General features: G+C 43.1%; 3 protein-coding genes across 6 annotated transcripts; 2 read left to right on the top strand and 1 right to left on the bottom strand.

Annotated features, from left to right (window-relative positions):
* The first annotated feature begins 35,231 nt into the window (after window positions 1-35,231).
* On the top strand, window positions 35,232-40,853 carry LOC118396543 (interleukin-1 receptor-associated kinase 4-like). Its single transcript, XM_035790802.2, has 12 exons — window positions 35,232-35,394; window positions 35,493-35,654; window positions 35,802-35,947; window positions 36,093-36,278; window positions 36,624-36,784; window positions 36,916-36,980; window positions 37,327-37,441; window positions 37,574-37,683; window positions 37,819-38,005; window positions 39,819-39,881; window positions 40,232-40,390; window positions 40,579-40,853. The coding sequence occupies exons 2-12, from the start codon at window positions 35,494-35,496 to the stop codon at window positions 40,648-40,650; spliced, it is 1,425 nt and encodes a 474-aa protein (XP_035646695.1). The 5' UTR covers window positions 35,232-35,394; window position 35,493; the 3' UTR covers window positions 40,651-40,853.
* A 2-nt stretch (window positions 40,854-40,855) lies between these two features.
* Window positions 40,856-51,328, bottom strand: LOC118396544 (twinfilin-1-like). The gene is made up of 9 exons (XM_035790803.2): window positions 51,189-51,328; window positions 49,721-49,801; window positions 49,333-49,511; window positions 46,002-46,097; window positions 45,580-45,684; window positions 43,181-43,306; window positions 42,623-42,773; window positions 42,293-42,414; window positions 40,856-41,984 (listed from the first exon to the last, which is right to left on the bottom strand). Exons 1-9 carry the CDS (start codon window positions 51,211-51,213, stop codon window positions 41,820-41,822), a joined length of 1,050 nt encoding a protein of 349 aa, XP_035646696.1. The 5' UTR covers window positions 51,214-51,328; the 3' UTR covers window positions 40,856-41,819.
* A 717-nt stretch (window positions 51,329-52,045) lies between these two features.
* Window positions 52,046-125,543, top strand: LOC118396541 (transmembrane protein 117-like). Of its 4 annotated transcripts, XM_035790799.2 has the most exons (8): window positions 52,046-52,470; window positions 53,895-54,201; window positions 78,164-78,296; window positions 97,433-97,532; window positions 98,685-98,782; window positions 103,454-103,613; window positions 114,132-114,261; window positions 122,001-125,543. In XM_035790799.2, exons 2-8 carry the CDS (start codon window positions 53,922-53,924, stop codon window positions 122,675-122,677), a joined length of 1,578 nt encoding a protein of 525 aa, XP_035646692.1. In that variant the 5' UTR covers window positions 52,046-52,470; window positions 53,895-53,921; the 3' UTR covers window positions 122,678-125,543. The 4 variants fall into 4 exon arrangements, with proteins under 4 accessions (XP_035646692.1, XP_052321596.1, XP_035646693.1 ...); XM_052465636.1 differs by lacking the exons at window positions 114,132-114,261; window positions 122,001-125,543 and adding an exon at window positions 105,293-105,731; XM_035790800.2 differs by lacking the exon at window positions 114,132-114,261 and having other exon boundaries at window positions 52,047-52,470; window positions 122,001-122,188.
* Window positions 125,544-127,359: the final 1,816 nt, after the last annotated feature.

Raw genomic sequence — 127,359 nt, 5'->3', positions numbered from 1 at the left:
TAGATCAAACAAACATAGAGAGAGACTCTCTAGCAAAACGCTTCTGCTCGGAGTGAGAGAAAGAGGGGTGGCTTTACAAATCAGACTACAAAGAGCGAAGGCAAAGTGAAAGTGTTTTCAGGAAGTCTAGAACTAAGAAATTTCTACGGATTATTGTCTTGGGTGACATTGCTTGAGAAAGAGAGAGTTCATTTGGCTGTGCTACTGCCATACAACAGTCCATTCCTGACATCCAGAGACCACCCATTAGTCCTTTCTGACTAGATGCCTATTCAGGCTTCACGCCTATTCACAGACCTGTCTGTCTGTCTCTCTGCTCTGCTCTGGTCGGTAGGGCGGAGGGCTTTGTGTTGTGCTGTGCTGTGGGGGTCTGGGCTGGGGATTGAGGAAAGCTGGGCTGGCTGTCCGCTGCGGGCTGCCTGTTCTCAGGCCAGAGCAGGCTGGAGTCAGGGGGGGACTCCTGCAGAGCGAGAGTAGGCCTTTGGTTCACCACTCCACTCCACGGCCGTGTAACAGAACAATCACTGGAGGAACGGGAGACAGCCTCAGTGAGAAGAGAGGAGAGGAGGAGAGGAGGGCCTGAGGTGGGCTTGGCCTGGATGGGAACACGCATGAAGGTGATGGTGACATTAACATTGATGTGGGGACAATGTGTCAGGGGCTGCAGTATCGATGTAGGATGGTAATTTGAGTCAGTTTGCTACAGCAGGTAAGTAATCCTGTAGCAACAAGAAATGTGAATTATTATGTGTTTTATAATTAAGGGACATTTTTAAAGTGATACATTTTTTTGTTAGGGAAAATCAAGTCTGACATTTCAAAGTGGAAATGACCAACTTTAGAAGTCTTTTAAAACCTTGAATACACTACAAGTTTGCATTTCCTGCTGTGCAGGAACATCCTCAGCATAAAACGTGACACAATTAAGATCCTACATCTGTATGTGGGGTTGTGAGGTGACAGAGGGGTATGTCGGGGAGACGACACTCATGAGGTTCTCTGGTTCTCTGTGGGGCAAGGCCAAGGGTGACTTGAATCAGGAGGACAAGCCTAATTTGTGTGGTTGAATAATTATTTGTGGGAGGTGGTTGGGGAGACTGGGCTACATTTGTGAGGAGGTGGCAGCAAGTTTGAGTGCAGGGTGAGCATATGAGGATTGCGTGTGACAATGAGTGCCTACGTGTATATTACTGACAATGGGACAAACGCATCTCTCAAAGTGTTTATTTTGAGTGTGGGTGAATACTTGATAGGGCTGAGATAGTTTGTTCTCAACGACAGATGTTGTGTATTCAGATTTGCGACATGAGTGCATTGTATGATTGACCGTTATGTGTGGGAGTGGGGAGCCCAGTCTGGGCCCTCGTGGCCCTTCCAGATGGGAGCAGGGCCCACCTGAGAGGAGCTTCACGTGTCTGCTTCAAATCACTGCTCAAAATGGCTGCCAATGTGGCTCGCATTACATGAAACGTGCTGCAGCTAGATTGGACATTGATTCAGATAGTGTGCATTGAGGAGGATGACCTAATTACATGGACATCCGCCTGTGACAGCACCCTCCACCACCACCCTAACCCCCCGATCTAAGAAGTACTTGCAAATAGACCCTTAATTATTTCATTACATTTTATGGGGCGATCCCTCAAAACAAATTCATTTCCTCCCTCGGATTAAAGGCCTTTGTGATGTTTCCTGCAATACCTGACATCACGCCAGGGAGTTACAGAGAGTCCTGTATGACGGGTCATGTTTCAGTGCAACTTCAACTCAAGGTGAACCAGACGAAGCAGAACAGACCATCAAATCAGTCAGTCATAGAAGCTAACTCTAATGTCTAATGCTCCTCCAGAAACAGCCCTTCAGTTACTATAGTTACTGTAGAAGTAGTCTTCAGTTTAAGATGACATTAGTTAGAGTCCAGATGCAACAATGACAATCATGTTCAGGAAGGAAGGGTAAACTTGAAAACGGTCAGCATGTATTGCTTGGAACCATTTCAACATCCTGTAACTGAGTCTTGCAGGAAGATTTTGCTGGCCGTTCTTCCTCGCTCTCCATTCCATTGCATGCATCCATACTGGAAAGACAGTGATGCGTCTTGTTGTGAACGACCTGTATGGACTGTCTGTAGAAGGCAATAAACAGGTTCATGTTCACTCAGTAGTCATTGTTTCTGTAGTTTATGTTGATCCTTTTCATGTAACACTTTGAATCACAACAGTGATGGATATTTGGTGTGTCATTGTGCCGTGAGAAAGACTGAATGAAGAAGAGGCTGTCCTTTCATTCTGTGGACAGACCAAGGGTAAGAAGAGTGACCCAGATCTTATCTGGAATAACCGGAAGGCGGAACGAACAAAGCATTGCCTACAGTAATAACATTTACTATTGGCCCCGAATACACAGACACAAACCTAGACACACAGGAAGGAAGGGAGAATGCATTCATGCAATCTCACACACACACATACAGTGCATTCAGAAAGTATTCAGACCCCTTGACTTTTTCCACATTTTGTTACGTTACAGCCTTACTCTAAAATGGATTAAATTGTTTGCCCCTCATCAATCTACACACAATACCCCAATCATGAAAGTAAAAACAAGATTTTAGACATTTTAGCAAATGTATTAAAAATACAAAACTTAAATATCATATTTACATAAGTATTCAGACCCTTTACTCAGTACTTTGTTGAAGCACCTTTGGTAGCGATTACAGCCTTGTGTTCTTGGGTATGACGTTACAAGCTTGGCACATCTGTATTTGGGGAGTTTCTCCTATTCTTCTCTGCAGATCCTCTAAAGCTCTGTTAGGTTGGAAGGGAGTGTCACTGCACAGCTATTTTCATGTCTCGCCTGAGATGTTCGATCGGGTTCAAGTCCGGGCTCTGGCTGGGCCACTCAAGGACATTCAGAGACTTATCCCGAAGCCACTCATGCATTGTCTTGGCTGTGTGCTTAGCGTTGTTGTCCTGTTTAAAGGTGAACCTTCACCCCAGTCTGAGGTCTTGAGCATTCTGGAGCTGGTTTTCATTAAGTATCTCTCTGTACTTTGTTCTGGTCATCTTTCTCATCTCATTTTGGCCCGGCGGCCAGCTCTAGAAAGAGTCTTGGTGTTTCCAAACTTCATCCATTTAAGAGTGATGGAGGCCACTGCGTTCTTGGGGACCTTCAATGCTACAGAAATTCACTGTCAACTGTGGGACCTTATAAAGACAGGTGTGTGCCTTTCCAAATCATGTCCAATCAATTGAATTTACCACAGGTGGACTCCAATCAAGTTGTAGAAGCATCTCAAGGATGATCAATGGAAACAGGATGCACCTGATCACACTGACTGGACCAGGCAAGTAAGTGATTCCTTCCAAGGTGTACCACAGAGCAAAGACATGCTAAGTCAGTGGAGGAGGAGAGAGAGTGTCTGCTGGTTATGGGCAGGAAACGTTTATGTAGTTAGCTTTAGCTTGATAGGTTCCCTATCAAGCTGGATAGGATCTTCCAACCTCATATAACCAAGCCATTTGAGGATGTCAATCAAGTTAGAGTATCTTGTCTAACTGTCTTAGCTGGCACGCCTCTTGGCAAAAGTGCAATACTTTTCTAAATACTAAAATGCTTTCATTCTTAGGTTATAATATATCAGTGTGGCAGTCATACTAAACTCCTATGGCATAAAAGTCTTTAAAGAATCAATGTGCTTCATTAATTAAAGAGGTATGCTTAGACAACCTATGCATAGACATAGAATTAGGAATAATGACTATGGCTCCAGATTCAGGGGTTTGAAAAATGGTCACACAAAAATGCAAGCCCCCCTGCAGACCACCCTCCATCCTCACGTCCTTTGTGCCCCCTCTAAAATAATGGGTGCATGATGCCCCTGAAGGAGTGCATGTGAATTTTGTCCAGTGTGGCGTGTCTAAGCCATACTTAAGCAGGGACACTATACACATTTGCACCAGAAATACAATCTTTAAAAAAGCCAGTCCCACCCCAGGAGAGAGAGACCCCCCAAAACAGCTAGCTACCCTCTCTCTCCCTGAGCCTCTTTTAATGGGCCTGGCTCAGTCCGGGAGAAACTACCCGCAGAATGCTGATAAGTCCACCATTCAACCCGGTTGGTTCATATTTATGTGGAGGGTCCATTGACTTTCTCCTAGTCAGGTTCACTTTAATCCGTGTGTCTGTGTCCGCAGTGGCTCTCCACAGAAGACCTATTATTCAGGGACTTATTACTGCGCCCCTCGCGGCTTATCTCCTTCCTGGTGACAGTCTTTTCAAGCCCTTTTCCTAATGACCTGGGGAAGTTCACATGCTCAACTTCCCAGGGCTGCGGGGCCCTGGTGATGTCAGAGGGGGCGGCCCCTGCGCCGGGGCTCCTGGGGTAAGAAAGGAAAGAGGCACGGAGGGGTCCCGCAGCGTCACACGTTCACACATTCCACCCTTCTCTCTCTCTCTCTCTCTCTCTCTCTCTCTCTCTCTCTCTCTCTCTCTCTCTCTCTCTCTCTCTCTCTCTCCCTCTCCCTCTCCCTCTCCCTCTCCCTCTCCCTCTCCCTCTCCCTTGCTCTCCATAAAGGCAAGGACCGGGAATGGTGCTGCCGAGTCGACCAAGGCTCAGGGGAACAGGTCACATTATGATTCAAATGAGCCCAGAGATTCAACTCCTCCAAGGTGGCTGGGTTGTCACGTGACGTGGGTAAATGTATTTCACTCATGGAATGGAAAGGAGTCCAGTGTGTTAGTTACCACTATAATATTTGAACTGTTATTCAACATTGCTCATACTGTCCTCGTTTAACTCCCTGATAAATTACACAAGGTAATTCCTTAAAGGTTACAGGCACTGCTTTACATTGAAATTCTGGAGCTTTCCGTGATGCACGTAGTATCTTTATGTCTCGATCAAGTCTCTCAGCAATCCATCTATCTTAGTTTGTATGAGTGAACGCTTTTCATTCTAATTACATGGAATTCTGTGTTCCAGTAAATGAAAAGAACAGTAGATTACTCCCTTGAACAACTCAGTACACTACACTCCATTACTAATAGCCTCTACTTCAAATGCTTTGACGTTACCAGTGAATAACTGGCAACTGTCTTTACCCATTTGATATTATTGGTTGTATATTCAATTACATGATCAAAGATGAATCAGTGAACGGGAACAAAAGGTGATTCAATGTTGACTGTGAGTTTTTAACACGAGCTCCAACGGGTGCTTGTTGTGCTCTTACTTATTATCATCACAATCTCCCAGTCAGCTACCTCGCTGCCAGGGGCCATACAGGGTTTGGGTTGAGCAGAGCTCCTCTATTATCCACTCACTCTGGGCTGGGCCCCTGGAGAACATACTTACAGACTTGTGTTCAGACCTGTGTTTAGGACATACTGACAGACCTGTGTTTAGACAATCATGGCCTGGGCAAGCCACCGCTAGCAGCTTCTCCACAGGAACCTAATGTGGTGCAGGTGTCTGTCTCTCTCTCTCTCTCTCTCTCTCTCTCTCTCTCTCTCTCTCTCTCTCTCTCTCTCTCTCTCTCTCTCGCTCTCTCTCTCTTTCTCTCCTCTCTTCTACACTCTTAGAAAAAAAGGAACTATGTAGAACTTAAAAGGGTTCTTCGGCTGTCGTTTGAAGAACCCTTTTGGTTCCAGGTAGAACCCTTTTGGGTTCCATGTAGAACCCATTCCACAGAGGGAACTACCAGGAACCAAAAAGGGTTCTCCTATGGGAACAGCCAAAGAACCCTTTGGAACCCTTTTATCTAAGAGTGTATCTCTCTCTCTCTCTCTCTCTCTCTCTCTCTCTCTCTCTCTCTCTCTCTCTCAGATGGCACACAGACCCAGTACCTCCCTAATGGTGACTAAAACACACTGTACCGTAGTGCTACTCTACTGTACTGTAAAAACATACAGGGGGAGAATACAGGACGATAGCAAATATGAATTTTTCACTCTTAGCTGACAAAAGCCAAGGTTATTTGATTTTGTTACGTTTGGAAGGTTGCTAGGGAGCTTTTCTATAGCTAGGGGAAAGCAAGTAATATATGTTGCTGGAGAATACTGAGACATGAGCCTGTAAGTAAGTACATTATATATACAAAAGTTAGTGGATTTGGCTATTTCAGCCACACCTGTTGCTGACAGGTGTATAAAATGACATTCTTAGACCATTCTGTGTTTCTACCTTTGTGGCAGCAGTTTGGGGAAGGCCCTTTACTGTTTCAGCATGACAATGCCCCCGTGCATAAAGCGAGTCCATACAGAAATGGTTTGTCGAGATTGGTGTGGAAGAACTTGACTGGTTTGCACAGATGAATGGGATGAATTGGAACATCGACTGGGAGCCCGGCCTAATCCCCCAACATCAGTGCCTGACCCCACTAATGCTCGTGTCTGAATGGAAGCAAGTCCCCACAGCAATGTTTCAACATCTAGTGGAAAGCCTTCCCAGGAGAGTGGAGGCTGTTATAGCAGCAAAGGGGGACCAACTCCATATTAATGCCCATGATTTTGGAAGGAGATATTCGACGAGCAGGTGTTCCACTCTTAATTACCCCCAAACGCTGACCTCTCCATCAGCAAGGCTGCCGAGGGGACAAAAGAATGCTCCGCTACGAAATGGTAATGTCCACACCAGATCTGAGTGTGACTAGAACTAACCCATCGTTTGAACCCCAATCAATGGTGGCTGAAACCAAGACCTCAAGAAAACACCTTGACATTAGCGAAAAGAGAAGGATTATGCTTAAAAAGTACTAATAGGCTATTTGAATTTGGTGACAGTCCATTACTGGTGGGAATCATTGGGGCCTTGTACAAACAAGTAACTTCTCTTAGAATTGGTAAGTGCCACATTTACTATTAGTTCAGCCATGTGCATCACTGGCTGTACTTAAAAGAGGCACAAGACAGTTAAAGACTTAAATGTTGAATTAGCTCTCTAAAGCCTGAGGGGATTTCCCACCACTTAGAATGACAGTTACAAAAATAAACACTAAACATTGCTTCGCATGTATTACAAAAACAAGGTTCTCATCACAAAAATGCAACATAACTCCTCATAAGTTATAGCATGGGCTTAGGTTCGTTTACTTATGTTTGTTTCTTTCACAGTCACTGCGTTGCATATTTTCATGCTCCTTACAGAGTGCAATCACTCTACATATCACTCAGTAATTCACAACGGATTTCTTGGCACGTTTAACCAACGTGGCCATTAATCAGCCTCTAGAAAAACACTTGATTATGCATGAATTAAACATACATACGGTACACAGTTACAGAAATATGACCAAGTAAGCAATCTATCCAGAGACATTTTGTTCTATCCCTTGGGTTGGATTTAACGGCTATGGTTATGAATCAAGTGAGTTTAGCTAACAGAGGCCTCGGGAGTGTGTTCCTGCACTGAGTAATCAAACAAAAGGGGGTGAGAAGAATGGAAACTGTTTCCACATCCAGGTTGTAATTATTGTATTTAGATAAGAGGGGAATTCCATCCGGTGTGGGCTAAAACAAACAAAACAGGGGATTGCATTTTATTCCACAGGCAGAAGTCCCCCCCCCACCCTCTAGCCTCGAGCCAGGGATGTTACATGTTAAGATTACATCATGTACCAACGTGGTCTCAAGGAAATTCATATAATTCTCTACGTAAATCTGTGACTCTCCATTTAGTGTGATATATTACGTTATGTTAGGTTACATTATGAAAGGAAGAGTGGTCGTGCAATGTCATACAAATTATAGGACGTATAATTATAGTATCATACGTCGTACTCCAGTCGTACAATATCCCATCACACTAAAAAACTATGGAAACTTGCATGTACATCCTTGTAGCAATAGAAGACGAGATAAGCTCTCAGATATGTCCTACACGAGTGAAATACATCTCTAATATGCAAGAGTAACTTTTACAACAGTAGGTCTAGTTTGGACCAGCACCTCTGAGATGTTTGTGAGTGAACAAGACGCTGTACTTTTTTTTTTTAGCCTGTCTGGCTGTGCCCTTCCCTTCCCTGCAGTACTGTCTTTTTGATACCCAACCAACTCTGACTCATCTTATTCCATATCCTCCACCCATTATGTGTTCTCTAATTAAGAATCTTAGATCGAAATTATTAAACAGCAACGTATCATTATCGACCTGTGAGCCATTTGTCTATTTTCACATAACTTTCAGAGGTGGAGACAAACGTGCCCGCCCCCCGCAGAGAAATAACTACAGAGCTGTGTTTAGTATTGACAGAAACCTAATCTAAATCAGAGCCATGCATTTATCTACAGTTGAAGTCGGAAGTTTACATACACTTAGGTTGGAGTCATTAAAACTCGTTTTTCAACCACTCCACAAATTTCTTGTTAACAAACTATGGTTTTGGCAATTCGGTTAGGACATCTACTTTGTGCATGACACAAGTAATTTTTCTAACAATTGTTTACAGACAGATTATTTCACTTATAATTCACTGTATCACAATTCCAGGGGATCAGAAGTTTACATACAATAAGTTGACTGTGCCTTTAAACAACTTGGAAAATTCCAGAAAATGAGTCAATTGGAGGTGTACCTGTGGATGTATTTCAAGGCCTACCTTCAAACTCAGTGCCTCTTTGTTTGACATCATGGAAAATCAAAAGAAATCAACCAATTCCTTAGAAAAAATTCAATTCTGGTTCATCCTCGGGAGCCATTTCCAAACGAAGGTTTATAAACACCATGGGACCACGCAGCCGTCATATCGCTCAGGAAGGAGACGCGTTCTGTCTCCTAGAGATGAACGTACTTTGATGCGAAATTGGCAAATCAATCCCAGAACAACAGTAAAGGACATTGTGAAGATGCAGGAGGAAACAGGTACAAAAGTATCTATATACACAGTAAAACTAGTCCTATATCAACATAACCTGAAAGGCCACTCAGCAAGGAAGAAGCCACTGCTCCAAAACCGCCATAAAAAAAGCCAGACTATGGATTGCAACTGCACATGGGGACAAATATCGTACTTTTTGGAGAAATGTCCTCTGGTCTGATGAAACAAACATAGAACTGTTTGGCCATAATGACCATTGTTATGTTTGGAGGAAAAAGGGGCTTGCAAGCCAAAGAACACCATCCCAACCGTGAAGCACGGGGGTGGCAGCATCATGTTGTGGGGGTGCTTTGCTGCAGGGGGACTGGTGCACTTCACAAAATAGATGGCTTCATCAGGAAGGAAAATCATGTGGATATATTGAAGCAACATCTCAAGAAATCAGTCAGGACGTTAAAGCTTGGTCGTAAACGGGACTTCCAAATGGACCCTGGGGCGGCAGGGTAGCCTAGTGGTTAGAGCGTTGGACTAGTAACCGGAAGGTTGCAAGTTCAAGTCCCCGAGCTGACAAGGTACAAATCTGTCTTTCTGCCCCTGAACAGGCAGTTAACCCACTGTTCCTAGGCTGTCATTGAAAATAAGAATTTGTTCTTAACTGACTTGCCTAGTTAAATAAAGGTAAAAAAAAAAAAAATGACCCCAAGCATACTTCCAAAGTTGTGGCAAAATGGCTTAAGGACAGCAAAGTCAAGGTATTGGAGTGGCCATCACAAAACCCTGACCTCAATCCTATAAAATACTTGTGGGCAGAACTTAAAAAGTGTCTGCGAGTAAGGAGGCCTACAAACCTGACTCGGTTACACCAGCTCTGTCAGGAGGAATGGGCCAAATTTCACCCAACTTATTGTGGGAAGCTTGTGGAAGGCTACCCGAAACATTTGACCCAAGTTAAACAGTTTAAAGGCAATGCTACCAAATACTAATTGAGTGTACGTAAACTTCTGACTCACTTGGAATGTGATGAAAGAAATTAAAGCTGAAATAAATAATTCTCTCTACTATTATTATGACATTTCACATACTTAAAATAAAGTGTTGATCCTAACTGACCTAAGACAGGGAATGTTTACTCGGATTAAATGTCAGGAATTGTGAAAAACTGAGTTTAAATGTATTTGGTTAAGGTGTATGTAAACTTACGGCTTCAGCTGTATATGGATCTGATCTATTATGTATAAAGAATAAACAACATCATGATAGTCACAATTAATCACGTGCAATCTTGACACCAGACATGAGATATTGCTCGATTTGCTTCTCCTCAGAGTTCACTGAGGTCTAAATGAGGTCAATAACGTTATAAAGAACAAACAATGTGAAACAATGAGAATAACCAAAGTGGCAAGAAACTTGATAGTCATATTATAGTCATAATCAATCATGTAAAGGACTTTGATGTCTCTGTAGGATATCTAGACTGGCCCATTTGTTTTGCACTCAGAGTTCACTGAGGTCTGCATTGCATTACGATTCAGCTCCAGTGCTGGAATGCTCCCTCAAACAAACAGACAGACAGACAGACAGACAGACAGACAGACAGACAGACAGACAGACAGACAGACAGACAGACAGACAAGGCATATGTGACCCAAACAAAGATCTGAGTCACTTAGTAAACAAACACATGCAGGAAGCAGTCTGCAACAGTTTGTTGCTCGAACGCAACAATCCTTAAAGTCTCTGGTCTGTAAATTTAGTTCAAATGTCTTGAACAAATGACTGCTTTTCCTCAATAATAAGTGGACAACCATCACTGAGAGGTCTGTGTTTGATGCTCTCTCTGCTCTCTCTCACTGAAACTGGGTGCTGTCGTTCTCTGTCTGTACTGTCAGGACTGCCTTGTTCTGGCCTGCTATACCTGCTCTCTGCTCTGCTGCTCGGCTGTCTGGGAGCAAATCTGTCCAACTCCAGCCTGTCTAGCAGAGAGAGACAGCACAAAGTGTATACTATATGCCCTCTGACTGACCTCATTGCCCAGCCTGGTCTTATAGACTAGATGTAACATAGTAAATGTAAATCTGGGACACTCAAATTAGTATGACATGTTACATTTGATATAACCTTAACCCTTTTAGCTAACCTGTCCCCTAACACTAATCTTAACCCTTTAACCTTACTCCTAAACTTAACCTTAACCTTAACCCTTAGCCTAGCTAACGTTAGCCACCTAGCTAGAATTCATAATATATCATATGTTTTGCTAATTTGTAACATGTTGTACATTAGCACCAAATTCGTAACGTATTGTACGTTTTGCAAATTCGTAACATGAAATAAGAACAAGTTACGAACATACTGTTTGTAACATCATACGAAATGAGTAATGTACATCCACAAATTAATACATACCATACGAAACGTAACATATCATACTAAATGGAGTGTCTCAGATTTACATACAGAATAATAGGAAATGCTCTGAGACCAGGTTGCATTGCCAACTGAGAGGACATCAGAGGTAATGGGTTAATGACATATTCCCAGCAGACATCAAGAGAGATCGCTTTGTTACCTGCAGACGTTACCCTTCACATACTGAATTACTTTACAGACTTAAGTCTCCTCGCTCCAACCCACCTTCAGCAACACACATTTGATCAAACACACTGACCCACTCCATCCCTACACCGTGAGGAAGGCACGCAGCATCATCAAAGACCCCACACACCCCAGGCACCAGCTGTTTTTATTTTATTTTTATTTTTATTTCACCTTTATTTAACCAGGTAGGCTAGTTGAGAACAAGTTCTCATTTGCAACTGCGACCTGGCCAAGATAAAGCATAGCAGTGTGAACAGACAACACAGAGTTACACATGGAGTAAACAATTAACAAGTCAATAACACAGTAGAAAAAAAGGTGAGTCTATATACAATGTGTGCAAAAGGCATGAGGAGGTAGGCGAATAATTACAATTTTGCAGATTAACACTGGAGTGATAAATGATCAGATGGTCATGTACAGGTAGAGATATTGGTGTGCAAAAGAGCAGAAAAGTAAATAAATAAAAACAGTGTGGGGATGAGGTAGGTGAAAATGGGTGGGCTATTTACCAATAGACTATGTACAGCTGCAGCGATCGGTTAGCTGCTCAGATAGCTGATGTTTGAAGTTGGTGAGGGAGATGAAAGTCTCCAACTTCAGCGATTTTTGCAATTCGTTCCAGTCACAGGCAGCAGAGTACTGGAACGAAAGGCGGCCAAATGAGGTGTTGGCTTTAGGGATGATCAGTGAGATACACCTGCTGGAGCGGGTGCTACGGATGGGTGTTGCCATCGTGACCAGTGAACTGAGATAAGGCAGAGCTTTACCTAGCATGGACTTGTAGATGACCTGGAGCCAGTGGGTCTGGCGACGAATATGTTGCGAGGGCCAGCCGACTAGAGCATACAAGTCGCAGTGGTGGGTGGTATAAGGTGCTTTAGTGACAAAACGGATGGCACTGTGATAAACTGCATCCAGTTTGCTGAGTAGAGTGTTGGAAGCAATTTTGTAGATGACATCGCCGAAGTCGAGGATCGGTAGGATAGTCAGTTTTACTAGGGTAAGCTTGGCGGCGTGAGTAAAGGAGGCTTTGTTGCGGAATAGAAAGCCGACTCTTGATTAGATTTTCGATTGGAGATGTTTGATATGAGTCTGGAAGGAGAGTTTGCAGTCGAGCCAGACACCTAGGTACTTATAGATGTCCACATATTCAAGGTCGGAACCATCCAGGGTGGTGATGCTAGTCGGGCATGCGGGTGCAGGCAGCGATCGGTTGAAAAGCATGCATTTGGTTTTACTAGCGTTTAAGAGCAGTTGGAGGCCACGGAAGGAGTGTTGTATGGCATTGAAGCTCGTTTGGAGGTTAGATAGCACAGTGTCCAATGACGGGCCGAAAGTATATAGAATGGTGTCGTCTGCGTAGAGGTGGATCAGGGAATCGCTCGCAGCAAGAACAACATCATTGATATATACAGAGAAAAGAGTCGGCCCGAGAATTGAACCCTGTGGCACCCCCATAGAGACTGCCAGAGGACCGGACAGCATGCCCTCCGATTTGACACACTGAACTCCTCTGTCTGCAAAGTAATTGGTGAACCAGGCAAGGCAGTCATCCGAAAAACCGAGGCTACTGTGTCTGCCGATAAGAATATGGTGATTGACAGAGTCGAAAGCCTTGGCAAGGTCGATGAAGACGGCTGCACAGTACTGTCTTTTATCGATGGTGGTTATGATATCATTTAGTACCTTGAGTGTGGCTGAGGTGCACCCGTGACCGGTTCGGAAACCAGATTGCACAGCGGAGAAGGTACGGTGGGATTCGAGATGGTCAGTGACCTGTTTGTTGACTTGGCTTTTGAAGACCTTAGATGGGCAGGGCAGGATGGATATAGGTCTGTAACAGTTTGGGTCCAGGGTGTCTCCCCCTTTGAAGAGGGGGATGACTGCGGCAGCTTTCCAATCCTTGGGGATCTCAGACGATATGAAAGAGAGGTTGAACAGGCTGGTAATAGGGGTTGCGACAATGGCGGCGGATAGTTTCAGAAATAGAGGGTCCAGATTGTCAAGCCCAGCTGATTTATACAGGTCCAGGTTTTGCAGCTCTTTCAGAACATCTGCTATCTGGATTTGGGTAAAGGAGAACCTGGAGAGGCTTGGGCGAGGATCTGCGGGTGGGGGGGCGGAGCTGTTGGCCGAGGTTGGAGTAGCCAGGCGGAAGGCATGGCCAGCCGTTGAGAAATGCTTGTTGAAGTTTTCGATAATCATGGATTTATCGGTGGTGACCGTGTTACCTAGCCTCAGTGCAGTGGGCAGCTGGGAGGAGGTGCTCTTGTTCTCCATGGACTTCACAGTGTCCCAGAACTTTTTGGAGTTGGAGCTACAGGATGCAAACTTCTGCCTGAAGAAGCTGGCTTTAGCTTTCCTGACTGACTGCGTGTATTGGTTCCTGACTTCCCTGAACAGTTGCATATCGCGGGGACTATTCGATGCTATTGCAGTCCGCCACAGGATGTTTTTGTGCTGATCGAGGGCAGTCAGGTCTGGAGTGAACCAAGGGCTGTATCTGTTCTTAGTTCTGCATTTTTTGAACAGAGCATGCTTATCTAAAATGGTGAGGAAGTTACTTTTAAAGAATAACCAGGCATCCTCAACTGACGGGATGAGGTCAATGTCCTTCCAGGATACCCGGGCCAGGTCGATTAGAAAGGCCTGCTCACAGAAGTGTTTTAGGGAGCGTTTGACAGTGATGAGGGGTGGTCGTTTGACTGCGGCTCTGTAGCAGATACAGGCAATGAGGCAGTGATCGCTGAGATCCTGGTTGAAGACAGCGGAGGTGTATTTGGAGGGCCAGTTGGTCAAGATGACGTCTATGAGGGTGCTCTTGCTTACAGAGTTGGGGTTGTACCTGGTGGGTTCCTTGATGATTTGTGTGAGATTGAGGGCATCTAGCTTAGATTGTAGGACTGCCGGGGTGTTAAGCATATCCCAGTTTAGGTCACCTAACAGAACAAACTCTGAAGCTAGATGGGGGGCGATCAATTCACAAATGGTGTCCAGGGCACAGCTGGGAGCTGAGGGGGGTCAGTAGCAGGCAACAACAGTGAGAGACTTATTTCTGGAGAGAGTGATTTTCAAAATTAGTAGTTCGAACTGTTTGGGTATGGACCTGGAAAGTATGACATTACTTTGCAGGCTATCTCTGCAGTAGACTGCAACTCCTCCCCCTTCAGCAGTTCTATCTTGACGGAAGATGTTATAGTTGGGTATGGAAATCTCTGAATTTTTGGTGGCCTTCCTGAGCCAGGATTCAGACACGGCAAGGACATCAGGGTTAGCAGAGTGTGCTTAAAGCAGTGAGTAAAACAAACTTAGGGAGGAGGCTTCTGATGTTGACATGCATGAAACCAAGGCTTTTTCGATCACAGAAGTCAACAAATGAGGGTGCCTGGGGACATGCAGGGCCTGGGTTTACCTCCACATCACCCGCGGAACAGAGAAGGAGTAGTATGAGGGTGCGGCTAAAGGCTATCAACTGGTCGCCTAGAGCGTTGGGGACAGAGAATAAGAGGAGCAGGTTTCTGGGCATGCTAGAATATATTCAGGGCATAATGCGCAGACAGTGGTATGGTGGGGTGCGGGTACAGCGGAGGTAAGCCCATGCACTGGGTGATGATGAGAGAGGTTGTATCTCTGGACATGCTGGTTGTAATGGGTGAGGTCACCGCATCTGTGGGAGGTGGGACAAAGGAGGTATCAGGGGTATAAAGAGTGGAACTAAGGGCTCCATTGTGAACTAAAACAATGATAACTAACCTGAGCAACAGTATACAAGGCATATTGACATTTGAGAGAGACATACAGCGAGGCATACAGTAATCACAGGTGTTGAATTGGGAAAGCTAGCTAAAACAGTAGGTGAGACAACAGCAGCTAATCAGCTAGCACAACAACAGCAGGTAAAATGGCGTTGACGAGGCAACGGAGCCGACAGATAAAACAAACAAGCAGAATGGAGTACCGTGATTAATGGACAGTCCAGCGTGCATCAGCTATGTAGCCAAGTGATCAGTGTCCAGGGGGCAGCGGTGGATGGGGCAGGGAAGCTGGACTGGCGAGTGTTATCCGGGTAAAAAAACTAACAATGACTAAATAGCTTGTAGCTAGTTAGCTGGTTAGCTTCTGGAGGTTCTTGAATGTGTTCTAAAAATGAAAAATAATAGCGATTCCGTATCACATTGGGTGAGGCAGGTTTCCGGAAGGTATACACAAATAAAAAATCGGAAAGAGATAGAAAGTACATATGGGTCCAGTGAGTGTTTGGGACGCGGCGATGCAGACGGTTAGCAGGCCTGTGCTAACAAGCTAACAGTTAGCAGGCCGGGGTAAACAAGGTAGCAGTTAGCGGACCAGGGCTAACAAGCTAGCAGTTAGCTGGCCGAATTAGCAAGCAAGGAGATAGCAAGGGCTAGAGAGTTAGCCTTTGGGGGACGTCGCGATGGGGTGAGTCTGTTTATTCCTCTTCATGCGGTGACATCGATAGACCGGTCGTGGGCCCGGGTATTGTAGCCCAGGAGTATGCTACGGTGGTAAGCACAGGTGCTCTGGCCGGGCTAGCTTCAGGCTAAGTGGGTGGAAACGCTAGCCAGGAGTAATCATCCGGGGTTGCGGTTTAGCTAGATAGCTAGTTGTGAAGATCCAGCTGTTCTGTCCCTTACCATCAGGCAGACGGTATCGGAGCATGAGGTCTGATACCAACAGACTCAGAGATAGTTTCTATCTACAGTCCATCAGACTGCTGAACACTTGAACTGGACTGACCACCTATTTATTCTCTGCACCTTAGCACACATGCACTCACTCATGCACACGCACACACGCACACACGCACACACGCACACACACACACACACACACACACACACACACACACACACACACACACACACACACACACACACACACACACACACACACACACACACACACACACACACACACACACACACACACACCTCACAACTGCTGCTACCAGACTCTTATTATACTGCTCAGCACTGCCCCTCCTCTCCAATACACGTGTAAATATTGGACTATAGATGGTGCATTCCTGTATTATACTTATGCAACAAAATAATATATATTCTTAAGCCATTTACTTTATGTCGGTATTCTTATCTTTTCTTATTTCTTATCGTTGTTACGTTGTAGAGAAGGGACCTGCAAGTAAGCATTTCATTGGACAATGTATACCATGCGGTATTCCGTACGTACGACTAATACAACTTTAGACTAGATATGCAGTATGACCCTGTGATGCCCTAGTAAGTATCCATGTTAGTTAAAGCACAACTGATACATTACTTCTCTCCAGTCCACAGCACCTCAATTTGTCTTCCTGATCCCTGAGGACAAGTGTAAACCATGTCTCTATAGAGGGGATATGATGTGTTTACAACAGAGAATTATCTGCTTTGCTAGGACTTTAGGGGTGGCAGGTAGCCTAGTGGTTAGAGCGTTGGGCCCGTAACCAAAAGGTTGCTGGATTGAATCCCTGAGCTGACAATGTAAACAGGCTGTAAACCCACTGTTCCCCGGTAGGCTGTCATTGTAAATAAGAATTTGTTCTTAACTGACTTGCCTAGTTAAATAAAGTTTTAAAAATATATATTTTTTAATTAAATAAATATGTATTTGTCCCTCACCTCTTCTCTGATTGAGGAAGAACAAAGTTTAGGCTGCAGTTGTGAGAGATATTGTCTGAGGATGAGGAATACACCTGTACCACCATATGGAATCTTGGTATGTATCAGATGTTTCCTATGACTTCTGCTGATGGTCCAGAGGCCTGGTTGTAAATGTTTAGTTTTAGTTTAGTTTAGTTTAGTTTATTTTTACAGGGACAGTGCACATTAATCAACGTTTCAGTAAAAGTGCCGGTTTTAGCCAGCCGGCTAATTTTAAACCGCAGTCCCTGGGCAGGTTATTAAAAACAATTACAATATAGACAATAGCACCATAGACACAGCAACATAGCAACATAGGACAAGCAAGACATAGCATACAGACAGAGCAACATAGAACAAAAAGCAGCAAGACAAAATTCATAAAAGCAACAAAGTGTTTCCATACCTCACAAGCTACAGACAACATGGAAAGCGGCAACACACAGCTAGGGACCATGTTCACAAATCTGATTGACCTTTAGCCATGTCTTCAAGCATTTTGTGAAAGTGTGATATGTGGTGCAGTTATGTGTGTCTGATGGCAGTGTATTCCAGACATGGGAAGCTCTCACAGAGAATGCAGATTTACTAAAGGTGCTTTTCCTTAGGGGAACTATACAGTCACCTCTCATGGCAGACCTTGTGGATCTGCTGCCATATGTCTGGGTTTTCTGTTTAACAAAAATATTGAGTGGAGGGGGAGCCAGGCCATTAAGGATCTTGAATACAAGACATGCGTCGGTGTATTGCACAAGATTTTCCCAACTCAAGAGCTCATGTTTTCTAAGGATGTGACAATGATGATGGCTATTGGGCTTCCTATCAAGCACTTTGAGAGCCTGTTTGTAGACAGACTGAATAGGTTTTAATGTTGTACAGCAAGCTTGGGCCCAACTAGTCAAGCAGTATGTTAAGTGGGGGAGTATCATAGATTTGAAGTACAGTTTTGCTACCTCTGTAGTCAAACAATTTCGTAAATTAACTAGATTGAATTTAGTTATTTGAATTATTATTTGAATTATTATTTTTCACATGCTTTTTAAAAGAGAGGTTGGAATCAAGTATGATGCCAAGGTACTTAAAATCGGATACCACCTGGAGCTTCTCCCCTGACACATAGACATCTGGCTCAGTAGCATCTGTTGCCCTCTTTGTGAAGAACATGCAAACAGTTTTTTTCATATTGAGATGCATACACGAGTCACTGAGCCACTTTGTAACCTGGACCATTACAGTAGTGAGTTCTTGTGCAGCTTGTTGTTTGCTCTTTGCATGCACATATATCACTGTATCATCTGCATACATTTGAACTTCAGACCCAGTACAGACAGAAGGCAGATCATTAATGTACAGGCTGAACAGCAGGGGCCCCAGTATTGACCCTTGGGGCAGGCCCACATCATAGCTACGAGTGGGCGACAGCTCATTGCTCACTCTGACACACTGAGTTCTGCCTTCAAGGTATGATTTCATCCATCTCAAGGCATCAGGGGAAAAGTTGAACTTGGACAATTTTGTGATGAGAATCTCATGGTTAACAGTATCAAAAGCCTTCCTTAGGTCCAGAAACACAGCCCCAACAGCACCCCCTTTGTCCATCTTGGACTTCACATTTTCCAGAAGAAAGCAGTTGGCCGTTTCTGTGGAGTGTTTCGCTCTGAAGCCAAACTGCATGGAGTGTAATGTGAAAGGGCTGTTGTTGAGGTGGGCAATCAGTTGTTCTGCTACACACTTTTCAACAACCTTTGACACCACAGGTAGTATACTAATGGGCCTGTAGTTACTCACGTCAGCAGGGTCGCCTGATTTAAAGATGGCCGTTATTATGGCCGACTTCCATACCCTTGAAACACACCGAGACCAATAGATGTGTTGGTGACCTTAGTAATGGGGCCAATGAGTGACTCTTTGTAGTTTTTAAGAAAGGTGGAGTCCATCCCAAACACATCTTTGGCTTTAGAGTTCTTTAGTGAGCTAATCACCTTGTTCACCTTTGACTCAGAAACCTCCCTTATGATGAAGACAGGTTGAGTGTCATTCACTAGCACTGAGCCCAAGAAATCAGTGGAGGGGTTCTGTGTCAGTAACCTGACAGAGTCAATAAAGTAGGAATTGAAGGCTGTTGCTATTTCAACTGCATCCTGTGTTAGATTGTTATTCACCATGATTTCTAGTCTTTTTGCAGTGTTACTATGGTCTTTCCCTGTTAACTTTTTTAGATTATCCCATATCAATTTAGAATTTCCCTTTGCTTCACCAATTATGTTAATAAAAAAGTTTGCCTTGGCCTGTCTGATTTCTTTTATCACCTTATTTCTCAACATGGTAAACCTACGTCTGTCATGCTCTAAATGAGATTTTAGGGCTGTTTTTAGAGCATAATCTCGTTCTTTCATCAATTTCCAGATTTCTCCATTTAGCCAAGGAAGAGTGCTCTTTTGGCCAGGTTTGGATTTGATTTTCTTTAGGAAGCCATTTATTGTAGTCTGAATTGTGGATAGAAAAACCTGACTATCAGCTTCCACGTCTGTATAGGACAAGAGATCATTCCAGTTTATTCTCTTAATTGCTTTTTCAAAATAGTTTAATTCACTCTTAGGTATTCTGAGTTGATCCGGCTTTCTAACAGTAGAGAGGTTAAACCTGCTCTTAGACAGCTTTCTGGCTATAAGTGTCAGATTATGATCAGACAGCCCAGTAACCATATTGAATGTTCTGACACACTCTGTTATCTGGGGGTCAGATCTGGAGCCCTCCTCTGTCTCTAACAGACAGAAAAGGACACGCTTTGTCACGCCCTGACCTTAGAGAGCCTTTTTATTTCTCTATTTGGTTAGGTCGGGGTGTGATTAGGGTGGGCATTCTAGTTTTTCTATTTCTTTGTTGGCCTGGTATGGTTCCCTATCAGAGGCAGCTGTCTATCGTTGTCTCTGATTGGGGATCACACTTAGGCAGCCTTTTGCCACCTTTAGTTTGTGGGATCTTGTTTTTGCATTGTTGCTGTCTAGCCCTGCAGAACTTTTACATTTGTGTTTTGTATTTTGTTGTTTTGTCGGAGTTCAGTATTAAAAATCATGAACACTTTCCACGCTGCGCTCTGGTCTCATTCATCTAACGACGGACAGAACAGGCGTCCAGTGCAGCGGGGAGCAGACAACAAATAAAACCCCTGTCCTGTCCAGCAGTGTGCCGGCAAGACATCCCTGATACTGATAGGCTCTGTACACTCTCACAGCCAGGAACAATAAGAGACAGGGTGTGTCCACAACCTCAGACATATCAGAGGGTCTAAAGGGCTGAAGGACTAACTGGAGGGTCTACAGTCAGACTAGAACAAGACAGTCCACCCAAGGTGATCCGTCTCCAGTCTACTGCTCTGAGGAAAGTGGCCCACCGACCATAACTTACATTTACATGCACTTTGAAGTGGTTGTGAATGGCACCATTGACATTTTTGTGACCACGTGTGTAAACAACCTCTAAGCTTCTGGGAAACGGTAAAACCCAGACCATGGTAGTTTCACGTGATGACCATAAAATATAATGGAGGTGAATCTCCAGTTGATTGCCTCTTGACCATAATGACAGGAACGGAGACACACAGATGTACAGATAAACTCAGATGTTCTTTTTTTGGGGACGAAATCTTTATTCATATTGGCATTTTCAGTCGTATGTAAAGGGAAAAAACAACAAAAATAATTGAGCCTCCACCTCCCACCCTATTCCCCCAACCTTACCCATCCAACATCCAACCACCCACCTCCATTAATCATATTCATGAAACTGGAACTAAGTCCCATGTTTTCCAAAACTGACCAAAGATAAAGTAAGACCATACTAGTCTAACAAAAGCTTCTGAGACAGTTTATCTGAGGATAATAGTTTTTAACAAACCCGCGTTGGTCCAGATGTACCAATTTGAGTGTGTATGTTTTCGAGAAGGGACAACATAATTTTCCGAAAATATTGTAATATCTATTCATCAAACATAGTGAGAACACTGGGTGACGCTTTTGTAGAAATATATACTGTATACAGTGCATTCGGAAAGTGTATTGTTGTTCAAACTACACACAATACCCCATAATGAAAAGCAAAAACAGGTTTGTAGAATTTTTGGCTGAAATATCATATTTAGCTAATAAGCATTCAGACCCTTTACTCAGTACTTTGTTGAAGCACCTTTGGCAGCAATTTCTGCCTTGAGTCTTCTTGGGTATGACGCTACAAGCTTGTCACACCTGTATTTGGGGAGTTTCTCCCATTCTTCTCTGCAGATCCTCTCAAGCTCTGTCAGGTTGGAAGGGAGCGTCGCTGCACAGCTATTTTCAGGTCTCCAGAGATGTTTGATCGGATTCAAGTCCGTGCTCTGGCTGGGCCACTCAAGGACATTCAGAGCCTTGTCCTGAAGCCACTCCTGCGTTGTCTTGGCTGTGTGCTTAGGGTTGTGGTCCTGTTGGAGGATGAACCTTCGCTCCAGTCTGAGTTCCTGAGTGCTCTGGAGCTGGTTTTACATCAAGGATCTCTCTGTACATTGCTCCGTTTATCTTTCCCTTGATCCTGACTAATCTCTCAGTCCCTGCTGCTGAAAAACATCCACACAACATGATGCTGCCACCACCATGCTTCACCGTAGGGACGGTGCCAGGTTTCCTCCAGATGTGACGCTTGGCATTCAGGACAAAGAGTTCAATCTTGGTTAAATCAGACCAGAGAATCTTATTTCTCATGGTCTGAGGGTCCTTTAGGTGCCTTTTGGCAAACTCCAAGCGGGTTGTCATGGAGCTTTTACTGAAGAGTGGCTTCCGTCTGGCCACTCTACCATAAAGGCCTGATTAGTGGAGTGCTGCAGAGATGGTTGTCCCTCTGGAAGGTTCTCCCATTTCCACAGAGGAGCTCTGGAGCTCTGTCAAAGTGACCATCCAGTCTTGGTCACCTCCCTGACCAAGGCCATTATTGCTCAGATTCTAGGAAGAATCTTGGTGTTTCCAAACTTCTTCCATTTAAGAATTATGGAGGACATTCAATGCTCCAGAAATGTTTTGGTACCCTTCCCAAGATCTGTGCCTCCACACAATCCTGTCTCGGAGCTCTACGGACAATTTCTTCGACCTCATTGGCTTGGTTTTTGCTCCAATCAAGTTGCAGAAACATCTCCAGGATGATCAATGGAAACAAGATTCACCTGAGCTCAATTTCGAGCCTCATAGCAAAGGGTCTGAATACTCATGTAAATAAGGTATTTCTGTATTTTTTATTTTTTTGTTGTAAAAATGTCTACAAAACATTTTTGTCTTTGTCACTATGAGGTAAAAATTGTTTTTAGAACAAGGCTGTAACATAACAAAATGTGGAAAAAGGGAGTTAAGTTCCCTTTTGAGTTCATGGCGAGAGATTTGGACTCCTAGCAAGACGGCTTTCTCAGTTAAAGAGAAGAGGAGTTCTTATATCTTTTAAAAAGGACTCAGTCTGCCCTGGTGTGGATTTACAATCAGAGGTGTACAATTATTTATATAAACAGGAGAATCTTTAGCTGATTAATCTGGGTTCTGATAGTGATTCACCTGATTCAGATTCAATAGTTGCAATATACTGTACGCTAATTGATCATTACTGCGAAGCTTATAGTAATGGTTGACTTAACTTAATGGATGGCAAATTCTGCTCTCTGTTTTATCAATAGATTTAGTTCTGTTTTGACTTTGGAGAGAGTAGTCGCTACCTAGTATGAAAAGAGTGTGTGTTGAATAGGATTTTCTGAAGACATTCACAACTTACCTTTAGTCCTCCCAGAGGTTTTCTCCTAACACTTCTACAGATTGGCCCCAGTTAGAGGAGGATTTGATTCCCATTCAACTACAGTAGCAATGATAATCTGAGGCCTATAATCTCCTGAACACAGGTACGTTCCTCAGCAGTGCTTCCTGTGTACAGGGCTGGCTGACACTTCTGGGACCACTGCTATCTGTGCTTTTGATCTACTCCTCAATCATCTTTCCATGCCAACGATGGTGATTGAAGTTAAAAGGATCCACACGGATAAATTAGCAGCACACTATGCTATTTGAAAACATCTTGCCTGTAAACTCTTGGGTTTTGGTTATTTCTCTGAAGTATAAGAGGAACATTATACTACAGCTTTACAGAATGGATAAAATGGGCAGAAGAAGTGTACAAAGCCGCAGGATAACAGTCCAAAAATAAAGGTACAAAGCGATCAAGTACGTTCCAGTCCAACACCCAGGGTGTGCCTCAAAACATGGGAAGATTCAACCGCAGTCAATACATGTTAGAAGCACCTTTGGCAGCGATTACAGCTGTGAGTCTTATTGGGTGAGTCTCTAAGAGTTTTGCACACCTGGATTGTGCAATATTTGCCCATTATTCTTTTCTTCAAGTTCTGTCAAGGTGTTGGTGATCATGCCTAGGCAGCGATGTTCAAGTATTGCCATAGATTTTTAAGTCAAAATTGTAACTTGGCCACTCAGAAACATTCACTGTCTTCTTGGTAAGCAACTTCAATCTGGATTTGGCCTTGTGTTGTAGGTTAGGAAGGGAAGGGAAAGGGGATACCTAGTCAGTTGTGCAACCGATTGCATTAAACTGAAATGTGTCTTCTGCATTTAACCCAGCCCCTCTGAATCAGAGAGGTGCTGGGGGGCTGCCTTAATCGACAACCACGTCTGCGGTGCCCGCTTATTGTTCTGCTGATAGGTGAATTCCTCTTCCAGTGTCTGGTGTAAAGCAGACTGAAGCAGGTTTTCCTCTAGGATTTTGCCTGTACTTAGATCCATCCCATTACTTTTTATCCTGAAAAACTATGTCAAGCATAACCACAACACGGCCATCACAGCATCACAGCCATCAATCACCATGCTTGAAAATAAAGAGTTAGTTACTCAGTGATATGTTGTGTTCGATTTGCCACAACCCTTACAGAAAAAACACCAGTCTCAACGTCAACAGTGAAGAGGCGACAACAGGATGCTGGCCTTCTAGGCAGAGTTGCAAAGAAAAAGTCAGGCTGTCCAATAAAAAGTCTCGGGCTGTCCAATAAAAAGAAAACATTAAGATGGGCAAAAGAACATAGACACTGAACAGAGGAACCATGCCTAGAAGGACAGTATCCCGGAGTCGCCTCTTCACTGTTGACGTTGAGACTGGTGTTTTGCGGGTACTGTTTAAGGAAGCTGCCAGTTGAGGATTGTGAGGCGTCTGTTTCTCAAACTAGACACTCTAACGTACTTGTCCTCTTGCTCAGTTGAGCACCGGGGCCTCCCACTCCTCTTTCTATTCTGGTTAGAGCCAGTTTGCACTGTTCTGTGAAGGGAGTAGTACACAGCGTTATACGAGATCTTCAGTTTCTTGGCAATTTCTCACATGGAATAGCCTTCATTTCTCAGAAGAAGAAAACACTGACGAGTTTCAGAAGAAAGTTATTTTAAAATGATAAACTTGGATTAGCTAACACAATATGCCATTGGAACACGAGTGATGGTTATTGATAATGGGCCTCTGTACGCCTATGTAGATATTCCATAAAAAATCAGCCGTTTCCATCTACAATAGTCATTTACAACATTATAAATCTCTACACTGTATTTCTGATCAATTTGATGTTATTTTAATGGACAAAAAATGTGCTTTTCTTTCTAAAACAAGGACATTTCTAAGTGACCCCAAACTTTTGAATGGTAGTGTATATATACAGTGGGGTATTTAGTCAGCCAACAAAATACTTATTTTCCACCATAAATTGCAAATAAATTCATTAAAAATCCTACAATGTGATTTTCTAGATTTATTTTTCTCATTTTGTCTGTCATAGTTGAAGTGTACCTATGATGAAAATTACAGGCCTCTCTCATCTTTTGAAGTGGGAGAACTTGCACAATTGGTGGCTGACTAAATACTTTTTTGCCCCACTATAGACTATAGATATATATATATATATGACAAAAAAATATGATTACATCTATTTAGACCCCACATTGTACCCCCCCAAAAAATGAAATCCAAGGGGCGTGAAAACTTATGATACCCACTGTATATCTTCATAAACACTCGGACACGGCTAAGCGTAATATCCCTGATGGTACATAGAAAGTCATGCCACATGTTGGCCTAGAGTTTCAGGCCTGCATGGCTGTAATCCTATGACATCTTTTGGATTTGCCAAAAGAAAATCTTGAGAAAATGTAAATCATGTGATTTATGTTGTTCTACATGAGTTTGACATTAGTTCTGTGCGCTTCTCTACATCTGTGTCAAGTATCTTTTAAACATGAACAATACACGAGACAAGAACATTTGACAGAGAAATGCCGAACTCTATAAACTCTATGACGTTTCAACACAATATTTTATGTGAAACAATTTTTCTTCAGGAAACTCAGTTACAGATAATTGGAATTATTGTTTAGAAACAGGATATCCATGGGCAAAACTCTTGCATGAACGCATTAATAACGTTCAACCAATTCATTCTACCTATATTTTTAAGGTGTTCAAAGAGACCATTAACTAAGCTAAATCCATTTACAGGTTCTGACAAGTTTTCAAGGGAAAGTAAGGATATTAAGATACATTGTTTTACAGTTTGTGCCTCTCTTTTGTCTGTAAGCCCGTCATATTCCTAAGACTGAGGGGATTCTTCTGCTTTGAAGTCTCAGTCAGAGCCCTATACGCTAATGGAGGGTAAGCAGTCCAATTCTCCCAGGGATATTTACTCAAGGAAAGAGAATTAACCATCTCCTTTCAAAATGCTACAACTGAGGTGAGAATGAAAAGGATGGTGAACCGCAGGAACAATTGCTGCAAGGGTAATGTCAACAAAAGAGAAAGATAGCAATTTATGCTTTAGCTAGTTGTTTGGACGAAGCGGAAATGTATTTCAAAACCTGAAATGTATTTCTACACCACATTATATACTGAACTTCATTTCAACTCTCCTGGCTCATTGTGCAACAGGGAGATGGAGAAACCACCTCAGACATCACAGACTTGACCCCTGACCTCTAACAGGGCATGGGCGCCCAACCAGAGTGTGGTCTAGTCTTCAGGGAACTAGCTAAATGTTTTCTCTGTGTCTCTTCTCTGCTTAACCAAACAGTCAGCAACATACTAATTGGGTTTTGAAGTTTCCCCCTTGTGCATGCGCAAGTGTGTGTGTGTGTGTGTGTGTGTGTGTGTGTGTGTGTGTGTGTGTGTGTGTGTGTGTGTGTGTGTGTGTGTGTGTGTGTGTGTGTGTGTGTGTGTGTGTGTGTGTGTGCGCGCGCGCATGTGTGTGCATGCATAAGCAAGTGTATGTGTGCAAGCATGTATACTAGCCTACGTGCATGTGCATATTTGTTTGGGAATCAATGGGAATGTTGTGTTAGGGTAAATGTATTCAGTCCACCTTGTCATAATGCTGCTCCAGTTTCAAATGTTCTGCCTGCGGCTGTGGAACCCTGACCTGTTCACCGGACGTGTTACCTTGTCCCAGACCTGCTTTTTCGACTCTCTCTCTCTACCACGCCTGCTGACTCTAACTCTGAATGATCGGCTATGAAAAGCCAAATGACATTTACTTCTGAGGTGTTGCACCCTCTACAACCACTGTGATTGTTATTATTTGACCCTGCTGGACATCTATGAACTTTTGAACATCTTGGTCATGTACTGTTATAATCTCCACCCAGCACAGCCAGAAGAAGACTGACCACCCCTCAGAGCCTGGTTCCTCTCTAGGTTTCTTCCTAGGTTCCTGCCTTTCTAGGGTTCCTAGCCACCGTGCTTCTACACCTGCATTGCTTGGGGTTTTAGGTTGGGGGTTTTAGGCTGGGTTTCTGTATAGCACTTTGTGACATCGGCTGATGTTAAAAGGGTTTTATAAAATTGATTGATTCCTCTGGGGAGGAAAGCTCCACTGCCAGGGGTTACGTACCATCACCCTTAAAACAAAGATTGCAGTCAGAGTGCAGTATAACTGCAGTTAGAGTGCAGTATAATTTCTGTCAGGTCTATTTCCTGTCAGGTCCTCCTAACTACTAATCAGGAGCCCCACAAAAGGACCCCAAACAAATCTGTCCCTCACAATGGCGGTTATAAACTCAACCCCGAAGACCACAATGCACTTCTATGGCGCTGACCGTCAGGAAGTGGGATATTGTGGTGGAACAAAGGGAACTGGCAACTTTCATTGTAAAGTATTTGCAGGAGTATAACTGAAGCCATTGTTCTACCACTTCTTATCTGTAGCTGTTTATGTTGTTGCTCTTGGCCTTTTGACTGATTGACATGAGATAAATACTAAAAGGCCTTGTGTGTCAGTTTCAATTTTTTTCAACCGATTTGCCTAGCCTTCTCTATGGCTAGTTTGTGCCCTCAGAGTAGTGAGGGTGTCAGCCAGGGAGTGTGTTCTTTTTTTCATGGTGACTCGCTTCAATGGACAGCTAATTTGGGATCTGAGCCAGAGGTTTTGGGGGAAATATGAGAGGCCAACCTCCCGCAATCATGCAGTGTCGGTGACCGCTCGACCGCAAGACACCAGCGAGCTGCCATTCAAGACCCGGCTGGCTCAGAGCCATATATTTACAGAGTTAGGTCAACTTTTAGAATTTTGAATATTGTTTTAATTCAGTTTGTTTAAATATTCCCCATGTAATGTTAATGGGGATCTAACATGGCTGGCATAGAAGTGTCATGTACTATAAATTCATCATAATGCAGAAACTGCATTGGCATTGCATGGGTTTGGGCCAGGTAGATCATTCCTGGGATCATGCTGATGAGGTGTGTGTGTGTTTGTGCTTATATTTATCCTATTTCACACATGCACAGGTATGTACTAATATGCATATATGAATTGGAAATGTGTTTTTTGCATATCCCATCTTGTCCTGAGACAAGCCCGGAGAGTGGGGTCACGGCCAGTGTCTGCCATTATCAACGGCAACCATGGAGAAAGAAATGAGGGTTAAGTGCCTTGCCTTGCACATCAACAGATTTTTTACCTTGTTGGTTCAAGCTAGCGACCTTTCGGTTACGTTTTAACCCCTAAGCTACCTGCTCTTTGTCTGTGTGTGTGTGTGTGTGTGTGTGTGTGTGTGTGTGTGTGTGTGTGTGTGTGTGTGTGTGTGTGTGTTACTATCCTTGTGGGGACCAGAAGTCCTCACAAGGATAGTAAAACATGGACAATTCTGACAAGTGGGTACATTTTGCAGGTCCCCACAAGGGAAAAGGCTATTTTAGGCTTAGGGTTTAGGTTTACAATTAGGGTTAGGTTAATAGTTAAGGGGAAATAGGGTTTTGAATGGGAATCAAACATTTGGTCCATGCAAGGATAGTAAATCGTATGTATGTATGTATGTATGTATGTATGTATGTATGTATGTATGTATGTATGTATGTATGTATGTATGTATGTATGTATGTATGTATGTATGTATGTATGTATGTATGTATGTATGTATGTATGTATGTATGTATGTATGTATGTGTGTGTGTGTGTGTGTGTGTGTGTGTGTGTGTGTGTGTGTGTGTGTGTGTGTGTGTGTGTGTGTGTGTGTGTGTGTGTGTGTGTGTGTGTGTGTGTGTGTGTGTGTGTGTGTGTGTGTGTGTGTGTGTGTGTGTGTAGCATAGGGGAGGAGGCACATTCACCGAAACAGCTGTTCCAGATGTTGCCCTGGACATGTCACAATCCAGGGCAGAGGAATGGGCCTGGGCTAGTGAGTTAACCTGTCCCTGCTACCTTCCCAGGTAGTGTTGTGTTGCACAAAAACCGACTACATGGTCCTTTGGGGTCATGTCAGACCGTGTGCTCAGCCAGTCACAGCCATAGGGAAAGGGCTGAGCAACTACACGAGCTGTCAGAACGCTTTGGCTGCTTTGAGCTGGTCAACTATTCCGATGTCATTCTCTGTTCTCTGTCTGCGGATCTAAATATGTGAAGGCCTTGTTCTTTTTGGTCAGCCAATGTCGCAGTACGGGTAGCATTTATGCAGGCCACTACTGCCCTCTATGTTTCCCCTTACTACTACAACAAGTACCACACTGAAGCTCTGCTAATAGGAACACGGCCTGTGTTACTCAAGGGCGTGTACAGTGTAATAGAATTACCGGTATACAAAATCGACAACAAACTTTGATGGCGCACTACGTTTTAAAAGCACGGACAGATAAAACAAAATTTCAGTACTTAAGACAAGGAAATGTAAAGTTTTCCTAACGGGCTTCCGAGTCCCTTTGCATTAAGAGAGTAGTAAAAGCCACGATCAAAACAAGACAACTGAATGGTCTTCAGGTCATATATGGCAAATCATGTGTGTTACAGTATGTTGGTGCTTGTAGTTGAGACACAGAGAGAGGGAGAGAGAGAGAGCGAAAGAAAGGAGGGAGAGAGAGACACAGAGAAAAGGAGAGTGAGACCGAGAGAGAGCCTGAGAAGCCCCCCTTTACGGAGGACGTGAAATGTCTGTCAGTGGTCTGCCAAGCCGTTCATATAGCCAGACAGTCTTCATACAGACACACTGAGGCTCCTCTGTGGTTCTGACACTGTGCCCTATCCCCTGTCGCTCCTCTGTTGCTCCCCTGTTGCTCCCCTGTCCCTCCTCTGTTGCTCCTCTCTCTGAACAAGTGAGGCATCCCATTGAGTTGGCTCATTTACATTCTAAGATAAAGGACTTCTGATCCAGCCTATTAAACTGTTACATCGCCTGACAAGACTGCTGATTTCCCTACATAAGTAGGCAGCCTATGCAGTATATGAAAGCCGTTCGATTTCTCGCAAATGTATCTTTAAATCCCATGTTCTTAAAGGGATAGTTAGGGATTTTGACAATAAAGCCCTTTATCCACTTCCCCAGAGTCAGTTGATCTCATGTACACCACTTTTTATGTCTCTGCGTCCAGTGTGAAGAAAGTTAGAAGTAGTTTCGCGAGCCAATGCTAACTAGCGCTAGTTGCTATACGACAGAGTATTATGCTAACTAGCGCTAGTTGCTAGTTGCTATACGACAGAGTATTATGGCTCTTCATTATTTTGTTCTATGCACTCTGCATGCTCTGTTCAAAGGGAGTGAGGTACCAGAAAAGGACTGATATCACAAGGTCTGTGTATGTGACAACATGTGTTCTCTAACCGTAACCTAGCAACCCTGGCAATGTGGTCCTGCACTGCCCCGGCACCGCAACAACCCACTTGTTTTCACTCACGGAGGTCCTTCCATCACATGACTTATTATGACCACTTCCTACACCCACTGGGGTTCTCCCTGCTGATTTAACCTGCTCTGGCACTTCTCTCCTCTGCCCTTGTTCCTAATCAGCAGGGGGTTCCCCCAGTCTCTCTCCTCTCTCCCTAGAGTTTCCCCTGTCTCCTCCTCAGGCTTTTGGTCACTGTGCATTAGAACCCAGCTCTGGACCGATACTGAGTCCTCCTTCTCCCTCTCTGTTTCTTCCTCTCTCTCGCTCTCTCTCTCACTCTTGTTTTTCTATTATTCTCTTTCTCTTTCCCTCTTTCTCCCTCCCTCTTACCATCCCTGACTCCCTCTCCCTCTCTCATTCTGCACAAAGGAGAAACCAGAGCTGGCCTTGCTCCATGCATCTGTGACTCTGCGTGTGAACCGTGTGTGCGGTGGTGAGATCGTCCCAGTGAGTTTGGGGAGGAACGCAGGAGACAATTAGGGACTTCAAAGGAGCCCTGTGTGCAGGTGTGAGGGCCGTCTGACACAGTGCTCTAATCTGAGGGCTGCTTGTCAGTTGCACGCCCCTGTCAAACATGGAACTCCTTTGAAGGTCTCTCAGGCACAATGCAGTATCTTTACGTTACAAACGTTGCATATACATGCTTGCAACCCCGGGCATGTGCACACGCAAGCAGGGCATGCAACCAGGCACCAATCCCTGTGCCATAAGAAAACACATACACACACACACTTGAATAACTACACAGCGACAAGTGTTTATTTTTTTCAGGATAGTAAAAAGGGTATTTTTACTGGGGTAAACAAACACAGAACAATGAGCTGATAAACATATATTTTGTCATTGCCTCTATGAAAGAGACCCATATTTTTGTCCACCGCTGATTAGTTAATGATTCTAGTTATGTTCATATTTTTTTTTTTAAATAGAAAAGCACATCAGTCTCCACATCGGTCTCCATTGTTAATTCAGTCATCATGTGTGTTATAGTCGGTGGACATAATAAGTGCATTAGTCGTCTCTCTGAGTTGTCATAGAGATACTTATGGCCCCTATGGGAACAGAGACAAATATACAGTGTTTATAACTGAGTGTAAATTGGTCCCTTATGCAGGCTTAGTAAACAGAGCCGAGCTTGCTGGTATTCCTCTGTCCTGGCAGAATGGGTGCATCTCAGTAGCCTAGTTGTTAGAGCGTTTTGCCAGTTCAGTTGAAGGCATCCCCCTTTCCCCTTCCCTTACATATACAGGGTGGACCCTGGGCCTCTCCTTCCCTCTCAACCACACACCCAAACCAACCCACCCACAATCCCAGCCAGCCAGGCCACTAGCAGCATGTGGAACTGATCATAGATCCTCATCAAACACCCAGAGCAAATAGCAACTAGCAGGTCATAAACAGATCAGGTACTGCTTATATATATATATACAGTGGGGAGAACAAGTATTTGATACACTGCCGACTTTGCAGGTTTTCCTACTTACAAAGCATGTAGAGGTCTGTAATTTTTATCATAGGTACACTTCAACTGTGGGAGATGGAGTCTAAAACAAAAATCCAGAAAATCACATTGTATGATTTTTAAGTAATTAGTAAGTAAGTAAGTAATTTGCATTTTATTGCATGACATAAGTATTTGATCACCTACCAACCAGTAAGAATTCCGGCTCTCACAGACATGTTAGTTTTTCTTTAAGAATCCCTCCTGTTCTCCACTCATTACCTGTATTAACTGCACCTGTTTGAACTCGTTACCTGTATAAAAGACACCTGTCCACACACTCAATCAAACAGACTCCAACCTCTCCACAATGGCCAAGACCAGAGAGCTGTGTAAGGACATCAGGGATAAAATTGTAGACCTGCACAAGGCTGGGATGGGCTACAGGACAATATGCAAGCAGCTTGGTGAGAAGGCAACAACTGTGCAATTATTAGAAAATGGAAGAAGTTCAAGATGACGGTCAATCACCCTCGGTCTGGGGCTCCATGCAAGATCTCACCTCGTGGGGCATCAATGATCATGAGGAAGTTGAGGGATCAGCCCAGAACTACACGGCAGGACCTGGTCAATGACCTGAAGAGAACTGGGACCACAGTCTCAAAGAAAACCATTAGTAACACACTACGCCATCATGGATTAAAATCCTACAGCGCACGCAAGGTCCCCCTGCTCAAGTCAGCGCATGTGCAGGCCCGTCTGAAGTTTGCCAATGACCATCTGGATAAACCAGAAGTGGAATGGGAGAAGGTCATGTGGTCTGACAAGACAAAAATAGAGCCTTTTGGTCTAAACTCCAATCGCCGTGTTTGGAGGAAGAAGAAGGATGAGTACAACCCCAAGAACACCATCCCAACCGTTAAGCATGGAGGTGGAAACATTGTTCTTTGGGGAAGCTTTTCTGCAAAGGGGACAGGACGACTGCACCGTATTAAGGGGAGGATGGATGGGGCCATGTATCGCAAGATCTTGGCCAACAACCTCCTTCCCACAGTAAGAGCATTGAAGATGGGTCGTGGCTGGCTCTTCCAGCAAGACAACGACCCGAAACACACAGCCAGGGCAACTAAGGAGTGGCTCCGTAAGAAGCATCTCCAGACCTAAACCCAATAGAAAATCTTTGGAGGGAGCTAAAAGTCCTTATTGTCCAGCGACAGCTCCGAAACCTGAAGGATCTGGAGAAGCTCTGTATGGAGGAGTGGGCCAAAATCCCCGCTACAGTGTGTGCAAACCTGGTCAAGAACTACAGGGAACGTATGATCTCTGTAATTGCAAACATAGGTTTCTGTTCCAAATATTAAGTTCTGCTTTTCTGATGTATCAAATACTTATGTCATGCAATAAAATGCAAATTAATTACTTAAAAATCATACAATGTGATTTTCTGGATTTTTGTTTTAGATTCCGTCTCTCACAGTTGAAGTGTACCTATGATAAAAATGACAGACCTCGACATGCTTTGTAAGTTGGAAAACCTGCAAAATCGGCAGTGTATCAAATACTTGTTCTCCCCACTGTAAATATATATATACAGTGCCTTGCGAAAGTATTCGGCCCCCTTGAACTTTGCGACCTTTTGCCACATTTCAGGCTTCAAACATAAAGATATAAAACTGTATTTTTTTGTGAAGAATCAACAACAAGTGGGACACAATCATGAAGTGGAACGACATTTATTGGATATTTCAAACTTTTTTAACAAACCAAAAACTGAAAAATTGGGCGTGCAAAATTATTCAGCCCCTTTACTTTCAGTGCAGCAAACTCTCTCCAGAAGTTCAGTGAGAATCTCTGAATGATCCAATGTTGACCTAAATGACTAATGATGATAAATACAATCCACCTGTGTGTAATCAAGTCTCCGTATAAATGCACCTGCACTGTGATAGTCTCAGAGGTCCGTTCAAAGCGCAGAAAGCATCATGAAGAACAAGGAACACACCAGGCAGGTTCGAGATACTGTTGTGAAGAAGTTTAAAGCCGGATTTGGATACAAAAAGATTTCCCAAGCTTTAAACTTCCCAAGGAGCACTGTGCAAGCGATAATATTGAAATGGAAGGAGTATCAGACCACTGCAAATCTACCAATACCTGGCCGTCCCTCTAAACTTTCAGCTCATACAAGGAGAAGACTGATCAGAGATGCAGCCTAGAGGCCCATGATCACTCTGGATGAACTGCAGAGATCTACAGCTGAGGTGGGAGACTCTGTCCATAGGACAACAATCAGTCGTATATTGCACAAATCTGGCCTTTATGGAAGAGTGGCAAGAAGAAAGCCATTTCTTAAAGATATCCATAAAAAGTGTCGTTTAAAGTTTGCCACAAGCCACCTGGGAGACACAACAAACATGTGGAAGAAGGTGCTCTGGTCAGATGAAACCAAAATGGAACTTTTTGGCAACAATGCAAAACGTTATGTTTGGTGTAAAAGCAACACAGCTCATCACCCTGAACACACCATCCCCACTGTCAAACATGGTGGTGGCAGCATAATGGTTTGGGCCTGCTTTTCTTCAGCAGGGACAGGGAGGATGGTTAAAATTGATGGGAAGATGGATGGAGCCAAATACAGGACCATTCTGGAAGAAACCCTGATGGAGTCTGCAAAAGACCTGAGACTGGGACGGAGATTTGTCTTCCAACAAGACAATGATCCAAAACATAAAGCAAAATCTACAATGGAATGGTTCAAAAATAAACATATCCAGGTGTTAGAATGGCCAAGTCAAAGTCCAGACCTGAATCCAATCGAGAATCTGTGGAAAGAACTGAAAAATGCTGTTCACAAATGCTCTCCATCCATTCCTCCTTGCTGTTTTGCAATGGGAATGGGAAAAAATGTCAGTCTCTCGATGTGCAAAACTGATAGAGACATACCCCAAGCAACTTACAGCTGTAATCGCAGCAAAAGGTGACGCTACAAAGTATTAACTTAAGGGGGCTGAATAATTTTGCACACCCAATTTTTCAGTTTTTGATTTGTTAAAAAAGTTTGAAATATCCAATAAATGTCGTTCCACTTCATGATTGTGTCCCACTTGTTGATTCTTCACAAAAAAATACAGTTTTATATCTGTATGTTTGAAGCCTGAAATGTGGAAAAAGGTCGCAAAGTTCAAGGGGGCCGAATACTTTCGCAAGGCACTGTATATGAGAAGAGAGAATGATTATTCTCACTGACTCCGGAAGAGCAATTAAATCTCTGGCTGCCAAAGCGTGCACAGCATTCTGTCCTGGTTATTTCATTATAACTGTTGATGTATATGCGCCAGACCTCTAGACTTAATCACAACAGCATCTCGACTTGCATGCTTCCAAGGGTATTCTCAGATATAGGAATGGGGAAGACTACTATTTGGTGGAGAAGAATAACAGAGCTTTTAAACTCATTGGCAGATATAATTGTATCTCCAACATTTCCCACAAGAGGGCACTGTTGTTAATCTACAATACATGCTACAGCGATGACAAAAGTGGAACCATGTCACGTGGTACATTTTTTACACAAGGGAAGTTGCTCAATCTCGGGAACAAAAAAAAACATTTTTTTAGGGTACTTCAATGAACAAGGAAATAGATATATATAAAAACGATATCTAGATACGTTACCGAGGTAAGCGCCATGGATGACAATTGTAACGTTTGCCTTTTAAGTGTTTCCACATGATGGAAAAACACGACTGTAGAACATGTGTAATCCTTTTTTTTCAGGATGAGCAACACAATAACATCGGCTACATTTATTCGAAACCTCAACTATGGGGTTCGACGAAAACTGTCTGACTTATTGGACCCTCAAGACAGCTGGAAAGACGTTATTGTTTCAATACATAAACCCACAGGGGAGCCGAGGTACTCTCAGCAACATCTAAGGTAATGTGCCAATCAGCTACTTCTCTGACGGCAGTGTCGCCATCATAACAAATTGTAACCTTCTGTCAAGCCTGCATGATATTTTGTGACATGTTTTGGGTTGTTTCCCTTTTCTACTGCTCCATTCTGGAACTAAACTTCATATAGGCGATTTGAAGCAGTGGTTTTACAGGGAAGAAGTCCTACCATGGAGCTCCTGAATGACTGGGGGACATCTAACAGCACCGTGGGAGAGTTAGTGGACATTCTGATGAGCCACAGGTTAATGGCTGCAGCCAGTATTATTCTACCAGGTTGGGTACTACAGTAGGCAATATGCATTAGATCAAGGACTTTCTAGTATTTTGACTGCCTGTTCATCTCTGGTCTGGCCTTTGTGTGTATTTATTTCAACAGTGCCCCGTCATTATTTGTATCTAAATTCTATATTTTACCCAGATGCAATCAACAACCCCCGTCCAGCAGTCCCTCAGCCACCTGATTCTCCCAGAGACAAAGAGATGGTAGGCAACAGCGATGCTGCAACAAGACCCCTGGGGAGGACAGAGGCACAGACAAAGGAACAGCCACCACCAGACAGCACCTCGGAGCCACAGGAGGACCCGGAACCCAATGGCACTGCAGGTGACCTGCATATATTATTATTATATAAATGTGTTATAATCAGTGGAGGTGTACTGAATGCCCAGAACGTAGTGATACATGTGGTTATAGATTCTATATAGATTAGCCTTATAGGTTATTTTACTTGCGGTTTAATGAGACACATATGGTGACAGGATACTGTTATAGATTGTGTATAGTGAGATGAAATGTGTAAACTAGGCCTATTAGATTGAACTTGTTCAGTCGTGTGTGTCACAGTGCACACAACACCCAGTAGGTGGCAGCATATGTGCAGTGCTCAATAAACTATGATAACTGCACTAAGAATTATCCTCATGAACAGGTTTGTCCGTTGATCCTTAGGTTTTCTCAGGCTTTCTTTCCACGAGCTGAAGAAGATAACTGGTAATTTTGACGAGAGGCCAGTGAGTGACGGTGGGAGCAGACTTGGTGAGGGCGGCTTTGGAACGGTCTACAAAGGCCTCATCAATGGCAAACCTGTGGCAGTGAAGAAACTACACTCAGTAGGTGTTAATTGTTCTCTCTGGCACTAACACCTTATTGTTTGTTCCGTGTGCGAGTCGAGTTGTTGTCCATATTTGATTATCCAGCACATTCTCAATGGTGACTAAAACTTCTGTCACCTTCTTTTTAGATGGAAGACATCTCACTTGAAGAGCTGAGCGTTCAGTTCATTCAAGAGGTCCAAACTCTTATGGTGTAGGTGTTTATTTTCTGCTCGTCCGTTGTTGTTTTGTGAGGAGTCCTTGTACGCTAGCTGACCTGCTGTCGGACCACGTCATTACACCTCTATTCCATTAATGGAATCAATAGCTTGCGTGTGCTCAATATCTCACAATCAGAGAACACATCTACCTCCTATGTCTCCGCTAACAAACAATCAACAGAGAAATGTCCCGAGCGACCTATATCTTAGAGTGGGACTTTACTTAGGAACTCTCCAGAGATTGGTTTTTAGATTGAGTAGATTTGATTTACCTTCAACTCTTTAACATTGAAAGAACAGGCCACTGTTTGTCTGATAAGAGCCCTCTTATTTTCACAGGTTGAAACACGAAAACCTAGTAGACATGGTTGGCTTTTCCCGTGATGGCCATCACCCCTGTTTGGTGTATGCTTACATGTCCAATGGTTCATTGCTAGATCGTCTGGCTTGCTTGGTAAGCATACATATCCGCCTGGCATCTCCCTTCACTTTATTTATACAGAACCGTTGAGATAAATATAGATTTTTAGCAAGAGAGACCTTTTACATGTACTTTGTCTTTGTGACTATATTTATTTCATTGTAGGATGGTAGCCCTCCTCTTTCCTGGCACAGGAGATGTTTGATCGCTGTGGGAACGGCCAGAGGCTTAGATTATCTGCACAGCAACCACCATGTCCACAGAGATGTCAAGAGGTAACTGTGGACATTTTCTATAATGCATTTCCCATGGCACTTTATCATATTTTAGACATTTTAATCATGGACGGACAACCTTGTCATATCAGTCTCAATGTTATTAATGAGTGCTAAATCATTTCTATCTGGCAGTGGTAATATTTTGCTGGATGAATTACTTGTGCCGAAGATCTCCGATTTTGGGCTGACCCGAGCCTCAGCCACGCGATCGTCGGCGACAGTGATGACAGAGAGGATTGTGGGTACAACAGCATACATGGCAAATGAGGCACTCAGGGGCGAGATCACTCCTAAATCTGACATCTACAGTTTTGGAGTGGTGAGTTGTTCTTTACAGCTACACAAATGTATGGAACTAACACAATGCACAGACGTTATACAATACAATGTGACATCCACACCGCATTGATTTGATGATTAGCAACACCACATGGCAAGTGGAATTGACCCTTTGCTAAGCCCCACCCCAGAATATTGGGCAACCAATGGATAGCAACTGTCACCAAGTCCGACACCTCGCATGAAAGCCAGTGAGGGCTATGGAAAAATAGTTTTCTAAAAAAAAATGTATGTTTAAATGGAGTGTTTTTCAAATCCGAAATTATACTTTTGTTACATTGTTTGCTAGCTCAGCTGGTTAGCTATCTCTGTCTCAAAGAATCCTCCATGTGCAGCTATTACAGCCTTGCAGACCTTTGGCATTCTAGTTGTATTTTTGTTTTAGGTAATCTGAAGACATTTCACCCCATGCTTCCTGAAGCAACTCCCATAAACTGGATTGACTTGATGGGCACTTCTTACAGTCAAGCTGCTCCCACAACAGCTCAATAGGGTTGAGATCCGGTGACTGTGCTGGCCACTCCATTATAGACAGAATACCAGCTGACTGCTTCTTCCCTAAATAGTTCTTGCATAGTTGGGAGCTGTTCTTTGGGTCATTGTCCTGTTGTAGGAGGAAATTGGCTCCAATTAAGCGCCGTCCGCATGGCGTTGCAAAATGGAATGATTTCCTTCCTTCTGCAAAATCCCTTTTACCCTGTACAAATCTCCCACTTTACCACCACCAAAGCACCCCCAGACCATCACATTGCCTCCAACATGCTTGACAGATGGCGTCAATCACTCCTCCAGCGTCTTTTCATTTGATCTACATCTCACAAATGTTCTTCTTTGTGATCCGAACACCTCAAACTTAGATTTGTCTGTCCATAACACTTTTTTCCAATCTTCCTCTGTCCAGTGTCTGTGTTCTTTTGCCCCTCTTAATCTTTTCTGTTTATTGGCCAGTTTATTGGCCAATTATAATGACAGTCCACCATAACATACCCAAGAGTTTCCTGATTAGCAAGGGGTAGTCTGTGTTTCATTTCATTGTGTATTAGAAACACAGTTTGAGATCATTGTTAGGGGATTTTGCGAGTGTTTGAATGGGGAATTGGGCTGCCCAGGAAAATGTTGTCCGAGGTTGTAACAGTAACCAAGAAGGGCTTAGCGAAGGGTCAATTTTGGCAGCACCTCATGTGGCTACACCACACCATTATGACAAACAGGTAAAGTGTTAGTTTCCTTTCTCACCATCACTTTAAAGACCTAAATAGAGCCTAGAAGATACAGCGACAAGAATATTGAATTTATTGAGAAACTGCAACGTAAGTAAAACTCATGAAATGGAATTGTCAGTTCAGCAGTTTACCTCAGTGCCAGACTCCAAAAACTACTGACACACACATAATTATCGGACCCGTAAGTCAGAATCATGCACCTTTGCCAGTCTACCAGCCAATCAATTACACAATGAAATATCATTAAAGGTTGCACCACAATGATACATTAAAAAAACATGTAGGCAAATGTTTATTTAGGCTAATAATGGAAAGTGTGGGAACAGTACTGTATGACATAAATGACCTTCTCTAATGTCAGCAGTCTAATATGAGGTCAGGTCATCTGTGTGTTGAACCTGGTCATAAACCAACAGCTACTGTCTTGTGTTCAGCCTGACAGCCCTGGGAACAGTATCTTCAATATAGCATACTTTATTATTAGTGGAGAGTTATATATATATATAATATATAGAGGCCTGTTGTTAGCTGGAGCCAAGTGGTTCATCTTAAGGTTTCTGTCATCTACAGGTGTTGCTAGAAATATTGTCTGGACTCCCGCCAGTCGATGAAAACCGTGATCCCAAGTTCCTGGTGAGCAAAGCAGCACAATGGAATCTTTCTCTATACTCTTCAGACTTCACCATCCCCCAATACAGTACACATGAATGCATGTTATCTAAAGAAAAGGATTTACTATACAGTATCAATCAAAAAGTCTGTTATTTGTGCAGCAAATACTTACTAACCTTCTACTCTTTGCTCCCGGTGGAACATAAGGCCACATTTGTAGATTATAGATGGCAGTGCTCTACTTCTCTGGTCTGCCAGTGTAGTTACCACTGCAGGCAGTGGCTGATGGCTGTGTGTGTTTCAGCGATTTGTTACGACTGTTATGATTTATGGCTGTTATCATTTGTTATGACTTATTATGGCTGTTATAGATGGAGATGAAAGATGAGATTGATGAGGAGGAGATGGCCCTGGAGGACTTTGTGGACAAGAAGATGACAGACTGGGACCTGCCATTGGTGGAGAGGACCTACTTCTTAGCGAGCGACTGTCTCAGTGACAAGAAGAACAAACGGCCACTAATGGAAGAGGTGTGTGATGCCATTACAGTTGGTAGCTCTTTGGTTTACGGTACCGTTTCCACTGGTATGCAGTAGCAATGCGTCCTTTGTGGTGCTTAGCTGTTAGTGATCAACACAATCGCTTACTAGCTGGGAGCCAATGCTTACTACTAGCTGCTTATGGTCTGTATCACACTGAAATGTCAATATTTCAATAGGTCCTGACAGAGCTTGAAGATGTTGTCAAAAGCATTTCACTGGAACAGCTGGGACCCCAGAGTGAAGCATAGACAACAGGAAGAACGACTATCCCTCACTCATTTTCCTTAAGTTTACTTTGCTGAAGAAAAGGACCAAACATGTTGCACCAGTCTTTTGTATTTTTTGCCAAAATAATATATTTTCCATCTTTGTTGAATTGCTTGATATGTACTGTAAGTATATCATTGGACAAGTAGATGTAATTTCAAAAATAAATATAGGCTATTCAGTATGTGTGATTTAAATATTTTTATTTTCCTTTTTAAAAATTAACTTAAGACCAAACACGACACTTCTCATGAGAAGGTATTCCCTTGTCCAAATATGAGGTGTTAAACTAGTGGTTTGCCTTACAATAATCAGTAGACAAGTGACTGTGGCAGAAACAAATTCCATTTGATATCCCCTTTCCAGTCTCTGGGACTCTCACCTTGCATGCACACAATATGCAACTTAGCTTCCTCTGAAGGAGTAATCTGAGATGCATCAATAATGTGAAATACTGGAAGCCCCTGTTGTCTCTGTCACTTGACCCTCGTTGACACTAGATAGATGATCAGTACAGACAAGACCTTTAAATCACATGTATGTACAGCACTTGCATAGAAAAGTACATTTCACAGCAGATGTGTTTTATGTAAACCACAATTATATCAAAAACAATTTCCAATATAAAAAATAAACTGCACAAAAAAAATGAAGAATGATGTGAGCAAATATGATATTTTTGTGGGGGGGGGTTAGACCTCTTCATAGCTGTGCACACATAGCGATGGAGACGTCTCAACTTTGGGGACAGGAAACGCATAACAAATTGACCTACTGTAAGAGGAATGCAAGCATGTGAACAACTCATGGAGGGTTCGTCACATTGGCACAAATTCACATTAGTTGCACTAGCATATTTTTGTCTCAGCAACAACAGTGTAAAAACCTTTCCTAGTCAACTTGTTCTAACCTCTGAATAGCTCAGTAAAATACTTTGCGAATAAATGCAGTTACGCCCTCATAGAACTTTCAATTTGACAGGCTACAAATGGACATTCTCAAGTGTGTGTCTCAGCTAAGTTGGCCTTTGGAGTGCATAGTTCAGTCTCTGGATGGGCTTTAAGGTTGCGTCAAATAAGCTTTCCCTCCATGATCACTTGGAATGTTCCATTATGGAGCATGTGTGTGTGTGTGGGGGGGTGATGTTCGTTTAGTTCTCTTCTCCATCTCCAGGTGGTCTGGTGATGCGGTGTCCGCCCCTCTTCCCGGCAGGTCCCTTGGGCTTGGCGAAGGCCTGCTTGTGTGCATGCTGCTTGGGATGGACCTCCTCATACAGGAAGTCACCAGTCAGCTCATCCCCATTGTCTATCTCCAGCTGTGGACAGTCAAACACATGAATAGTGCAGAGTTGGACTGTTAACAAAACCAGGGTTGAAGTCAATTCAGGAAGTAAACTGAAATTCCAATTCCAAATTGAAACACTGAGGAAAATTAGAATAGGAGTGTCAATATACTTCATGAATTTAAATGTAATTATCCCAAAAAACCTGAACCTACTGATACTTTCCTGAACCCTAAGAAAGATCCTCTCCAAATAAACACAGAGAACACTTAAATGTTACTAACACTTTGTATTGGTTGTGTTACAATTCTAATAAAATAGCTTGGCCTTTTGGTCCTTACCTTCTTCAAAATGTCAATTTGCATGTTATTTTCAACCAAGTCCACCAGGGGATTTTTACAGCTAGAATAGAGCATCCTCTCTTTGATGCTACACTTGTACCCCGGCATGGAATAAATGAACACTGCAGAAGAGAAAACAACAATGGAAGATGTCCCATCACAATCAAGAGATATAGAACTTTGTGAAATATAAAAATAAAAAAAAGATTAACTTCAGTGAAATATGAAAGATTTAAGTCATGACCGCTTGGGTGTGTTAAGTTGCTTACAATTCTGTTGTGTTTCTCTGTGAAAAGAAATGACGTAACATTTTTTATATATTTTTTTTACCAGCGGACTCCAGGTAGTCTCCCTCGTGGGAATGTTTGTAGCGGAAGAAGTGATAGCGTGCCGACTCAGTGGGGATCCTCTTGGGCAGATCTTTCACCTCGGTCGGTTCAGTGTTAGACAACCTAATGAGCTCGTTGGGAAAGTCGATTTCCTATTGAAATGAAACCATTATGAATTAACCAGATATGACAGTTGGAAAATGACCCTCTAATAAAGTGTCATTTCAGTTGTGTGTGATTTATCGAATAGCTCTTTTGATAACCTGCTCATTATGACTTTAGAGAAAGAGGAGCGAGAACCAGGCAGTGCCAGCTCAAAGTGTCACAATTATGCCTTTGTCCCCAAATCAGATCTTGTGACACCAGCCCTTGAATTTCAATGAGGAGAGTTGACAATGACGCTTTGGTCAAAAGGAGAACCACATTGTACAGTTCAATAAAACTCCCGACTCCAAAATTCCTTGGTCATTCTGAAGGGAATCCTGAGTATAAAGAAGGAACAGAACTTGTTCTCAACGGACTCACCTGGAAAAGCGACTGAGGGGGAAGAAGGACTTACAAGTTGTACGTAGTTGACTCGTTTGTCCTTGAATCTTTCCAGCGCCTCGACAGCGTCTCCATGTATGGGGAAGGCCACTCCCTGCAGTGTCTGCTGCTTGGTGTCCACACTGATGTCAGTCTGCACCTGAACACACAGCACAGAGAAAACTGTACAGTTCTGTTCAATTGCTTTGGTGCAATTTTCACAACTTAGTACAAAACTGTAAACAAGACGATCAAAAAAAAGTAGTTTCAAAACTACGCACATTTTCAATTGACACAATCATAATCACTTGTTGACACAACTTAAAATCTGTGTTCTCTAAACATGTTTCACATCACAAAGCTTGTTCATATAAAGTAATTGCCTTTCACAATGCAATGCTCACTATTGGCATGATTCTCTTCGCATTTGTTAAAATACGTTTTACTATTACTTAATCAGACTACTATAGATTTTAAACTGGTCTACTACACGTTTTGAGAACTACATCATGAAAATGTCTGTAAAGTAGAAACAAAGTACGATATATAACTACTATAATGATGACGAGACAGATTTGACTTCAAAGCAAGTTTTAAAAATCTGAGATGGTCACTGTCCAATGAATTATGGTGCTCACTGGATCTTGCTTCTTTTGCTATTGGATTAACTGGTTGAAAACAACACAAACACATTCAGAAGATGTTGTGTTTTGGTGATTAAATCAATGTTCATGGTATTTCCCGGTAAACGTATATTTTGGATCAATGGTTATGTGGTGAAAGACGTCTTCAAACACTGTACTAAGAGTTTAGAAAATTCACCGCACTTGTGAAGACGGCACGACATTGACTGAAAAAACTAAAACAACTTTACCTTAGTCAACACGCAGCCCACTAGTAGCGCAAGTGGTTCAATCAATATTATCATTTAACCAGGAAGTCCCTTAGAGATCATAAGATCTCTTTCCTAAGGAAGACGAGGCCACCTTAAAATTAATATCAAGCAAATACCAGGCAAAAATAATATAGAACATTCATCCCCTCTCAAATTCTCCACATCGGGGATAATGACTCATGTGGCTGATATTTCTATATGTTGGCAGGAGAGACTGGAGGGATGAGGCACTTCCTCTAAATCACCTGAAAGACTGGAAATGGATTATACTGATGGATGGCCTCTATTTTTAGTGCTCTGTTTGTTCTCTTTGAATGAACAGCTGTCAGTTGTATACACATGATTGAGCAGCACATGCGGTGCACCCACCTCATGTACCAAAAGGATTGTGGGTTTTATCCAACTACTTAGTCAAGGCAGTCTCCCTCTCGCTCTCCAGGCACATTTCAAAGCCACTTTCCTCCCACACAGATTAATGTTGGTATTATCTTCCTTCAACAACTGGGAGAAATACTACCCTTACTTCCTGTTTTCTCCCTTCTAGCTTTTTACTGGCTGTATTTAGGAGCGTGACGAACTGCTTCTCAGACTAATTCCTTTTATGGAGTTGGAGACAAGTCTTGTGACAGACAGGGTGAACTCTGCACAGCAATAATGTTGTTTTCTCTTTAAAGAACACTCGCCGTGGTTTGAGTTGAGGCCGAGCTTTTCAAAATAGACGCACAGGTTACTATGTGTTACTTATTTTTGGTTAATCACATTTTATAATCGAAACACCAGACAAAAGCGCACTTAACTAGCATCGTCATCATTAGTGGCAAGTAAAGCATCGGGCTATCACATAGCAGTGTAAACCCCAATCTTATCAGTGGGGCCAAGCACAGGCACAGTGGTGTGACCTTGACCAAGTGCTCTCCCATGCAGAATCAATGCAAAGTATTGAATGATCATTCATCATCAACATTCAAGGGTGGCCCCTCATATAGGCTGACGAACGACATTTTAGTGCAAGACCTGTGCTTCAGTGAGACAACATCTATGCTTACAATGCATCATGACATTTCTGTCAAAAACAACCCATTTATAAACCTGAGTCTCGACCCATACGGGACTAATAGTCATATCTGCCAACATCCTGCAGTTCCAACGCATCAGCACCTTTCCAGTGACTCTTCGCGCCAGGTCGGCATTATGCACCACTGTATTGCTGACATTGTGGGAAGGGGAAGGGAGGGGTATCACCAGCCGTCATTAATATTCAACACGGTGTCTTTTGGATTGGACACAATGAAAAGCAGATGTGCAGGGGCTCCGTCTGTGAATTGTCCTGAGTGGTCAGAACCACTCATTTCATAAGCTTTAACTTCCTTCCATATTAAGGCAGGTTTGCATACAATACATGTCTTAGTTGAAAGAAAAGGTTTGAATCCACACCCATTTAACACTTTAAACCAACAAAACAACTTTTACACAGAATGACTTTTAAACATCAGAGGAAGTGTGAATACCGTTCTCTCTGCGTGAGTGTGTGTGCGTACCTCACTGAGTTTGATCCGCCTCAGTTCCTCCTCGGCAGCAGTGAGTGGTAGCGGTGCTGCCTCGGCCACCAGGTACTTCTTGTAGCCCCTCAAAGACATGTCCTCCTGGGGGATCGGGGAGAGTGGACCACATACCAGTTAGCCATCTACATACACAACTACTATACATGTACAATACATATTTAACAATACTCGACCCTCCATCTTATATATGTGTGATAATGTGAATGCCAAATTACTGACAAGCTTTTTAAAGCAATCTCACACTGGAACGTTGTTCAATGTTTATGCCCCCGCTTGAGCAGGGAAGAAAAAGGACACCTCCGATTACAATAACCGTTGAATGGCAAAGCAGACGGCAAATCAGCTCCTCGGAGTAAGAGGATTTCACAAGCCAATCTCACACAGACAATCTAACCAACCTTTGTGGTGCCGAAGAGCTCATCTTTGATTAGTCCTCCGCCAAATTCTTTCTTCACTGTGGCCCTGGTAGCAGCGTATAACATCTTATGTCGCACCTGTTTGAAATAGAATGTGTTAGCGAACACACCAAGGGGTACTGGAAAAGCAGCCTCTTAACATGCATCTATTCCATCCCCTTTCTATTTCATCAATGAATTGCAGTGATTTTACTCTTGTTGTTCAAACACAATTCTTTATTCTTTTCTTGCTAACTCAACACATGCTTCCATTCTTTTTCCATGGGATAGCTAACTGTGCCTGGATCAGCACCAGATGAACACAGCCCATTTGGGATGTTCCAGTCTTAGAACATTTACATTTACATTTAAGTCATTTAGCAGACGCTCTTATCCAGAGCGACTTACAAATTGGTGCATTCACCTTATGACATCCAGTGGAACAGCCACTTTACAATAGTGCATCTAAATCTTTTAGGGGGGGGGAGAACATGTGCTTTGTGTGTTTTGAAACCTCTGCAGATTTCCAGACATGCCTGGACCCGTGGCACGCCGCCTCCGGATAGTGGGTAGGAATGTCGAGCCCTGCCCGGTCTGTTAGAATAGGATGCTATGCTAGTCTATACACTCTCTCTACCACAGCATTTATCCTCCTGTCCCTGCAACATTCCTCAGTCTTAATTGAACCACTTCATTCAATCAGGTAGAGCTCAATTTCTTTCATTCTCTGTTGTTGGGTTCTGAGAATATGAATTATACTTATTCATGTCACTGAGGGAGTGCTGAGGTTTAGAAGTGAATGGTTATAGGAGGAAGGTATATAGTGTGTGCAACTAATTGAATGCAGCTGTATTGACCGTCTTGGAAGACGCTTTCAAAGTGTCCGTTGAGTTTATTACTCTGAGAATGAGAACCAAGTCAGTACATCAATTTGCAACAGTTGTGATGTTACCTGCATAAAGAGCAGGCCAAAAGCTAAAATGTCCCATTTGCACTACACTACAGCTAAACTACACATAGGCTAACAAATAGTTGAGCATTAATGGCTGGAATGACCAATTATGCTCTTTTGTGTGTTATAGCTGATTTTAACCACCATTTCCTATGACCAAAAATAACTTCTGGACATCAGAACAGCGATCACTAACCTCAATTTGATTGAAGTTTTCTACTCACAACGAGTCAGCGACACAGGACATACTGCTCACTCCGGTCCAGACCCTAATCCCCGACATTTTCAACCTGTCCCTGACCAAGTCTGTAATACCTACATGTTTGAAGCAGATCAAGGACACTAAGATAACCTGCCTAAATTATTACCAACCCGTAAAACTCACGTCTGCAGTCATGAAGTGCTTTGAAAGGCTGGTCATGGCTCACAACACCTTTATCCCAGAAACCCTAGACCCACTCCATTTTGCATACCACGCCAACAGATCCACAGATGACACAATCTCCAATGCACGCCACACTGCCCTTTCCCACCTGGACAAAAGGAACACCTACATGAGAACGCTATCATTAACTACAGCTCAGCATTCAACACCATAGTGCCCACAAGTCTCATCACTAAGCTATGGAACCTGGGACTAAACACCTCCCTCTGCAACTGGATCCTGGACTTCCTGACAGGCCACCCCCAGGTGGTAAGGGTAGGCAAAAACAAATCTGCCATGCTGATCCTTAAGACCGGCCCCTCAGGGGTCCATTTCCCCTCAGGGGTCTATTTCCATTGACCCCCCCGCCCCCCTTTTTTTACACTGTTGCTACACTGTTTATTATCGACGCAAAGTCACTTTACCTCTACCTACATGTACATATTACCTCAATTACCTCAACTACCCGGTGCCCCCGCACATTGACTCTGTACCCGTAAAGCCTCATTACTGTTATTTTATTGTTGCTCATTAATAATTTTCTCTTTTTCTTGTTTACTTCAGTTAATTTAGTAAATACTTTATTTTTTTTACCCCATTTTTCTCCCCAATTTCGTGGGATCCAATTGTTAGTAGCTACAATATTGTCTCATCGCTACAACTCCCGTATGGGCTCGGGAGAGATGAATGTTGAAAGTCATGCGTCCTCCGATACACAACCCAACCAAGCCGGACTGCTTCTTAACACGGCACGCATCCAACCCGGAAACCAGCCGCACCAATGTGTCGGAGGAAACACCGTGCACCTGGCAACCTTGGTTAGGGTGCACTGCGCCCGGACCGCCACAGGAGTCGCTGGTGCGCGATGAGACAAGGATATCCCCACCGGCCAAACCCTCCCTAACCCGGACGACGCTATGCCAATTGTGCGTCGCCCCACGGACCTCCCGGTCGCGGCCGGTTACGACAGAGCCTGGGCGCGAACCCAGAGTCTCTGGTGGCACAGCTGGCGCTGCAGTACAGCGCCCTTAACGACTGAGTCACCCGGAAGGCCCTAGTAAATAATTTCTTAACACTTATTTTTACTTAAAACTGAATTGTTGGATAAGGGCTTGTAAGTAAGAATGTCACTGTAAGGTCTACTACACCTGCTGTATTCGGCGCATGTGACAAACACAATTTGATTTGGTCTTGGAATGGCAACTGCTTGGCATCTGACCGCAAGGTGCTACAGAGGGTAGTGTGTAAGGCCCAATACATTACTGGGGCCAAGCTCTCTGCCATCTAGGACCTCTATACTAGGCGGTGTCAGAGGAAGGCCCTACAAATTGTCAAAGACTCCAGCCATCCAAGTCATAGACGGTTCTCTCTGCTACCGCACGGCAAGCAGTACCAATACACCAAGACTGGAACCAACAGGACACTGAACAGCTCCTACCCCCAAGCAATGACTGCTAAATAGTTAGTAAAATAGTTCAAATAGCTACCTGGGCTATCCGTATTAACCCTTTTTGCACCAACTTGTTTTACTCATCACATATGCTGCTGCTAATATTTATTATCCATCCTGTTGCTTAGTCATTTTATTCCTAGTTATTTGCACATATCTACCTCAATTACCTCAACTCTGTACTGGTACCCCGTGTATACGGCCAAGTTATTGTTAATTATTACATTATTACTTTTTAAAATGTATTTTCTATCTCTCTGCATTGTTGGGAAGGGCCCATAAGTATACACTGTTAGTCTACACCTGTCGTTTATGAAGCATGTGACAAATAATATATTTTTTTACAAGTAAGCTATTCTACACAAAATAAATCTGCTCAGAGGCTGCGTTGTCACTGTGAGCATGTAAAGGGAGACCTGTGTCATTGACACAACTGTGCCACATAATTTGCAGAGGGAACTTATGTTAACAGGGAAGTTGACGTCTCTGTGTCAGGTGACTTGCTTACAGGAGAATGGTCAGGTGACCAGGCCAGGAAGATCCACTCGTAGCCCTGGTTGTTGGAGGAGTCCAGTCGGTACAGGATATAAGATGGCAGGTGGTCCTCTAGTAGAGGCAGGACTAACGAGTCGTACTCTTGGTCCCATGTCTTTGATGCTTGCCTGGTCACGCCCAAAGCAAGTTGCTCTGCAACACAAATTCAGTAGTTGCGCATTCAAAGTGAAAACGTAATATTGGTGTATTAAATCTGTTGGGCTTTCCTAAATCATGGTAACTGTTTTTTCTTCTGAAAATGATCTGAAATATAGGCCTACCCTTGAAAGAAACAACCTTCGTGGCAAACTTTGGATCTGTTTATTTATGATCAAATTGGTGGAAAAATAAACATTTCTTACCATCCTCAATCACAATCTTTAGGAGTCGATATTGGTTTCCACTCCTTGCACTGGCAAAGACATCCTTCACATCGTTACCAGCTGGAAAAAACAGATGTTAAGTGAGTTTGTTTCTTGCAATTATGGGAAGAAGCCTCTACTGAAATCTAGGACACCATCCTAGTACTGGCCTATCCCTCACATAAGACCATACAGAGAACATAGGATGCAACGTAGGATGAATGCATACGAACTTAAGCATTCTCCTTCCCCAGAGTTAAGCCGATCACAGACTGGATCACACCACTACTATTTAGATGGACATGGTCAAGGTTACCATATACACCTGTTTTGTGAACAGGATCCTCAGGCACCCATGTTGTGAAAACTACATTAATGTCACACACAACACCATCTAACGTTACCTGTTTAAGTAGCCTATCACTTGCATAAATAATTCAATACCTGTGCAAATGAAAATGAACAAATATTGATACACTATATATACAAAAGTATGTGGACACCCCTTCAAATGAGTGGATTGGGCTGTTTCAGCCACACCTGTTGATGAGAGATGAACCCTGCCATGCAATCTCCATAGACAAACTGTTGCAGTAGAAAGGCTTTACTGAAGGGCTCAGTGAATTTCAACATGGCACCGTCATAGGATGTTCGTCAAATGTCTGTTGTGATTGTGAAGTGGAAACATCTAGGAGCAACAACAGCCCAGCCATGAATAGGTAGGCCACACAAGCTCACAGAAAAGGTCCTCTGAGTGCTGAAGTGGTAAAAATCGTCACCTTTGGGATGAAATGGAATGCCGACTGCGAGCCAGGCCTAATTGCCCAACATCAGTAATACTTGTGGCTGAATGGAAGCAAGTTCCAGCAGCAATGTTCCAACATCTAGTGGAAAGCCTTCCCAGAAGAGTGGAGGCTGTTATAGTAGCAAAGGGGAGAACAACTCCATATTAATGCCCATGATTTTGGAATCAGATGTGTGATGAACAGGTGTCCACATGCACTACATGACCAAAAGCATCTTTCATTGGGTTGAAAGCATTCAGATAATTTGGTGTAGGCTGTGAGTGAGCTCATTTTCTATTTGAAAGTGCGTCTGAAAGGTTCAGGTTGCGGCTGTCTGGACCATTTTACATTTGAACGCCAACTGTTTCAATGAAGGCGTTGCCCGAGCCAAAATGACCAGCTTGAAAAACATGTTTATTTTTCGCTTGAGCAGAGGCTGGAGCAGATATGGCTGGCCATTGTTTTTGGACATATTGCTACTGCTGCTACTTCTTAGCAGAGAATCAAATCAATAATCACAGATGGCTCGCTTACGTTAACTGGCTAGCTACAGTTGCTGCTTACAGGAATCGGCACTTCAAATGAGCTTGCTCTAACATCAATTAAAAACAGATTTTCAATTGAGATATATACAGTTCAAACATGCCAAGAAAGCAACAACAGAATGTAACTGAAATAGGTACCCTGTATGCCCGTTTGGTGGGACATTTTGTCTTTTTATCGTAAGAAAGGAAGATGACGGAGAGAACCAAGCCAGGGTAAGGAAGTAGGAAGCTGACTAAAGTAACTTCATATGTCGTCATCATCAGCATGGTCACGTGGTTCAACATGTCACGATAAGACTTAAAACACACGATTGTATTTATTACGTTTCTGCATTATTCAAATGACAACAAAACAAACATATATATCTATATCTATATCTATATATGCTACAGTCTAGCTTGAGGGGCATGTCACATTTGTTACATTGTATCCTAGTAGCTGTAGATACGAGTCTACACATTTGGCCTATAATCAGTATCAGTAGGCTATTTCTTGGCAGTGGACAATAACTTTAACTATAAGTTACATTCAATTCAATTAGATGTAGGCTATATGAAGATGTATCACACATTGCAATGACTAAGAACTTTGTTACAGGCCCACATCTGTGATTTCCATATTTTTTTTGTAGGCTCAGTTATCTCATCCTAAAGCCTTGGCAGGGGACTGTAATATGTAGATGGATTCAATTGTTTAGCCTAAAGTTGACTTTGGAATTAAAAAGCATTATGCAATATTTAATATAATTGTGTTTTACTCCAATAGGCTATTGCAAATATTTGCCTTTTGTTGTGCAAATGATGTTTTGATTAATTCAAGTTGCGTCCTAGTGTAAACCTAGGAAATATTTTTCCTCTTTCGGTGATGTGAGGCCTGCTTAACACAACATCTGGAATGGTACAGTACCACGATACTTTTTTTCAAATGCTTCCTGTCTGCTGATTTCATCCCCTCCCCTCCTGATATAAATACAGATTTCATAAGGAAATAAATAAATATCGCATTAGGGAAATCACCCTGCCACCAGTGGAAGCTCAATGTGTTTGTTACATTGCAACGCACTGATAGTTTGCGCCAGTCGTTCAGATAGAAGCATATATCCATAGCGCGCCTCTCCAGCGTCATCACCACAGACAGAGACCAGTGCTGACAAAGCAGCGCCTCGCTGCCCTGCCCCGCCGCTGCATGGACAGCCAGCACAATGGCAGAGGATTTGGGGGGTGCCTCTGTTTTAGCAACAACAGGTCGCATAGATAATCCCGCCACAGCCGAGCCAGCCGTGTTTACCCTCTTGTAGTTACGACGATTAGAGCGCCGCTGTCGGCTCGCAGGGCTTGATGAGGGAGGAGAGAGAGTCGAGCGGGGCTTCTCGTCCTTACAATACCGATTGAGAGGGAAACGCAAAGCAGCGTGGAACGGGTAAGTGCGTGGCGTACGTGTGCGTGGCGTGCATGTAGACTATCCATATCAAAGTACAGGGGATGCTTTCTCATGAAATCTATATGTAGATGGCTTGCGCACACCATTATTGTGAAAGGGTTAGGTTTCAGTTGTGTAATCAGATAATTCCATTCGGGGTTGCTAAAGCATAGGGATCTAGTGTTATCTGAGATGGACTAGATCTGCCGTGACATTAGCAGACACACCACATCATCGTTGTTGTTGTGACGATGTGGAGATGCATGTGTTCATCGACTTAATGATTGAGCTCACATTAGAACCAGAAATAGCTAGAACGAGGGAGAGAAGGGGACACTTCAGTTATGGATCTCGTGTACTGAATTTCCTGTAGTTTTTATGTACATCCTTCTTATTGGTCAGTACAGCAGCAAGCATATTTCTTAAGGTGGTCCAGAAGAAAAACATGCTGCGTGGAAGGGGTGTGGATTTATTTGATTTATTCAGTGAGCAATCTACATCTCAGTCCTAATGATTGATAGAGGGATGCTTCACTCTGCCTCTTCTGATTAAAAGACCATCCACTGTGAGCTGAGCCATATAACACCAACAGCACCTAAGGTAGCACATTACAGCAAGACAAACATGATGCTGGTGAAATGTAATATCCACATAGCCCAGTTTGACACTGCTCTTAATCTGGGGCCTTACATGATCATACACATTCCCAGTGTGGATATTTGAGGAAACCGGGTCGGAGGCAGAAGAGGACAGATTTGGGAGCGCCCTGGAAAAGGCAAGGCAGTCAAGGGGTGGGTTAGTGGGTGAGTAAGTGATGAGGTGGAGTCCTGGAATGAATAATAGGCGACAGATTTATAAATACAGAGGGTTTACAGTCCTGCTGGGAACTGACCCAAGCACTGCCCGGCAGTGGAACCAAAATATCAGCATGATGGTGCTAAATCTGAGGGATGTGCAACTAAGCACTTAATGTGAGCTCCAAGAGACTTCCTTGTGTGACACTGTATTTTTACATGATCTAATTGATTGAGGGAAGGGTCTCTAGAGAACCTCTGAAATCAAAGGGCATCCCTGGCAAATGAATGGATTAGAAGAGAAATCTAAAATAAATGCAAATGGACACCATTTTGAGGAGTAGACGACCATGACGAAGCTCTGAGGCTGCACTGTTGAGCAGACTGATAGATGGGAGTTAGGACCTCTCCCTGACGTTTTTCTCAGATAATCTCAGTCTGGATGACGGACTGCTTGTCTGTCCTGCTCTTGGTATGATGATCACAGTACAGAATATTCTGAGTAGTCTGAATTTAGAATAATACCAATCTGGACAGATTTATCTGTTATTTCCTCTATAATCTCAGAAATGTTTCCATTGTAATCCACTGTGGATTTCACTCAGGCAATGATCTTCTCTCCCTCTTCAGGTGGACTGTGGCTTGGGGTCCTTCAAAATGGATATAGATCCCTGCTTCCGCTATTATTTCCAGCACCCATGGTCCCGTCTGTTCGTGGCCTACCTCGTCACCTTCTGCAACTTCCTCATCTTCGCCGAGGACCCTGTCTCCCACAGCCAGACGGAGGCTCACATGATCGTGGTGGGAAACTGCTTCTCCTTCATAGTGAACAAGTATCCTGGCGGAGGATGGAGCGTCCTGAAAGTCATGTCGTGGCTGATGGCCATTGTCACCGGAATGTTTGCCGGGAAGTTCATATTCCACCGCAGGCTCTTTGGTAAGTCATGCGCGCCTTAATGAAGAATGCAGCCCTACAAACTAGGGCTGTCCCAGACTAAAAACAAATCTTGGTCGACCGAGAGTTGTCTGTTCTTTCGACCAATAGATTGGTTGAAATTTGAAAACGTGTATTTTTCCATATATAGACACACCCTATGTTTGATTCTGCCATTAAGCTCCTGAAGTTGTCGGTAATAGGCTACACCAGCGGTCGGCAACCTTTTACATTTGGAGTGCCACGTTATCCTACTATTTCTACTGATCTGGTTCATCTACTGATGATTGCACATTTTGTAATATGCACATTTTTTGTGGAACAGTTTCATTTGATTTATAATAAAGTCTTCATATCTTGAAATCAATGTCATGTGGTTAATCAAAATTATATCTAAAGGAAAATTATATAAATCTAAAAGTCACTTCTATTGCCTTTGCCAATATGTAAAAATAGCTCAAATAAAAACATTTGCAGCCCGCAGGTAAAAACATATCCTATTCATCACATTGGCTACAGCTAACTTGCAACATTGTATAAAATATTCTGGGCCCTCAGAGTTTCCGTAAACTATTTGCGTAAGAGATAAGAAGTAATCAGGTAGACCTTTTTTTTTATGACATTTCCACCGGATCAGAGCATGACATTTCCCCCCTTTTCCTGCTGAGTCGTTATCTAAAGAGAGAGAGCTGGAAATATTTTTCAAATAGGCTGCTTTGAGGAACTATTATCATTCTCAATGGATGCAAAACAGACTTTGTTTATTTGCTGTTTGAGGCGAAGAAAAAATGACTTTGAGAAGCTCCACAGTGGTGGTGAGTAATGACAATCAGAAATGCCATCAGATCCCCAAATGGGTACATTTTATAGGTCTACATTTGCGTGCAGGCCAGGTAGTCTAGGCCCCCTTCTATGCGTGTCCTTACTAAACATTGACAGGAGCACTCCAACCAAAAGACAATGAATAAATTGACAAATGTTTTCTCACAAGTGTAGCCTAGGTTGTGGGCTCTGCAAACACCTACAATGACAACGGTAAGACTGTAATAATATATTGAATGCATTAACAGAAATGACCGTAACCAAACAAACATTGTAGATGAGAAATGATGGCATTTAACAGTAAATGTACTACTGGTGATACTGGTGTGCCATCCCTGAGGCCTCCGCAATGGATTAGTCCACTGAGACAGGAGTGAATCATGTGTCATAACATTTAAAAAATATATATTTGCCACTGATCGACTAAAATAATCTTGGTTGACCAACAGCCTATAGATCAAACAATCGTCCAGTCAACTAAATGGGTTCAGCCCTACTACAAACACAACTGAAAAGTCCATCCATTCTCATGAGTTGTTTTTGTGATGTGGGAAAGAAACACCTGCTATCCTAAACACTGACACACATTATACCACCACTTTTCTACCTTCTACTGCATTTGATCAGCCTCAACTCCTCCATCCTCCTGTCCTCTTCTACTGCATTTGATCAGCCTCAACTCCTCCATCCTCCTGTCCTCTTCTACTGCATTTGATCAGCCTCAACTCCTCCATCCTCCTGTCCTCTTCTACTGCATTTGATCAGCCTCAACTCCTCCATCCTCCTGTCCTCTTCTACTGCATTTGATCAGCCTCAACTCCTCCATCCTCCTGTCCTCTTCTACTGCATTTGATCAGCCTCAACTCCTCCATCCTCTTCTACTGCATTTGATCAGCCTCAACTCCTCCATTCTTCTGTCACCTCACACATTCTGTCTCACTCCCACACCACCCCCTATCTCCTCACTCCCATGCCACCTATACCTCCACCCCTTCCACATGTTTTCTACACTTTACATTTTTGTCATTTAGCCAATGCTCTTATCCAGTGCAACTTACAGTTGTGAATGCATACATGTTTGTACTGCTCCCCCATGGGAATCGAACCCACAACCCTGGCATTGCACGTGCCATGCTTTGCCAACTGAGCCACACAGTACAGCAGCACTCTGTTACCTCTCTCCTCCCTTTTCAGACTACATACACCTCCCCCTCCACTTCTCCCTGCCACCCCCCTCTGTCTTCCCTTCTCACCCACCCACCTCCCCCTTTGCATATCACAGACCTGCCACTGACTGTGACCCTACCTTGGCACTTCCTCTGTTTACCCTGTGAAAGGGCTCAGATGACTTCCTGTAACTCACTCCTTCCATTTCCCGCTCACTTAACCCGGGATATTGGCCGGGCCTTCTTCCTCAGATGAGATGTTAATGCCTATAATTAGTGGGGGTCACAGCATGGATGATCTTTCTACAGTCTCTCCGGTCTCTGACTGTCTCCACAGAGCATAAATAGAATCTGAGGGGACCATGACTATTCCATGTGCTGCTGCTCTGTAAATTTAGAATTGTAGTCTTCACTTAAGTCGGGAAAGGGAACATTCCCATTATGCTTCCTCTATGCTAATGAATGGGTATATTTCTGATAGCTGCTCTGTCCTTCCACATCTTCCAAGCCTTAATCTATTGAATTATCCTCTGAATTACTTATTTTTTTTATACCTGGATGCCTCCACTGTTAATTTTCATATGAACTAAATGTGAGAGTTTGAATCCACTTAGCTTTTTTACTCCTACACAAAAGCAGGCATCTTTTAATGCTTTTACAGCCCTACAGTTCTGTTGATCTTTCATAATTGCTAGGAATCTTGTCACGTGGTCTTCAATCGGTACTCAGTGTGGCTTTCCTCTGAGGGCAGTGTATTCAGGTCAGCGCTCTATACTTAAAGCCCAGGGCTTCAGGGTATACAGAAAGAACAGAAAGCAAAGTAGACTGTCTGTCCTTTCCCAGCTAGCACATAACGTTCTGAGAACCATATGTCCAATCAAAAACTAATATTTTGACCAATGGGTAAGATAATATGTTAATTGTGTAGATAATCCTCTGAGAAAGCCAATGGTCCAAACCACAGGAGTTTGCTGAGGCGAGGACGGCTCATAATAATGGCTAGAATGGAGTGAATGGAATGGGTTCGATATCATTCCATTGATTCTGTTTCAGCCATTACAATGAGCCCGTCCTCCACAATTAAGGTGCCTCCAATCTCCTGTGGTCCAAACCTCATGTCTCTATTATAATCCTTTCAAACCCAGCTAGCACATAATGTTCTGAGAACCATATATTTTTTAGAGCTTGGTGAGAGCGTGGTTGTCCTATAGCTATTTTGCATACAACCTTACCACAATGTTCTAGGAATGGTGTGGGATACCCAGCTAGCACATGACATTCTGAGAACATGTTGCAATAAGACTTTTAATAATACTGCTAGCTAGGGGCCTCTCAAGTGGCGCAGAGATCTAAGGCACTGCAGTGTGTGAGGCATCACTACAGACCTGGGTTCAATCCTGGGCTGTGTCAAAGCTGGCTGTGACCAGGAGACCCATGAGGCGACTCACAATTGGCCCAGTGTCGTCCGGATTAGGGGAGGGCTTGGCCGGCTGGCCGGGATGTCCTTGTCACATTGCGCACGCGGGCCAGCGTATGTACGTTGACACAGTTGTACGGTGTTTCCTCTGACACATTGGTGTGGCTGACTTCCAAGTTAAGCAAGCAGTGTGGCTTGGCAGGTTCGTGTTTCAGAGGATGCATGGCTCTTGACCTCTCCCGAGTCCATACGGGAGTTGCAGTGATGGGACAAGATAAACTACTGATTAGGGGGAGAGAAAAAAATAAGGTCAACAGTTTTGAACTCCAAGCACCGATAGGACACATGGAAATTCATTTGATTAGGCATTAATCATGCAAACACATTTCTGTTTTTGTTGTGGCACGGGGTCAGTGTGATTTGAACCTATGATCTTCTGCTCTCTATCCAATGGATTAGTCCAGTGCACTACCAGGATGGAGCTAGTATGACTTGTTTTTTAAATTCATACAAAGCTGTTCATTTTAGTCTATTCAAACAGACCCTATTTCAAAGGAACAAGCACTCATTAAGATCAGGTGTGGCCAATTAGTGGGTGTCACCACACCTGAACACACTTAACAAGATATAGATAGTTTTGTTGATGCTGAGAACGGAACGCATATTTTTATAAATAACATTCTTAGATTTTTTGGGGGACTGTTACTAATGATTTCTTGTGGTTTTTGTGGAATGTTGTCTTAATGTACTGAGAAAATAACTTTACATTGAACCATGCAGAAAAGTATAGAAATTCTCACAGAAGAACGTTATTTCTTAACATTCTCTGAATGTTCTGATAACATGGCTTTAAATAGAACCATGAGGAATACATTGTACTGAAATTCCCACAGAAGAACGTTGTTTCTTAAAGTTCTCTGAACAATTTGAGAACATTCATTGAAATAAAACCACAAGAAAACCTGTAGGAAATGTTATGGGAAGGTTGTATACAAAATAACCATAGGACAACCACACTCTCACCAACCTCTAAGAAACATATGGTTCTCAGAATGTTGTGTGTTAGCTGGGTATGGCTCTCTTTTTTAAAATTTAGTTCTGGGAATGTTCTAAAAATTTGAAATCTTCACAATAACATAAATTAGCTCTTAAATTCCGTTGTTAGAACATGAAGAAAACGTTCCATAAAAACCACAAGAAAACTTTAGTAACCTTCAGAGAACGTTCTCAGAATATTTTTTAAAAACATAAACATTCTGTATCTTGGAAAGTGTGTTCATGTGTGATGACCACGACCACTAATTGGCCACACCTAATCTTAATGGTGCTTGTTTCCTTTGAAATGGGGTCTGTTTGATTAGACAAAAAGGAACAGCTTTGTAACCCAAACTTAGCTAGCAGTGTTATTAAAGGTCTTATTGAAACATTCAGTGAACGTTTTAATGAAGATATCCCAAAACCTCCAAATAGCCTTAAAATGTTGTTTTTAGTGTTAAGTAATTGTTCAATAATAACCATAACAAAACTTTCACAACATTTAGAGAATGTTCTCAGAATGTTGTTTAACTACCTTCAAATAACCTATCATTTTAATTATCAGACCGTTAATTAAACCTCCCAGGAAAACTTGTTCTGAGAAACCCCCTGCAACCTAAAAACAAACGTTCCCAGAACAGGTGAAATGTTCACTCCTGTTATCAGAATGTTTTACTGGTCAGGAAACACATGGCTTCGTTCCCACAACCAATGTGAAACCAAAAACATACGCTCCCACAACTTCCAAGGAACCAAATGTGCTCGCTGGGCTCTCTCTTTTTAGAGCTGGAGCCAGGTAGGACTAATGCACTTCACAGGCCACAGAGCAGAGCAGCACAGAGTGCAGAGGGAACAGATGGTGTATGTGTGGGATTGAGTGAGTGTGCGATAGAGAGAAGCAGGGAGAGATAGAAATTGAAAATGAAGAGCAATGGCGAGGGACAAAGGGGCGTTCAGCACAACAAATTTGCAACGCTGTTATGTAATCCTAAAAATCAGTGACGAGCAGAGCACAGAGAAGAGCCACTGATGCCCACGGTCACTTTGTGTGAAGAGATATCATCCATGATGTATCATTAACACAGGCACATGATGTGTAGCCATGCACACCTACTTCACTACATGTACAGTAATATCTTATTTATGAAGAATAAATAGGACAAAAGTATTATATAGTAATGAGAGTCTTTGTACAGTAAATGCCAAGCTCTTTATCTGAGCACTGGTATTTCCTTTTTCCAAATGAAGCTCCTTGTCTTTCTTGCATAATAGATGGCGTTACTCATGCTGATATTAGTATCAATTTGTAACTAAATGGAAAACAGACATTGTTTTGCTTGCTGACACATTCCGCTGCATCATTTATCATTATGATGGCCTAGAAAAATCAGGATATCACAACCACTCATTTTACGGTGAATTACACCCCCTCCCACTGGCGATATGGCTTCTTCACAGAGGACTATACGTGACTTAACCGGAACACACTCATACATGAATGCATTTGTGACACAATACTTTGTCCCCATTCCAAATATTCACGGCTTTTGTTGTGTTAGCAATAACGTTGGCTGCTATCTAGGGGAATGAGAGGAGGTGGTGAGAGCAGAGGGGGTTTGGATTTTAATTCTCCGATAGCACAGCCAGCCACGCTGCACACAGCGCAAGGTGATGGATGGTTCGTGACAGACTATGCGGGTTAAGACTACCTCCCAGACACATGGACAACCTATGCTCTTTCACCCAGCCACTCAAGGCTATGTGCTCTCCCATTGGGTGGCATGTCTTCTGGCCATTCAGTGAGATCTTGGCTGCCTCTGTACCTTTTAAAAAATAAAACGAGGACATGGGGAATTGGTTTTATCTGCCCATGTGAGGTTGTATTAGATTTGGTATTCTGCATCATCTGTGTTGTTAACCAGTAGTTAATAAAAAGCATGAGCTGGCGCACACCCAGATAAAATGATTTAGTGTAGAGGTGCTGACTAAGGGATAATAAACTGTAAACTATAAAATCAAAGAGAGTCACACACTCCATATGTATATCCTCCCAGTCATTTATAGGGTAACATTTTGGCATCACTGTGCTTCTTCAGGTTGACCAGTAGTTGTACAGTACATCTAGCATACTTGTTCCCCGTCTTCCCTGATCCAGCACTCAGTATTTAATGCTTCCAGCTTTCATCGTAAAACAAGGCACCTTTTCATCAAGATAATGCAAATAGAAGCTGCTTCTCATTCTTTGTTGTGCCGCACCAGTTTCAGATGAACATAATGTCTGCCACTTTGTTTCCTGTGCGTTTTCCAAGGCTTGCGTTCCCAGGGAATGTTTAGCATTGTAAATTGAGCAGAGTAATGGTCCTGGTTTAGGATTAGTCCAGTCATCCTATCAGGAGTAAGCCTATCCCACCGACCATGGAAGTACCTTTTACTGTGTCAAACCAAGATCATTCATCTTTCATTCAGTACTATGGGAACAGGGCTTCTTTGATATGAGTCATCGTGGTGGATTTTCCGGCTCACACCGCCAATCAGAACAGTATAAACCGCTTGAGAAAAGACTGAAATGGGAGACCCAGTTTCTTGTTGTTGTTAGACTTTGACAATTTAGGATTAAAAAAAAATCCAAGTTAATGTCAATGACCTGGTGTGAATGGTGCCTGTGGTTGTTCTGTTGTTAAAGCAAAGCGCCCTCGCCTTTGAAACACTGCTCCTCCTGCCTGATCCTGATCCTTGGCTGTAGCTGTAGTCTCAGGGATGCCACCTGGTTCCTGTCACATGTTGTTACAGTGGTGCATTATGGGTAAGATTGTTCTGTGTGTGGTGCTACTGGTGGCCAAGTGTCAGAGTTTGTTTAAGTGTGTGTGTGTGCGCGCCTCTGTGAAATATAATGTATATAACCCTATGCCTCCTCATTGTATCCTCTATTTAATATACAGAAACAGTTCAGTTCAGACCTCCCTCTATTAGTTGCCCTCAGATGCTGGCCTTTCACACTAAATACCAGAGGATTGTACCAGTGCCAGGACTGAACAATGCCCTTATGATTTTAATGTGGTTTACAGCAGTGCATTTAAGACATGGACCAGCAGACTGCAGCTGTGTTGAGACTGATGGGTTGTAAATGTAATATTGATGTGTGTAGCAGAGCATTGAGCCAGAGGGGAATGTGCCACTATCTTTCTACATAGGCATGTTGTTGTTTTAGAGCGAATCGTTTTTTTTATGCATTTTGCGCGGACATTCTCTACCACATTATCTTTCTCAGAATATTTAATGTCCAAGATCAATTGTAAATAGTGAAGATGTTCATCCACACTGCAACATGAATAGTTAACCCCCGCTTTCACCAAATGTTGATCTTTACGTAACAACATTAGTACTGTATTCTGACAATGAAAAGCAAAAAAAAACAAAAAAGGTGTTCTTTTCATAGAGTAAACTCCTTCGAAACATCCATTTGCTTTGAATGAAAGATTAAAACGGTCCAGGTGTTTGTGTGTGTGTGTGTGAGAGAGAGAGCGAGCGAGAGAGAGAGGAGGCAAACAAATGAAATGGGCAAAGGAAATTGCTTGGTTACTTAGGATGATTGAAGTCTCTTATCCTTGCCATAAATGACTGGGGAAATGATTTAACAAGCCTCTCTGACAGTAGCTTAGCTCGGCCAGTCAGCCGTCTCTGAAGCAGCCTCAGCCAGGCGCTGGAAGTGCTGCCTTCCATCTCTCAGTGGAGGGAGGGATAGAGAGATGGAAGGGGGGAGAACGGGAAGGTGAGAGTTAGAGAGAGAGAGGAGGGCGAGTTGCCACATCTGTCCGCCTGTGTCTGATTTATTGGGAAGACTTGTAGTTACCGTGGGCTGTAGCTCTGAGGACCCTGGCGCTGTTGTCATGGTAATTCCCGTGGCGAGTGTAACACAGCTGGCGGTGTGATGGATGACGGGGCTGCAGTGTGAACTCAGATATCCAGGCGGAGTGAAGCAGGGCTCTCTCTCTCCTATCCAGCCCATGTGGGATTGTGTTAAAGGGAAGTTATCTGTTTTATGGTCTCTAAGGTGGGCAGTAATGGTTGTTCTGGATGTGTTTGAGTGGACAAACAACCACTTGATGGTGCAATACCACAAAACAGGACACACAGTTATAGACCCAACAGTAAGTAAATTAATTGGGTTGTTTATATCTTATGTGGGATGGAAAAGGAGAAGCTGTGGTAGGTCGGCTATCTGAAGGCTGTATGTCGGCTATAGATTGATTAAATTAAGTCCTGATATCTTTATTAATCTAAGGTTGTTTTTTTCAAAGCTCAATATTTGATCTCATGCCTGGGTTGATTCCATGTCCAGCTCGGTGCCCTGTCACTGGCAGCTAAATATTTGATCAGTTGGTGTTTTTATTCCTCTGGAACACTGTGACAATAACAGTCTGTGACTGCAGTAGCCTACAGTGCTTTCAGAAAGTATTCACACCCCTTGGCATTTTCCATATTTTGTTGTGTTACAGCCTTAATTTAAAATTGATTAAATATAGATTTCTGTCACTGGCCTACCCACAATACCCCATAATGTCATATGAGTTGGGCTCCCGAGTAGCGCAGCGGTCTATAAGGCACTGCATCTCAGTATTAGAGGCGTCACTACAGACCCTGGTTCAATTCCAGGCTGTATCATAACCGGCTGGGATTGGGAGTCCCGGGTTAGGGCGGTGCACAATCGGCCCAGGGTCATCTGGGTTAGGGGATGGTTTGGCTGGGGTAGGCCGTCATTGTATACAATAATTTGTTCTTATCTGACTTGCCTCGTTAAAGGTTAAATAAAAGTATTCAACCCCTTTGTTATGGCAAGCCACAATAAGTTCAGGAGTAACAAGTCGCATAATAAGTTGCATGGACTCACTGTGTGCAATAATAGTGTTTACTGTGATTTTTGAATGACCACCTCATCTTGTACCCTACACATACAGTTGAAAGAAAAAGTATGTGAACCCTTGGATTTAATAACTGGTTGACCCTCCTTTGGCAGCAATAACCTCAACCAAATGTTTTCTATAGTTGGGCATCAGACCTGCACAACGGTCAGGAGGAATTTTGGAACATTCCTCTATACAAAACTGTTTCAGTTCAGCAATATTCTTGGGATGTCTGGTGTGAAATGTTCTCTTGAGATCATGCCACAGCATCTCAAACGGTTGAGGTCAGGACTCTGATTGGACCACTCCAGAAGGCGCATTTTCTTCAGTTGAAGCCATTCTGTTGTTGATTTAGTTCTGTGTTTTGGGTGGTCGTCCTGTTGTATCACCCAACTTCTGTTGAGCTTCAATTGGGGGACAGATAGTCTAACATTCTCCTGCAAAATGTCTTGATAAACTTGGGAATTTATTTTTCCGTCGCTGATAGCAAGCTGTCCAGGCCCTGAGGCAGCAAAGCAGCCCCAAACCATGATGCTCCCTCCACCATACTGGTTTTGATGTTGGTGTGCTGTTCCTTTTTTACTCCACACAGGTGCACTTTTGCCATCTTTAGACGAGCGGCAATGTTTTTTGGGGGACAGCAGTGGTTTCTTCCGTGGTGTCCTTCCATGAACACCAATCTTGTTTAGTGTTTTACGTATCGTAGGTTCTTCAACAGAGATGTTAGCATGTTCCAGAGATTTCTGTAAGTCTTTAGCTGACACTCTAGGATTCTTCTTAACATTGAGCATTCTGCGCTGTGCTTTTGCAGTCATTACATTTACATTTACATTTAAGTCATTTAGCAGACGCTCTTATCCAGAGCGACTTACAAACAGTCATCTTTGCAGGAGAGTAGCAACAGTGCTGAACTTTCTCCGTTTATAGACAATTTGCCTTACCATGGACTGATGAACATCAAGGCTTTCAGAGATACTTTTGTAACCCTTTCCAGCTTTATGCAAGTCAACAATTCTTAATCTCAGGTCTTCTGAGATCTCTTTTGTTTGAGGCATGGTTCACATCATGCAATGCTTCTTGTGAATAGCAAACTCATAATTTTGTGAGTGTTTTTGCTCCAAGGCAGCTCTAACCAACATCTCCAATCTCGTCATTCTACCATAAAGGCCCGATTGATGAAGTCCTGCAGAGATGGTTGTCCTTCTGGAAGGTTCGCCCATCTCCACAGAGGAACTCTGGAGCTCTGTCAGAGTGACCATCAGGTTCTTGGTCACCTCCCTCCCCTGATTTCTCAGTTTGGCCAGGCTGCCAGCTCTAGGAAGAGTCTTGGTGTTTCCAAACTTCTTCCATTTAAGAATGATGGAGGCCACTGTGTTCTTGGGGACCTTCAATGCTGCAGAAATGTTTTGGTACTCTTCCCCAGATATGTGCCTCGACATAATCCTGTCTCAGAGCGCTACGGAAAATTCCTTCAACCTCATGGTTTGGTTTTTGCTCAGACGTGCACTGTCAACTGTGGGACCTTATATAGACAGGTTTGTGCCTTTCCAAGTCATGTCCAATCAATTAAATTTACCACAGGTGGACTCCAATCAAGTTGTAGAAACATCTCAAGGATGATCAATGGAAACAGGATGCACCTGAGCTCAATTTTGAGTCTCATAGCAAAGGGTCTGAATACTTATGTAAATAAAGTATTTCAGTTTTTTATATTTAATACATGTGCAAAAATGTCTAAACTTGTTTTCACTTTGTCATTATTGGGGTATTGTGTGTGTATATTGAGTAAAAAATAATATTTAATTGTTTTTAGAATGAGGCTGTAATGTAAGAAAATGTGGAAAATTGAAAGGATCTGAACACTTTCCGAATGTACTGTGACCACTCTCCATATTTCCAAACATAATGGTGGGTGCATCATGTTATGGGAATGCTTGTAATCGTTAAGGACGGGAGTTTTTCAGGATAAAAAAGAAAAGGAATGGAGCTAAGTACTGACAAAATCCTAGTGAAAAACCTGGGTTAGTCTGCTTTCCATCAGACTGTGAGATTAATTCACCTTTCATCAGGACAATAACCTGAACACAAGACCAAATCTACATAAGAGCTGCTTACCAAGAAGACAGTGAATGTTCCTGAGTGGCCAAGTTACAGTTTTGACGTAAATCTGCTTGAAAATCTATGGCAAGACCTGAAATAAAATGGTTGTCTAGCAATGATCAACAACCAATTTGACAGAGCTTGAAGAATTTTGAAAAGATTCATGGGCAAATGTTACACAATCCAGGTGTGGAAAGCTCTTATAGACTTACCCAGAAAGACTCACAGCTGTGATCGCTGCCAAAGGTGAATCTAACATGGATTGACTCAGGGGGTTGAACACTTAGACCTATTATGATTTTTGAACGCCAATACCGATACCGATTATTGGAGGACCAAAAAAGCTGATACCGATTAATCTGCCGATTTTTATTTATTTATTTGTAATAATGACAATTACAACAACACTGAATTAACACTTATTTTAACTTAATATAATACATCAATAAAATCAATTTAGCCTCAAATAAATAATGAAACATGTTCAATTTGGTTTAAATAATGCAAAAACAAAGTGTTGGAGAAGAAAGTAAAAGTGCAATATGTACCATGTAAGAAAACTAACGTCTATGTTCCTTGCTCCGAACATGAGAACATATGAAAGCTAGTGGTTCCTTTTAACATGAGACTTCAATATTCCACGGTAAGAGGTTTTAGGTTGTAGTTAATATAGTATTTATAGGACTATTTCCCTCTATACCATTTGTATTTCATATGCCTTTGACTATTGGATGTTCTTATAGGAACTTTAGTATTGCCAGTGTAACATTATAGCTTCCTTCCCTCTCCTCGCTCCTCCCTGGGCTCGACCAGGAACCCACCCTCGAAGCAGTGTTACCCATCGCTCCACAAAAGCCTTGCAGAGTAAGGGGAACAACTACTTCAAGTCTCAGAGCGAGTGACGTTTGAAACGCTATTAGCACGCACCCCGCTAACTAGCTAGCCATTTCACATCGGTTACACCAGCCTGATCTCAGGAGTTGATAGGCTTGAAGTCCTAAACAGCTCAATGCTTGAAGCATTGCGAAGAGCTGCTGGCAAAACGCACAAAAGTGCTGTTTGAATGAATGCTTACGAGCCTGCTGGTGCCTACCATCGCTCAGTCAGACTGCTCTATCAAATCATAGACTTAATTATAACATAATAACACACAGAAATACGAGCCTTAGGTTATTAATATGGTCGAATCTGGAAACTATCATTTCGAAAACAAAAGTTTATTATTTCAGTGAAATACGGAACCGTTCCGTATTTTATCTAACGTGTGGCATCCATAAGTCTAAATTACATTTACATTTACATTTAAGTCATTTAGCAGACGCTCTTAGCAGACGCTCTTCTGTTACATTGCACAACCTTCAATGGTATGTTCTAATTATGTACAATTCTGGCAAATTAGTTCGCAAAGAGCCAGGCGGCCCAAACTGTTGCATATAATCTGACTCTGCGTGCAATGAACACAAGAGAAGTGACACAATTTCACCTGGTTAATATTGCCTGCTAACCTGGATTTCTTTTAGCTAAATATACAGGTTTAAAAATATATACTTCTGTGTATTGATTTTAAGAAAGGCATTGGTGTTTATGGTTAGGTACAGTCGTGCAACGATTGTGCTTTTTTCGCAAATGCACTTTTGTTAAATCATCCCCGTTTGGCGAAGTTGGCTGTCTTTGTTAGGAAGAAATAGTCTTCACACAGTTCGCAACGAGCCAGGCGGCCCAAACTGCTGCATATACCCTGACTCTGTTGCAAGAGAAGTGACACAACTTACCTAGTTAAAATAAATTCATGTTAGCAGGCAATATTAACTAAATATGCAGGTTTAAAAATATATACTTGTGTATTGATTTTAAGAAAGACATTGATGTTTATGGTTAGGTTCGCGAATATTCACTGCATCGATTATATGCAACGCAGGACACGCTAGATAAACTAGTACTATCATCAACCATGTGTAGTTAATTAGTGATTATGATTGATTGATTGTTTTTTATAAGGTAAGTTTAATGCTAGCTAGCAACTTACCTTGGCTTCTTACTGCATTCGCGTAACAGGCAGTCTCCTCGTGGAGTGCAATGTGAGGCAGGTGGTTAGAGCGTTGGACTAGTTAACTGTAAGGTTGCAAGATTGAATCCCCGAGCTGACAAGGTAAAAATCTCTCGTTCTGCCCCTGAACAAGGCAGTTAACCCACCGTTCCTAGGGCCGGCATTGAAAATAAGAATGTGTTTTTAACTGACTTGCCTAGTTAAATAAAAGTGTAAAAAAAAAGAAAATGGCCAAATCAGTGTCCAAAAATACAGATTTCCAATTGTTGAACACTTGAAATCGGCCCTAATTAATCGGCCATTCTGATAAATCGGTCGACCTCTAGTGTAGATCGTTGAAGAAAGATGGCAATTAAATCCATTTTAATCACACTTTGTAAAACAATGTGGACAAAGTCAAGGGATGTGAATGCTTTCTGAAGGCACTGTGTTCTGTGTCAGTGCATCTCTGATGTCAGAGGATATTGAGTTCCCCAACCGCAACATTTCCTCTCATTACCGTTTCTGTTTTATCTTGAACATGTTCAATTCTGGCAAAGGGCCCATTTTTTCAGCCCTTTTTTCTGGCTCTTTAGATGAACACAGACACTTGGTTGGCATATCTGTTGTGAGAGGCAATCTCTCAGAGACATGTCAATATGTGTATTTTTAGATCACAATTTTTTTATTTATTTAATGAATTCATTTAATTGAATAAGGATAACTAACTATTCTAGGAGACTCTATCCTTCGTCAGCCCTCCACCGCTACCCTCCTGCTACGCCTACAGCACAGTCCCCTATATTGGCCCCTCCTGAGGGCCTGCAGTCTCTTTTGGAACCTGTCACTGGCTAGGATGTACAGCACTGGGTCCAGGCAGCTGCTCACACTACACATGGCCTCAAAGAACTCATAAGAGGCATAGAGGACGTGCACGTTGGCCGGAGTCACCTGGTCGTTGATCCTCATAAACACCAGGGTCATCATCATGACGTGGTAGGGCACAAAGGACACCACAAACACCAGCAGAGCGGCGGTGATGAGCATCAGGGGCTTCCCCACCCACTGACCCCCACCACCTCTCCTCTTCCCCCGAGGGAGGCCCCGTAAAACCTGCACCGTCATCCCGTAGAAGACCAGCATGACACTGAATGGCAAGGCGAAGCCCACCAGAGTCTTGATGATGGACATGGTTTTGAATAAGACGAACGGACCCTGGATGTGGTCCATGCACACGGTCACGTTCCCCGGTCTCTGCAAGACGAAGGTCACAAAGAGCTCAGGGATGCAGCCCAGGAAGAGGAAGATCCAGACGCAGGCGCAGCAGAGCTTGGCTTTACAAGCGTCCCACCACCTGAGGGAGCTGATGGGGTGCACGGTGCCGGCGTAGCGGTCAAAGCTGATCAGAGTGAGGAAGAAGATACTCCCGTAGATGTTGATGTTGAAGAAGATCTTCTTGAGCTGGCAGAAGATCTGGATGTCCCTGTGGAAGGACCTCTGGAGGCTGAAGTAGATGGTGAAGGGCAGGGTGAGGGTCCAGGCTGAGTCACACAGGGCCAGGTTGAGTAGGAACACGTTGCTGGTGGACAGACTGCTGGTCCTCCTGAAGCAGGTATAGTTTAGCACCGCTGCCACGTTACCCAGGATGCCCAGGGGCAGGGCAAAGGTGAAGAGGACCAAGATGATGTAGCAGTACCACTGGCCATTCTCAAATCGACTGCAGAACGCCTCCGACTGGTTCAGGGGCAAGAATGGCACTGTGTGGGCTGAGGAAAGACAATAGATGGCCATTTTAAAAAACATGTTATGGGATGGGGCATTTTACAAGATCACTTAATACAGTATAAAAACAAAATATGTTAAGTAGTATCAAGGGTGGTCTTTCATGCCATATATAATTACTTTGCATTTCAATTTATCCACATCAAGGTTATTCTAGCCAAGGTTCAGCGAGGATATACCATTATCATAAATAGATTAATGTAGAGTCGCCTGCCTGTCTGTCTCTAAACACTCTCAGCCCCGTCCACCCCCTCAGTCCTGTGCCCAGTCACCAGGAAGTGACAGCCTGGCTGTTGTACTGCATGTGCTGGGAATAATTAACCCTGGATTCCACTCCAATATGGAAACACATTGTTTGCCTTCAATCAGAGACTGGCTATTGAAGGGTAGTGTCACCAATTCGGTGCCTTTTGAGAAGTTTAACTTGGTCCCAAAAAACGTTTGATTTCACCTAATTTTAACATTATTTTGTAAAGAGCACGTGTTCAACTTCATAAACACGTTTTTCCCATCTCCAGAGGTTAAATAAAAAAATGACTATAGTAATTGCCTGTTATGTGCCAAATAAAGTAACGGTTGACCCTAACAGGGTTGACAATTTCATCTTGAATCAGCCATGAAACCCCCTTTGACAGGGGGAATTGAAGCTTGTTGTGTGGGAGTATCAATTGAATGTAAGCTTCACAAAAAAAGTGCAATTGTGAAAACATTTCTAGCCTGACTATCTATTGGTAACAGAGTTGACATGTTATGCTCGACCCACTCAGTTTTCTACTCCAAAACACCCGAAAATGGCCGAACAGAGTAGAACCAGCTCACCTGCTTTTACACTATGATTTGACTATTAGATGTTCAATATTTCTTTTGATCGAAAAAAGTAATAGTTTCACCATCTTAAAAAGAGAGTTCAGTTCATGTAACAGGGATGACTTTAAAATGAGGAACAGACAGTAAATGAACCATTAACCACATAAATCACACAAAGAAATAATAATCTTCTTGAATGACTTTGTCAAAGCAACCAAATAACTTTGGCTTTACAATGATAGTGAACATTTAGAAAAATGTTGAGCTTAATTAAGTGGATTCAATTCCTCCTTAAAGTCACAGAGGGAATCTTTGCACTTTAGAAAGTTTATTTCATACAATTGTTTGATTTATTGAGTTTCCCATGTGATATATTAATGTAACACTTTTCAAATTAAATAGTAGTGCACAAGTTCTACTTAAAATATCAGGAGGCACTCTTTTTGTGGAATGACCCTTGTGTTGACCACACAAGCAGAAGGTGACAATTACTTTGATCACATTTCAACAGACTGCCAGAAGAGTTTTCTATTTTCAGAGTTGCAAAGACAAGTTCTGATCTTCATGTGGCATACCCTAAAGGTTTTCACTATTGTGAGGTTTTTAAGTAAAAAAAAAAATTATGTGGACATTTAACATTTTTATGGGGTCTTTCACACAAACTAAAAACTTTCCAAACATACTGAAAAACATATGATAGAAAATGAAGATTATACCCATTCAAAAGACCACATTAAACCATCAATACTGGTGGCCACAAACTACAGTCATATTGGGGGAAAAAATACAACGCGTATGTATCCTTACATGTATTCATCATTATGTATCTGAATCATAAAGTGAGTGTGAAATAATGAGAGTTCTTACCCTGTTTAATAAGCCGAGAGTTATTGATGATTGGTATCATGATGACAGGAGAGACCGTGCTTGGGTCTCAGGCCTCCTTCAGTCAGTCAGTCAGAACACCTCCACCAGCTGTGTCCTTTTCATCAGTCTGGGGCTGTGACTCCCACTGTGTGTCTGTGTGTGTTTGATTGATTGCCTGCTTCAGTTTGTCACGGTGTGTTTGTATTTTAGCTGTCTGGCACCAACGTGCCTGCTTGTTAACCGACCGGATTGGAGTGGTTTTTTTCTTCTCTCGCGTCTTTTCAAATCCTGTTTTGGTGCCATGACCTTTGTTTAATGTCAAATTATAATTCATTATTCCACTGGTCTGCTAGATTTAAACAGTGGAAACCACCGTGGTCATGCGCGTATCACATTTAATGATTTCCACATCACATTTAGATGGTGGTCAGTATGAATCCTGTGTAATTGAAGAAGGAGACCTTTTTTTTTCTCCAATTCAGCATCAGTTCTGTCAGTTATGTGGTACTATCACTATATCAACACTAGATGGAGACAACCACACATATTTGAATTTTGATAGGCGACCAACATCTGGAGAAATGGAAGTGTGTGCGTGCCAGTGTGCATGCCTGTGTGCATGTTTGTGTGTCCAGCCTAGATGAACAGTGTAGAAGTGGCTCATGAATCACTCGTTATCGGGCCTCTCTAAGGAGGGGAGGTGTGGTGACTCAAGGCAGTCCGCTGAATAATCTTGAATCACCCCTAGTTAAATCCTACACTGATTGGCTCCGAGAAGGGAGCTCGCCACCGTGCTAGCTGGCTGCGCTGGCGACTTTAAGAGTCAGATCTGCTGGTACACACGCTGCAGAGCTGGGGCTCATTGGCACTACAGGCAATTAAGTTCATCCGTGCAAACCAATTCAATTATGCAGCTGTGATGAACCTCGAAATACCACAAACCACACTAGCTAGGCACCTGCACATCGATGCATCTACCACTTCACAACTGTTTGAATGGGGTTAAACACAATTTGGTGACAGGGAATGTATCCAATTTAATCTCTTTGTTCTGTATGTAAATGTACTCCACCTCTTCTTTGCATCTTCTTTGCATCTTATACAGTACATGGTGCTTTATGTAGTGGAGACCTTAATTTGTCTGCTGTATCAACGGCTGTATAAGAATGCATTGCCGTATGACAACCCAGGGCAACGCCTGGAGAGACAGAAGTGTCATTCATTATGGTCGTAAAACAGCATTCGGGGACTCCACCTCTCTGAGGCAGTCGCAGCGGCTTTGGTTTTATGGGGAGAATGAGGTGAGCGAGCTGAGATTGAACAGCATGTAAGGCGTTCAGAGAGAGGGAGCATGGCCTTGTGGTAATGGGGAAATAAATGGAGCAGTGGTGTCCTGTCTCGAACGTCTGAGTATTGACACAACAAAACACTACCCCCAGGGGCTGTATCTCTAAAATAGCCTGACTGACTGGGGGAGACCAAAACAAAGAGTTGTGCCTGAGAGCATGGTGCTGCTATGCTGGTATCGGCACTGGCTGAGATTTCTGAGGGGAAATCAGAAGGAGCGAAAGCCTGCTGCTTGTGTTAGCAACAGTACAGCCTCCCTGTGGGGAAAGAGGACTTGGGGTCAGGGCCAATGACACGGGACAGACTGGCATTGTACTGTATGAGCACCGAGCAGCAGGAGGGAGATAGAACATTCTGTTATACACACTAGCTACAGTTTGATTATACATATCCAATGAATTATCATTTTCTGTTTTGCAGTGACATTGGTATAAGCCACTACTTGCAACATGTGTATGATTAGTGTTGTGTTGTCGTATGGATTAAGTTGCTTGGTTGACATCTATTCCTATTATTGCCACAAATAACATTTCATCTGATGTAGATGGCTGTCAAAATGATACGAACTGTGCACTTAGTTGATCATTTTGTGAGCAACGCAGTCCATCCTTGCATTAGCTAAACCGATCGATTCATTCAAATCCAGAAGAACAGTGGTGTAATGGAATTTCATCAACTGTATAGAGGATCTCTGGCACCAGAGGCCTGCTGTGATTATGTATTCAGGGCAGAAGGTGGACTATCTGAATCAATCTCATGCTCTAGCAGAGAGATCTTTCCTAGTAATTTGATTCCCAACCAGAAGAATGGAAAAACACCACAGGTCATAAATGTCTGCATAATCAATCTAATCATGCTGAACTGTCCTCGTGGAACACAAGCCAGCCAGCCAGCCAGAACACAACAGGGTCTCAGTCAGATTGCTGAAAAGAGTTTGTGGAAAACATGATGTGGTCTGTGATATACCAAAGAGCACCGACCAGTGATATTCTCTGACTTTATGTACTAAACAGGTACCATTTTAGAACACTCAAGTTCATTTGGCAAGGCTTAGTTCATCACCAAAATAAATTGCAGTGAAAATCTGTTTCAAAGGAGGAAATGGCGCTTCAGAATGTTCTTTAATCAACTGTTGAATTTGAAACAGGGGAATTACTATCAGAATCCAAATGAATCAATCAAAGATTTAAAAAAATGTCAATCCCTCAGCCATAGTCATAACAGGCAATATCTGCACTGCTCTGTTCAGAATCACTGGAAGCAGCAGATAAGGAGATTCAATTGTATCATCCATGGATCCTCTGGCCCAGGAAATGCATAAATCGAAGGAAATAACACCAATTTCTCTCAAGTCTACTGACAATTTCATTTCATTATACACAGACAATATTTTACTCTATCTAGACAATGTATCTCAATCGCTCCCAAACGCATTGAAGATCGTATATACATTTAGCTTAATCTCAAATTGTAAAATGAATCTAACCAAGTTAGCCCTACTGCCTCTCAAGACCCCGATGGAGGACGTACTCCATCTCTACTCATGGAACCCCAATCGCTTCCCATTTTAAATATTTGGGAGTATATATATTTCCTTAATTAAATAAAACCATTGGCAGAAACTTTAACAGAACGCTCAAGTCAGACGGGCACATCACGCACCGCTCCCGAGCATACTACTCGCCAATGTCCAGTCTCTTGACAACAAGGTAGACGAAATCCGAGCAAGGGTTGCCTTCCAGAGAGACATCAGAGACTGTAACGTTCTTTGTTTTCACGGAAACATGGCTCGATCGAGACAGGCTATCTGAGTCGCTACAGCCACCTGGTTTCTTCACACATCGCACCGACAGAAACAAGCATCTCTCTGGTAAGAAGAATGGCGGGGGTGTATGCCTTATGATTAACGAGACGTGGTGTGATCATAACAACATACAGGAACTCTAGTCCTTCTGTTCACCTGACTTAGGATTCCTCACAATCAAATGCCGACCCTGAAAGAACTTCATTGGACTGGAAACCACATATCCTGAGGCTGCATTTATTGTAGCCGGGGATTTTAACAAGGCTAATCTGAAAACAAGGCTCCCCAAATTCTATCAGCATATCGATTGTGCTACCAGGGCTGGCAAAACCCTAGACCACAGTTATTCTAACATCCGCGAAGCATGTAAGGCCCTCCACCGCCCTCCCTTCGGAAAAGCTGACCACGACTCCATTTTGTTGCTCGAGACCCAGGGTCTCGACCCCGCCCTGTGCAACTGGGTCCTGGACTTCCTGATGGGCCGCCCCAGGTGATGAGGGTAGGTAACAACATCTCCACCCTGCTGATCCTCAACACTGGGGCCCCACAAGGGTGCATTCTCAGCCCTCTCCTGTACTCCCTGTTCGCCCACGACTGCGTGGCCATGCACGCCTCCAACTTAATCATCAATTTTTCAGACGACATGACAGTGGTAGGCTTGATTACCAACAACGACGAGGCGGCCTACAGAGAGGAGGTGAGGGCCCTCGGAGTGTGGTGTCAGGAAAATAACCTCGCACTCAATGTCAACAAAACAAAGGAGATGATCATGGACTTCAGGAAACAGCAGAGGGAGCAGCCCCCAATCTACATTGATGGGACAGTAGTGGAGAGGGTGGAGAGTTTTAAGTTCCTCGGCGTACACATCACGAACAAACTTAAATGGTCCACCCACACAGACAGCGTGGTGAAGAAGTCACAGCAGCGCCTCTTCAACCTCAGGAGGCTGAAGAAATTTGGCTTGTCACCAAAACACTCACAAACTTTTACAGATGCACTTTCGAGAGCATCCTGTCGGGGCTGTATCACCGCCTGGTATGGCAGCTGCTCCCATAACCGGAAGGCTCTCCAGAGGGTAGTGAGGTCTGCACAACGCATCACCGGGTGCAAACTACCTGCCCTCCAGGACACCTACACCACCCGATGTCACAGGAAGGCCATAAAGATTATCAAGGACAACAACCACCCGAGCCACTGCCTGTTGACCCCGCTATCATCCAGAAGGCGAGGTCAGTACAGGTGCATCAAAGCGGGGACAGAGAGACTGAAAAACAGCTTCTATCTCAAGGCCATCAGACTGTTAAACAGCCATCACTAACATTGAGTGGCTGCTGCCAACATACTGAATCAACTCCAGCCACTTTAATAATGGAAATATTTATGTAATCAATTTATCACTAGCCACTTTATATTATATAATGTTTACTTACCCTACATTACTCATCTCATATGTATATACTGTACACTATACCATCTACTGCATCTTGCCATCTTGTTGTAATTAAATGTATCACTAGCCACTTTAAACAATGACACTTTATATAATGTTCTCATACCCTACATTACTCATCTAATATGTATATACTGTATGCTATACCATCTACTGCATCTTGCCATCTTGATGTAATGTAATGTACCTTGATGTAACACTTGCATTAACACCTGCTAACCATGTGTATGTGACAAATACATTTGATTTGATTTTGATTAAATTTCAATCTGAACTCAATAGATGGAAAAATATCCCAGTTACTTTAACCTGAAGAATATCTATTGTCAAAATGAATATTGCCACGGCTGAATTTCTGTAGGTCAATTCTTCCAATGGCTCCCCCTTCTGGCTATTGAGATCAAATTCATAGTGCAAAATTCATAGTGCAATTTTAAAATGTACAGTTAAAGTCGGAAGTTTACATACACTTATGTTGGAGTCATTAAAACTTGTTTTTCAACCACTCCACAAATGTCTTGTTAACAAACTATAGTTTTGGCAAGTCAGTTAGGACATCTACTTTGTGCATGACACCAAGTAATTTTTCCAACAATTGTTTACAGACAGATTATTTCACTTGTAATTCACTGTATCACAATTGTGGGAGCAAGGAGGCCTACAAATCTGACTCGGTTACACCAGCTCTTGTCAGGAGGAATGGGCCAAAATTCACCGAAATTATTGTGGGAAGCTTGTGGAAGACTACCTGAAATGTTTGACCCAAGTTAAACAATTTAAAAGCAATGCTACCAAATACTAATTGAGTGTATGTAAACTTCTGACCCACTGGGAATGTGATGAAATAAATAAAAGCTGAAATAAATCATTCTTTACTATTATTCTGACATTTCACATGGTGATCCTAACTGACCTAAGACAGGGAATTCTTGCTAGGATTCAATGTCAGGAATTGTGAAAAACTGAGTTTAAATCTATTTGGCTAAGGTGTATGTGAACTTCCGACTTCAACTGTATATGGGAAGGCAAACGATCCCAGAAAAAATGAATAAGTATAGAAAGAGGGAAAGACTAAAGAGGACTATCTGTACAACACTTTAAAGTGTATATTCAGGCTTTAGCGTTTCACGCCTTCCTGAATTGGTTTAGACATGACTCTTCTGGCTGAGTATTGAGCAAAAAATTGTGTGTCCTATTACCCTGGAAGAGGTGGTCTTCACTGATATATCCCGTAAACTACTCTTTAATCCTATTATTGCTCACACTATTTCTGTTAGAAAAACAATGTAACTGGGAATCAAAATGGCATATCCATGCCCCGATATTTCACAATAATGCCTTGAGGCCTTTTCTATCCCTCTAATGGTCCAAATGCGGAATCCGTACCCTTATCAATAACATGGACGGTTCATGGTTTTAGAACATTACAAGATTTGAAAGATACATACACATTACCAGGCAACAAATTTGTTATATTTACAATTTAGGTCAGCTATGCTGGCCTATGGAGTTCCTTGGGAAACCCAAATACAGAAACATCCAATGATGGGATGTATAAATAAATGATCTGGGCTCCCGAAAGCATATATAAACAACTTTAGAAAGCTCACATTCTGAGCTAACCATTAAAAAAGTATGGCCCACAGATGAAATGTAAAAATATGACCTTGGTATCCTGTAATCCAGACTATCAATTGTTCACAGACAATAGTTCAAAGACTGTATTTAACACCAGAAGAACGTTTTAAGATCAAATTGGCCCCAACTGTTCACTCTGTCCCCTAAATCAGGTAGGCACAGGGAGTTCAGGTAGGCACAGGGAGTACCTTGTAGTTAAATGCTTCTGGGGAAAAGTTACAAAATTAATTTGGAAGTGCATGAATTGAAATATTCAATGTTTTCCATCTATTATGTTACTTAACGTTGATAGTCCCTTGAATCTCAGAGAAGATTACTGCTGACAGGCAGCACTCCTGCAAAAAAATATGTTGACTCTAAGATGGCTTTAAATGGATTTATTATATTTTGGATTTATTATATTTTGGGGGGAACCTGTAACTATGAAAAAAAGATAGAAAAATGACTAACCTAAATAAAAAGTTGGTCACAAAAAATAATGATCTTTAATCATCATTACAATACTTAAAGGGTGAATTTCTAACAGATGGAATGGTTATTGATGTGTATGAACATAGCCCATACTTTCATCATATGTCCTGGTTCAGTGTTGCATCTAAAACGGTACGCTATTCCCAATTCCCTATATAGTGCACTTCTTTTGACCAGGGGCCCTGGTAAAAAGTACTCTGGTCAAAAGTAGTGCACTATATAGGGAACATGGTGCCATTTGGGACACAGCCACTAACTGACTGGGGGAATAGAATGCCCTGTGAATGGAGCCTGCCACTGAACAGGTGTCTTCTCCTCATGCCCTCATATAGGTCGTTATCTGCGTCTGAAAATGTTCCGTGAGGATCACGGCTCCTGGATGACCATGTTCTTCAGCACCATCCTTTTCCTCTTCATCTTCTCACACATCTACAACCTGATCCTCCTGATGGCAGGAAGCATGGGGTAAGCCACTCAATGTCTCATCCTTCTCTCTCATTCTCTCACTGCTTTCATTTGTTAGAACCTCTCTCTCTCTCTTCGAGTTAACCGAGTGATAGATCCAAGCGTCTCACCTGAGCGGAGGCTCAGTCTCAGTCTGATCAATCACGTCGAGACTTTGAGTCGTGGTTGGAGGAGATGGAGTGAAGGGAGGGCACCTGAAAGCTCAACTTCAGCACCACCATAACACTTCAATGATGATCAGGTCGGCCATCTTGGTTTATTGATTACATCAGTCAAGATGGCTTCCCCTTTACCTTCTACTCCACTGGTTTACCTACACTTAGTGGGTAACCAGCTGCAGAGCTATGTCAGTCACACACATCAAGCCAGTGACAGGAATCCATTTGAGCATTGTGATGTGGCAGTCAGTCTGAGATAGAAAATGTATCCTTTTATTCAGCCAGCTGCGAGGTCGAGGGCTTATGATTTACCATGTGTTTGTTTTGGTTGTATAACATTCGCATGGCACAAGCTGTTGCTAACACAAGCTGTTGCTAACACAAGCTGTTGCTAAAACAAACTGTTGCTAAAACAAGCTATTGCTAAAACAAGCTATTGCTAACACAAGCTGTGATTTGAAGTAGCCTGGCCATAATAAGATCAGTCATATAACACATTTCAATAAGCAACAAAAGCACTCCGCCATCCATAAGGTTGGACAAGCCGGTTAATATTGCCAGCGGTAAGGTGTTGTTGTTCTATACAGGGGAGGGGGATATGCTTGTATAATCAGGCTATCAGTCACACTGGCCAGAGCTGGGACAGTGACATCCATCATGTCTGCTCTTTCTGGTTGATTGAGGAAGGGAAACGCAAAGACTCCGCGGAGCAGGAAGTCCGATGATACGATAAATGTTGCCCGCTCAGGAAAAAGTTACATTTACATTCTCTCTGAGTGTGTCTGTCACAAAGATGATTTCTCTTTACCACTCTCCTATTTCATGCTTTCACAATTCTGATATAGTGCCTGTACTGCCTTGAGCAGTGGGCGATATTCCATTTTTTTTAATAGTATGCTGGTATTGGTTTGTTTTATGTTTCTGATTAATAAATATTAATAAATATGTTTTATGACTAGTGCATGAGCCTTGAATGGCAACAAATTAATGAATTCTATGTGATTTTAATGGGCTTTCTCCATTCTGATGGTTTTAAAACAGTGAACTAGTGCAATTTGTACTTTTAATTTAATTTAGCACTGTATCTTAATATTGTTATAGACTGTATTGTAAAAATCCAGTATACACTGAGTGTACAAAACATTAAGAACATAATATTGAGTTGCATGACCCTGGTCAGTCCATGTCATGGAAGGAGCAGGTGTTCATAATAATTTGTACACTCAGTGTATATCACCCAGCCTTAGTCTCTATTGGATGTGTGTTCTAATAGCTGCTGTCTTGAACCTTTACCGTATTTTGGTGGCCATCTTTCTGTTGGAGTCTGAGAGCATGTCATCCTACTACACCATGGGAATAATCACTTAGTCCTCACTGTGAGTGATGGAGCCTAAGCACTGAAAGAACAGGGATACGGTGCAGACATAACGAGCTAGGCACTTTCAATTGGTCATGTCAACTAGACATAACAATGAATAGTCCTTCAGACATTTCAAAGTGCCTCTGAAATGAGAGTTCCAATGACATTACCTAGCCATTTCAGGCTGTAAGCGTCTAATTAGAAAGATAGATGGTGCTGTTGTAAAGCAAGTGAATGCATCCAGCCAGCAGCCCGCCAAGAGGTAGTAGGAGCCATCAGCCCGCCAAGAGGCAGTAGGAGCCATCAGCTCGCCAAGAGGCAGTAAGAGCCATCAGCCCGCCAAGAGGCAGTAGGAGCCATCAGCCCGCCAAGAGCCAGTAGGAGCCATCAGCCCGCCAAGAGGCAGTAGCAGCCATCAGCCCGCCAAGAGGCAGTAGGAGCCATCAGCCCGCCAAGAGGCAGTAGGAGCCATCAGCCCGCCAAGAGGCAGTAGGAGCCATCAGCCCGCCAAGAGGCAGTAGGAGCCATCAGCCCGCCAAGAGGCAGTAGGAGCCATCAGCCCGCCAAGAGGCAGTAGGAGCCATCAGCCCGCCAAGAGGCAGTAGGAGCCATCAGCCCGCCAAGAGGCAGTAGGAGCCATCAGCTCGCCAAGAGGCAGTAGGAGCCATCAGCTCGCCAAGAGGCAGTAGGAGCAATCAGCCCGCAAAGAGGCAGTAGGAGCCATCAGCCCGCAAAGAGGCAGTAGGAGCCATCAGCTCGCCAAGAGGCAGTAGAAGCCATCAGCTCGCCAAGAGGCAGTAGGAGCCATCAGCCCGCCAAGAGGCAGTAGGAGCCATCAGCTCGCCAAGAGGCAGTAGGAGCCATCAGCTCGCCAAGAGGCAGTAGGAGCCATCAGCTCGCCAAGAGGCAGTAGGAGCCATCAGCTCGCCAAGAGGCAGTAGGAGCCATCAGCTCGCCAAGAGGCAGTAGGAGCCATCAGCTCGCCAAGAGGCAGTAGGAGCCATCAGCTCGCCAAGAGGCAGTAGGAGCCAGCCCGCCCTTTCTCTGCTCTACTCTACTTTTTCTCCTGACTGTTCTGTTCCCTGCTCCTCCTCTGTGTCTTCTGAAGGCCAGGGCTCTGCCAGAGACGATTAGTGTTTACATCTCTGTTGAAGACGGACCTGTAAGAGCAGTGTTTTCACACTCTGCCAGGCAGGACCGGGATGCACCTCAGATGAGATGGGCTCGAGGCTCTGAATGGAGCCAATGCAGCAATTATCCGAGAGGGGAGGGAAGGAGAGAAGGAGGAGGAAGGATGGTGCAGTAAAACTTAAGTCTTTTGATCCATGTCCAAATCTTTTCTGCATCCATCTTTCCCGTTCCTTCACTCAATATGAGGTCGTTGTAATTTTACTGAGGCAAAGCATAAAAGAGAAGTACTATAACATCCCTCTGTGGTGTTTCGGATAGGAAGCCTCTGGGTGGGAATGAATGCTATTTTCCCTTTGCTTTTTTGTTCAGAGAGGACAAGGCACAGTTATTGCCAAGACTGTGTTAAGTCTATCTGCTGGCATTGGTCTACCTCAGAATAATTATGTCTTTGAGAAAACACACCATGATGCCTTGCGCTCTGCAGCCAACCGCGATGGAGCGCTGTGGGAGATGTTGCTCGGCTGGTCTGCCCCCACATACCACATATTGTTCCCATCTCACACCCATCTGAAGAAGTCCGTGTGTGTGGCTGTGGGGGAGGTGTGTCTGTCTCCTGCTATCTCTCTGACCTGTCACTGTGTGCTGTCCCTGACCCCAAGCTCATTGAGATGCTTTCATTTCTTGGACCTTTCAGACTGCACTGAGTTTGATTCAACGGCAGGAATATATTCACTCGAAATGACCTATTGTTACTTATTCAAATCAAGTAATAAAAAAGATGCTAAATGATGAGATCGACATGTCTTTTCCTCGATGTTAAATGTGTCCATCAGGATTTAGAGCTGTCCAGACTAGGGATTAACATGGGTAACCAGGATCAGGATTTAGAGCTGTCCAGACTAGGGATTAACATGGGTAACCAGGATCAGGATTTAGAGCTGTCCAGACTAGGGATTAACATGGGTAACCAGGATCAGGATTTAGAGCTGTCCAGACTAGGGATTAACATGGGTAACCAGGATCAGGATTTAGAGCTCTCCAGACTAGGGATTAACATGGGTGATCAAGATTTAGAGCTGTCCAGACTAGGGATTAACATGGGTAACCAGGATCAGGATTTAGAGCTGTCCCGACTAGGGATTAACATGGGTAACCAGGATCAGGATTTAGAGCTGTCCACACTAGGGATTAACATGGGTAACCAGGATCAGGATTTAGAGCTGTCCAGACTAGGGATTAACATGGGTAACCAGGATCAGGATTTAGAGCTGTCCAGACTAGGGATTAACATGGGTAACCAGGATCAGGATTTAGAGCTGTCCAGATTAGGGATTAACATGGGTAACCAGGATCAGGATTTAGAGCTGTCCAGACTAGGGATTAACATGAGTAACCAGGATCAGGATTTAGAGCTGTCCAGACTAGGGATTAACATGGGTAACCAGGATCAGGATTTAGAGCTGTCCAGACGAGGGATTAACATGAGTAACCAGGATCAGGATTTAGAGCTCTCCAGACTAGGGATTAATATGGGTAAGCAGGATCAGGATTTAGAGCTGTCCAGACTAGGGATTAACATGGGTAACCAGGATCAGGATTTAGAGCTCTCCAGACTAGGGATTAACATGGGTAACCAGGATCAGGATTTAGAGCTGTCCACACTAGGGATTAACATGGGTAACCAGGATCAGGATTTAGAGCTGTCCAGACTAGGGATTAACATGGGTAACCAGGATCAGGATTTAGAGCAGTCCAGACTAGGGATTAACATGGGTAACCAGGATCAGGATTTAGAGCTGTCCAGACTAGGGATTAACATGGGTAACCAGGATCAGGATTTAGAGCTGTCCAGACTAGGGATTAACATGGGTAACCAGGATCAGGATTTAGAGCTGTCCAGACTAGGGATTATCATGGGTAACCAGGATCAGGATTTAGAGCTCTCCAGATTAGGGATTAACATGGGTAACCAGGATCAGGATTTAGAGCTGTCCAGACTATGGATTAACATGGGTAACCAGGATCAGGATTTAGAGCTGTCCAGACTAGGGATTAACATGGGTAACCAGGATCAGGATTTAGAGCTGCCCAGACTAGGGTTTAACATGGGTAACCAGGATCAGGGTTTATAGCTCTCCAGACTATGGATTAACATGGGTAACCAGGATCAGGATTTAGAGCTGTCCACACTAGGGATTAACATGGGTAACCAGGATCAGGATTTAGAGCTCTCCAGACTAGGGATTAACATGGGTAACCAGGATCAGGATTTAGAGCTGTCCACACTAGGGATTAACATGGGTAACCAGGATCAGGATTTAGAGCTGTCCAGACTAGGGATTAACATGGGTAACCAGGATCAGGATTTAGAGCTGTCCAGACTAGGGATTAACATGGGTAACCAGGATCAGGATTTAGAGCTGTCCAGATTAGGGATTAACATGGGTAACCAGGATCAGGATTTAGAGCTGTCCAGACTAGGGATTAACATGAGTAACCAGGATCAGGATTTTGAGCTGTCCAGACTAGGGATTAACATGGGTAACCAGGATCAGGATTTAGAGCTGTCCAGACGAGGGATTAACATGAGTAACCAGGATCAGGATTTAGAGCTCTCCAGACTAGGGATTAATATGGGTAACCAGGATCAGGATTTAGAGCTGTCCAGACTAGGGATTAACATGGGTAACCAGGATCAGGATTTAGAGCTCTCCAGACTAGGGATTAACATGGGTAACCAGGATCAGGATTTAGAGCTGTCCACACTAGGGATTAACATGGGTAACCAGGATCAGGATTTAGAGCTGTCCAGACTAGGGATTAACATGGGTAACCAGGATCAGGATTTAGAGCAGTCCAGACTAGGGATTAACATGGGTAACCAGGATCAGGATTTAGAGCTGTCCAGACTAGGGATTAACATGGGTAACCAGGATCAGGATTTAGAGCTGTCCAGACTAGGGATTAACATGGGTAACCAGGATCAGGATTTAGAGCTGTCCAGACTAGGGATTATCATGGGTAACCAGGATCAGGATTTAGAGCTCTCCAGATTAGGGATTAACATGGGTAACCAGGATCAGGATTTAGAGCTGTCCAGACTATGGATTAACATGGGTAACCAGGATCAGGATTTAGAGCTGTCCAGACTAGGGATTAACATGGGTAACCAGGATCAGGATTTAGAGCTGCCCAGACTAGGGTTTAACATGGGTAACCAGGATCAGGATTTATAGCTCTCCAGACTATGGATTAACATGGGTAACCAGGATCAGGATTTAGAGCTGTCCACACTAGGGATTAACATGGGTAACCAGGATCAGGATTTAGAGCTGTCCAGACTAGGGATTAACATGGGTAACCAGGATCAGGATTTAGAGCTGTCCAGACTAGGGATTAACATGGGTAACCAGGATCAGGATTTAGTGCTGTCCAGACTAGGGATTAACATGGGTAACCAGGATCAGGATTTAGAGCTCTCCAGACTAGGGATTAACATGGGTAACCAGGATCAGGATTTAGAGCTGTCCAGACTAGGGATTAACATGGGTAACCAGGATCAGGATTTAGAGCTGTCCAGATTAGGGATTAACATGGGTAACCAGGATCAGGATTTAGAGCTGTCCAGACTAGGGATTAACATGAGTAACCAGGATCAGGATTTAGAGCTGTCCAGACTAGGGATTAACATGGGTAACCAGGATCAGGATTTAGAGCTGTCCAGACGAGGGATTAACATGAGTAACCAGGATCAGGATTTAGAGCTCTCCAGACTAGGGATTAATATGGGTAACCAGGATCAAGATTTAGAGCTGTCCAGACTAGGGATTAACATGGGTAACCAGGATCAGGATTTAGAGCTGTCCACACTAGGGATTAACATGGGTAACCAGGATCAGGATTTAGAGCTGTCCAGACTAGGGATTAACATGGGTAACCAGGATCAGGATTTAGAGCTGTCCAGACTAGGGATTAACATGGGTAACCAGGATCAGGATTTAGAGCAGTCCAGACTAGGGATTAACATGGGTAACCAGGATCAGGATTTAGAGCTGTCCAGACTAGGGATTAACATGGGTAACCAGGATCAGGATTTAGAGCTGTCCAGACTAGGGATTAACATGGGTAACCAGGATCAGGATTTAGAGCTGTCCAGACTAGGGATTATCATGGATAACCAGGATCAGGATTTAGAGCTCTCCAGATTAGGGATTAACATGGGTAACCAGGATCAGGATTTAGAGCTGTCCAGAATATGGATTAACATGGGTAACCAGGATCAGGATTTAGAGCTGTCCAGACTAGGGATTAACATGGGTAACCAGGATCAGGATTTAGAGCTGCCCAGTCTAGGGTTTAACATGGGTAACCAGGATCAGGATTTATAGCTCTCCAGACTATGGATTAACATGGTTAACCAGGATCAGGATTTAGAGCTGTCCACACTAGGGATTAACATGGGTAACCAGGATCAGGATTTAGAGCTGTCCAGACTAGGGATTAACATGGGTAACCAGGATCAGGATTTAGAGCTGTCCAGACTAGGGATTAACATGGGTAACCAGGATCAGGATTTAGAGCTGTCCAGACGAGGGATTAACATGAGTAACCAGGATCAGGATTTAGAGCTCTCCAGACTAGGGATTAATATGGGTAACCAGGATCAGGATTTAGAGCTGTCCAGACTAGGGATTAACATGGGTAACCAGGATCAGGATTTAGAGCTCTCCAGACTAGGGATTAACATGGGTAACCAGGATCAGGATTTAGAGCTGTCCACACTAGGGATTAACATGGGTAACCAGGATCAGGATTTAGAGCTGTCCAGACTAGGGATTAACATGGGTAACCAGGATCAGGATTTAGAGCAGTCCAGACTAGGGATTAACATGGGTAACCAGGATCAGGATTTAGAGCTGTCCAGACTAGGGATTAACATGGGTAACCAGGATCAGGATTTAGAGCTGTCCAGACTAGGGATTAACATGGGTAACCAGGATCAGGATTTAGAGCTGTCCAGACTAGGGATTATCATGGGTAACCAGGATCAGGATTTAGAGCTCTCCAGATTAGGGATTAACATGGGTAACCAGGATCAGGATTTAGAGCTGTCCAGACTATGGATTAACATGGGTAACCAGGATCAGGATTTAGAGCTGTCCAGACTAGGGATTAACATGGGTAACCAGGATCAGGATTTAGAGCTGCCCAGACTAGGGTTTAACATGGGTAACCAGGATCAGGGTTTATAGCTCTCCAGACTATGGATTAACATGGGTAACCAGGATCAGGATTTAGAGCTGTCCACACTAGGGATTAACATGGGTAACCAGGATCAGGATTTAGAGCTGTCCAGACTAGGGATTAACATGGGTAACCAGGATCAGGATTTAGAGCTCTCCAGACTAGGGATTAACATGGGTAACCAGGATCAGGATTTAGAGCTGTCCACACTAGGGATTAACATGGGTAACCAGGATCAGGATTTAGAGCTGTCCAGACTAGGGATTAACATGGGTAACCAGGATCAGGATTTAGAGCTGTCCAGACTAGGGATTAACATGGGTAACCAGGATCAGGATTTAGAGCTGTCCAGATTAGGGATTAACATGGGTAACCAGGATCAGGATTTAGAGCTGTCCAGACTAGGGATTAACATGAGTAACCAGGATCAGGATTTAGAGCTCTCCAGACTAGGGATTAATATGGGTAACCAGGATCAGGATTTAGAGCTGTCCAGACTAGGGATTAACATGGGTAACCAGGATCAGGATTTAGAGCTGTCCACACTAGGGATTAACATGGGTAACCAGGATCAGGATTTAGAGCTGTCCAGACTAGGGATTAACATGGGTAACCAGGATCAGGATTTAGAGCTGTCCAGACTAGGGATTAACATGGGTAACCAGGATCAGGATTTAGAGCAGTCCAGACTAGGGATTAACATGGGTAACCAGGATCAGGATTTAGAGCTGTCCAGACTAGGGATTAACATGGGTAACCAGGATCAGGATTTAGAGCTGTCCAGACTAGGGATTAACATGGGTAACCAGGATCAGGATTTAGAGCTGTCCAGACTAGGGATTATCATGGATAACCAGGATCAGGATTTAGAGCTCTCCAGATTAGGGATTAACATGGGTAACCAGGATCAGGATTTAGAGCTGTCCAGACTATGGATTAACATGGGTAACCAGGATCAGGATTTAGAGCTGTCCAGACTAGGGATTAACATGGGTAACCAGGATCAGGATTTAGAGCTGCCCAGTCTAGGGTTTAACATGGGTAACCAGGATCAGGATTTATAGCTCTCCAGACTATGGATTAACATGGGTAACCAGGATCAGGATTTAGAGCTGTCCACACTAGGGATTAACATGGGTAACCAGGATCAGGATTTAGAGCTGTCCAGACTAGGGATTAACATGGGTAACCAGGATCAGGATTTAGAGCTGTCCAGACTAGGGATTAACATGGGTAACCAGGATCAGGATTTAGAGCTGTCCAGACGAGGGATTAACATGAGTAACCAGGATCAGGATTTAGAGCTCTCCAGACTAGGGATTAATATGGGTAACCAGGATCAGGATTTAGAGCTGTCCAGACTAGGGATTAACATGGGTAACCAGGATCAGGATTTAGAGCTCTCCAGACTAGGGATTAACATGGGTAACCAGGATCAGGATTTAGAGCTGTCCACACTAGGGATTAACATGGGTAACCAGGATCAGGATTTAGAGCTGTCCAGACTAGGGATTAACATGGGTAACCAGGATCAGGATTTAGAGCAGTCCAGACTAGGGATTAACATGGGTAACCAGGATCAGGATTTAGAGCTGTCCAGACTAGGGATTAACATGGGTAACCAGGATCAGGATTTAGAGCTGTCCAGACTAGGGATTATCATGGGTAACCAGGATCAGGATTTAGAGCTCTCCAGATTAGGGATTAACATGGGTAACCAGGATCAGGATTTAGAGCTGTCCAGACTATGGATTAACATGGGTAACCATGATCAGGATTTATAGCTGTCCAGAGTAGGGATTAACATGGGTAACCAGGATCAGGATTTAGAGCTGCCCAGACTAGGGTTTAACATGGGTAACCAGGATCAGGATTTATAGCTCTCCAGACTATGGATTAACATGGGTAACCAGGATCAGGATTTAGAGCTGTCCACACTAGGGATTAACATGGGTAACCAGGATCAGGATTTAGAGCTGTCCAGACTAGGGATTAACATGGGTAACCAGGATCAGGATTTAGAGCTGTCCAGACTAGGGATTAACATGGGTAACCAGGATCAGGATTTAGTGCTGTCCAGACTAGGGATTAACATGGGTAACCAGGATCAGGATTTAGAGCTCTCCAGACTAGGGATTAACATGGGTAACCAGGATCAGGATTTAGAGCTGTCCAGACTAGGGATTAACATGGGTAACCAGGATCAGGATTTATAGCTGTCCAGAGTAGGGATTAACATGGGTAACCAGGATCAGGATTTAGAGCTGCCCAGACTAGGGTTTAACATGGGTAACCAGGATCAGGATTTATAGCTCTCCAGACTATGGATTAACATGGGTAACCAGGATCAGGATTTAGAGCTGTCCACACTAGGGATTAACATGGGTAACCAGGATCAGGATTTAGAGCTGTCCAGACTAGGGATTAACATGGGTAACCAGGATCAGGATTTAGAGCTGTCCAGACTAGGGATTAACATGGGTAACCAGGATCAGGATTTAGTGCTGTCCAGACTAGGGATTAACATGGGTAACCAGGATCAGGATTTAGAGCTCTCCAGACTAGGGATTAACATGGGTAACCAGGATCAGGATTTAGAGCTGTCCAGACTAGGGATTAACATGGGTAACCAGGATCAGGATTTAGAGCTCTCCAGACTAGGGATTAACATGGGTAACCAGGATCCCGGAACTGTCGCGGGAACACTTCACGTTTCCCGAAAAAATGTAATAACAAGAGCCGGGAAATTACAACATCTTGTTCCAATGTCGGCACTAATGCAGACCCTACACAACATGTGCACCATAAGATTAACAGAAAATTCAATAGCACATTATCCAAACAGGTTGTCGAATGGAAGCGTAGCGTATTTAGTTCACACAAAGTCACCATAAATTCAAGCGCACGCATAATTGACACTGCCGGACTGCACACATGACCCGATTGCAGTTACAGTTTTTCTCAATTGCTAAAACAAAATTTCTGAAACTTTGCTCCATTTCCTGAAAACATTAAACACAAAACCTCATATTCAAGCACTATGTACATAACCTTTGACTCCTCTTGCAAAATGAAACATTCGCCTCAAAACAGTTTTACCTGTGTTCAAAATCAAACACTGCTCTCAAATCATTAACAAAGTGATCAAAATGATATACACTCTCAAGCAGTCAGTAAACAATACACCGAAAAATAGAAAACACATTGTTCAAAACATTACAATTCTCAGGGAGAAGTACATTTTTAATCGAAATTGTTTAAGGTATTGACAACAGACTGCATAATTAGCTAAATGAGTCCAGGCAACTGAGAACTTTGTACAGCCAATGGGTTTGAGTGTTTTAGCAATTGAGAAAAACTGTAATAAATACCCTACAGGACACCCTACAGTAGGCCTATAGCTTATAAAATAAAGTGTGCCTCTGAGCTGTCATTGTGACTCTTCAGACAGTCACAAATTTGATAGGCCTATGCACAATTCACAGACATTAAAGAGAGGCATGAGGGTCAATTATATCTTCTCCTGTCTTAGAGCCTTGGCTATTTTCCTATCAAGACCCAATCGTATTGAAACCCACAACCGTGACTCCTGTCATGCATGAGAATTCCTAACTAGGTTGTAATCTTTAATATTTGCATCATGAGAGAGAGAGAGAGAGAGAGAGAGAGAGAGAGAGAGAGAGAGAGAGAGAGAGAGAGAGAGAGAGAGAGAGAGAGAGAGAGAGAGAGAGAGAGAGAGAGAGAGAGAGAGAGAGAGAGAGAGAGAGAGAGAGAGAGAGAGAGAGAGAGAGAGAGAGAGAGAGAGAGAGAGAGAGAGAGAGAGAGAGACTGAGAATTAAAAAAAAACAAAAAAACATAGACCTACAAAACATTAGAACACAGACTGACCACAGACTGAACACAGACTGACCAGGTGAAAGCTATGATCCCTTTTGATGTCACTTAAATCCACTTCAATCAGTGTAGATGAAGGGGAGGAGATTTTTAAACCATGAGACAATTGAGACATGGATTGTGTATGTGTGCCATTCAGAGGGTGAATGGGCAAGTCATAAGATTTAAATGCTTTTGAACAGGGTATGTTAGGTTTGTGTCACCAGTTTGTGGCAAGAACTGCAAAGCGGTTGAGTTTTTCACGCTCAACAGTTTCCCGTGTGTATCAAGAATGGTCCACCATCCAAAGGACATTCAGCCAACTTGACACAACTGTGGGAAAGATTGAAGTCAACATGGGCCAGCATCCCTGTGGAACTCTTTCGACACCTTGTTAGAGGCCATGCCACACAACGTTTGAGGCTGTGCAACTCAATATTAGGAAGGTTCCTAATGTTTTGTACACTCAGTGTATATTAGGCCTCTGCAAATCAACAAATGTCTTCATGGTCCTCTTCCTCAACATCCTGATCTGCTATGAGCCTGACCTTATCAGAGCTGTCAGCGGCCTCCTCTGTAGGGACTCCAGTAAGCATACCGGCTTTTGTCTCCATCCATCTTTACCTATACAAAATATATAACGTTACGTATATCGTAATTAGTTGCCTTGTTTCATAAATCCATAACGAGTACTATAAAAAAAACTATGTTTTGAGTCGCTAAAGGGCTGTAGACTAACCAGAATGACCTTATTTGACTTGCACCAAGCACCTTCACAATTTGCTCGTGTCTAGATAGGCTCATCCATCACATGGGATGTGTTTCTGCAGAGTTATGTCAATGAGGTGGTTGGTTTTCAATTGGCTAAAACCGATCACGTGGTTTGTGCAGGCTGAAATATGGTGCGTTGGGATGCTGTCGGAGACTTTTGAACTTTTGTAGCAAGCAGTCGTTGTTACACCCCTATAATTACGGACTGCAGTTACCACCAGTTACATGTTGTTACAGTGTAACTATGAATGATTACAATTAAACACAATACCTGTCACAGTTGTAATGAATAATTAACATATGTAATTGCACTGTAATAACGACCCCTTGAAATTAAGCGTTACCTCTTTTAATGTAACTTTCAGATGAGGGAGCTGTTTGCATGAAAGCAGAGGAGTGTGACCGCCTAGGGAGTTTGATGCCCTTCACCGGCGCTCGGTCACGCCGCCCAATCCCATCCTGACATCTTACGCCACCATTACCGGCAGAGAGCAGGCCCTAATTAGGCAGTGTTATTGGATTAAGACAGCCCAGTGTGTGGCTCCTCTCACATTAATCATGCCTAATGTGGATGAGCGGGGACCCTGCTGGAGCCAGGCGACACCACTGCATGGGACGGAAGGAGGGGGCTGCGTGGCTCTTTTTCTCCTCACCCTTTAGAGGGAGGGGGAGGGGGATGAAGGGACTAGAGGCAGATGACTGCAGCCACCCACTTGACTGAGCAGGGTTATAGCGACACATAAGAGCCTTGTCTCTGTTCACCACCATCATTCTGTGTTCCTCTGTGCAAGTCCCTGTCTGTCTGTCTGTCAAGCTGAGCGGGCGTAATGCCAGAGTCTTATTTAAAAGGCAGAATAAATGGCATGTAATGGTATTTATGTTCCCTCCTGTTGATCGCACTGAGAGAGATGGGAGAGATTCCCGGAGTACTGGCGGCGTGACCGTGCAAACATGACCATGACCAGGGGGTGGCGAGACCTCCATGCTAAGTGTGCACCATGAACTGCTGCTCATGTTGTTGTGGTAAATAAAACACACAAACTCTCACTATTACTCTCTTTCTCTCTTTCTCACATACACCTATAAAACAGATTTGTTTGTAGTAGCACAGGTGTAGTTGTCACGCCTTGGTCTTAGTATTTTGTGTTTTCTTTAATTATTTGTTCAGGCCAGGGTGTGACATGGGTTTATTGTGTTGTCGTATTGGGGTTTTTGTAGGCATTGGTATTGTGGTTGATTAGGGGTGTGTCTAGTATAGGCTTGGCTGCCTGAGGCGGTTCTCAATCAGAGTCAGGTGATTCTTGTTGTCTCTGATGGGGAACCGTATTTAGGTAGCCGGGGTTTCACTGTGTATTTCGTGGGTGATTGTTCCTGTCTCTGTGTAGTGTTCACCAGATAGGCTGTAATTAGGTTTCACGTTCCGTTTGTTGTTTTTGTATCTATAAGTTATTTCATGTATCATCGTTTCTTTATTAAAGACATGAGTAACCACCACGTTGCATTTCGGTCCGACTCTCTTTCAACAAACGAAGAACGCCGTTACAGTAGTATTGTCTAGTCAAATCAAATCAAATCAAAGTTTATTTATATAGCCCTTCGTACATCAGCTGATATCTCAAAGTGCTGTACAGAAACCCAGCCTAAAACCCCAAACAGCAAGCAATGCAGGTGTAGAAGCACGGTGTAGAAGTCTAGTGTTTATTATTTTAGCTGAGGGTATATTTGCAGTGACCCCCTCCCTCCCCTTACCTATGCTACTGCTACTCGCTGTTTATTATCTATGCATAGTCACTTAAAAAGTAATTATATATATTTAACTAGGCAAGTCAGTTAAGAGCAAATTCTTATTTACAATGATGGCCTAGGAACAGTGGGTTAACTGCCTTGTACAGAACGACAGATTTTTACCTGGTCAGCTCGGGGATTTGACCTTTCGGTTACTGGCCCAACGCTCTAACCGCTACCTACTTTACCTCTGCCTACATGTACATATTGCCTCAATTACCTGGACTAACCTGTGCCCCCGCACATTGACTCTGTACCGGCACCTCCTGTATAAAGCCTCACTACTGTTATTTTATTGTTGCTCTTTTCTTTGTTTTTTACTTTAGTTTATTTAGTAAAACATTTTCTTAACTCCTATTTGTCTTAAAACTGCATTGTTGTTTAAGGGCTTGTAAGTAAGCATTTCACGGTAAGGTCTACACCTGGTGTATTCGGCGCGTGTGACAAATAACATTTGATTTGATTTGAAAAAGGTTACAGATTCTACCATAGAGACAGACAGTTCTGGCATTACCTCAGCATTATCAGCTCAGCTTCTCCTGCTGTTATCTGGGACAGAGGGATGGGCCTCACTGGGAGTTGGCTTCTAACAGGTCATCCTCATTCAGAGACATACAGACAGCTACTGTCAACAGAACAACGCAGTAACCTTGACAACTGTGTCAGGACGTCCATTGGGAATTGCAAATGGGAAAAACCTAACACAGTGTCAGTTTGTGTCTGTGCAGTTTTGCAAGGACTGTGCCATGAATTCTTTGACAATTTTCCCTAAAATATTATTTTAAAAAAACTTTCACGAAAATGTCTCAATTCCACACACAGAAGCAATATTCCCCTGAGGGACATCAAACAACTTGAAACTTTTTTATCAACATTTGAAACATTTTAATGCATCGACAAGCAATAATTTTTCATCAAATCTTTCACAGTTGATTTTGTGTGTGTGTGTGTGCATGTGTACATGTGTGTTTGTTTGCGTATGCATGCATGTGTGTATGTGTGTGTGTGTGTGTGTGTGTGTGTGTGTGTGTGTGTGTGTGTGTGTGTGTGTGTGTGTGTGTGTGTGTGTGTGTGTGTGTGTGTGTGTGTGTGTGTGTGTGTGTGTGTGTGTGTGTGTGTGTGTTTTATCACTTCTAACCATGTAAAGGCCAAGTCAAGTGGATGCATTGCTTCTGGGACTAGCAGACTTGATTTAGGACTAGTGTGATGGAAAACTGATACAGTGGACAGATACTGGTGGTGGCCTGCAAAGTGCCTGCTGGTAATTCACTCCCACTGTATGAGCCAGTGGAGGGATAAGAGACTAGATAACTCTATCTGGAGGAAGTTTAATATGTGGGCTCATGTCGCTCTGACTAAAAAAAGAGGGTGATGGATTCTTTTGATTTAGTGATAGTAGAGGCCATACATGACAGCTTTATGTTCTTCTGTTAACGATTATGTTTACCATTCTCCAGTCCCCAACGATGTGTACTGTGTGCTCTTATGTACTGTACACACAGAGGACACAAGAAAACATCTCAATGTGGATGACATGGGATTCAATGCCATATCTGTGTACTGGAGAAGGCTAGACACCCCCAAGGCTTTCAGAGGCTACACACCTGCCAGCTTCCTAAAGGGTCACTAGCCATGAGATTTAGAACACAAACAAGCTGGGAAACTGGTGGATAGAAGGAGCGGGGAAGAGAAAGGAAAGGCCAGGCGATATTTGATGACTCAGTGGAGTACAAGCTATCACAGTGATGTCTTAGAAACCCAATTGCATTCGATAGAGAGGGTAGATTGAGACGTAACTGGTGCACTGCTTTGAGCCATAGAAGCCATTTTGGATCAGATTATTCACGGAACTACTGTGCTGATGTTTCACGTGGAGCCATTTTGGATCTGATTATTCATGGTAGCTACAGTACTGATGCTCTACCAGGAGGGAGCCATTTCGCATCTGATTAGTCAAGTCTAGTCAATTCAAGTTTACGGCGTACACAGTACAATGAAATGCTTACCTGCAGGTTCCCCCTCGAATGTGACAAACAATAGTAATAAGAAAAAATTCAGCTTAATAGAATAGAATAATTACAGGCACTCAACAAATGTATAGTACAATATTTACATGTGTGTCAGGGAAGGGGGGGGGGGTACGGCAGCTAGTGTACTGATATTCTACCTCTGCCGTGAACCCTCTCATTAGGTAATCTGTCTTGCAGGCCATCACATTTTCAGCGAGCATGAATAAGTCAGAAAGTGCTGCCTTTAATCACGCTGAGAGAAGATTCCCAAAACTCTTCCTGCGTGCTCTTCTGCTTACCAAAGAAAAAAATTAAAGCATTGCTGCCTGGCAGAAGAGGTGCAAGGTCTGACCAATTAGATAACGGAGGAGGAGGTGGAGAGAGGTAGAGTGTTTTCTCTAAAAATGTTAATCCATTTTAAATTCAGGATGGGACACAACAAAATTTGGAAAAAGTCAATGGGTGTGAATACTTTGAATACTGAATATATATATTTCCACACTATGAGGTTGGAATAATACTGTGAAAATGCTGACAATGCCTTTTTAGTGTAAGAGCAGTTTGAAAAGACTGCCTGAAATTTCAGCCTGTTTTGGTGGGATGGAGTTTTGGCCTGCCTGGTGACATCACCATGTGGTAAACTAGTTATTAGACCAATAAGAAAGAGAGTTACAAACCTCTCTGCCAATAGTCTAACAGCCAATGTTCGGTTTTCCCCTCCCCACTCGGAGCCCTCCCAGACAGTCCTAAAATTCTTGCTTGAGAAATTGCTTCTTGCTAAGAAGCAATTTTTGTTTATTTTTGGCTATTTTAATTGAAAACATAGTAAGGTAGTTAATTGTTTCCGGGAAATGATTTGATATTGAGATAAAAACGTCTGCAATGGCCCTTTAAGGCTAAGCTGGGGCTAGACAGCGTTTCCAGGTCAATCGATTATAATTTTGCGGCAGGTAAACAACTCCCTGTGGGATCTCCTAGGCAACTGGACCGGGGACAAGCTGCTGAGCATCTAACTAACTTAATCCAGGTATAAAATCCCATTATTCCCCAGGCAAAGCAAGGTGATAAGTCACCCATGGCCCTCACATTTCCATTAATGAAGCACTGTCACAGAGGCCTAATGAATAGATTATTGATGCCATACGATTTATTTTATACCCTTAATACATCTGCTTAATTGTATTTTTTTTTAACAAACTGCCTGTGCTCATGACTACAGAGACAGAGATGATCTATACAGGGCCAAGAAAACAGGTGCTATTTGGGGTCAGTGGTTTGTGATAGATTTACAGGAGACACTTGAAACAGGACAGTAGCATTTTCACTCTTGTCATCTCATTAAACTACGGGAGACACCCGCCCAAGCTACACAGAGCATATGCAGTATGAAAAGTGTGACAAAGTCATGGCTAGGAAGACATGACACCACAACCTATCATTTATACCGCTGCCTAACAGTATTTTTCAAAACCAGCTCGTTTTCATGACTGCAGAAGAAAACAGCAGAAGAAAACAAGTGCCATTTTGGTTTAGTGGTTTTTCCATAGCTAATAATGGCAGTTCTGCCCCAGGTCCATTTTCTGGTCTTTATTATGCTTTGTTAATAAGGGGAATTGTGAGTGAATGGGTGAGAAAAGGGAGGAGCAATTATGATTAGTTGGAAATGAATGCCTATTAGCTTTCATTTAAACCTGCCTAAGCTCTGCCTAATAGGATATAATGGGATAATCCTATACCGGTTTGAGAGTGTGGCCCGTTGTATTTTCATTCACAAAACCAATGTCTATGTACAGTCACTGTAAACACTGATAACATGTGAAATAAATGCACAGGAAAATAAAACAGGTGTGGTTGTCATTTTCCAGATGCCTCTGTCCACATAGCCTAAGAAATATTTAATGGGTACTACGTGGCAGGGTGGAAAACAGCCACGGAGCCAAACAAGGGTGATTGGAGCTATTGACTACGACCCGTTGGAAAACCTACAGAGCCATATTCATGCCAGCCCATCTATTCTATTCATGAGGCAGTGACCTGTGGGGGGAGGAGGCTCATCTGATCCACCGCCTCTAAGACGCTGCCAGGAGATCAAACACCCTCCCTCCCTCCCTCATCCCCCTTTTCTTCTCCTCTTTCAGGAGCAGCGGGTAGATGGTTGCATAGACAAGGTTTGTGACCCAGTTTCTCCCAGTGGAAGATGACTGAAGTCCCTGAACAAAAGCCTCCCATCCCGTCTTTACCTACAAGAGGAGATATAGGATGGATAACTAGGACTCTAGCGAATGCATGCCATCTTTTTCCCTGCACCAAAGACTAACCGTATACCTTAAATGGCTTCCTCCGCGCCCTGTGTATCAGGGATGGTGCCGGTCGCCAAGTAAGGGTGTCCGTCTCATGCTTTTGGATAATGCTGATTTAAATTCACATAGACACTGGTACGAATTTACTAAATGGAAAGAAAATTCATAAAAATTAGGGAGGTAGATTAGGGCCAAATGAATGGTATTGCTGAATAAATTTCACAGCAGTTCAGTGTAAATTGTTTACAACCCTGAGGGCCCCTTGAAGGTAGAGCTGCCTGCCACACTGTTTTCACAGGGCCAGCTTGATATGGATGGGATCTGACAGTTAGCATCATGACACTTAGCAGCCACAGTGCCCATTTTCTGTTTCTCCTATTTTCTGTTGACTCTCCTCCATTTCCTCTCTCCCTCCTCTACCGCTCTCTTTTCTTCTCCTTTACCTTTCTGCCCCTGTCTCTATCTCTCTCTCCCCCCCCCTCTATATATATCTCTCTCTTCCTAGGCCTCACATGGTGACAGAGTACATGGGTATCAGGAACGAGAGCTTCATGAAGATTGCAGCAGTGGGGACGTGGATGGGGGACTTTGTGACTGCGTGGATGGTGAGAGAACAATCTGTAGTAGCCCAACACTGATTAGCAGCAAGTAGAATATAAGTACAAAGATATTGGAATGTGTCTTTTATACCCTTAGCACCAGGAACAGAACAGAGAGAGTGCGAAGTCACAGGAAACACAGAGAGACATAGCGGGCACAGCGAGGAGTAGAGTCGAGCAGAGGAGAGGAGAGACAGTGAGGGGTGTCTCAACACCAGCCCATCCCTGTTCATTTGTCAACATAAAGAGGGGATGGAGCTCCGCTGGGATCTGGGATAGGACTGCCTGTGGAGGAAGAGAAAGGAGTTTGACACAACACCCACGGGGAGAAAACTTGACAAGCTTCCTCAGAGTTTCCATTAGTATTCCACTGTACACACTGCGGAGAGAGGGAGGAGATATGGAGGAGAGGGGTAGAGGGAGAGAGAGGGGGGGGATATAGAAGGGGAAGAGGGAGTTAGAGCAAGGACGGGCAAGGCAAACTGCTGAATCTAGACATTACTCTCTGGGTTTTTACATTCGATTAATTCAACGAGGCACTTTCAAGACGACCTCTGTGTCTCCTTCTCCTCCACAGAACAGATATTTCAGAATGTGTCATCGCTAGATGAGTGAGCAGGAAATGGCTGTTTTTGCAACACTGCTCATGCCAGAAAGATTTACCTGATTTCTCTCAACCAAATCCTTCTCCACTTTATCTGAAAGAAGGAGATGTGGCCTATTCAAAATGTACCCTCGCCTCAATGAAGTACCTTCTCCGAAAGTCTGGATTTGCGTAGTTGTGCATACAATCCTCTAAAATGTAAATAGTCTTTGATCCAAGAAAATAACTTATATTACTTTTAATGATTGACTGTATGGAATAGGAATATAAACAATGCAATGCCATTTGAATTGATTATGCCATTCCATTGCAGCGTTCCATATGCAGAAGGGCAAATTCTAACCATATATTTTGACACTGTATTCAGAACGAAATAACACAATCTCATTCCATTCCTTGTCTACGAGTGTCAGAATTCTGTGATTTTAATATTTGAGCTTCATTCAGAGATCAATCCAAAAATTCAGGATTACTGAAAATGCCATCTCAGTTTGAGTTTAGTCTTAATGCTGTACTGGCAACCCACAGCATGTTCATTTATGGGTCTTTCCCAGGTCACTGACATGATGCTCCAGGACCAGCACTACCCAGACTGGGGCAAAGCTGCCAGAAGGTTCTGGAAACAAGGCAATCACAGGATAATCCTCTTCTGGTAGGCTCTGTCTCCAGTCTAATGCATACAATATGCTGCCTCTGAGCACAATCAGTGTGTGTGTGTGGGTGCTAGGGTTTGTGTGTGGGTGTGGGTGCTAGGGTTTGTGTGTGTGTGTGGGTGCTAGGGTTCATGTGGGTGCTAGGGTTCATGTGTGTGTGGGTGCTAGGGTTTGTGTGTGTGTGGGTGCTAGGGTTCATGTGGGTGCTAGGGTTCATGAGTGTGTGTGTGTGGGTGCTAGGGTTCATGTGGGTGTGTGGGTGCTAGGGTTCATGTGTGTGTGGGTGCTAGGGTTCATGTGTGTGTGGGTGTTAGGGTTCATGTGTGTGTGGGTGTTAGGGTTCATGTGTGGGTGCTAGGGTTCATGTGTGTGTGGGTGCTAGGGTTCATGTGTGTGTGTGGGTGCTAGGGTTCATGTGTGTGTGGGTGCTAGGGTTCATGTGTGTGTGGGTGTTAGGGTTCATGTGTGTGTGGGTGCTAGGGTTCATGTGTGTGTGGGTGCTCTTAACCTCTAGGGTTTACACACAGTTACACACAGTCAATAGGGCTGTTTATCTTCCTCCGCTCAGTGTCAGCACCTTTAATTAGAAAAACAGGCAGAGGAAATCAATGGACATAACAAGGTCACAGGGCCAGCTATACCCCTGCCTTTACACACACACACACACACACACACACACACACACACACACACACACACACACACACACACACACACACACACACACACACACACACACACACACACACACACACACACCTCACTGAGCCAGAGCAAGGGATATGACCCGATCAAGCTGTTACACTGTGTCCAATAATGCTCATCACAAGGGAGCGATCAATGGCCTAGATACAGTGGAAGTTGAAGTGGGAAGTTTACAGACACTTAGGTTGGAATCATTAAAACTTGTTATTCAACCACTCCAAAAATGTATTGATAACAAACTATAGTTTTGGCAAGTCTACATTGTGCATAACACAATAAATGTTTCCAACAATTATTTACAGACAGATTGTTTCACTCACTGTATCACGTTAATCTGTACAAACAATAGTACGCAAGTCTAAACACCATGGGACCACGTAGCCATCATATCGCTCAGGAAGGAGACGCGTTCTGTCGCCTAGAGATGACCGTACTTTGGTGTGAAAAGTGCAAATCAATCCCAGAACAACAGCAAAGGACCTTGTGAAGATGCTGGAGAAAACAGGTACAAAAGTATCTATATCCACAGTAAAACGAGTCCCATACCGACATAACCTGAAAGGCCGCTCAGCAAGGAAGAAGCCACTGCTCCAAAACCACCATAAAAAAGATTACGGTTTGCAACTGCACATGGGGACAAAGATCGTACTTTTTGGAGAAATGTCCTCTGGTCTGATGAAACAAAAATAGAACTGTTTGGCCATAATGACCATCGTTATGTTTGGAGGAAAAAGGGGGAGGCTTGCAAGCCAAAGAACACCATCCCAACCGTGAAGCACGGTGGTGGCAGCATTATGTTGTGGGGGTGCTTTGCTGCAGGAGGTACTGGTGCTCTTCACAAAATTAGATGGCATCATGAGGAAGGAACATTATGTGGATATATTGAAGCAACATCTCAAGACATCAGTCAGGAAGTTAAAGCTTGGTTGCAAATGGGTCTTCCAAATGGACAATGACCCCAAACACACTTCCACAGTTGTGGCAAAATGGCTTAAGGACAACAAAGTCAAGGTATTGGAGTGGCCATCACAAAGCCCTGATTTCAATCCTATAGAAAAGCTTGTGCAAGCAAGGAGGCCTACAAACCTGACTCAGTTACACCAGCTCTGTCAGGAAGAATGGCCCAAATTCACCCAACTGATTGTGGGAAGCTCGTGGAAGGCTACCCTAAACGTTTGACCCAAGTTAAACAATTTAAAGGCAATATTACCAAATACCAATTGAGTGTATATAAACTTCTGACCCACTGGGAATGTGATAAAATAAATAAAAGCTGAAATAAATCATTCTATTATTCTGACATTTCACATTCTTAAAATAAAGTGGTGATGCTAACTGACCTAAGACAGGGAGTTTTTACTTGGATTCAATGACATGAATTGTGAAAAACTGAGTTTAAATGTATTTGGCTAAGGTGTATGTAAACTTCCGACTTCAACTGTATATCACACGGTCACTCCACCTGGTCAACATGAATGCTGTTCGTTACTTCCAGTCAAACATTACAGCTTGATGCCCTTTTCTATGCCCCAAATGCTCTAGTGGTTATTGAACAGGCTAGAGGACACTAGGGTCATGTCAGGGACAGGGATATTTGAGCCAGTGTTATGTAAAAACATCAACACTGTTGAAACAGTGTGGTATTGTCGGAGTGATTTTGAATGAATAGATTTTAGACGTGTAACATCTCTCGTCAGAATGAGGATTGGACCAAAGCGCAGCACGGTAAGTGTTCATGATTTTTATTTATCAAAACACTCAAACAAAATAGCAAAGTGAAAAAGCAAACAGTTCTGTAAGGCAAATAAACTATACAGAAAACACCTACCCACAAAACACAGGTGGGGAAAAGGCTACCTATGTATGATTCCCACTCAGAGACAACGATAGACAGCTGCCTCTGAATGGGAACCACAAACACAAAGAAAAAAACAAAGAAATAGAAAAACATAGAAATAAAGAAACTAGAATGCCCACCCCAGTCACACCTTGCCCTAATCAAAATAGAGAATAAAAGCCTCTCTATGCCCAGGGTGTGACAAGATGTGTATGATTTCATTTTTTTTGCAAAACGCTCTACAGTATATCCATTGTTTAGCTGGAATGGAATGCATGTATCCTGTATATTTCACTGTGATATGTGGTTGTCTCACCTACTTAAGATGAAGGCGCTAACTGTAATTCACTCTGGATATGAGCCTCGGCTAAATGACTAAAATGTCAAATGTAAATGTTTTACATATAGATTTCATATTACTGTATTTAATAATAAATAAATATATATTGATGTCACAAATGTATCATCTGTACATTTCTTTATTGTCACGTTCTGACCTTAGTTTCTTTTTATGTCTTTGTGTTAGGTTGGTCAGGGTGTGAGGTGGGGTGGATAGTCTATGTTCTTTTTTCTATGTTATATTTCTATGTCTTGGCCTGGTATGGTTCTCAATCAGGGACAGCTGTCTATTGTTGTCTCTGATTGAGAACCATACCTAGGTACCCTTTTCCCCCACCTGTTTTGTGGGAAGTTAACTTTGTCTTTGTTCAGGGCACATAGCCCAAAGCTTCACGGTTTGGTTTTTGTTCTTCGTTTTGTCGGTGTCATTTTTTAATAAAAACGTTCTGACCTTAATTCCTTTATGTCTTTGTTTTAGTTTGGTCAGGGCGTGAGTTGGGGTGGATAGTCTATGTTCTTTTTTCTATGTTGTGGTTTTGTGTTTGGCCTGGTATGGTTCTCAATCAGGGGCAGGTGTCATTCGTTGTCTCTGATTGAGAATCATACTTAGGTAGCCTTTTCCCACCTGTGTTTTGTGGGTGATTATTTCCTTTTTTTCATTCACCTTACGGGACTGGTCGTTTATTGTTTTCTTCAGTGTTCAGTTATTTTATAAAAAATATGAACACTTACCACGCGCTTTGGTCCTCACCGTCTTCCACCACAGAAGTTACATTTATACACAATTTAGTTATCTGTTACATTTGACTGCAGTTCTCCTTATTTCTCTGAGATGTAGGCGGATCGTTTTGCAAAAAACCCCATGATAATTTGTCTCTCTGAAATCGAACCGTCAAGTGATAGATTTGAAACAAATACTGTACATGTCTGTCATTGAACAACCCCATGTCATGATTAGATGGTGAAAAACTCACCAATATCTTTCATAATTTCTTTAAACAATAAAAGCTCATTTACCAACATTTCTGAAAATGTATATATTGAGTTTTGGAATGAAACTCTTCATACGTATGAATGACTAATACGTTGAAGTTAAAAACCACATGCTTCAAGTGATTGTTCCTCTATTAGGATGCAAGGGAGATAGATACCTGTAGTCTCAGTGGCTACTCTGGAAGCCTTTGTCTTGTTGATGGATGCCTCCAGTCTGACGGTCACAATCAATTTGTACTCTGACGAGCCATCATCTCAAATACTGAGGAGAAAGTATGATTGATGAATATGTTGAGGAATGTATCTTTGAAATTGTTCAGCAATTAATCTTGGTAAATCACAATAACAGTGCCAAAAATAATCCACTTTATAATTGTAAAAAAAAACTATATTTGAAACATGATATGGCTTGGCGCTAGCTATCTGCAATGCAGCCAGTTACCATGGGGATGGAACAACCCACACAACACCAACGTAATAATTACTGAATGACATTGAAACAAGTACAAAGAAGAGCAAAATATAGAGTTTTGCTAAATCCAAAGTCAATAACACACAGATAAACATAAAATGATACCTAAGAGAATTAGTAACCAATGTCAATATTTACATATACCTATGATGAGCTCCTCTTATTATAGTGTTGATGTTGTGTACTTTAGAGAAATGAGCAGAAGACAAATGTATCGTTGTCCACTGTAACAAATGGACTAATAAAGTGGTAATTAGCAAATCTGTGGAGTGACCCACGTGACTAACAGGAAACTAATGTAATTCTACTTCCTCACTCCTCCAGGACGGTCCTGATCACTCTGACGTCGGTGGTGTTGCTGGTCATCAGTACTGACTGGATCAGCTGGGACAACCTGAACCGTGGCTTTCTGCCTAGCGACGAGGTCTCCAGGGCCTTCCTGGCTTCCTTCATCCTGGTCTTTGACCTGCTCATTGTCATGCAGGTAGGGGCTCCCCCATGGCCAATTAAAAACTAGCTGGGCTCCATTACTCTCCCCCTCTTTTTTTCCCTTTATCTCTCCCGTTCCTCACCCCTCCCTCAGTCACAGGGGCACTGCGGCACTGGGTTGAGAGAGCGAGAGAGGGAGACGTTTGATCAGTCAGAGCCTGCATGACTACACACCCACAGCTGCTTCTTATTTATATCTCTACCCCTCATCCACCCAGCCATCCCCATATCTAGCCATCCCCCTAACCAGCCATCCCCCTATCTAGCCATCCCCCTAACCAGCCATCCCCCTATCTAGCCATCCCCCTAACCAGCCATCCCCCTAACCAGCCATCCCCCTATCCAGCCATCCCCCTATCCAGCCATCCCGTAACCAGCCATCCCCCTATCCAGTCATCCCTCTATCCAGCCATTCCCCTATCTAGCCATCCCCCTATCCAGCCATCCCCCTATCCAGCCACCCCCCCTATCCAGCCATCCCCCTATCCAGCCACCCCTATTCAGCCATCCCCTATCCAGCCATCCCCCTATCCAGCCATCCCCCTATCTAGCCATCCCCCTATCCAGCCATCCCCCTTTCCAGCCATTCCCCTATCCAGCCATCCCCCTATCCAGCCATCCCCCTATCTAGCCATCCCCCTACCCAGCCATCCCCCTACCCAGCCATACCTCTACCCAGCCATCCCCCTATCCAGCCATCCCCCTATCCAGCCATCCCTCTATCCAGCCATCCCCCTATCCAGCCATCCCCTATCCAGATATCCCCCTATCCAGCCATCCCTCTATCCAGCCATCCCTCTATCCGGCCATCCCCTATCCAGATATCCCCCTATCCAGCCATCCCTCTATCCAGCCATCCCTCTATCCGGCCATCCCTCCATTCGGCCATCCCTCCATCCGGCCATCCCTCTATCCAGCCACCCCCCTATCCAGCCATCCCCTATCCAGATATCCCCCTATCCAGCCATCCCTCTATCCAGCCATCCCCCTATCCAGCCATCCCTCTACCCAGCCATCCCCTATCCAGATATCCCCCTATCCAGCCATCCCCCTATCCAGCCATCCCTCTATCCGGCCATCCCTCCATTCGGCCATCCCTCTATCCGGCCATCCCTCTATCCGGCCATCCCTCCATCCGGCCATCCCTCTATCCGGCCATCCCTCCATCCGGCCATCCCTCTATCTGGCCATCCCTCCATCCGGCCAGGCTTCAGCTAAGGACTTACCCGTGCTCTCCTCTTCTGTGAACCCAGGACTTTTCTAATGATGACTCATAACATTTCATGTTTTCTTTCCTTTTTTCCACTCAATGTCATCCATCCCTCCATCCCACAGGAGCCTATACATCAATAAAGTGTTTGTCAGTGGCATACTCATGAATATGCAAATGTATTTGTCTGGGTAGAAAATGCATAGCGGTGTTTCAAGGAGAGAAGGCTTTCAACACAGTAGCCTCAAGCCAAATACAGACTGGGTGTTTTGGAACTCAGGCCTAATTCAGCCAGGCTTCTACTTATGTTTAATAGACATATTTTATCCACTTTCTTATTGCTTAAAGGATTACATAGTCTAATATCTAGTAGCCCTTAATTGTCTGTTTCCATATGTTTTATGTAATAAATAAATAGTAGCTTCTCATGGATGACTGTACACATTATTGTCTAATAAATCCAGGCTGTGTCACATCCGGCCGTGATGGGGAGTCCCATTGGGTGGTGCACAATTGGCCCAGCATCGTCGGGCTTGGCCGGGGTAGGCCGTCATTGTAAATAAGAATTTGTTCTTAACTGACTTGCCTCGTTAAATAAATAACAATTAAATACCTCAGTTTCCCTTACTCTTCAGAGTCGATACCTGTGGTTATGGCACAATTCTTGTTTTTACAGGGCTATGATGATTAGCAAACAATGATTTATATGTAGCATACAATGACTTACTAAATCGTTATTTCCTGTTATTGCTCACCTCAGTCATTCAGTTGATATATTTAAATAACGTATTACACATTCAACTGTTGAATGACTTATTTCTGATTAACATGGCCGTTTCTCTCGTTGTTTCAAGTTTTATTCGTTGTATCATGTTTAGTCTTTGAATAGGCTTCACTTTTCACTGGTGTCTCCTCTGTTCTCAGAAACGGGCTAATGCGTAGTGACCAGTTCTTTCCGCCAGCTGTCAGTTGGAGCTCCCATCTCCTGCCTCAGACATCATCCCATATGACTACTGCAGTCTCCATCATGTGACTTCCTCATTTGACTCTCTAGTCCCAGCCAGTACCCAACTACTCACCAATCACACTCCTGTTTTTCCCCGCTGGGCTGTATCTCACTCTCATTCAGCTGCCTTTGTTTATGATAGCTAGCCCCCTCTCATTGTCTGCGCTGTGTACAGCACGCACGTTTACTAGGGTTATTTTATGGTTTCAATAAATAACCGTTTAGCGCTCGAAAGGACATAGTCAATAAAAACTTCTCTACTCCTCCTTCCGCCATTCCGACCCAGATCATTCCAAATGGCTTCATTCACCTTCATGTAGGCGTGTTGTGGCTGGTTGTTAATCTCGCACCTCCATGAGAAATTAACAGACACAATTAACGGACTGGGCTGGATTTACCTCCCAGCTGATGGAGATTTGCGAGGCTTTTATTTGGGTATTTGATAGTCCAGTATATTCTTCCGTTTTTTTCCCAGGTGTGTGTGTGTAACTTTGCAGACTTAAAGACTGAGTGTGAGTGAGTGTGTGGTGTGTGCGTGCACGTCTGTGTGTGTGTGTTGCGTGCATGCTCACTGTTTATGTCCTAGAGACTTGTTATTTCATGTGAGGGGGCACATTGCTTAAATGTCATCCTTATTAGTGGGACTGTATCAGGAAACAAGTATACATGAGTAAGTGGAAGGCCTAATTAATATCTAGGGGGGGATATCTATATTCATATCCTTACATATGAAAAGGTAATCCATTTGTATGTATTGAAAATGGCTGCTGTTTAGTTAAATAAATATCACTAAACAAGAACACCCACAAATCTAGTTGTTTCAAAAAAATATTATTAAGTAAGCGAACTGCTTCCACAGCCATTTTTTTTGTTTACTCACTTTTTGGTCCAAGTGTTACCTGAACAAACAAATAATTTGTTGCCCAAACTTAGCTACATCTTGAGAACCTTTTGCAAAAATTCAGTCAATTTAATATGATGTGTTTGCTTAAGTTGTCTCATATGTTCATTCAACTGGAAATGATTATTTGTACATCTTAACTAAAATGGCTGTGGAACTGGTTAAACACACACAAACAGTGCTTTTAACATTCAATGTTTTCAATACATGATTACATTGTGCACGTTCATTTATACAGTCATTATTATTCAACATGTCCCCACCTGGGATTTGAACTCACTACCTCTTGATTCATGGCATTCCAATCTTCCTGCAACACCACTATGTCTGTGCAATTATCAGTTAACGAGTTTGGGGAGTAATCCGTTACATGTAAGGGATTACAAAAAAGGGTAACTGTAATCGTTACCAACGAAAGTATTGTAATCAGATTACAGATACTTTTGAAAAACTAGATTACTTTGAGTATTACTTTTAAATTCAGAAAGGATGTTTGCGAAAATAATTATTTGACACTTCTCTGTTTTCTCAATGACATTCAAATCGGCATTGAAAAAAGGTGCATGTTTAAGTTTGTTCCACCTTTTCGAGTCTGACCAGAGCCCACTATGATGACACACCAAATGGTTTGATGTATCGCAGGAAAAGAGCAGGAATAGGCTTTTGTAGGCTACAGTCAAACATTTCTTCCAATGGTGCGACTGCTGTCGGCATCCAACGATTATTCAATTTGAATAAACGCTAGGAAGTAAGGACGACAGCAGTGGTGTAGTCTACGGTGATACGGATATCACTTACTACATAGCACATTGATGTAAATCACACTTCTACTCTCTGATTTAGCTGTTTTCGCTTTATGGATTTTTTGGTTTTGTGGACGGCTGTTTACAAATCTAAATGTGTATTTGAACCAAATAATGGTTGAATTCAAGAAGTTTACATTGCCAATCAATCATTGTTTTTGAATCCAGTGGACAGCCAGTGAAAAATGTGATTTTGCAACAGCTGCATTGTGCGGATCCCAGCCTATGGAATAAATGTAGGGCTTTTATTGCTCAATCGAATCCATGCTGATAAAAAATAAGTCCTATTCTTGAAGATCAAGGTGTATGACATTTATTGGAATGACTAGAATTCTGATCGACTTTTAAATTATATCTTCACATTAAAAATCGAACCAACACATAAAGTAAAATTTTACATCCATATATGGCCAGCTGTTTCAACTTTAACATTGATTTATCCTGCAATAGATGAATTATTCATTTGGTAACATATATACGTAATCTAAAAGTAACTGAATGTAATCAGATTATGTTACTGAGTTTCGGTAATCCAAAAGTTACATTACTGATTACAATTTTGGACAGGTAACTAGTAACTGTAACGGATTACATTTAGAAAGTGACCTACCCAACCCTGTCAGTTAATCTGACTATTCTCTATTCATTGATTCAATTGACTTATTTAAGCTATTTGAGTTTTTTTATGTTACTCCTTAATCACTATGATAAAGAAAATAATTATTATTGGGTGTACTTTTAACAGAGCTGAGATTTTATTTGAAGTGCAAAGTGTAGCAATACAGGTCAAGTCAGATATGGACACATATGTGCTGGAGTAGGAGAAAGATTGGAATGCTGTGAACCACAAGGTTTCCCAGGTGAGGACAACTTGAATATTAATTTCTATATGTATATGAACATACACAATGTAATCATGTGTGTCAAATATGTAAGTTGAAAAGTCGTATGATAAAAGCACTGTGTGTGTGTGTAACTAATTCCACAGCATTTTTTTGGTAAGATGCCCAATAATAATTTATAATTGAATGAACATATGAGACAATTTGAGCAAACGCATAATTTTAAGTAGACAGAACTTTGGGCCAACAAAAAATGATAAGTTCAGATAACACTTTGACCTAAAAGTTGAGTAAACAAAAAAAAGTCTATGGAAGCAGTTAATTAAGAATATTTCGTTTAAACAACTCCATTAAGTTTTTCAGTGTAGGCTATACTGTCATGATCCAAGAAAAGGCCGTTATGCATAAAAAGAAAGATCTGTGTGTGTCTTCGGGTTATCTAAGACGTACAGCATGTTTCTCTGTCTGTTCAACACACATATTCTTCCCAGACATTATCTTTGGCATATTTCATTGATCTTACATTGTAGAGTCTTTATTGACTTTTCCCAATCAGGGACTTAGGAGGCACAGAGTGGTTCGTGATGTTTGTATTGAGTGGTTTGTGATGTGTTTTGACATGAGGAACCCCCAATGCACAAAGGCACAGTACAGGGCCCTGTAAACACACTGTGCACTGCAGCTCTCAGTTAGGCTTTTGACCTCTGTGGTACCTTGCCCATCAATAGACAACTCTCCTGAATCCCTAGCAAGTACCATGAAAAGAAATCCCTGTTGTTCACTTTGGAACATAATGTATTGTTGTCTCTGATTTTATGCTTGGTCTTACATGATGTGTGTTGTTTACTTCAGTAAAAGCTGTCACTATGAAAGTCTTCTGATCAGATGGCCTCCTGGGATGGTTGTTGAAAATGAGCGGGAGCTAGACACAGTAGGGTGCAAAGCATTGGATGATTGTGTATCAAATCAAATCAAACGTGATGCGTCACATGCGCCGAATACAACCTTACAGTGAAATGCTTACTTACAAGCCCCTAACCAACAATGCAGTTAAAAAAAATATGAATAAGAATAAGAAATAAAAGGAACAAGTAATTAACTCATAGAACCCCTCATCCCGGATCCGGGATCGTGACTACTGCTCAAGCTCATTACCATAACGCAACGTTAGAGATTTCTGAAAATCGCAAATGAAATGAAATAAATATGCCTGTTCTCAAGCTTAGCCTTTTCTTAACAACACTGTCATCTCAGATTTTCAAAATATGCTTTTGAACCATAGAAAATCAATAATTTGTGTAAGAGTGTTGATAGCTAGCTTAGCATTTAGCGTAGCATTTAGCACGCAACATATTCACAAAAACCAGCAAAGCAATCAAATAAAATAATTTACCTTTGAAGAACTTCAGATGTTTCAATGAGGAGACTCTCAGTTACATAGCAGATGTCCAGTTTTTCCTGAAAGATTCTTTGTGTAGGACAAATCGCTCCGTTTTGTACATCACATTTGGCTACCGAAACTTTTTTCCGAATTAACTCCATAATATCGACCGAAACAATGGCAAACGTTGTTTGAATCAATCCTCAAGGTGTTTTGTCAAATATCTTTTCATTGATATGCCGTTCGTGGAAGCATGGTTTTTCTCTGAATCCCATGGAAAAATACCAGCAGCTGAGTTTTGCGCACCAATTTCCACGCAGGACACCGTGCGGACACTTGGCAAATGTCGTCTCTTATGGTCAATCTTCCAATGATATGCCTGCAAATACGTCACAATGCTGCAGACCCCTTGGGGAAACGATAGAAAGGGTAGGCTCATTCCTGGGGCATTCACAGCCATATAAGGAGACAATGCAAAACGTAGCTTCAGAAATCCTGTTCATTTCCTGGTTGCAGTAACATCTTGGTTTTGCCTAAAGCTTGTGTTCTAGGGCACTCACAGTGAAAATCTTTGCAGTTCTGGAAACGTCAGAGTGTTTTCTTTCCAAAGCTATCAATTCCATGCATAGTCGAGCATCTTTTCGTGACAAAATATCGCGCTTAAAATGGGCACGTCTTTTTATCCAAAAATGCAATACTGCCCCTAGAGTCTTAAGAGTTAAAGAGCAGCAGTAACATAACAGTAGCGAGGCTTATATACAGGGGGTACTGGTACAGAGTCAATGTGTGGGGGCATCGGTTAGTCGAGGTAATATGTACAGTTGAAGTCGGAAGTTTACATACACTTAAATCTCGTTTTTCAACCACTCCACACATTTTTTGTTAACAAAGTATAGTTTTGGCAAGTCGGTTAGGACATCTACTTCGTGCATGACACAAGTCATTTTCCCAACAATTGTTTACAGACAGATTATTTCACTTATAATTCACTGTATCACAATTCCAGTGGGTCAGACGTTTACATACACTAAGTTGACTGTGCCTTTAAACAGCTTGGAAAATTCCAGAAAATGATGTCATGGCTTTAGAAGCTTCTGATAGGCTAATTGACATCATTTGAGTCATTTGGAGGTGTACCTGTGTATGTATTTCAAGGCCTACCTTCAAACTCAGTGCCTCTTTGCTTGACATCATGGGAAAATCTAAAGAAATCAGCCAAGACCTCAGAAAAGAAATTGTAGACCTCCACAAGTCTGGTTCATCCTTGGGAGCAATTTCCAAACGCCTGAAGGTATCACGTTCATCTGTACAAACTATCATCTGTACAAACTAGTACGCAAGTATAAACACCATGGGACCACGCAGCTGTCATACCGACAGGAGGCGTTCTGTCGCCTAGAGATGAACGTACTTTGGTGCGAAAAGTGCAAGTCAATCCCAGAACAACAGCAAAGGACCTTGTGAAGATGCTGGAGGAAACAGGTACAAAAGTATCTATATCCACAGTAAAACGAGTTCTATATCGACATAACCTGAAAGGCCACTCAGCAAGGAAGAAGCCACTGCTCCAAAACCACCATAAAAAAGCCAGACTACGGTTTGCAACTGCACATAGGGACAAAGATCGTACTTTTGGGAGAAATGTCCTCTGTTCTGATGAAACAAAAATATAACTGTTTGGCCATAATGACCATCGTTATGTTTGGAGGAAAAAGGGGGAGGCTTGCAAACCAATGAACACCATCCCAACCATGAAGCACGGGTGTGGCAGCTTCATGTTGTGGGGGTGCTTTGCTGCAGAGATACTGGTGCACTTCACAAAATAGATGGCTTCATGAGGAAGGAAAATTATGTGGATTTATTGAAGCAACATCTCAAGACATCAGTCAGGTAAGACATTTTAGGTTGTAGTTATTATAGGAATTATAGGATTATTTCTTTCTATATGATTTGTATTTCATATACCTTTGACTATTGGATGTTATTATAGGCACTTTTGTATTGCCAGTGTAACATTATAGATTCCGTCCCTCTCCTCGCTCCTACCTGGGCTCGAACCAGGAACACATCGACAACAACCACCTTCGAAGCAGCGTTACCCATGCAGAGCAAGGGGAACAACTACTCCAAGTCTCAAAGCGAGTGACGTTTGAAACGCTATTAGCGGTCACCCCGCTAACTAGCTAGCCATTTCACATCGGTTACAGCCTAATCTCGGGAGTTGATAGGCTTGAGGTCATAAACAGTGCAATGCTTGAAGCATTGCAAAGAGCTGCTGGCAATATGCACGAAAGTGCTGTCTGAATGAATGCTAATGAGCCTGCTTTGCCTACCATAGCTCAGTCAGACTGCTCTATCAAATCATAGCCTTAATTATAATATAACACACAGAAATACGAGCCTTCGGTCATTAATATGGCCAAATCCAGAAACTATCATCTCGAAAACAAAACGTTTATTATTTTAGTGAAATACGGAACCGTTCTGTATTTTATCTAACTGGTGCCATCCATAAGTCTAAATATTGTTGTTACATTGTACAACCTTCAATGTTATGTCATAATTACGTAACATCCTGGCAAATTAGTTCGCAACGAGCCAGGCGGCCCAAACTGTTGCATATACCCTGACTCTGCGTGCAATGAACGCAAGAGAAGTGACACAATTTCACCTGGTTAATATTACCTGCTAACCTGGAATTCTTTTAGCTAAATATATAGGTTTAAAAATATATACTTCTGTGTATTGGTTTTAAGAAAGGCATTTATGTTTATGGTTAGGTACAGTCGTGCAACGATTGTGCTTTTTTCGCAAATGTGCTTATGTTAAATAATCCCCCGTTTGGCGAAGTTGACTGTCTTTTTTAGGAAGAAATAGTCTTCACACAGTTCGCAACGAGCCAGGCGGCCCAAACTGCTGCATATACCCTGACTCTGTTGCAAGAGAAGTGACACATTTTCCCTAGTTAAAATAAATTCATGTTAGCAGGCAATATTAACTAAATATGCAGGTTTAAAAATATATACTTGTGTATTGATTTTAAGAAAGGCGTTGATGTTTATGGTTAGGTTCACGTTGGAACAACGACAGTCCTTTTTCACGAATGCGCACCGCATTGATTATATGCAACGCAGGACATGCTAGATAAACTAGTAATATCATCAACCGTGTGTCAACTAGTGATTATGATTGATTGATTGTTTTTTACAAGATAAGTTTAATGCTAGCTAGCAACTTACCTTGGCTTCTTACTGCATTCGCGTAACAGGCAGGCTCCTCGTGGAGTGCAATGTAAAGCAGGTGGTTAGAGCGTTGGACTAGTTAACCGTAAGGTTGCAAGATTGAATCGCCGAGCTGACGAGGTAAAACTCTGAACAAGGCAGTTAACTCACCGTTCCTAGGCCATCATTGAAAATAAGAATGTGTTTGTAACTGACTTGCCTAGTTATATAAAGGTGAAAAAAAACATATCGGCCATTCCGATTAATCGGTCGACCTCTAATGTAAACCTCTGACCCACTACGAATGTGATGAAGGAAATAAATCGTTCACTCTACTGTTATTCTGACATTTCACATTCTTAAAATTAAGTGGTGATCCTAACTGACCTAAAACAGGGAATTTGTACTAGGATTAAATGTCGGGAATTGTGAAAAACTGAGTTTAAAAGTAGTTGGCTAAGGTATATGTAAACTTCTGACTTCAACTGTACATGTAGGTAGAATTATTTAAGTGACTATGTATAGATAATGACAGAGAGTAGCAGCGGAGTAAAAGAGGGGGTGGGGGGCCAGTGCAAATAGTCTAGGTATCCATTTGATTAGATGTTCAGGAGTCTTATGGCTTGGCAGAGAGACCTGTCTATGACTAGGGTGGCTGGAGTCTTTGACAATTTTTAGGGCCTTCCTCTGACACCGCCTGGTATAGAGGTCCTGGATTGCAGGAAGCTTGGCCCCAGTGATGTACTGGGCCGTACGCTCTACCCTCTGTAGCACCTTGCGGTCAGAGGCCGAGCAGTTGCCATACCAGGCAGTGATGCAACCAGTCAGGGTGCTCTCAATGGTGCAGCTGTAGAACCTTTTGAGGATCTGAGGACCCATGCCAAATCTTTTCAGTCTCCTGAGGGGGAATAGGTTTTGTCGTGCCCTCTTCACAACTGTCTTGGTGTGCTTGGACAATGTTAGTTAGTTGGTGATGTGTCCACCAAGGAACTTGAAGCTCTCAACCTGCTCCACTACAACCCCATCGATGAGAATGGGGGCGTGCTCGGTACTCCTTTTCCTGTCGTATGCAACGTGTTCATGTGTTTGTACCTGTCCCTATTCAAATAAACCATAAATAAAATATAGTCTATTGGGATGTGTTTTCAGGACTGGGAGTTCCCTCAGTTCATGGGCGACCTTGATATGAACCTGCCTGGCATGTCCACCACACAGCTCAAGTTCAAACTTCCTGTGTGCAAGAGCATCTTCAAAGAGGAGTACCACATTCATATCACAGGTACGGACATTACCAAGCAACATGTATTTACATACAAAACATGCTATACTTTTTCCACATTTTGTTACGTTACAGCCTTATTCTGAAATGTATTAAATAAAATACAGTTCTCGTCAATCTACACACAATATCCCATAATGACAAAGTGAAAATAGGTTATTGGAAAATGTTGCTAATTTCTTACATGCAAAAAAACTGAAAATTCACATTAATATAAGTATTCAGACCCTTTAGTCAGTACTTTGTTTTTTATTTATTTTTATTTAAACTTTATTTAACTGGGCCAATTGTGCGCTGCCCTATGGGACTCCCAATCATGGCCGGTTGTGATACAGCCTGGGATCAAACCAGGGTTTGTAGTGGCGCCTCTAGGACTGAGATGTAGTGCCTTGGACGGCTGCACGACTCAGGAGTACCTTTGGCAGCGATTACCCCATAATGACAAAGCGAAAACAGGTTTTTAGAAATTTTTGCAAATGTATTAAAAATAAAAACAGAAATAGTTTATTAAGTATTCAGACCCTTTGCTATGAGACTCAAAATTGAGCTCAGGTGCATACTGTTTCCATTGATCATCCTTGAGATGTTTCTACAACTTGATTGGAGTCCACCTGTGGTAAATTCAATTGATTGGACATGATTTGGAAAGGCACACACCTGTCTATATAAGGTCCCACAGCTGACAGTGCATGTCAGACCAAAAACCAAGCCATGAGGTCGAAGGAATTGTCCGTAGAGCTCCGAGACAGGATTATGTGGAGGCACAGATCTGGGGAAGAGTACCAAAACATTTCTGCAGCATTGAAGGTCCCCAAGAACACAGTGGCCTCAAATCATTCTTAAATTGAAGAAGTTTGGAACCACCAAGACTCTTCCTAGATCTGTCCACCCGGCCAAACTGAGCAATCGGGGGAGAAGGGACTTGATCAGGGAGGTGACCAAGAACCCGATGGTCACTCTTGAGGAAGCTCCAGAGTTTCTATGTGGAGAAGGACAACCATCTCTGCAGCACTCCACCAATCAGGCATTTATGGTAAAGTGGCCAGACGGAAGCTACTCCTCAGTAAAAGGCATATGACAGCTCACTTGGAGTTTGCCAAAAGGCACCTAAAGGACTCTCAGACCATGACAAACAAGATTGTCTGGTCTGATGAAACCAAGATTGAACTCTTTGGCCTGAATGCCAAGCGTCACGTCCGGAGGAAACCGGTGCATCATGCTGTGGGCCTGTTTTTCAGCGGCAGGGACTGGGAGACTAGTCAGGATCGAGGGAAAGATGTACGGAGTAAAGTACAGAGAGATCCTTGATGAAAACCTGCTCCAGAGCACTCAGGACATCAGACTGGTGCGAACATATCTGGAGAGACCTGAAAATAGCTGTGCAGAGGATCTGCCGAGAAGAATGAGAAAAACAAATACCTGTATACAGGTGTGCCAAGCTTGTAGCATCATACCCAATAAGACTCGAGGCTGTAATTGCTGACAAAGGTGCTTCAACAAAGTACTGAGGAAAGGGTCTGAATACTTATGTAAATGTGAATTTTCAGTTTATTGTATTTAAGAAATTTGCTAAATTTACAACAACAAGAAAAAATGCTTTTCATTATGGGGTATTGTGTATAGATTGATGAGGGGGGAAAAAAACAATTTAATGCATTTTAGAATAAGGCTGTAATGTTACAAAATGTGGAAAAGGTCAAAGGGTCTGAATACTTTCCTGAATGCACTATATCTGCCCAATTGATTTAGATGGTATAGAGGTATACCACTATTATTGAAATGTTTTCACTCTCCATCTGGCCAGCTGGTTCTGACATCCTCTTCCCCCTTGCAATGTGCCTCAATCAAATCAAATGTGATTTTTTTGTATGCTTTGTAAACAACAGGTGTGGACTAACACAGTGAAAGGCTTACTTATGGGCCCTTCCCAACAGTGCAGAGAGAAAAAAAATAGAGAAATAATAGAAAAGTAAAACAGGTAATAATAAAAATACTAATAGTCGGATAATAGATCCAATGATTAACTATAACTTGGCTATCCATATTACAAGGGGTACCAGTACCGAGTCCATGTACAGGGTTTGTAATTGAGGTAGATATGTGATGAGTCAAAAAAGGTAGTGCAAAAGAGTCCATGCAGATAGTCTATTTGGTGAACTATTTAACTAACTATTTAGCAGTCTTATGGCTAGAAGCTGTTCAGGGTCCTACTGTTGTTTCCAGACTTGGTGCATTGCCATGCGGTAGCAGAGAGAACAGTCTATGACTTGGGTGGCTGGAGGCTTTGACAATATTTAGGGCCTTCCTCTGACACCGCCTGGTATAGAGGTCTTGGATGGCAGGGAGCCGACCGCACTACCCTCTCTAGCGCCTTGCGGATGTTGAGCAGCTGCCATACCAAGTGGTGATGCAGCCAGTCTAGATGCTCTCAATGATGCAGCTGTTTTAATTTTTGAGGATCTGAGTGCCCATGCCAGTCCTGTAGTCCACGATTAGCTCCTGACGTTGAGGGAGAGGTTGTTGTCCTGGCATTCTCTGACGTCTTTCCTATAGCCTGTCTCATCATCATCAGTGATCAGGCATACCACCGTTGTGTCGCCGGAAAACTTAACGGTGGGGTTTGAGTCAGGCGGTGCCACTCAGTCATGGGTGAGCAGGGAGTACAGGAGCACTCATAAAAAATAGTTGAAGGCTGAGCTGTAGTCAATGAACAGCATTCTCACATAGCTGTTCCTCTTGTCCAGATGGGAAAGAGCAGTGTGGAGTGCAATAGAGATTGTGCTCCACACTGTTTATCTATTGGGGTGAATTGGAGTGGGGTCCAGAGTTTCTGGTATGATGGTGTTGATGTGAGCCATGATCAGCCTTTCAAAGCATTTCATGGCTACAGATGTGAGTGCTACGGGGCAGTAGTCATTTAGACAGGTTACATTGGTGTTCTTGGGCACAGGGACTAGGGTAGTCTGCTTGAAACATGCTGGTATTACAGACTGAGTCAGGGAGAGGTTAAAAATGTCAGTGAAGACACTTGCCAGCTGGTCAGCGCATGCTTTGAGTACGTGTCCTGGTAATCCGTCTAGCTCAGAGGCCTAGTGAATGTTAACCTGTTTACAGGTCTTACTCACACCGGTTATGTGATCACACAGTCAAACATATTCTCAGAGAGTACGCTCTTCAATTTAAACCATCACCCATGTTTCATTACGTTCCACAGCATGCTCCCAGGGACAACCATCAAAGTGGAGAGAAACGAATGTTCCGGTGCTAAATGTTAAACTGTTCAAACGCTCCCTGATTTACACTAGGTTGTTAACCCTAATGCATCGCACACTCATTTAGCATTATGTTTACATTTACATTTACATTTAAGTCATTTAGCAGACGCTCTTATCCAGAGCGACTTACAAATTGGTGCATACACCTTATGACAACCAGTGGAACAGCCACTTGCATCTAAATCTTGTTGGGGGAGAAGGATTACCTACCCTTACTTACCCTATCCTAGGTATTCCTTGAAGAGGTGGGGTTTCAGGTGTCTCCGGAAGGTGGTGATTGACTCCGCTGTCCTGGCGTCGTGAGGGAGTTTGTTCCACCATTGGGGGCCAGAGCAGCGAACAGTTTTGACTGGGCTGAGCGGGAACTGTACTTCCTCAGTGGTAGGGAGGCGAGCAGGCCAGAGGTGGATGAACGCAGTGCCCTTGTTTGGGTGTAGGGCCTGATCAGAGCCTGGAGGTACTGAGGTGCCGTTCCCCTCACAGCTCCGTGGCGAGCACCATGGTCTTGTAGCGGATGCGAGCTTCAACTGGAAGCCAGTGGAGAGAGCGGAGGAGCGGGGTGACGTGAGAGAACTTGGGAAGGTTGAACACCAGACGGGCTGCGGCGTTCTGGATGAGTTGTAGGGGTTTAATGGCACAGGCAGGGAGCCCAGCCAACAGCGAGTTGCAGTAATCAAGACGGGAGATGACAAGTGCCTGGATTAGGACCTGCGCCGCTTCCTGTGTGAGGCAGGGTCGTACTCTGCGGATGTTGTAGAGCATGAACCTACAGGAACGGGACACCGCCTTGATGTTAGTTGAGAACGTCAGGGTGTTGTCCAGGATCACGCCAAGGTTCTTAGCGCTCTGGGAGGAGGACACAATGGAGTTGTCAACCGTGATGGCGAGATCATGGAACGGGCAGTCCTTCCCGGGAGGAAGAGGAGCTCCGTCTTGCTGAGGTTCAGCTTGAGGTGGTGATCCGTCATCCACACTGATATGTCTGCCAGACATGCAGAGATGCGATTCGCCACCTGGTCATCAGAAGGGGGAAAGGAGAAGATTAATTGTGTGTCGTCTGCATAGCAATGATAGGAGAGACCATGTGAGGTTATGACAGAGCCAAGTGACTTGGTGTATAGCGAGAATAAGAGAGGGCCTAGAACAGAGCCCTGGGGACACCAGTGGTGAGAGCGCGTGGTGAGGAGACAGATTCTCGCCACGCCACCTGGTAGGAGCGACCTGTCAGGTAGGACGCAATCCAAGCGTGGGCCGCGCCGGAGATGCCCAACTCGGAGAGGGTGGAGAGGAGGATCTGATGGTTCACAGTATCGAAGGCAGCCGATAGGTCTAGAAGGATGAGAGCAGAGGAGAGAGAGTTAGCTTTAGCAGTGCGGAGCGCCTCCGTGATACAGAGAAGAGCAGTCTCAGTTGAATGACTAGTCTTGAAACCTGACTGATTTGGATCAAGAAGGTCATTCTGAGAGAGATAGCGGTAGAGCTGGCCAAGGACGGCACGCTCAAGAGTTTTGGAGAGAAAAGAGAGAAGGGATACTGGTCTGTAGTTGTTGACATCGGAGGGATCGAGTGTAGGTTTTTTCAGAAGGGGTGCAACTCTCGCTCTCTTGAAGACGGGAGGGACGTAGCCAGCGGTCAGGGATGAGTTGATGAGCGAGGTGAGGTAAGGGAGAAGGTCTCCGGAAATGGTCTGGAGAAGAGAGGAGGGGATAGGGTCAAGCGGGCAGGTTGTTGGGCGGCCGGCCGTCACAAGACGCGAGATTTCATCTGGAGAGAGAGGGGAGAAAGAGGTCAGAGCATAGGGTAGGGCAGTGTGAGCAGAACCAGCGGTGTCGTTTGACTTAGCAAACGAGGATCGGATGTCATCGACCTTCTTTTCAAAATGGTTGACGAAGTCATCTGCAGAGAGGGAGGAGGGAGGGGGGATTCAGGAGGGAGGAGAAGGTGGCAAAGAGCTTCCTAGGGTTAGAGGCAGATGCTTGGAACTTAGAATGGTAGAAAGTGGCTTTAGCAGCAGAGACAGAGGAGGAAAATGTAGAGAGGAGGGAGTGAAAGGATGCCAGGTCCGCAGGGAGGCGAGTTTTCCTCCATTTCCGCTCGGCTGCCCGGAGCCCTGTTCTGTGAGCTCGCAATGAGTCGTCGAGCCACGGAGCGGGAGGGAGGACCGAGCCGGCCTGGAGGATAGGGGACATAGGGAGTCAAAGGATGCAGTAAGGGAGGAGAGGAGGGTTGAGGAGGCAGAATCAGGAGATAGGTTGGAGAAAGTTTGAGCAGAGGGAAGAGAAGATAGGATGGAAGAGGAGAGAGTAGCGGGGGAGAGAGAGCGAAGGTTGGGACGGCGCGATACCATCCGAGTAGGGGCAGTGTGGGAAGTGTTGGATGAGAGCGAGAGGGAAAAGGATACAAGGTAGTGGTCGGAGACTTGGAGGGGAGTTGCAATGAGGTTAGTGGAAGAACAGCATCTAGTAAAGATGAGGTCAAGCGTATTGCCTGCCTTGTGAGTAGGGGGAAGGTGAGAGGGTGAGGTCAAAAGAGGAGAGGAGTGGAAAGAAGGAGGCAGAGAGGAATGAGTCAAAGGTAGACGTGGGGAGGTTAAAGTCGCCCAGAACTGTGAGAGGTGAGCCGTCCTCAGGAAAGGAGCTTATCAAGGCATCAAGCTCATTGATGAACTCTCCAAGGGAACCTGGAGGGCGATAAATGATAAGGATGTTAAGCTTGAAAGGGCTGGTAACTGTGACAGCATGGAATTCAAAGGAGGCAATAGACAGATGGGTAAGGGGAGAAAGAGAGAAAGACCACTTGGGAGAGATGAGGATCCCGGTGCCACCACCCCGCTGACCAGAAGCTCTCGGGGTGTGCGAGAACACGTGGGCGGACGAGGAGAGAGCAGTAGGAGTAGCAGTGTTATCTGTGGTGATCCATGTTTCCGTCAGTGCCAAGAAGTCAAGGGACTGGAGGGAGGCATAGGCTGAGATGAACTCTGCCTTGTTGGCCGCAGATTGGCAGTTCCAGAGGCTACCGGAGACCTGGAACTCCACGTGGGTCGTACGCGCTGGGACCACCAGGTTAGGGTGGTCGCGGCCACGGTGTGGAGCGTTTGTATGGTCTGTGCAGAGAGGAGAGAACAGGGATAGACAGACACATAGTTGACAGGCTACAGAAAAGGCTACGCTAATGCAAGGAAATTGGAATGACAAGCGGACTACACGTCTCGAATGTTCAGAAAGTTAGGCTTACGTAGCAAGAATCTTATTGACTAAAATGATTAAAATGATACAGTACTGCTAAAGTAGGCTAGCTGGCAGTAGCTGCGTTGTTGACACTACACTAATCAAGTCGTTCCGTTGAGTGTAATAATTTCTACAGTGCTGCTATTCGGGGGCTAGCTGGCTAGCTAGCAGTGTTGTTTACGTTACGTTGAGTTAAAAGAACGACAATAGCTGGCTAGCGAACCTCAGTGAATTAAGATAATCACTCCAAGGCTACACACACTAAACTACACAATTATGTTAAATGGTCTAACACTATGTGACTGCTTTGACTAAAAGCTTATCAACGGTGTTGCGTCTCAGGAAAGGGAGGGAATGGTGTCACATGTACCCAGGGAATCATCTGCCTTTAGATAAGTAAACCTGGAGAGATTGCTACCATTACTGTAATGACCTCATTTCATTAAGAGTCCATGTTGGACCTATGTTAGAGGAATTGACTTCCTATATGTTCATTAACCAATTGAATTGTGACAAAGCAAAATACTTTGTCCACTTATAAGAATTTGTTAGGTTCTTATTCACATAAAATTGACAAAGATCAGTCTCAATATTAATCTGTAGCGTTTATTCCCGAGAGCGCTGCCCATAATCACATGTACATTAGTTTACATATCACACATAAGGTCATGTCTTACGAAAATGTCCCTCCTCCTCCTCCTCCTGGATCATGACAAAGCTGCTTTTCAATTCAATTTCAACACATACACATTGCTTATCTTCTGCTACCATATGTTACACAATCTACTGCAGCCCAACGGTTTTTCCCCTCCCTGGTTGGGGACCAGACATCCTTCCTGTTGTTAGTTTCACTGTGGTCATGAGTTGTCTGTTGACCCTTCCTCTTGGCCTATGTACCAACATATTCTTTAACAGACAACAGACCACTCTGTGAATTATAACTCTATGCCAAATGTATACATTATTTAATCATTATTGATTTTAAAAAATCCTTCAACAACCTAGTACCTACAAGTGCCTTAACACACATAATGTCTGTCTTTCTGTGTTTTGTGAGTTGATTACCTTGAATGAATTAGATTCATAAAAGCTTTCTAATTTGTCCCAACAGTACAGCAATCAGTGAATGAAAGGACATGTCAAAGTCAGCTTGGGCACACAACAATATACAATTAATCTGGATTTATTTTCATAAAGAAGTTACTGTAACTGCCACACCGTTTCTTTCTCCCTGCAGGTAAGTGGTTCAACTACGGCATCATCTTCCTGGTGTTGATCCTGGACCTGAACATGTGGAAGAACCAGATCTTCTACAAGCCCTACGAGTACGGCCAGTACGTTGGTCCAGGGGAGAAGATCTTCACCGTGGAGGAGCCCCACACCCTGGGTGACTTCAACCGCAGCACGCTCACCTACAAGTGGCGCTCCAGCAACGTAGATCCGCTGACCAACCATTCGTATGTCCATCGGGACATGTTCCTGCACAGCCGCTACGTGGGCGCCAGCCTGGACATCAAGTGCCTGGCCTTCATCCCCAGCCTGGCTGCCTTTGTTCTCTTTGGCTTCTTCATCTGGCTGCTGGGACGTTTCCAGGACAGCGAGACCTTCCCGGAGAGCCAGGTGGACAAGACGTACGAGAGGATTAAGAGGAAGTCTCCATCGGAGTATAGTAAGGACATGGGGGTCACGCCAGAGGAGGTGCACATCTCTATGAGCGAGACGCTCAAACGTTCCGGAACCCCCATGCTGCTGTCAGTGGACGGGCACTTGGCTCCGCACACCGCTAGCTCCACCAACTCCATCTCGCCTGTTTCCACGGAGACCCAGGAGACGCACCCCAGCATAGTCATTGACAGCGCGGAGACGGGAGAACCAGCGGTTTCCTTTGAAGTCAGTAAACTGTCACCACCCTGACCTTACTGCCCTTAGGGGAAATACTGCCACTGTCTGCTGCTGACAGACACATAGCCTGAAGGGAGGGCACGAGACCAGAGAATAGAGACTAAGACCAAACTGAAAGACAATTTCAGTCCAGATCTTTTCAGTCTGGGTGGATATTGAACACAACACTGATTGAGTGTTCCTACAGCAGAGGATGTAGCTACACTGGCCTCTTGGGTTCTTCTGGACTATTTGGTTTTGCGACCAGTCTTTTTGTAAGACCGTGTTTTTAAGATCTCTAAGGTGACACCAACACAATGACAAACAGGTTATTTTGAACCTCCCTCACTGCAAAGTCATATTGTCAACATGGTGCTATCGCTTGATTTGACGTTTTTCTAATAGCACGGTGTATTTTCTTATTGTGACGCATTTTGGTGCCTATGTGGGAGAACTACTTCTACAGTCGATCGTGACCTCGGGACTATAAGGCTCTCTCGGCGCAAAGAATAGTTCTGAGATATTGAGCATGAAAGTTTTCACATTCCAGATCTCAGAACTGTTTTGTAGTGAATTCTTCATTCTTAAGGTCCTCACCTTAAAGGTACCTAAATTGCAGAGTACCAAAATCCTAAGATATTTGTAAATCTTTTTTTTTTTTTTTTTTAGGGGGGTGCAAACGCAGATAGAACCTTATGGTTCTGAGATGTCAATCTGGCTTCAGCCATAAGAATCTATCTGCCACAGAATGTTGCAATTATTTCAATTTCAAAAGAAAAGTACAATCATGTAAGGATTAAATAAAGAGAATACCCTTCTTTCCAATCACATCATCAAATATATGAATTAATGTTCATCACACATCTGATAGTTCACTAAAATGACAAATACAATATATCCTAATAGCATCATTGGTCTGGATGAGTAAACAGACATATTTTTCTGGTCTCTGACACCCAAAGTCATTAAACTACTTCCTAGTTATCAATCAAATGTGTTACTGTACGTTAGTAATTTTGGTAAAATACTCCTTCCATGGAGGTTTTTCGTATTGATATAGAACAAGATATAAACAGCAATGCCTCTCCAAGGGGCCTTAAACATGGTCTAAGGCTCCTGTGGTTATTTTTATTTTTTTTACCATAAAGGGCATAAAAATCTGTCATTGCAAAAGAGGACCAGAACCTATGATATCAATAATCGAGGACTTTGGGCTATAAGTTTCTATCTGCAAAATGTATGGTTTTGAGATAAGTATTTTTCACGTCCCATATTTCAAGACTGTTTTGTGATGTCTTCCTCTTAAACAACAATAGTTTTTGATTGACAACCCAGTCTTGTGTGTTTGGATTGCAGATAGTACCTTACAGCGCCAAGTTCAAAGGTGCGCAGATAAAACCTTCAGATATTCTTTCCATGGTGAATGGACTTTTTCACAATTCAGACATATTTTACATGTGAAGGACCTAAAGTGCAACTCTTTTGTGAATAATTAGTTTAAAACCTTATAGTCCCAAGGTCTCGCGATGCATGACACCCAATTGTCATGGCTAGTTTATTGTAACACTGCAGTTTTACAGCTGAAGAGGTGGCCTTGATAACCCACATCCACTAAAGGACCCACGTCCAACATACAGTATTATAGCTTACAGTCTATAGCTGCAGCAAAACAAATGATGTCTGATAGTATGTGTCTGTCTTGTTCATTTTCAGTGTTTCACTTGATTACGTTTACCTTTTCAGACTTCATGACTGATTTATCAATTCATTTGTCATCCTTGATAATTCTCACATATCCTGTCTTCATGCGTTTATTTTCTTGTAGTCATAGAAATGACTGGATTGCTAAGCCTCATGATGATGATGATAATAATGCTATCATGATGACCTATTTATTTTCTGGATGTAAGATAGCTCCTAGGCATCATCTATTTTCAAATAACAAAAGTCACCTCATGGTCGCTTATCTATCTGGTAATTACACTCAAACAAATGCAAATGAATGAAAGGTCATTGGCCCTTGGCCTGGTAAATGTGCTTTTGTTATACAAGGGGGAGAAGTTCACCAAATCTAACTGCTGCACCTAATTGCTGCACCCATATCATATACCCCAGCAGTATACTGTATGTACCACAATTACGACCCTGGTCAAAGCCAGTATTGGGGTCATGGTTTGGTTTGAGAAGGACACATGGACACCTTTTTACTTACAGCTGACAAGCAAAAGATAGTGGTAGATTTTCTGAGTTGTGAAAGTTGTTATATCACATACGTTAGGTGTGTGTGTGACTACTGTATACCAATGCTCTGTTATTGAAATGTTTTCTAACAATGCCTTTGTGTGTGTGTGTGTGTGTGTGTGTGTGTGTGTGTGTGTGTGTGTGTGTGTGTGTGTGTGTGTGTGTGTGTGTGTGTGTGTGTGTGTGTGTGTGTGTGTGTGTGTGTGTGTGTGTGTGTCAGAGAGGGTGAGGATGGCCAATTCTGTGAAGAGGTCAATGTAGTCAACATAAGTGGTGTATGACCCTTGGTTCAGTGATCCCCCTCTACACTTTACAGATCAAAGTCCTCCATTTACAGCTCAACTTATTTCATTTTGGAGATATGGCTGTGCAACAGGCAACACATTGCTAAGTGTATGGGGCAATGGCTAAATGAGTGTGTTTATCTCACTTTAAGTAATCTAGTGATATATTTGTCATGTATTGTGCTTCGGGTGAAACTGAATGTTCCCTCTGCTGTTATACATGGTATTGTATTGCGTAACTGACAGATAGTTTGCATCCTTGTGTGTGTGGTTGTGTGTTTTTTAATAAACAAATGATATCTCTTTTTAACATGTTGGCTACAATAAATGTCCGTTGAATAATGCTATCAATAAAATGAATACATTTTGCTACAGGCTAGTGTGACGTGCCCTTAATTATACTTTGTGGGGTTGACAAAGAATATCCATGTGAGATATACTACATGACCAAAAGTGCTTGTCGAACATTTCATTCCAAAATCATGGGCATTAATATGGAGTTGGTCCCCCCTTTTTTTCTTTCTTTTATTTCACCTTTATTTAACCAGGTAGGCTAGTTGAGAACACCTTTATTTAACCAGGTAGGCTAGTTGAGAACACCTTTATTTAACCAGGTAGGCTAGTTGAGAACACCTTTATTTAACCAGGTAGGCTAGTTGAGAACACCTTTATTTAACCAGGTAGGCTAGTTGAGAACACCTTTATTTAACCAGGTAGGCTAGTTGAGAACACCTTTATTTAACCAGGTAGGCTAGTTGAGAACACCTTTATTTAACCAGGTAGGCTAGTTGAGAACACCTTTATTTAACCAGGTAGGCTAGTTGAGAACACCTTTATTTAACCAGGTAGGCTAGTTGAGAACACCTTTATTTAACCAGGTAGGCTAGTTGAGAACACCTTTATTTAACCAGGTAGGCTAGTTGAGAACACCTTTATTTAACCAGGTAGGCTAGTTGAGAACACCTTTATTTAACCAGGTAGGCTAGTTGAGAACACCTTTATTTAACCAGGTAGGCTAGTTGAGAACACCTTTATTTAACCAGGTAGGCTAGTTGAGAACAAGTTCTCATTTGCAACTGCGACCTGGCCAAGATAAAGCATAGCAGTGTGAACAGACAACACAGAGTTACACATGGAGTAAACAATTAACAAGTCAATAACACAATAGGAAGAAAAAAAGGGGAGTCTATATACATTGTGTGCAAAAGACATGAGGTAGGCGAATAATTACAATTTTGCAGATTAACACTGGAGTGATAAATGATCAGATGGTCATGTACAGGTAGAGATATTGGTGTGCAAAAGAACAGAAAAGTAAATAAATAAAAACAGTATGGGGATGAGGTAGGTAAAAATGGGTGGGATATTTGCCGATAGACTATGTACAGCTGCAGCGATCGATTAGATGCTCAGATAGCAGATGTTTGAAGTTGGTGAAGGAGATAAAAGTCTCCAACTTCAGCAATTTTTGCAATTCGTTCCAGTCACAGGCAGCAGAGATGGTTGAAGTCAAGTTCTTCCACACTGATCTCGACAAAGAGCTCTAGGGTTCCTCTGTAGAGATAGGAGGACCTTCCAGAAGGACAACCGTCTCTGCAGCACTCCACCAATTAGGCATTTATGGGTAAAGTGGCCAGATGGAAGCCACTCCTCAGTAAAAGGTGCATGAAGGCCCACTTGGAGTTTGCCAAGTGGTCTGATGAAGTCAAGATTGAACTCTTTGGCCTGAATGCCAAGTGACACGTCTGGAGGAAACCTGGCACCATCCCTACGGTGAAGCGTGGTGGCAGCGTCCAGACCTTGAGAAGATCTGCAGAGAAGAATGGGAGAAACTCCCCAAATACAGGTGTGCCAAGCTTGTAGTGTCATACCCAAGAAGACTCAATACTGTAATTGTTGCCAAAGGTGCTTCAACAAAGTACTGAGTAAAGGGTCTGAATACTTGTGTAAATATCATATTAAAACAATTTAACAATTTTAGAATAAGGCTGTAAAGGAACAAAATGTGGAATAAGTCAAGGGGTCTGAATACTTTCCAAAGGCATTGTATCTGTTACAATGCTGAAACTAGTTTACATTCCACATACAGTAGTGTAGATATAATGCATAGTGACACTGCTGCCATGCAACTCCTCAGGTCAACTCCATGCAGGTGCTGACCCAATTACATGTAATATGTAAGATATGAGT

The sequence above is a fragment of the Oncorhynchus keta genome, chromosome 17 (genome assembly GCF_023373465.1).
Source record: "Oncorhynchus keta strain PuntledgeMale-10-30-2019 chromosome 17, Oket_V2, whole genome shotgun sequence".
NCBI classification, from domain to species: Eukaryota; Metazoa; Chordata; class Actinopteri; order Salmoniformes; family Salmonidae; genus Oncorhynchus; species Oncorhynchus keta.
This window is presented reverse-complemented; position numbering and strand designations above follow the sequence as displayed.

Coding starts and splice junctions, on each gene's coding strand:
- LOC118396541 (XM_035790799.2), top strand. CDS start 53,922: ATGGATATAGATCCCTGCTTCCGCTATTATTTCCAGCACCCATGGTCC. Junction 97,533..98,684: donor ACTTTGTGACTGCGTGGATG/GTGAGAGAACAA, acceptor GGTCTTTCCCAG/GTCACTGACATGATGCTCCA. Junction 103,614..114,131: donor ACCTGCTCATTGTCATGCAG/GTAGGGGCTCCC, acceptor ATGTGTTTTCAG/GACTGGGAGTTCCCTCAGTT.
- LOC118396543 (XM_035790802.2), top strand. CDS start 35,494: ATGAGCAACACAATAACATCGGCTACATTTATTCGAAACCTCAACTAT. Junction 37,684..37,818: donor GTCCACAGAGATGTCAAGAG/GTAACTGTGGAC, acceptor TCTATCTGGCAG/TGGTAATATTTTGCTGGATG. Junction 39,882..40,231: donor ACCGTGATCCCAAGTTCCTG/GTGAGCAAAGCA, acceptor TGGCTGTTATAG/ATGGAGATGAAAGATGAGAT.
- LOC118396544 (XM_035790803.2), bottom strand. CDS start 51,213: ATGTCCCACCAAACGGGCATACAGG. Junction 49,802..51,188: donor CCACCAAACGGGCATACAGG/GTACCTATTTCA, acceptor TGTTTTTTCCAG/CTGGTAACGATGTGAAGGAT. Junction 41,985..42,292: donor AAATTGACATTTTGAAGAAG/GTAAGGACCAAA, acceptor GACTGTCCACAG/CTGGAGATAGACAATGGGGA.